Source organism: Petromyzon marinus, chromosome 1 (assembly GCF_048934315.1).
Source record: "Petromyzon marinus isolate PM22_M1 ecotype Great Lakes invasive population chromosome 1, UKy_Petmar_22M1.pri1.0, whole genome shotgun sequence".
NCBI classification, from domain to species: domain Eukaryota; kingdom Metazoa; phylum Chordata; class Hyperoartia; order Petromyzontiformes; family Petromyzontidae; genus Petromyzon; species Petromyzon marinus.
The window spans coordinates 37,152,322-37,274,217 of NC_133667.1; the positions used below are offsets into that span (position 1 = coordinate 37,152,322).

Below are 121,896 nucleotides of genomic sequence, written 5' to 3' on the forward strand. Positions count from 1 at the left end.
GTAACAACTCCAGGGGCATCTCACTCCTCAGTGTGCCGGGAAAGGTCCTGGCAAGGATTATTCAACATCGCCTTGCCAGGCACGGTGAGGAGAGGCTTGCGGAGCCCCAATGCGGTTTCAGGAAAGGGCGGTCCTGCACAGATGCCATATTTTCTGGTCCGTCTGCTACAGCAGAGGTGTAGGGAATTCCAGCAAGACCTACATCTCTGCTTTATTGACCTGGTCAAGGCCTATGATACCATCAGTAGGCGTGGGCTCTGGGTTGTTCTTTGTGCTTTTGGAGTCCCTGACTCTCTGCTCACGATCATTAAGGACCTTCATGATGGTGAGCGGGCCCGGGTAAAACTACGTGGCCGGGAGTCGTGTTTTTGTTTTTTTGTTTGTTGTAGTTGCACCCGATTCAAGAGCCGAATGGCTCACAGGGCTATACCAATATAAACTGAACTGAACATTCGCTGTACACCTTGGGTGCGACAGGGATGTCCTCTGGCTACCACATTATTTAACATCTATTTTGACCACATAGTTCGTGAAGCCTTCAATAGCTGTACCGGGGGAATCTCCATATGGTACAGATATAATGGGAGGCTGATCGATGCCCGGGTGCGGTCAAGGGATGGCTCCCTATTGCTCAACCACGTTATGTATGCCGATGATTTGTTAATAGTTGCTCATTCAGAGGAGGAGTTGGAGACGCTGATGCTGAGACTGGAGCGTGCTACTAAGATATGGGGCCTTACCATCAGCCCCACCAAAACTAAGCACCTGCCTGGGTATTTTGTACCATCGGACACTCCACCCCCACAACTCCCAATCGGTGATGGGGCAGTTGTGGAGAGAGTGGAGAGTTTCCTATACCTGGGCAGTGTGCTTATGACCGGCTCCAGTTTAACAGCAGAGGTCTCACTCCGAATCAGTCGAGCGGCAATATCTTTTCATCGGTTGCGTAACGCTGTGTGGAAGCTACCTGGTCTGTCGCTCCGCACTAAGCTTCAGGTCTTCTCGGCCACGGTCATTCCCTCCCTTCTCTACGCTTGCGAAACGTGGACCCCCCCTAATGGAACATCTTCGCCGGTTAGAAACATTTAGGCTGGCCTGCCTACGATCCATCCTGGGTTTAACCAGGCTGGATTGTGTAAGGAGCTCACAAATCCTTGAAAGATCTGGGCAAGGTCCCATCGGTGAGCTCATCCGGCAGGCAAGGCTGCGTTGGCTGGGTTATGTAGCCCGCATGCCCAGCCACCGCATGCCGAAACAGCTTTTGTTTGGCCGGATCGAGGGGGCTAAACGGGCGCGGCACGGGCTAGAGAAGAGATGGAGTGACGTGGTACAGGAGGACGTGGAGCTGAGTGGACTTGCCGGTGACTGGTACCAGCGGTGTCAAAATCGGCCTCTGTGGAGGAGGCTCGTGAAGGACGCTACTGGGCAGTTGGAGGCAGTCGCCCTCCAACAACAACGGAGGGCGGAGGAGCGACGCTTACAACAACGAGCGGAGCGCCGGGTGGCTAAAGCACAGCAAGTTGGCACAGTAGGGGGCACAGGTGGTGCATCAGCCAGTCATCTCAGTCGACCAGTGGCACTTGGGTCTGCCCCGTGACCTCCTGCCAGCGGGCGTTCGACACTTCACGTGGCCTCAAGGTGCACATGGCCTGGCACAAGCGTCGTGGTGACGTCACCGCCACTTAGTGGCGAATGGCGGTTGTTGTTGTGAGTCTGTGTGTATGAGTCTGTTTGTGTATACGAGTGTGTTTGTGAGTCTGTGTGTATGAGTCTGTGTGTATATTAGTCTGTGTGTGTATGAGTCTGTGTATGAGTCTGTGTGTGTGTATGAGTGTGTTTGTGAGTCTGTGTGTATGAGTCTGTGTGTGTGTATGAGTGTGTTTGTGAGTCTGTGTGTGTATGAGTGTTCTTTGTGAGTCTGTGTGTATGAGTGTGAGTGGCTGTCACAAGCAGTGGGGGATTGAGCACGTGGGCCGTGTCCCCCCTCCCCTCCCCGGGGTGTGCGAGTGACGAGCAGCACGTGTGAGCGTGACCCCCACGGAGGGAGGGTGATGGAGGAGGAGTAGGTATATGTGGATGTGTGATGGATACAGAGAGTATGTGATGGTGTGGGGGCTATGTGATGGGGGAGGGCGTGTGATGATGGAATGTATGATGGTGTGGGGGTATGTGATGGTGCGTTGGGGGCTATGTGATGGGGGAGGGTGTGTGATGATGGGATGTATGATGGTGTGGGGGGTATGTGATGGTGTGAGGGCTATGTGATGGGGGAGGGCGTGTGATGATGGGATGTATGATGGTGTGGGGGTATGTGATGGTGCGTTGGGGGCTATGTGATGGGGGAGGGTGTGTGATGATGGGATGTATGATGGTGTGGGAGCTATGTGATGGGGGAGGGCGTGTGATGGTGGGGCGGGTTCACGGTTTCCCAAACCCGCCATTGAGCTCCACGCCACAGGAGCCCCCGGCGATCAAAGCGAACCGACCCCCGTCAGCTGCTCGCTCGCTCATCAGCATTCAACATTAGCTTAATTGGCAAAGCAGATGCCTCCCGCGAGGCGGTAGACCCCCCGTGCCGCACCAACCACCCCGCCATCCACGTTCCCCACCACAAGACAGGTGTCTGCATCAGCTGTTGGTGCCACCCCTTAACTCTGAACCAATTAACGCGCTCACTCAGTACCCTCACTGCCAGCCGTCGCCCTCCCAGGGAATCGCGGGGGGGGGGGGGGGCGGACAGGCTTCGCGAGGATCAACGGGACGGTTCAATCCAGACTTTTGGTTTTATCGAACCGATGAATGGAATGTCGTGTGGCTGATGGGACGAGTTAAACAAATACTTTTGTGTTTGTATATGTGGAAGGACAGGTGTGCTCGTTTTGTTCCGTAGCTTCCCCGTCCAGGCTGCCGCTGTGCCACTCCCCTCCGCAGCGATCTACTCTGGACCCGACATCTGCACTCGGTCCGTCCTGACTCCAGCAGCCCCTTTCCTGGGGAAAGTCCAAGGAAACGTTGTCACGCGTCGCCTCCCCAGCTCTCCACACCTCTCCCTGCACGCGCTCCGTCTCGCACGACGCGGTGTGTCGTGTCACAGACTTGCTTGACTTCCCTCTGGATCCCGGTTATGTGGATATACATTCACCGTACATACAGGCTGGTACGAGCTCAATATGCACACAGCTGATGGCTCTAGCATAGCCCATGGCACACCCCTACCATGATCACGATTACCACCACCATCACCCACGTGATCAGCACCACTACCCCCCACATCCCGTCACTCCCCGCTGTGGCACCAGGAGGGGATCGTGGCTTTGTGCGCGAATGATCTGCATGTGAAAGGTGTCGGAGTGTCAGTGCTGTGATGGAGAATGAAAGAGAGTGTTGTGATGGAGAATGAATGAGAGTGTTGTGATAGAGAATGAATGAGAGTGATGTGATGGAGAATGAGTGAGAGTGGTGTGATGGAGAATGAATGCGAGTGTTGTGATGGAGAATGAATGAGAGTGGTGTGATGGAGAATGAGTGCGAGTGGGGTGATGGAGAATGAGTGAGAGTGGTGTGATGGAGAATGAATGAGAGTGGTGTGATGGAGAATGAGTGAGAGTGTTGTGATGGAGAATGAATGAGAGTGGTGTGATGGAGAATGAGTGCGAGTGGTGTGATGGAGAATGAGTGAGAGTGGTGTGATAGAGAATGAGTGCGAGTGGTGTGATGGAGAATGAATGTGAGTGTTGTGATGGAGAATGAATGAGAGTGGTGTGATGGAGAATGAATGAGAGTGTTGTGATGGAGAATGAGTGCGAGTGGTGTGATGGAGAATGAGTGAGAGTGGTGTGATGGAGAATGAGTGAGAGTGGTGTGATGGAGAATGAGTGAGAGTGGTGTGATGGAGAATGAGTGAGAGTGGTGTGATGGAGAATGAGTGAGAGTGGGGTGATGGAGAATGAGTGAGAGTGGTGTGATGGAGAATGAATTAGAGTGTTGAGGGTTGGATCAGATTCCATGGGGAGTGTACATATTTGTTGTACGATATCTGCCGTCAAAAGTTTGATTGTCTTAGAAATACGCCAAATATAAGCGGAAACTATTGTATCGTCAACATGTGAACTATAGACCTACTTGCTGTACTGCACGGTGATCCCTGCGTTGACCAGGGCCCCCCGCGGCCCCAGGAATCTATTCGACCCTGGCCCCTGCATCCCCCGCTCCAAGCCGTGCCTGGCTCAACTCCAGGCCGCCTTTGTCTCCCTGGAGCCCCCCCTCCCTCCCTCCACGCTCCCCGCGCCCACGCCGCTGCTGTGCTCCTCCAGGTGCCTGGAGGAGCACAGCAGCAGTCGTGTCAACACGGTCTAGAGAAGCCACTCACTAACACACTCACTAACACATTAACACCTCACTAACTCACTAACACACTCACTAACACACTAACACACTCACTAACACACTGACACACTCACTAACACACTCACTAACACACTCACTAACACACTAACAAACTCACTTACACGTACACTCACTTACACGTACACTCACACGTACACTCACTAACACACTCACTAACACACTAACACTCACTAACACACTAACACACTCACTAACACACTAACAAACTTACTAACACACTCACTAACACACTCACTAACATACTAATATACTTACACACTTCCTAAAATATTCACTAACACAATAACATACTCACGGACACACTGACGAACTCACTGATCCTAGCAAACCCACGAACACACGAATATATTCTCACACACAAACATGCACTCACTCACACACTAACACAATGACATATTCCAACACAGACACACATACTAACACAATGGATACTTGCTCACATACACAATACACATTCACAAAGACAAAGATCCCCGGTATAGCCTTAACAAACTGTTGAGCCAAGTGCCGTTCGCGAGCACCTATGAAGGCCGGCACGGCACACGAGGTAGTGGGGGGCCAGCACCACGCCCGGCCGCCTTTGTCTCTCCAATGACGATGTCCATACACCACCCCAGATAGTCATTTAAGGCTGAGCCGAACGAGGGCGGTGGCGCAGGGCGGGTTGCACACCCACATTCTTTCACACAAACTCACATTGACACGCTCTCACATACAGCAACACACACACGCAGTCAGCCGTACGCGCACACACACGCGCTCACACCTATCGACACACACGCTCTTTCATACAAACCTTCATATTCACATTCTCATACACAGCCTTAGAGTGATACAGAGTTACGCACACACACATTCTCCCACACACTAGCGACACGCACGCATACACAGTTTTCGAGTGTTACACAGTCACACACATTCACACACTCTCACACACTCAGGACTGTCAGTCTGGCAGTGAGAAAAACAGCCATTCCTTCAATTCGTGGCGGTGATGTCACCACACATCGATCGCGCCAGGCTAGGTGCACCTTGAGGCCATCACGTGGAGTGTGGAAGGCTCTCGCTGCTTGGTTGAGGAGGTCGCGGCACAGACTCCATGTGCTACAGGTTCACTGGCTGAGATGTTTGCCAGACGGACGGACCACCCGTGCCCCCCACCGTGCCCCTCGCTGCGTGTCCAGTTAGACACACATCCACGCACGTACAAAGATCCCCCGAATAGCTTTCAGAGATTGTTGGGACAAGCGTTGTGAGCAAGCGAGTAGCACCTATAAAGATTATGAACTGTGGGTATCCAACACCACGCCCGGCCGCCTTTGTCTCCCGAGTGGGGATCATTGTCTTGCTATAAAAACACACACCTATATAAACACACAACTATATATACACACACACCTATATACACAGACACACATTCATTCGTGTACCGAATCACACACACCCATACACGCATTCACTCACATATATTCACGCTCACACACGCCCAAAGACAAATATGCCCTGGTTCGTCCTTTAGAGACTGTTGGAGCTCGTGTTTGTTCGTGACAATCTATGAAGACGCACCAAGCGGCGGTGGTGTTGGCAGAACCACACCCGGCTGCCTTTGTCTCCCCATTGTTGATGTTTAGAGACAGCACCAGGCACTAATTTAATGTTGAATCGACCTAAGGGAGGTCCAAGATCATATATAGCTCGCCACTGATGTTATCCGTGTCCGGGTAATCGAACTCAGATGTTTGTGTTCGTCACGCAGTGCGCTAATCACTGTGCCACCGCTCCCCCACACCCATACACACACACAAACTCATTGTCCCTCCTACATACACACCATGACTACACCCCCCCACACACACACACAATTCTACACGCATTCATTAACTTAGACACACACACTATTAGGCACAGGCATTCACTGATACATGCATTGACATACACGCCTACACACACCAAACTCATTCACACACACACCTTTCTCACGCTCTCTCTCACACATACACACACACTCTCACATACACGCAGTTCTGTCACGCACACGCACCCTTCTCTCACACACACTCTCTCACACATACTGTACCTCTCACACAAAAGACAAAGATCCCCCCGAGTCTTAACAGATTGTTGGGGCAAGTGCTTGTTAGCGAGCTCCTATAAAGACCAACATGCCACATGAGGGTGGTCGTGTGACTAGCACCACGCCTGGCCGCCTTTGTCTCCCTTGTGGAAATGTTTACACACCCTACTAGGTACTAATTTGAGGCTGAGTCGACCTAGGGGAAGCCCAGAACCGGTTCAGATAATTATCGTCACTGATGTTGGCCGTGAGCGGGAATCGAACTCGGGTCGCCCGGTTCGTAGCGCAGCGCGCTAACCGCAACACCACACACACACGACAAGACAAAGATCCCCTGTATAACCTTAACATACTTTTGCGGCAAGTGCTGTTTGCGAGCACCGAAGAAGGCCGGCACGGCACACGATGGGGTGGGTGGCCAACCCCACGCACACACACTCCTCCACAAACACACACGCACTCTCTTTCACAGACACACTCCTCCACAAACACACACACACACTCTCTCACACACTCTTCCACATACACACACTCTCCCGCAAACACACACACTCTCTCTCACACACTCCTCCACAAACACTCCTTCACAAACACACACACACTCTCTCTCACACACTCACACACACTCCTCCACAAACACACACACTCTCTCTCACACACTTCCACATACACACACTCTCCCACAAACACACAGACTCTCTCTCAAAACAACAACCGCCATTCGCCACTGAGTGGCGGTGACGTCACCACGACGCTTGTGCCAGGCCATGTGCACCTTGAGGCCACGTGAAGTGTCGAACGCCCGCTGGCAGGAGGTCACGGGGCAGACCCAGGTGCCACGGGTCGACTGACTGAGATGACTGACTGAGATGACTAACTGATGCACCACCTGTGCCCCTACTGTGCCAACCTGCTTTGCTTTAGCTACCCGGCGCTCCGCTCGTTGTTGTGAGCGTCGCTCCTCCGCCCTCCGTTGTTGTTGGAGGGCGACTGCCACCAACTGCCCAGTAGCGTCCTTCACGAGCCTCCTCCACAGAGGCCGATCTTGACACCGCTGGTACCAGTCATCAGCAAGTCCACTAAGCTCCACGTCCTCCTGCACCACATCACTCCATCTCTTCTCTAGCCCGTGCCCCGCCCGTTTAGCCCCCTCGATCCGGCCGAACAAAAGCTGTTTCGGCATGCGGTGGCTGGGCATGCGCGCTACATGACCCAGCCAACGCAGCGTTGCCTGCCGGAGGAGCTCACCGATGGGACCTTGCCCAGATCTTTCAAGGATTTGTGAGCTCCTCACACAATCCAGCCTGGTTAAACCCAGGATGGATCGTAGGCAGGCTAGCCTAAATGTTTCTAACCGGCGAAGATGTTCCATTAGGGGGTCCACGTTTCGCAAGCGTAGAGAAGGGAGGGAATGAGCGTGGCCGAGAAGACCTGCAGCTTAGTGCGGAGCGACAGACCAGGTAGCTTCCACACAGCGTTACGCAACCGATGAAAAGATATTGCCGCTCGACTGATTCGGAGTGAGACCTCTGCTGTTAAACTGGAGCCGGTCATAAGCACACTGCCCAGGTATAGGAAACTCTCCACTCTCTCCACAACTGTCCCATCACCGATTGGGAGTTGTGGGGGTGGAGTGTCCGATGGTACAAAATACCCAGGCAGGTGCTTAGTTTTGGTGGGGCTGATGGTAAGGCCCCATCTCTTAGTGGCACGCTCCAGTCTCAGCAGCAGCGTCTCCAACTCCTCCTCTGAATGAGCAGCTATTACCAAATCATCCGCATACATAACGTGGTTGAGAAATAGGGAGCCATCCCAAATGGAGATTCCCCCGGTACAGCTATTGAAGGCTTCACGAACTGCGTGGTCAAAATAGATGTTAAATAATGTGGGAGCCAGAGGACATCCCTGTCGCACCCCAAGGTGTACAGGGAATGGCTCTGACTCCCGGCCACGTTGTTTTACCCGGGCCCGCTCACCATCATGAAGGTCCTTAACGATCGTGAGCAGGGGGTCAGGGACTCCAAAAGCACGAAGAACAACCCAGAGCCAAGGCCTACTGATGGTATCACAGGCCTTGACCAGGTCAATAAAGCAGAGATTTAGGTATTGTTGGAATTCCCTACACCTCTGCTGTAGCAGACGGACAGAAAATATGGCATCTGTGCAGGACCGCCCTTTCCTGAAACCGCATTGGGGCTCCGCAAGCCTCTTCTCAGCGTGCCTGGCAAGGCGATGTTGAATAATCCTTGCCAGGACCTTTCCCGGCACACTGAGGAGTGAGATGCTCCTGTAGTTGTTACAGTCTGTGCGGTCCCCCTTCTTAAAGAGGGGGACCACCAGGGCATCTCTACACACACAGTCACTCTCTACACCCACTCTCTACACACACACACTCTCTACACACACACACTCTACACACACACTCACACTCTACACACACTCTCTACACACACTCACACTCTACACACACACACTCTCTACACACACACACTCTACACACACACACTCTACACACACACACTCTATACACACTCACTCGCTACACACACTCACACTCTACACACACACACACTCTCTACACACACTCACACTCTACACACACTCTACACACACTCACTCTCTCTCTACACACTCACTCTTTACACACACACTCTACATGCACACAATCTCTACACACACTCACTCTCTACACACACTCACTCACTCTCTACACACACACTCTACACACACACACACACTCTACACATACACACACACTCTCTACACACACTCTATACACACACGCTACACACACACTCACACTCTACACACACTCTCTACACACACTCACACTCTACACACACACACTCTCTACACACACACTCTCTACACACACACTCTACACACACTCACTCTCTACACACTCACACTCTACACACACTCACTCACTCTCTACACACTCACTCTTTACACACACACTCTACACGCACACACTCTCTACACACACTCACTCTCTACACACACACTCTACACACACACACTCTACACACACACACTCTATACACACTCACTCGCTACACACACTCACACTCTACACACACACACACTCTCTACACACACTCACTCACTCTCTACACACACTCACTCTCTACACACACTCTCTACACACACACACTCTCTACACACACACACTCTCTACACACACTCTCTACACACACACTCTATACACACACGCTACACACACACACTCTCTACACACACACACTCTACACACACACACACTCTCTCTAAACACACACACACTCTCTATACACACACTCCCTATACACACACTCTTCTCGCACTCCGCGCCAGCTTCTCAAACTCGCAATTCCGGGTACGATCCCTCGCCTTTGAAAGCAATTGGGGCAATTAAACCACTGAGAGGGCCACGCCGCAACACCCCCGTGGCGATTCCTCCGCCCCCCGCGGGTCCCAATGCTCCCCACCGGGGAGCATTGGGACCCTCAAGTGGCTCTCGCCTGCTTTTCAGTCATCCTGGTCAGAGGACGCCTTCAATCCACTGCTGGATGAAGACCTTCCCAGGGCTACCGCCGCCACGCCTCGCGATGCTGCTGCGCATGCAATAATCAACATTTAAATACAGGCTGCATTTCAACGTCTCTCTCTATGACTATGACTAAGGTGCGTCGGCCATGGCAGGGCACCACGTCACGGCTTGAAGGGATGGTCGAGATCATAACGGGTTACAAGCCAAGGAATGGAACGAGTCCGAGGTCGTCCACCGAGGAGATTGAGACATGAGGTCATGTGCAGGTGCGGGACGAATCAAATTGGAGGCGGCTTTGGGAGGCCTTCATCCAACAGTGGATTGACCATGGCTGATGATCTGTAACTTTACACGGGGCCCGCATGGGGCCGAGAGGGGACCACCGCAGGTGCACACTGGGGCCCCGGGATTCCGCGATGGGGTCACCTCCACCAGGGGGGAGGGGGCTCAGGTTCAGGTCCTGCAGGTGAGGAACGATGACCTCCCACACCTGAGCTCTCCGTGTCGCGACCCTGACATCGTCTTTCCACAACAATATCACCACCAACATCAACACCACCATCAACAACACCAACACCACCATCAACAACATCAACACCACCATCCACAAGATTAGCTTCATCCCTGCACACGTGTCCGCCCCCCCCGCCCCCCCCCCCTTTACGCCCCCCCATCTCCCCCGGGGCTCCTCCTCATATCCACCCCCTCCCCTCCCCCTACCCCCCCACACGCCGTGTCAAGGTCTCCACACAGTGCCGAGAATGAAGCTTCCCAGCTTGAGCCCCCCCCTCCGTCCCCTCAATATGCCCGACCCCCCCCCCGGCTCCCACCTGCGGCCCACCCAGAAAGCCACGAGGGGACAGAGCCGAACCTTGCCGCGGTGGTGGTGGTGGTGGCGGTGGTGGTGGCGGTGGTGGTGGTGGTGGTGGCGGTGGTGGTGGTGGCGGTGGTGGTGGTGACGGTGGTGGTGGTGGTGGTGGCGGTGGTGGTGGTGGCGGTGGTGGTGCTGGCGGTGGTGGTGGTGGTGGCGGTGGTGGTGGCGGTGGTGGTGGTGGCGGTGGTGGTGGTGGCGGTGGTGGTGGTGGTGGCGGTGGTGGTGGTGGTGGCGGTGGTGGTGGCGGTGGCGGTGGTGGTGGTGGTGGTGGCGGTGGTGGTGGTGGTGGTGGCGGTGGTGGTGTTGGCGGTGGTGGTGGTGGCGGCGGTGGTGGTGGCGGTGGTGGTGGTGGCGGTGGTGGTGGTGGCGGTGGTGGCGGTGGTGGTGGTTGTGAGGTCTCCCATCGCCGCCTCTCGTTGTTGTCACCAGCTGCCGAGCTCCAGACCCCGTGGGGACCGAGGACTGGGTTTGTGCTGCGAGTCAAACCACACTCAGACAACACCCCTCCACACTACCCACACTACACCCCACCCACACTACACCCCACCACACCACCCCACCCACACTACACCCCACCACACCATCACACACTACACCCCACCACACCATGAGACACACCACCACAACAGAGACCACCTTACCCCCACCACACTCCAAACCACTTCCCCTCCGCACACCCCACAGTACACCCCCTACACCGCACTCCGACACCTCGACCACCCCCCCCCCCCCCGTGTCAGGTCGTCACGAGCCCCGTGAGCTCCCCCCCCCCCCTTCATCTGCATTCTGAGGCTCTGACATCCCGGGCCTTGGAGGGGCGGGGCCGCTCGGGCCCACGTGCCCCCCCCCCCCCGCATTCCTTCACACCTGCAGGTCGCGCACCTGTGCGGGACTCCCGTCACGTGACGAGGACACTGACGGACGGGATCAGCGCGAGAGTAAAATACACCGCGTGCACCCAAAGACAAAGATCCCCCGTCTAGCCTTCAACAGACTGTTGGGGCAAGTGCTATTCGCGAGTAGCACCTGTGAAGGCCGGGACGGCGCAGGAAGGGTTGGTGTGGCCAACACCACGCTTGGCCGCCTTTGTTTCACGTCTAGGACGCTCTTCCTTCCGATGTTAGGAAGCCACTGGAGCTATGCACTTTTAAATCTAGATTGAAAACGAATTTCTTTAGAACTAATTTTTATATTTAGTTTGTTGTCCTTCCCTCGTACCTCCGATTAGCATGCCTGGCTACGTACGGTGCAAATGAAATTCAACATACATAGATAATGTAAGGCTCAGTCGACATAAGGGAGGCCCAGGACCAGTTCAAATATTCGCAACTGCTATAGGTGGTGAGCTGAAATCGAACTTAGGCCGCTGGGTTCGTAGCGAAGATCCCTACCCACTCACTGCACCACCCCACTACACACACACCATGTACACCACACCCTCCATTCACACACCGTATACCCCATATACAAACACAACATATACGCCACACACAACGTTGATTGAAGTTTTGCCAAATTAGATCATTACACCGCAAAGTACTCAATTGGGATTATGCACATATTAATAAGCGCCCCCTACTGGCCGACTAATACCCCAGGTCACACTCTTGCAAATGAGACTCATTCCTGGTCTCTTGAGTTCTCACCTTGGGTTCTCGTCTTGTCATGTGCACCACACACAACATGCATCGTGCGCCATTCTCACAGCATGCACAGACGCAGCGCACACACGTGCACAGCATACGCCACAAACTCACACCACACACTCGCATTCACTCTACAATCACACCACACACTCACATCCACCCTACAATCACACCACACAAAATTCCGGGTTGGGCCAATCCGTACCCATCCACGATCATCCTAGGGCCCGTGCCGGTCCCTCCTTGGGCCCTATTGGATGACTTTCTGCGCCATCGCCTCTGTGAGTTGCGAGGGCAGCCCACGACCCCCACCCCGCCCCTCGTACTCCCCGCCCCCGCCCCCACAAAGGACCGCATTCACTGTAACGTGGGACAAAGTGACTGCTTTTGTGTCTCAAAGCCACAGCTCAGAGGGAGGGGCCCCGGGGGAGACGAGGGGGGAGGGGGGTCACGGAACGCGAGCTGCAGTGAAAGAGGAGCACGAGGTGGTGGGGGTGGTGGGGGTGGTGGCGATGTTTGGCTGAATGAGTCGAGACTCTTCGCCTGACACCTGCGCGCTGCCTCGGTATGCGAACCGAACTCCGAAACCGTCACTTTGGAGTCAGATTCTCTCAGTCTGGCGGCAGACATCGGCCACGTGCCCTGAAACCTCCACTCCTGCGCGGCAGCTGCTGCTCATCCCGAACGCTGCAGCCCTTGGTACTCCATCCAATTATAACCGAACCCTAGCCCTAACTGCAACTCTCACTCGAACAGCAGCTCTGAGCATGATGTTTAATCGGGGGGCTCGCGAACGGCGACTGCACCAACAGAACCGCTGCAGTCAATGTTCGGACTTGACTCGTGTGCACCCATTGCCCTGTTCCAGCGGAGTCTCATTCGCAAGAGTGTGTCATCAATCTGTCGTCATCATCGTCATCATTACAATCAATATATAATCATCACATTCAATCTATCATCATCGGCATCATTACAATCAATATATAATCATCACATGCAATCTATCATCATCGTCATCATTACAATCAATATATAATCATCACATTCAATCTATCATCATCATCACCATCAATATATAATCATCACATTCAATCTATCGTCATCATTACCATCAATATATAATCATCACATTCAATCTATCATCATCGTCATCATTACAATCAATATATAATCATCACATTCAATCTATCATCATCATTACCATCAATATATAATCATCACATTCAATCTATCATCATCATTACCATCCATATATAATCATCACAATCAATGTATCATCAGCGTCACAATACATGTATCAGCATGATCATATCTGACTGGTCTCGACGTGACCAGTCAGAGGTGGACAGGTGAATTATAATTCCAGACTCCAGCGGCGGTGTCACTGCCACTGAAAGGGAGGGGATACCTCGACGTTCCATGCGTGTACCTCTGTGTGTGTACCCGTGTGTGTGTACCTGCGTGTTTGTGTTAGTCTGTGTGTAAACATGTGCGGGTGTGTGTGCACATGCGTGCGTGTGTGTGCCCCTGTGTGTGCATATGTGTGGAGTGGTGCAGTGGGCAGTGCACTGCACTACGAACCCGGCGATCCGGGTTTGCTTCCCGCTCACGGTCAACACCAGTGGCAAATATCTGAACCGATCCTGGGCCTTGCCTAGGTTGAGTCAGCTTCAAACGAGTACTTGGTGCGCTGTGAAAATATCAGCACTAGGGAGACAAAGGCGGGCGCGCGTGGGGCTGGCCAGCCACACCATCGTGTGCCCTGCCGGCACTTGCCCCATCAGTCTATAGAGGCTATACGGGGGATATTTGTCATTGTGTATATATGGAGGCCCGTACACAGAATCTGTGTCCAGCACGGGCGAGAATCAGGGATGCCGGGATAACGAGGATAATGAGGAGGGTACGAATTGGTAGGGGAGGCAGATGTTAGGAAATGGCTGGGATCTAAAACAGCCCCCCCCCCTCTGTCCGTCTCCTCCCACTGCGCCCGTTCGACCCCAGCAGCTGTGCGCGGCGGGAGGGGAGGGGGGACGGACTCCTCAAGCTGCCCTCGCTGCCCTCGCTGCCCCCACTGCCCTGTTCCAGCGGAAACATCAGCACCCCCACAATTACTCCCGAGTGATGTCCCCCCCCGACCTCCCTTGTGTACCAATCGCCCCACGTGGCCACCCCGCGGACGTCCGCGCGCGTTGCGCTCCCCACGCGCTCCTCCTCCTCCTCCGTCTCGTGCCCCCGGGGCAGCCATCGTCTCCGCGCCGGCCCGCCCAGCAATTTGTCCCGAGTAAGGGCCGACACTCCTCCCGCACCCAGCACCCCGCGCCCCGCACCCACACTGCACCCTCCACTCTCTGAACACGCTGCTCGCTCCCCACCTCACGCACTGCAACCATCCGACACAGCACACAGCAGCCCCCGGCACCTACCCAGCACTCACCCAAACAACAAAGATCCCCCCTGTGCACAGCCTTTAACAGTCTGTTGGGACACGTGCTGTTAGCCAGCAGCGCCTACGGAGGCCGGCACAGTGGCCAACGCTGCGCCAGGTCGCCTTTGTATACCCAGCGCTCATGTTTACGCACCGCATCAAGAATTCAGTTGAAGCTGATTCGACCTCGGAGAGGCTCAGAACCGGATAAAATATTCGCCACTGTTATTGGTCGTGAGCGGAAATTAAACTGGCGTCGACGAGTTTCGTAGCGCAGTGCGCTAACCACTGCGCCACCGTCCCCACCAAATAACATCCTGTACCCATCACGTAGCACCCTGCATCTACTCAGAAACCTGCGGTCCAGCGCAACGGTGTGGATTTATACGGCGGCGAAACGCCACCGTCTCTGTGATGACGCCGTGCAGACGCGGTGGGCAAAGTTGTTTGGTCGAGAGAGAGAGACGGGGGCAATCACAATGCAGGGGAGGGAGGCCTTGAGGATGGAACTTGAAAGGGGGCAAGGAGTCGACAGCACGGATGACCGTAGGCAAGCAGTTCCAGACTCCGGGACAGCAGAAGAGGATGACGCGGCGCCCTGCACCCAACGCCCAGCAGCGCACAGCGCGCCGGCTCGCATCTGCAGGGGCACGGCGCTCTCCTGCACGCCCCTCGGCGGGCCCGGCTCTGTTGCTCACCTCCGGGCACTCCCCCAAGCCCTGATCTGGAACCCCCAATATTGAATCCTGAAGCCCCCAACCAGAACTCCGAACCCCTAACCCCGAGCCACCAACCCGAGAACCTGGTTCTTTGACAACTTATTGAGTTATTTAGCAGGCGAGTGAATCCCCACGTGAGCCACATCCCTGGTGAGTGAATTCTCTGGTGAGTGAATTCCCAGGTGAGTGACTGCATGCCATGCAGGTATTCTTGCATTCTGCTCAAGTCATCGGGGTCTGGGAGCCGCGCGGTCTCTGATGGAGACGCCCCCGCCCACCGCCCTCCGCCCCCCCGCCCCACGTGGGGTAGGGGACTGGGTCTCGATTGTCCAATTTGTCGCGGCGGGGCGGGTGCTGGGGGCTCCGCGTGCTGCGGCTCGAAGCCGCCCGGGGGAGAGGCAGGGGGGCGGGGGGAGGGGCGGGGTTGTGGGCTGGTGGGGTGGGAGGGTGGACCCGGCTGTTTGGCCCAGCGAGAACAGCACTCCCAAGGCAGCGGGCACGGACAGCACACCAAGGAGTACACACCCGGGATGGCACACACAGACAGCACACCCAGGATATACACACAAAGATAAACATCCCCCCTATAGCCAACACAAGCTGTTGGGGCAAGTGATGTTCGCGAGAACCGATTATGGCAGGAACGGCGAATTAAGGGGGTGGTGTGAGCATGCACCACGCCCGTCCGCCTTTCCTCTCCAGTCCTGATGTTAAAATATATTCTTTAAGGCTGAGCCGACGTAGAGGTGGCCCAGAACCGGTTCAGATAATCGTAGCTGATGCTCGCCGTCGCCGTGAATCAAACTCGATACGCAAAGCGAACACACACAATGACATCCACACGCGCACATGAGCACTTGCATAAAATACAAACACACATACCCGCAGATGCATGAATAGGCGCAGGTACACACACGGGAGGAGGTGCTCGCAGATTGATGGGGGTGGCTACAGAGTCGAGTTACAAGGGAGCGCGACGCGACATTGCGACGGGATAGCGCGACGCGGTACTCAATTTACTTTCTTCTCGAGTAGAGGAGGGAGATAGCGCGCACGTCTCTGCGCGCTGGAGACTCAGCTCCAGGGAGCAAGGGGGAGGGGGAGCCGGGGGGAGCCGGGGACAGCTCGAACATCTGGAGGCGCGACCCCGGGATTCCTGAAGCGACTCCTGCAGGCGCGGCCCCGTGAGGAGGGGCGCTGGGGGGCCCGGTACGGGGAGGGGGAGCGGGGCCGAGGAGCTTAGTGGAGCAGGGAGGGACGGTGGAGCAGAGATGGGGCAACCGTTGTCCACAACACGCAGGGCAAGATGGACAGAAGCAGAGATGTACCCTTGTTGCCACGGTGTGTTCTGAGTGAACATTGGTGGGGGGTGGGGAGCGATAGGTTAGTGGTTAGCGCACTGCGCTACGAACCCGGTGAATCGAGTTAGATCCTCGCTGATGACCAACACCAGTGACGATTGTCTAAACTGGTCCTGGGCCTACTCTAGGTTGACTCAGCCTCAATTGATTACCCGATGCGGTGTATTCATTTGAGCAGTCAGCACTGCCGTGTGCCGTGTCGGCTTTGATAGGTGCTCGATAACAGCACTTGCCCCAACAGCCTGTTAAGGCTATGAAGGGGATCTTTGTCTTTTTGATTGAGTATGGCTGGGGATGGATGGGCTAGTGGTGCAGGTGAGCGTGCGGTCCAGTGGTGATGGTGGAGGTGATGGCAAGGAGTGAGCGATGGAGTTGTGGCGCGGTATAGTGAAGGGTGGTGTGATGGTGCTATGGTAGAGTGAAAAGTGTTGTCGTGATGCTATGGTGGAGTGAAGGGTGTTGTGGTGGTACTATGGTGGAGTGAAGGGTGGTGTGATGGTGCTATGGTGGAGTGAAGGGTGGTGTGATGGTGCTATGGTAGAGTGGAGGCTGTTGTGGTGGTGCTATGATAGAGTGAAGGGTGTTGTGGTGGTGCTATGGTAGAGTGAAGGGTGGTGTGATGGTGCTATGGTGGAGTGAAGGGTGTTGTGGTGGTGCTATGGTGGAGTGAAGGGTGTTGTGGTGGTGCTATGGTAGAGTGAAGGGTGTTGTGGTGGTGCTATGGTAGAGTGAAGGGTGTTGTGGTGGTGTTATGGTGGAGTGAAGGGTGGTGTGATGGTGCTATGGTGGAGTGGAGGGTGTTGTGGTGGTGCTATGGTGGAGTGGAGGGTGGTGTGATGGTGCTATGGTGGAGTGAAGGGTGTTGTGGTGGTGCTATGGTGGAGTGAAGGGTGGTGTGATGGTGCTATGGTGGAGTGAAGGGTGTTGTGGTGGTGCTATGGTTGAGTGAAGGGTGGTGTGATGGTGCTATGGTAGAGTGGAGGGTGTTGTGGTGGTGCTATGGTGGAGTGAAGGGTGTTGTAGTGGTGCTATGGTAGAGTGAAGGGTGTTGTCGAGGTGCTATGGTGGAGTGAATGGTGGTGTGATGGTGCTATGGTAGAGTGGAGGGTGTTGTCGAGGTGCTATGGTGGAGTTAATGGTGGTGTGATGGTGCTATGGTAGAGTGGAGGGTGTTGTGATGGTGCTATGGTGGAGTGGTGGGTGTTGTGGTGGTGCTATGGTAGAGTGAAGGGTGTTGTGGTGGTGCTATGGTGAAGTGGAGGGTGTTGTGGTGGTGCTATGATGGAGTGGAGGGTGTTGTGGTGGTGCTATGGTGGAGTGAAGGGTGGTGTGATGGTGCTATGGTGGAGTGGAGGGTGTTGTGGTGGTGCTATGGTGGAGTGAAGGGTGGTGTGGTGGTGCTATGGTGGAGTGGAGGGTGTTGTGGTGGTGCTATGGTGGAGTGGAGGGTGTTGTGGTGGTGCTATGGTAAAATGAAAGGTGGTGTGATGGTGCTATGGTGGAGTGGAGGGTGTTGTGGTGGTGCTATGGTGGAGTGAAGGGTGTTGTGGTGGTGCTGTGGTGGAGTGGAGGGTGTTGTGGTGGTGCTATGGTGGAGTGAAGGGTGTTGTGGTGGTGCTGTGGTGGAGTGGAGGGTGTTTTGGTGGTGCTGGTGCTGTGGTGGAGTGGAGGGTGTTGTGGTGGTGCTGTGGTGGAGTGTGTTTGAGTGGCAGCCAGGGAGGTCCTCGCTGTGACTTCCGTTGCCGCCTCCTCCCCGAAAATGAGACCCAAATGAGACTCCCGACTCCCAAATTACAGGGAAGACCGAGGGGGTAGGAGGAGTTGTGGGGGGCGTACACCCCCCCTTCCCCCCTACCCGCCCCTCCCCCCCCGCGCGCCTCTAATTCGTGTTCCACGCCGCCCAGCCACGCGGTTCCGGCTCACAGCTCCGGGGCGCATTCCCACACACACACCTACACACACACACCTACACACACACACCTACACACACACATTACACACACACATTACACACACACATTACACACACACCTACACACACACATTACACACACATTACACACACACCTACACACACACCTACACACACACACCTACACACACACATTACACACACACATTACACACACACACATTACACATACACCTACACACACACCTACACACACACACACCTACACACACACATTACACACACACCTACACACACACCTACACACACACATTACACACACATTACACACACACATTACACACACACATTACACACACACACACATTACACACACACACACACACATATACACACACACATTACACACACACACCTACACACACACCTACACACACACATTACACACACACATTACACACACACCTACACACACACATTACACACACATTACACACACACCTACACACACACATTACACACATTACACACACCTACACACATTACACACACACACACCTACACACACACTACACACACACACACCTACACACACACATATTACACACACACACATTACACACACACACATTACACATACATTACACACACACACTACACACACATTACACACACACACGTGCACACACATTACACACACACGTGCACACACATTACACACACACACACGTGCACACACATTACACACACACGTTACACACACACACGTGCACACACACACGTGCACACACGATACACACACATTACACACACACACGTACAAATAAAGATCCCCCTTGTAGCATCAACAGGCTGTTGGGGCAAGTGCTGTTGGCGAGCACCTATAACGGTCGACTCGGCACACGACAGTGTTGATTGCTCAAATTAATACACCGCACCAGGTACTCGTTTAAGGTTGAGTTAACCTAGGGGAGACCCAGGAGACTGGTTTAGATATTCGCCCGACTCGCACAAACAACAAAAGCTGTTCGCCACTAAATTGCGCTGACGTCCCCACGACGCTTGTGCCAAGCTAGGTGCACTTTGAAGTCTTTAGGTGAGAGGTGTGGGTGGCTCGTTGCCGGCATGAGGTCACGGGACAGAACCAGGTGCCATGAGTTGACTGCCAACTGCGTTCTAGCCGGCAAGTTCGCACGGATACACAACAAAGGTGCCCCGTATAGCCTTAACAGACTCCTGGGCAAGTGCTATTAGCGAGCACCTATAAAGGCCGGCACGCTACGCAAGGGGGTGGGTAGCCAACACCACGCCCGGCCGCCTTTGTCTCCCCAGTGCTGATGTTTACACACCGCAATAGGATACCACGCACGTACTGACACACACGTACAATATCCCGACAGACACACACACATTCTCTCACGCACACATGTACACACTCTGCCTAACTTGCGCGCGCGCGCACACGGTCACATTCTCACACTCGCACCCCCACCGCCACTCATTCCACCGTCATCGGCACGGGCTGGGCCAGGCGGATCTCTTACCACACCTGCTCCCCGCCCTCTCGCACGGGCACGGCTGGGCCCCCAACAGTTATTTTCAGATTTTGATGACCCGTGGCGACGGTGGCGGAGTAAAAATATCAACAGCCGTTCGCTCTTTCTTTGAGGCCTTCACTATTTTTACATTCCCAGACCGGGCCCCGTCCATCCGTACATCCACACAGCCAAATAACAACCACCAGCACGGTTCACGTAACCTGCCAGCATTAGTGCGGCTAAGATTATTGAAGCCACGGATAAATCTGTTTTTGCGGGGCGTTTAGAAGAGCGAGGCCTCACGTGGCCGGGGGCCGCGTGAGAGATGAGAGGAGGTGGCAACACAGCACAGCCCGCGGGCCGCGGGTTATCAACCGCCGGGTTCAGAGAGACGCACAAGCACCCTGCACCGTCGCGCACACAAGACAAAGATCCCCCGAACAGCCTTCACAGACTGGTGGGCCAAGTGCTGTTAGCAAGCACCTACGAAGGCCTGAACGGCGCACGGTGGGGTGTGTGACAAGGACCACGCCCGACCGCCTTTGTCTCCACATTGGCGGATGATCACACAACTGCAACTCGTTTGAGACTAAGTAGACCGATGGCAGTGGGAGGGGGTGGGGCAGGACAGCTTCAGATCATCGTCACTTGTATTGGCCGGGAATCGAACTCCGTTCGCTGGGTTCGTAGCACAGCGCAGCGCGGCGCTAACCACTGCGCCACCGCTCCCTGTGTCGCTCACACCCACGGAGTCGCGCACCCGCACCATAGGCGCCTTGGATCGAACCCAAACACGCAGCTCTCGCAAGCCGGGACAGATCCCCCCCAGCCCCCCGCCCGAGCTCCCGCCCCGGAATCCGGTCTCGGTTCCACGCGTTTTGTTTTGCGCTGATGAGGCGTGAAACGCTCCGCACCCCGACCCTGCCAGCCGGGTGAGTGACAGACCCGCGGCTCGTTCGTCGACTCCGCATTGTCCCCTCTCGCATTGTCCCCTCTCGCATTGTCCCCTCTCGCATTGTCCCCACTCGCATTGCCCCCTCTCGCATTGCCCCCTCTCGCATTGTCCCCTCTCGCATTGTCCCCTCTCGCCCGCCACGCCTCGTCTGGTCAGCGCCGCGCGCATTCTCTCGAGCCAGCAGGAGCAGCAGCACCACCGCGGGCTCGCTTCGTGAGATCGTCAGATCACTCACGCGCGGGATTCCTTTCAAATGATGCATCCTGAGATTAAGTATCGATGTTGAATCAATTAATAGATATATCGTGAGATTACGATTTTCACTTTATATATATGGTCTAAACAATCACTCAACACATTCAGCAAATGAACCTTGTGGCGGTACCCCGGCTCTCGCACAATGTCCGTGATGCAGTCATTTTTAGTCTGTTGATGGTCGGCGATGCGGCAATGGACTCATCTCGACGAGCTGTGCACGATGCACCACTACGGTGCGTGCGAGCGTTCAGGGTTTCGGCGCAATCGTCCTCGCTGCGTTTCGACATCGCGGAGTAGCACTGATGTCGGATTGATTGGTACCCCAGTAGCGGAGTTAAGTACACCCCTGGAAAAAATAGTGTCCCAGAAATAACGAATTTAATTGCCTCGGCCATTTTGCATTATTTGGTACCCCGGGGTAACGCCGTAAGGATCAAATGCCTCGTTCGTGAGTTGTGCAATACTCCTCCAGGACCCTGCTGTACTCCTCTGTTATTCTTTTGTTTTCGCGTTTGTTTTTTTGTTGCTGTGTCCACGCACCACGGATCCCCCGTGTAAAATAACCGGGAAACTGGCTGAACGGGATGATCCGTGGAACAAATTAAAACTTAACAAGAGTGTGCGCGTGGCCTTGTAGAGAGAGAGAGTATATCACTGCCGACGCTTCGGCCAGGAGGCCTTCATCACAGCGCACGTGAGTCACGATGATGTCCGGTGGGGTCGAGAGAAAAGAGCGAAGCGGCAGCCAAACGAGAGAGGTTAGAACGAGAGATGGAGATGCCGTGTGGGTGGAAAGGAGGCCTTCATCCAGCAGTGGAATGATCATGGCTGATGACGTTGAATGAGTGGAGACCAAAGCTCTCTTCCAGTAGCTACCCACGGGATCGAGGCGTCGTTGTTGTTGGTGATGATGATCATCATCGTCATCATCAGCCATTATAATTACTTAAAGTAGAAAGTATTTTATTTTATCATTCGAGAAGCTTCCGCTCACCAGCGTGGGGGCAGCTTAGGACACGCAGCCCAGGAGTGTGGCCACAAGGGAAGAGCTGTGCCTGGGCCGGGTCTATGCGGGAGGGAAGGCGTCAAGTGAGGACTCTGTTGGCCTTGATGAAGGTCCGAGGCCTCCCCCGTGCCGAGGCCTCCGTGTTTTTCATTCAAGTTTCATTTATTAGGTATAGCCCTGTGAGCCATGCGACTCTTGAGTCGGGTGCAACCGCAACAAACAAAATATGAACACAGAACATCTTAAAGCGACGACGCGCTACAGAAACTTCTTGGATAAACCAGTAAATCTTCCAGAAAAAACCCCCCACCGTATTACAACAACGCTGTGTGCAAAAATCCCAGTGTGATGCAAGACAAACAATAACAACCATAAGACAATTTAGATTCAAGTTATCAGGCCAACTCCGCACTTCCGCAAGAAACATGGCTTAACCATATGTTTCAGAACTCACCAAAATAAAAGCTATAAATACAATGTAACAACAGTGATCATAGGAATTTTGATTCAAATTTAAAAATAAACGATATAAATAACATGTACGAACAGACTTGCAGCCATATCTGTCAGCATGACACTCCACGTGTATGATGTGTGAGTGAGTCAATGGTAGTGAGTGTATGATGTGTGAGTCAGTGGTAGTGTGAGTGATTGTATGATGTGTGAGTGAGTCAGCATATTATGAGTGAGTGTATGATGAGTGAGTCATTGTATGATGAGTAAATGGGTCAGTGGTTGTGTGAGTGTATGTGTGAGTGAGTCAGTGTATGATGTGTGAGTGAGTCAGTGTATGATGTGTGAGTGAGTCAGTGTATGATGTGTGAGTGAGTCAGTGTATGATGTGTGAGTGAGTCAGTGTATGATGTGTGAGTGTATCACGGCCTCCTCCCTGCCATCGCGGCCTCCTCCACGCCATCACGGGGTGTGAACGCGCGGGATGGAGGAGCGGCTCAAAGACGCGGCGGAGAAAGACGACGAGGGGAGGAGGAAGGAGGAGAAAGAGAGGAAGAATGGGGAGCAGAAAGAGAGGGCGAAGAGAATGGGTCCTCCTGCCCCCCCCCCCCGCACACACAAAGGGCCCCGGGCATGAGGGGGGATGGGGGGCGGAGTGGTGAGGGAATGAGGAGGGTGGGTGGGATGAGAGGGATAGCGGGATTGAGGGGATGAACAGAATCGTGGTTTAATGAGGTGATCATGGGGGGACTAAGAGTTTAGGGGTATAAAGGGGTGACGGAGATGAGGCGAATGGGGAAGTTGAGGAGATGGAGGGGATATTGGGTGGTTGGATGAGGTGGATGAGATGAGGGGGGTAAAGAGGATGAAAGACGGAACGAATGAGGGAGGTGGACATTAGGGGGCTGAGGAGACAGGGGGCTGGGGGGATGATGAGGGGAGCGCTTCGCAAGGCGCTCGGACCGGCTTTGTCCCCTAGGCGTCGCGTCTTGCAGAGCCGCGCCGTTACCATGGCGACAGCCCCCCCCCCCCCCCCCCCCGAGAGAGACTCGCTTATCTCACCTCGCTCACCTCACTCACCTCGCTCACCTCGCTCACCGACTCACGCACCTGAAGAGGGTTACTACTCTGCACCAGCGTGGTGAAGTATGGTAAATCAAACCCCCCCCCTCCCACCCCATGACCGACACCACGTGGGGAGAGAGGCCACCAATCCCGCAGTGGGACGAATTTCTTGTTGTCGTGTTGGGGACGAATTTCTTGTTGTCGTGTTGGTGACGACCCGGGGTCACCCTCACAATCTGGACTCTATCCTGGCCTCTTGCGTTCACACCCGGTTAGATCAAATCAAACTTGGCACTTAAAAGGGCTGCGCATTATTTTCACATTATGATTCATACATTGTATGCCGTTAACAGGGTTAGGGGTTAGCTAGCGGCTCATATCTTCGTGGCCAGATGTCTAATGTTGAGGTCTGCTCGCCACGACCAGAGGACTCCTACAGAGAAATCGTGTCGTTTTGGTGCCAGATAAAAGGGTAAAAACCTATTACTAGAATTCGTGTCGTTTTGCTGTTGTTGTTTTGATGCGGCTGATGGTTCCACCGGTGTCTTCGAGGAGGAATATCAAAGCCCAGAGGTGGTGCGGTGATATTTGGATCTCGGATGTGGGGTGTTCACGTTGTTCCACTCTGTTCGCCAGCATCAGCAGAAGCAGCCTTCCTCGGGATAAAGGACTCCTTGTCAACCCACTTACTAAGAACCGCATTCGCCACCGACTCCGCCAAAGAGCAGACACCTCGTGCATCATGCAGCTGGCCTTTCGTCACGACTTAGGTGATCACTGAATGCGTCGCGGGTCGCTGATAGACCGGACGAGTGAGGCGGGTGCCAAGTGACTCGGAGCCACATGCCAGAGGGCGAGAGGCACACTGACTGCGTGCGGTGGTGGACCGGACAGACCCGGCTGGAATGAAGCCCTGCGTTTCGGGCACAGGCCCTTCCTCAGAACAAAGTAAACCGTGATGTTGCGCATGGCAGCGAAAGCAGTCGTAATAATAACAATAATAAGCATGCCAATTTGTAACGCCGCACAGCGCTCGCTCTGTGCTCCCTTAGAGAGAGGACGACTCAGAGCCACAGACGAGCGGGGAGGCAGCGGCCACGCCGTCAGCAGATGCCAAAAATGCACAAGCTCTGAGGTCCTCTGCACATTAAGGTTTTATCATCCAATTAATGAGTGTTTCCATGTGGGGTTTGTTGCTTTAAAAAAAAATACATCTTCTTGTCCGGCCACCAGGGCAGCCCCGAACAGGTTCCTGGAGGCCCTGGGCGGAATGCCACGTAGAGCCCCATTCATTCATTAGCGACAAAAAAAAAACACACCGAACCACAGTCCCGTGGCGGTGTCCCGCTGTTGTGTGAGGCCCGGGGGAAATTTAATTTTCTCGGCCCCGACACCAAGGGCAGCGCTGCAGGCCACTGCCACTCTCTCTCCCCGAGAAGCAGCGAGGCGGCGCGCCCGACACGAGGCATAAAACACAAACACGGGCCCCGCGAGAGCGAGTTTATAGAGGAGGTGTGCGCACCTGTACATCGCGGGGGTAGGGGTTAGGTTGGTCGGACACCCCCTCAACCCCCATGTTGACTCAGGGATTCTACAGAGCCACTCAACAACCACTTGCGGGGCGCGCCCTCTGTGCAAACACGGCCGCTCGGCCGCCCTCATCCTCGCCGAACAATCAGCCCGGTCCTCAGCGCAGCCTCTACAGCATCAACCGCCGTGCGAAGAGGGGGGGGGGGGCGATGTCTCACGGTCCGGTCGGTATCGCGGAGATCAGGGGTGGCAGGACAGAAGGGAGAGGGAGCGGGGAGAGCGCGGAGAGAGAGAGAGAGAGCCAGGGAGCGAGAGCTGCCCCACGGCCACACGCTCCGCCACACCTGCGTTTCCACCAAAGGGTCACGAGGGTCACGCACACCTGCACGGAGCCCACGGGGCACGCAGCAGCAACAACAACAGCAGCCCAAAGCTAAGCCCCCGGGGTGGGGAGGGGGGCGTGGGCAGCGCGACCCATCCACCCACACCTGGGGTCCTCCCCACCCTGCCACAGACCCCTTTCAGGGGACGTGGAAACCCCGCTTAATGCGCGGCCACGTCCTCCGCACCCCCTCCCACGACCGCCCACTCACTACCCTCCCAGCCCACGCCTCCGGGCCACGCAGTGCGCACATACGGGACCGTATTGGGCCTCTCAGGGCCGATGGGCGTCTCCGTGACGGGCGCTGCTGGGTGGCGTCACGCGCGGCTTTAACACTCGGAGGCGGCGGGGCCACGTGACAAACGGCAGCCAGATGATGATGATGGCACCGAGGAGGGCCTCCACGCCTCTCGCCCCCACCTCCTCTCGCCACCCATCTCTGCTGAAAAGGACCGACGCCTCCTCCTCCCGCTCCTCGCCATCACTCGCCACCCTCCCCTGGGCTCCCGAGTGCCCCACACCCCCCTCCTCTCGCTGCCGCGGAGATGTCGCCGAGTTCGCGATCCGACCCCGGCGCTCATCAATCAGGCCCAGGGAGCGAGGCGCGGGCTGTGGGTTCACTGCTTTGCTCCGTTTGATCCCCCACCCCACCCCTCCTCCTCCTCCCCCTCGATCATAGCTCCCACTTCCACCTGCCACCCCCACGTACCTGTGTGAACACTGAGTCACAAGGGGCTTATTCATCATCATCATCATGATACATCAGTCATGAAGCATCAGTCACGAGTCAAGTGGTACAGGTACACGTGCTGAGTGTACAGGTGTCCCCGTGTGTAACCAGGGGAGGACGGCAGGGACGAGGATGGGAGTCTCCCGCACGAGTGACCTGGGTCCCCAAACTGACTCCAGCACTCACGTCACAACAAACGCAGCAATGAAGCAAAGAGGACTGGGCCAAGACACTCCACTGCTGGATGAGCGCCTACCCGTGCGGGTTGTGGGCTGGTTGGGTGGGAGGGGTAGGTAGTTGACCGCATCACAAGCTGAGATTATCGATAAGGAATTCGCGTAATCGATGACAGATGTCGTCATCACAGTCGATAACCGAGCTGAGTGAATCGGCGTGGCCGCGCGGGCCCCGGAGTCGCCGCGGGTTGGAGGCCCCAGCGCGTGGCTCTCCACGCGGCTGGCGAGAGGTCCCGGGGCATCGTCCCGAGCCGATTCGCGGCGCTCTCGGGACGCGCACGGAGAGAGCGGCGTCGGCCAAGTCCCGTGGATGCCGCTGAGTCGCTCTCTAATTATGGACGTTTGGTTAGACTCGCCAATGTTACATTTAGGGCGATTAATAAAACCCACAGCAGTCGCAGCGAGACGAAAACAACGAGGGACAATTTAAAGACGGTGTATACATGTACTGTATTCACACTCGTCATTACTTGGCTGAAAATATCTTAATGTATAGAGGACCGCAGAGCTGGGGCAATTGTTGGTAGCGCCGATTCTTCACCTCCGGGAGACGGGGGGAGGGGATTGGGAGAGGAGGTCGGGGGTGGGGATGGGGGGATAGGAGGGGGGTTACACTCCCCGTGACTCTCACCAGGGACCGGGGGGGGGGGCTGACGCGCCTTGACAATCTCTCCGTAACTTCACTGCTCTTTCACATTCTCTTCCTCAACGAAGATCGCACTAAGCCCTTAACATGAATGAACGACGTTGACGTATCATAGTTGTTGTTATTGTTGTTGTTTATGGGCGCCTTAAACATACATAAGCTCGAGCAAGGCCAGCCGGAAATAATGCACAGAGGATGATCCCCCCCCCCCCCACGGGGTAGGGTTGGGGGGGGTGGCTACGGGGGTCGAGGTGGACCCCTGTAGCGCGCCCGGCATAACGGGGATGCGATGATGAGGGGGTGGGATGGAACACCCACGAACTCATCACACGCGCAGGCACACACACGCATGGTCTCAGGCACAGGCGCATGCACACACAGCCAGACAAAGATCCCTCGTTTAGCCTCACACATTCATTCACGCTCTGGCGTGCACAAAGGCACACACACCACGCGCACACATATTCACACATTCACCCGGACACACAAAGGGCGCGCACACACACTCTCACACACAGAGGCACACATTCACATGCACAAAGGACAAAGACAAAGATCCCCCGTATAGCCTGCACAGACTGTTGGGGCAAACGCTGTTAGCGAGCACCTATGAAAGCTTTACACACGAGGGGGTGGATGGCCAGAACCACCCCCGGCCATCTTTGTCTCACACTCTGTTCTCACACACTCACTCACACTCCCTCACACTCCCTCACACTCACTACTACTCACTCACACTCCCTGACACTCACTCACACACTCCCTCACACTCCCTCACACTCACTCACACTCACCCATACTCACACTCACTCACTCACACTCACTCACACTCCCTCACACTCCCTCACACTCACTACTACTCACTCACACTCCCTCACACTCCCTCACACTCACTACTACTAACTCACACTCTCTGACACTCACTCACACACTCACTCACACTCACCCACACTCACACTCACTCACACTCCCTCACACTCACTCACACTCCCTCACACTCACTCACACTCCCTCACACTCACTACTACTCACTCACACATTCACTCACACTCCCTCACGCTCACTCACACTCACCCATACTCACACTCACACTCACTCACTCACACTCCCTCACACTCACTCACACACCCTCACACACTCCATCACACTCCCTCACACTCACTACTACTCACTCACACTCCCTCACACTCACTCACACTCACTCACACTCACTACTACTTACTCACACCCACACACACTCCCTCACACTCACTCACACTCGCTCACACTCATTACTACTCACTCACACTCCCTCACACTCACTCACACACTCACTACTACTTACTCACACTCCCTGACACTCACTCTCACACGCACTCACACTCACACTCCCTCACATGCACTCACACTCCCTCACACTCACTCACACTCCCTCACAAACTCCCTCACACTCACTCACACTCACTCACACTCACACACTCACTACTACTCACTCACACTCCCTGACACTCACTCTCACACTCACCCACACTCACACTCCCTAACAACTCACTTACACTCCCTCACACTCACTACTACTCACTCACACTCCCTCACACTCCCTCACACTCACTACTACTAACTCACACTCCCAGACACTCACTCACACACTCACTCACACTCACCCACACTCACTCACACTCCCTCACACTCACTCACACTCCCTCTCACTCACTCACACTCCCTCACACTCACACACTCACTCACACTCCCTCACACACTCACTACTACTCACTCACACTCCCTCACACTCACTCACACACTCCCTCACACTCACCCAACTCCCTCACACTCACTAACACTCACTCACACGCTTACTACTACTCACTCACTACTACTCACTCACACTCACTCACACTCCCTCACACGCTCACTCACACTCCCTCACACACTCACTCACACTCACTCACACTTCCTCACACTCACACGCTCACTACTACTCACTCACACCCACTCACACTCCCTCACACTCACTCACACTCCTTCACACTCCCTCACACTCACTCACACTCCTTCACACTCCCTCACACTCACTCACACTCACTCACTCACACTCACTCACACTCACTCACACTCCCTCACACGCTCACTACTACTCCCTCACATTCACTCACACTCCCTCACACACTCACTCACACACTCCCTCACACACTCACTACTACTCACACTCCCTTACACTCACACACTCCCTCACACACTCCCTCACACTCACTCACACTCACTCACACACACTCCCACAAACCCCCTCACACACTCCCTCACACACTCACTCACTCACACCCCCTCACACACTTACTTACACTCACTCACACACTCACACTCACACACTCACTACTACTCACTCGCACACTCACACTCACTCACACGCTCACTACTACTCACTCACACACTCACTCACACTCACTCACACGCTCACTACTACTCCCTCACACTCCCTGACACTCACTCTCACACTCAGCCACACTCACACTCCCTCACACTCACTCACACTCCCTCACACTCACTACTACTCACTCACACTCCCTCACACTCCCTCACACTCACTACTACTAACTCACACTCCCTGACACTCACTCACACACTCACTCACACTCACCCACACTCACACTCACTCACACTCCCTCACACTCACTCACACTCCCTCACACTCACTCACACTCCCTCACACTCACTCACACACTCACTCACACTCCCTCACACACTCACTACTACTCACTCACACTCCCTCACACTCACTCACACACTCCCTCACACTCACCCACACTCCCTCACACTCACTCACACTCACTCACACGATTACTACTACTCACTCACTACTACTCACTCACACTCACACTCCCTCACACGCTCACTCACACTCCCTCACACACTCACTCACTCACACTCCCTCACACTCACACGCTCACTACTATACACTCACACTCACTCACACTCACTCACACTCACTCACACTCCTTCACACTCCCTCACACTCACTCACTCACACTCCCTCACACGCTCACTCACACACTCACTAAATCACACTCACTCAACTCATCACTGACTCACTCACACTCACTCACTCACACTCACTCACACTCACTCACACTCCCTCACACGCTCACTACTACTCCCTCACATTCACTCACACTCCCTCAAACACTCACTCACACACTCCCTCACTCCCTCACACACTCACTCACACACTCCCTCACTCCCTCACACACTCACTACTACTCACACTCCCTTACACTCACACACTCCCTCACACACTCCCTCACACTCACTCACACTCACTCACACACACTCCCACAAACTCCCTCACACACTCCCTCACACACTCACTACTACTCACTCACACTCCCTCACACTCACTCACACCCCCTCACACACTCCCTCACACACTCACTCACACTCACTCACACTCCCTCACACACTTACTTACACTCACACTCACACACTCACTACTACTCACTCGCACACTCACACTCACTCACACGCTCACTACTACTCACTCACACACTCACTCACACGCTCACTACTACTCCCTCACACTCACTCACACTCCCTCACACACTCCCTCACACACTCCCTCACACACTCACACTCACTCACACTCCCTCACACTCACTCACACTCCCTCACACACTCCCTCACACTCCCTCACACTCCCTCACACTCTCTCACACACTCCCTCACACGCTCACTACTACTCACACACACTCACACTCCCTCACACACTCCCTCACACGCTCACTACTACTCACTCACACTCCCTCACACTCACTCACACCCCCTCACACACTCCCTCACACACTCACTCACACTCACTCACACTCCCTCACACACTTACTTACACTCACTCACACACTCACACTCACACACTCACTACTACTCACTCGCACACTCACACTCACTCACACGCTCACTACTACTCACTCACACACTCACTCACACTCACTCACACGTTCACTACTACTCCCTCACACTCACTCACACTCCCTCACACACTCCCTCACACACTCCCTCACACACTCACACTCACTCACACTCCCTCACACACTCCCTCACACTCACTCACACTCCCTCACACACTCCCTCACACTCCCTCACACTCCCTCACACTCTCACTACTACTCACTCACACACTCACTACTACTCACTCACACTCCCTCACACACTCCCTCACACACTCACACTCCCTCACACTATCTCACACACTCCCTCACACGCTCACTACTACTCACACACACTCACACTCCCTCACACACTCCCTCACACGCTCACTACTACTCACTCACTCTCAATTGGGGCCCCACGCAGTTTGAGGGGGAGGAGAGGGGGTGGGGTGGATGCGGGGGATGTGATCATTGTTTTGGGAACTGGGGGAGGGGTTGTTGGGGGACACCTGGAACTCAGAGGGGGTTTAGGGGGACACCTCCAAGCTACTTCCTCTCGTACCCCCTCTACAAACACACACACACACGTACACACACATGTCCACACACACACACGTCCACACACACGTACACACACACGTCCACACACACACGTCCACACACACACGTATACACACACGTCCACACACACACACACGTACACACACACGTACACACACACGTCCACACACACGTCCACACCTAAGCACACACTTACGCATAAGCAGCATTGACACACACACCTAAACAAACGCACGCACACGAACAAAAACAGTGAGCGCCGTGAAGCTTTTCCGACTGTGTTGGCCCGCGGAGTCAGCGAGCACCCATTAAGGGCGCCTTCACGCCGCACGAGAGGGGTCCCGCTGCATGGAGACGAGGAGCGGTGGCGCAGTGGTTAGCTCGCTGCGAGACAACCTCCTACTCCGACACCCTGAACTCCATTCCCGACCCCCGGCTAGCAACGGTGGCCAGTGATAATTATTATTGGAACACGTCCCGGACCTCCCCTAGGTTGAGTCAGCCTTAAATGAGTACCTCGTGCGCCTTGCTAGCCTTAATAGGTGCTCGCTAACAACTTTCGACCCAATATCTACACGGGAAATCGTGGACCATGGAACTTCGTGCTGCCAGAAGTATAAATGTGAATGCGGTGGTGTGAGCAACTCACGCACACACATACACACTGTGTGCGTGTGTGTAAACAGGCGTGCACACTCACGAGCAAACAGAGTACGTGTATAGTGCATCCATATGTCCGAGCACACACGGACATATGGCATGCACTATACAAAAACATAAATATCTCCCGTGTAGCCTTAACACGCTGTTGGAGCAAGTGATTTTAGCGACCACCTATGAAGGCCGGCACGACACACGAGGGGGTGGGTGACCAGCACCAAACTATGCCGCCTTTGTCTTTCTAATGGCGATATTTGTATATCGCACAGGGTACTTATTTAAGGCTAATGATTTGGGGAGACCCAGGAACGGTTCAGATCATTGCAACTGATGTTGGCCATGAGAGGGAATCGAACTCGGGTCGCCGGTTCGTAGTGCAGCGCGCCAACCACTACACCACCGCTACCCACGCACGCAGACAGACAATTCCACGTACATTCTTGCGCCGAGTTGCACACACGAACACACACAAAGGACACACGGGCATACACTCGCACACGCACGTGTGCATACAAATACACGCACACGTACACGTGCACAAACATGCGCAAACAATTACTAAGGCACAAAGACACACGCTTAGACACAGGCGCACACACGCGTTCACGCACGTGCACACATGTATGCACAACCACGCGTACACACACACATATATAGACACACTCGCACGCACATATACGGACATATGTGCACACACGTGCACACGTACATATACAAACACGTGCACGCACACACGTGCACACGCGTCTCGGCGGCGCGCGTCGCGGGCAGGAAAGGCTGGATCACACGGGAGGAAATGGCTGAAATGGTGCAGATAATAGGAACAGCATGTCACCTCTCCACCCCGCTCCCCTCACAGCCTCACTCACGGCAGCTACTCCTCGCACACACGCATATACACACGTATATATACACACATATACATATACACACGCGCATATGCACACGTATACAGTATACGCAACAACAGTAACACCAGGCTAGACCAACACACGCACACCAGAAAACACCCACACTCATCATCACACGCGCACACACACACCATCAGACATTCACCACCACACGCGCCATCACACCATCTAACACTGAGCATCACACCAGCAAACCCTCACGATCGCAGGGAGATCACCCGCCCCCATCACGCACACCAGCGCGGGTGTGCTTCATGGAGGGGGAGCTTGGGGGTGGGGGGGGGGCAGAGGGGGGGCAGAGGGGGGGCAGCCCTCCCACTGCTCCTCCTAAATTGGAACAAATCTGCTGCGTCAGCGCGAAGCCACCCCCCTGCGGAGTGCGACAGGACACGCACACGTTTGTGTGTGTGTGTGTGCGATGACACGCGTGTGTGTGTTCGAGTCAATGTGTGTGGGTGCGAGTATAGCGAATGCGCAGCGGTTAGCGCGCTGCGCTACGAAACCGGCGGCACGAGTTAAATTTCCACTCACGGCCACCATCACTATCGAATATCTGAACTGTTTTCGGGCACCCTCTAGGTTCACGAAGCCTCAAAATGATTACCTAGTGCGATGTATAAACATCAGCACTGGGGAGACAAAGGCGTGACCCTCGGCATACGATACCCTCGTGCTGGCCTTCATAGGTGCTCGCTAACAGCACTTGCCCCATCAGTCTGTTAAGGTTATATGGGGGTTCTTTTTATTTGTGTTTACAATGCCACCCGTCCTGTCCACACGTGGCTCCGTGAGCCCCTCGCCCTCTGCTGCCTCCGGTTTCAGGAACGAACTTTGACCCTGGGCTACAATGCCCCAACTCAGAACGCAGCCCCCCACTGCCCCCACCCTCTTTACCCCCACCCCTCCCCCCGGCTCCCACCATGGGTCGAACTCCACCCGTACGAAACGAAGATGATGCTGATGATGATGAGCCGAGGGTCCTCGTCGTTGCCGGGAGAGGCGGGGGAGGAAGCCAGGGACTAGGGGGTGGGGGGAGTAGAGACCTCTACACAGAGCCACCTCCTGACACACGGGCAGTGGAGCCAACAATATGAGCCCGCAAACATCCCACGTTGATTCCACGTGCCGGGTCGCGTGGCCTGAAGAGTGATGAGGAGAGTGGGGAAAGACGAGAAGAGAGGAGGGGAAAGGGGAGGGGAGAGCTAAACAGAGATGGGAGTGAGAGAGGAGGAAGAGGGCGAGATGAGTTGATGACGTGTGCTGGTGAGAGAGAGACGGAAGGAGGGGGGCCGTGAGTGACAGGTGGAGTGGGGGTCACAGGGGAGCTAGGTGAGGGGAGGGGGAGTTGGGGGGGGATCAAGCACTGCTGCCTGCACCTGCGATGTCCGACCCTGGATGGGGCCAGCAGCTGCTGGGAAAGGAAAAAAACCTGGACATTCCTATGGCGGGCATGGAGGGAGGGAGGGAGAGATTGAAGGGAGGGGTGCTGGTGATGTGAAAGGATGATGGAGAGAGTGATGTAGTGATGCTGTGATGGGACTCATCTACAGGGTGTAGTGGGGAGCAGTGGGGACTGGCAGGAGGAGCGGGGGATCAGTGGGAAGCAGTGGGTGAGTAGGGCAGCCTCTCCTGGCATGGTGACCCCCACCCCGCCCTGACTGGCAGGAATGCAGTCGTGTTTGCCCAGCTGTGCACATTCAGCACTCAACACTCATACACAACACTCACAACAATCGTACACACACAACACTCACACACAACACTCACAACACTAACAATCGTACACACAACACTCATACACAACACTCACAACACTAACAACAATAGTACACACACAACACTCATACACAACACTCACAACACTAACAATTGTACACACACAACACTCACACACAACACTCACAACACTAACAATTGTACACACACAACACTCACACACAACACTCACAACACTAACAATTGTACACACACAACACTCACACACAACACTCACAACACTAACAATTGTACACACACAACACTCATACACAACACTCACAACACTAACAATCGTACACACACAACACTCATACACAACACTCACAACACTAACAATTGTACACACACAACACTCATACACAACACTCACAACACTCACAACAATCGTACACACACAACACTCATACACAACACTCACAACACTAATAATTGTACACACACAACACTCATACACAACACTCACAACACTCACAACAATTGTACACACACAACACTCATACACAACACTCACAACACTAACAATTGTACACACACAACACTTATACACAACACTCACAACACTAACAATCGTACACACACAACACTCATACACAACACTCACAACACTAACAATCGTACACACACAACACTCATACACAACACTCTCAACACTAACAACAATCGTACACACACAACACTCATACACAACACTCACAACACTAACAATCGTACACACACAACACTCATACACAACACTCACAACAATCGTACACACACAACACTCACACACAACACTCACAACACTAACAATTGTACACACACAACACTCATACACAAAACTCACAAAACTAACAATTGTACACACACAACACTCACACACAACACTCACAACACTCGCAACAATCGTACACACACAACACTCATACACTACACTCACAAAACTAACAACAATCGTACACACACGTTACTCATATATATAATAACCATTTGTACACAACACTGGCTACACATCACACACACAGCACACACAAAACACAACAGCACTCCACCACACACATACAAGTAACAGTGTACACACACACTACCCGACACACCCAACACGTTCGTGTATAAACGGGGACCCCTGCATCCGCTAGAGGCCGCTACATTCACCACACACAATGCCACAACAAATAACAATCGATTATATTATTACAATCAAGACAATTAAAGCAATTCGCCGTGGGGGTTGTGGGCGTGAAATGGATCCGCCCCCAGTGCCCCTCCCCCACCGGGGGCGGCGCGGGGCGGGGGGCGTCACCTGCTTCAATAAAGGACAATGGGGGAGGGGGGGGTCAGCCCCAGGGGGCCTCGTGCCCTCTGGGCCCACGATTTGATCCCCGGCTCAGCCCCCCCCCCCCGGGCCCCTCCCCCCCGGGCCCCCCCCAGGCCCCTCCCCCCAGCCCCTCCCCGCAGTGTTTACGATTCGCAGCGATTCAGATCGCTGCTCCTCCTCGCGCCTTCACGCGCAGTGGCGCGGTACTCCTCTGCACAGCGTGCGGGTACAACATACAACTCGTGCATACTCATATATACACTAACACACACACTCATATATACACTAACACACACACTCATATATACACTAACACACACACACACTCATATATACACTAACACACACACTCATATATACACTAACACACACACTCATATATACACTAACACACACACACACTCATATATACACTAACACACACACTCATATATACACTAACACACACACTCATATATACACTAACACACACACTCATATATACACTAACACACTCATATATACACTAACACACACACTCATATATACACTAACACACCCTCATATATACACTAAGACACTCATATATACACTAACACACACACATATATACACTAACACACACATATATACACTAACACACACACATATACAATAACACACACATATATACACTAACACACACATATATACACTTACACACACACTCATATATACACTAACACACACATATGTACACTAACACACACACACACTCATATATATATACACTAACACACACATATATACTAACAACAACAACCGCCATTCGCCACTAAGTGGCGGTGACGTCACCACGACGCTTGTGCCAGGCCATGTGCACCTTGAGGCCACGTGGAGTGTCGAACGCCCGCTGGCAGGAGGTCACGGGGCAGACCCAGGTGCCACGGGTCGACTGACTGAGATGCCTGAGATGACTGGCTGATGCACCACCTGTGCCCCGTACTGTGCCAACCTGCTGTGCTTTAGCCACCCGGCGCTCCGCTCGTTGTTGTGAGCGTCGCTCCTCCGCCCTCCGTTGTTGTTGGAGGGCGACTGCCTCCAACTGCCCAGTAGCGTCCTTCACGAGCCTCCTTCACAGAGGCCGATCTTGACACCGCTGGTACCAGTCATCGGCAAGTCCACTCAGCTCCACGTCCTCCTGTACCACATCACTCCATCTCTTCTCTAGTCCGTGCCGCGCCCGTTTAGCCCCCTCGATCCGGCCGAACAAAAGCTGTTTCGGCATGCGGTGGCTGGGCCCGCGACCACCACCCATCCTTGCAGCGCCTCACGGCTCCCCGAACCTCCGAGCGAAGGCTGCGGTAAGCCTCCTCATTCTCTGACGTGGGATTCTGTAGCCGATGACAGTGGGCCTGTCGCTTTTTCTCAACTATCCTGAACACCTCCTCTGTCAGCCAGGGTCTCTGGGGAGGTCTGGACCGCGTACCCAAAGCAGCCAATGCAGCTGCATGAGTGACAGTCCTAAACCTCGCCCATTTACCCTCGACATCAGGAGGAGTCGGGGACGATGCCAACCCCAGCCGCAAGCGATGATGAAATTCTCGCTTGCAACTTTAATCAGATAACTGAGACCAGGCCACTTTAGGTTGGAATGGGGTCCTGGGTGTACACCCACCACCGGAGCGGAAGAATGGCGAGTCGATGGTCAGAGGGCAGATCAGCTCCACAGTAGGTTCTGGTGTCAAGGACATGGGCTGGCATCCGCTGGTCCGTCACTTTGTAGTCCAGCAGATGTTCTTGCTTGGACCCGGCATGCATCCATGACGTTGTGTGGATGCGCCGATGCCGGAACAGCGTGTTGGTAATTACAAGCCCATGGGCTGCACAAAAATCTAGCGGTCTCCTACCGTTGTTATTGAGCTGATCTGGCCCATGCCCTCCAATCACTCCAGACCAGGTGCCAGCATCATGACCAACTCGGGCATTGAAGTCACCCAACAAGATGACTCTATCCCGAGAGGCCACTTTAGCCAGCACCTGTGACAGGAGGTCATAGAAGGCATCTGATTCATCGGCTTTGCCTGCATCCCTCCACGGATGTTCGTCTTCGGTGGGGGCATAAGTAACCATGACTACCACTCCTCGCCTCCAGTTGATGGGAAGGCGAGCCCAAAGTAGCCTGGGGCTTACAGCTTCCCACACCTCACCACCACGCTCCCACGCCCCCTTCATTCTTTTGATCAAAAGAAGAGCCACACCCTGTTGTTTGGCAGTCTGCTGCTCAGAGTAGAGAACTGTCCACCCCTCATGGTGACAGGAGCCAGAACCGGTCCACCGGCCCTCCTGAATGCCACAGAGATCCAGGCGGTACCGGTCCAGCTCCCGACAGAGGGGTGGCAGCCTCTCCTCCGCAGTGAGCGTTCGAACATTCCACGTGGCCACACGAAGTGGCTTTTCGTTGTTTCTGGAGGAGCCCCGAGGGTAGAGATTCAATCTCCTGGCTCCGCCAATTGGGGTTTGGCCAGGCGAAGTGGCCAACACTAACAGACACACATATACACTAACACACACGGGTGTATAAAAATACCCCGCCATTCGCCACTAAGTGACGGTAATGTCACCACGACGCCTGTGCCAGGCCAGGTGCACTTTGAGGCCACGTGAAGTGTCAAGGGCTCGCTGACTGGAGGAAGTCTCGGGACAGGTGCCATGGGTTGGCTGACTAAGATGACTGGTAGATGCACCAGCTGTACCAGCTACTGTGCCAACTTGCTGTATTTTATCCGCCCGGTGCTCCGCTCGTTGTTGTGAGCGTCGCTCCTCTGCCCTCCGTTGTTGTTGTTGGAGGGAAACCGCATCCTTCACTTGACACCGCTGGTATCGGTCATCAGCAAGTCCACTCAGCTCCACATCTTTCTGTACCGCATCAGTCCATCTCTTGTCTAGCCTGTGCCCTGCCCGCTTAGCCCCCTCTATGCGATCAGACTGAAGCCAGATGCACACTGACACGCACGCATTGACACACACTCCCATACTAATAATTCAACAAATTCGACATTGACACACAAAGACTCACATACACAAAGAGAAAGAGAGACTCGGACACACTCATAGACACACACAGATACACACAGAGAAACACAGGTACAAAGACACACACAGCACACTCTGAGAATGAGTTGGGGACTGTTGCTGAACTTGGAGCGTGCCACGAAGGGATTGGGCCTTGCCATCACCCCCACGAAAACACAAAACACCTGCTGGGGTGTTTTATATTATCAAACAATCCACGATTAAACTCCCCATGAGTGATCGGGCAAGTTGTGGAAAGAGTGGGGAAGTTTCCACACCTGGGCAGTGTGCTTATGAGCAGTTACGGATTGGCAGCGGAGGTCTCACTCCGAATCAGTCGAGTGGCACTATGTTTTCATCAGCTGGGTCACGTTTTGTGGAAGTTACCTGGACTACCGCTCCATGTGAATCTGTCTTATGCTTGCAAACGTAGAGCCCTTTTAAAGAAACATCTGCGCTGGTTTGCAACATTCACGCTGGCCTGCCTATGGTCCACCCTGGGTTTAACCAGACTAGATTGTGTGAGGAGCTCACAGATGTTTGAAAGATATAGCTCGTTAAGGACGCTCCTTGGAAATTGGAGGCTGTCGCCCGTCAACAATAGCGGAAAGTAGAGGAGCGACGCCCACAACAACGAATAAAATCCAGCAAGTTGACACAGTAGGAGGCACAGATGGTGCATCTGCCAATCATCTCAGTCAGTGAACACATAGCACCTGGGTATGCCCCGTGGCCTGCTAACAGCGACCCTTCGGAACTTCACGTGGCTTCGAGGTGCACATAGCCTGGCACAAACGCCGTGTTGACGTCACCGCAACTTAATGGCGAATTGCGCCGTTGTGTGTGGCTGTTGAGCGTGTTGGTGATGGGGAGAGGTAGTAATGTAGCGGTGAGCGCGCTGTTTGTGATTGTGAATGGTCGTGTGTAGTTGTGGTGGTTGGAGTGGTAGACAGGGCAGGGCTGTGGGTCGCCGTTCTCTGACTCAATGCTTTCATTGAGTCGCTTGGCACGTGGAGTGAGTGAGTGTGCGCAGCGTAGCGGTTAGGGCGCTGCGCTACGAACCCGGCGACCCGAGTTTTATTCACGCTCACGGCTAACACGGGTGACGAATCCTCTATATGAACCGGTTATGGGCCTCCCCGACATTGATTTAGCCTGAGTACTTGATGCAATGTTTAATCATCACCCACTCCTTGGTGTGACGGCCATCGTGGGTGCCCGCTGACAACACTTGTACGCGCCTGCCTGCCACCTCTAAATGACGTGCAACGGTGTGTACACCGATGTGTGCACACAGAGACACAGACAGGGCGACCCGGACATATTCATAGACATACCGAGATCCCCAGTGAGACACACAGACAGATTCACAAATACCCAGGCTCATAAACACAGATTCACAAATACGCAAAGGGCCAGAAAAACACAGAGACTCGGACAAACAGAATAAAGTGGACGCAGTTACACAAAGACGCTGTATGAATCAAAATCGGATTGCAGTACGCAGACGCGATTAAGCCGCTATACACAGAGTAGTGGTTCCCTTGCTATGTTTGTGTTTGAGGAGGCGGGCTTTACTGTGGCCTCACTGAGCCATCGGGAGTCATGATGATAATAAAACTCAGACCGCGCCAGGGACAGGCAGAGGCGGATGGTGCAGTGAGACCCCTGGCGATGAGATCCGAGGGTACAGAAGGGGACTGGAGGCAACAGTGCTGTACAGGGTTGGAGGGGGGTTACAGAGAGGGACACAGGGGGTCTGGAACTGAGGACATGGGGCCACTGTTCTATTCGTGTGCATGACAGCAATACGGTCACGAGCCAATGTCGAGGTTTCCTGGCCACGACGAGAGGACTTCAGCAGAGAGAGTTCGTGTCGTTACGCTGTTCCTCTTCGTTGAAGGAGCGCAGGCTACAGTGGTTTACTGTGTGGTCCATCGTTTGGGTTGCATGGCCAGAATCGCATTACTGTGGCTTTGTCTTTAACATTCCATTCATGAAGATGTGCGCATTGTCCTGTGTATTTACTATTTTACCAGGTAAGCCCCACTGAGCTATATATCTCTTTTTCAGAAGCGACCTAGCCACTCAACGAAGTGGCTTATCATGTTGACATTTTGAGTAGGCAAATACTCTAAACGCATGATTCTAAATTTGCAGGGAAAAACTGGAGGACCCGGAGAAAAGTCGACGCAACTACGGGGAGAACACGCAAACTCCAAATATACAGGCGTCAGGGTCGGGATCGAACCCAGGCCCTCCCGTGTACCAGGCGAGGGAGTTAACATCTTGTCACCGTGAGTGGCCCTGTTGATGTTCTGATGCGGTCGATGGTTCCACCGGTGGCTTAGAGGAGGAATGTCAAAGCGGATGTGGTGCGGTGATGTTTGGATCTCCTTTGAGGGGTTTATTCTGGACGGCCGCATTGTTGCACTCTGTTCGTCAGCAACGTTCTTCCGGATCTGGGTGAGATTCTAGGATGGTGACAGCAGCAGCGCGGTCCCACAATGGATGGGGTCGAGACTTGAGCTTGCGGCGAGGTAACATTGTTGGAGTCTTGGTGGATAGGTAGGCGTGTGGTTGTCGTTTGCAGGAAACACGTGAACTCCCTTGCAGCGTGCATGCCTGTGCGGATATTTAGTGGCGGAATATTCTGTGACGGAAAGCCACTGACTGCTCCACAGCAGCAGCTGAAACATGCGGTTCTCGTGAAATCCCATTCCCAATAACTATGACAACCTGTCTTTTTCTAGACCTGTCCAAAGCTTTTGATACAGTAGCCCACAACACCTGCTTAGTAAACTAAGTTGCCTCGGTTTTTCCGACAACGCTGTAAAATGGTTACAAAATTACCTCTTTTCTCGCACCCATACTGTATTCACAGATGGTTGGAGGTCAAACAGTGTTAAGATAACAAAAGGGGTTCCACAGGGTTCCATCCTCGGCCCCCTTTTGTTCTCTCTTTATGTCAATGACTTGGGCACTGACCTGGATCATTCCAGGGTAAATCTTTTTGCAGATGACACGATACTGATTACTGCTGGCCACTCTCCAGATGACGTGATTGCTAAGCTACAGGGTGATTTCAACAAACTACAAGATCAGCTAGTTGCTCTTAAACTAGTCCTGAATACCTCCAAAACCAAGGTGCTATGCTTCTCACCAGGACCAAAGCAGGAAATTATTTTTCCCCAATTACATTCCTTAAATAATTATCAAATAGAGCAAGTCAAGATCTATAAGTATCTTGGGGTCATCCTGGATTCAAAACTGAATTTTGAAGATCACATTGATTATATTTGTAAAAAGACAAACATAAAAATTGGTTTTCTGTATCGACACAAGCACTGCTTCCCCCCAATGTTCCGTTTGGAATTGATAAAAGCTACCATACTGCCTCTACTTGACTACTGTGACATCGTGTATAAATCAGCCCCAAGTACTTACTGATTCCATCTATCACTTAAGATTTACATTGAACTGCCCATATAGGACTCACCACTGTGATCTCTACATTGGATCAAACTTAACATCTCTTAATGTTCGACGCCTTGTGCACCAGATCTTATTTATTCACGATGTACTTACAAAAAAATCCGCAGACTACCTGCTGGATATCCTCTCTGTTTCAAAGAACAAATTTGACCTCAGGTCTTCGCTCATTTACCAGCTTCACATTCCCTATTGCCGTACAAAAACTGGAGGAAGGGCCTTTGCTATTGATGCCCCTAGGCCCTAGGGTCTGGAATGCTATTGCCAATAAACTGCAACTTGAATCGCTACCAATGAGATCTTCTCTCAAAACTGCTCTAGAGGAGTTGTACACCCCTAGCTGCCACTGCTATTCATTGGCATAAAATAAAATAAAATGTTTCGCTCCGGATGACGCTGCAAGGTATTATCTGTATTTTGATTTAGTGTGCTGATCTTAAAGGTGCATTGAAATTTTTGATACTCCGACTGATGCTTCTGTTGTTGTGGAGTAACTCATGCAGCCAGCTATGGCTCTAGGATTTGGTGTTACATGTTATTTATGTAGTTTATTGTAAAAAATTCGGTCACAGTCCCTATGATCACTGTTACGTTGCAATTATGGCTTTATTTTTTGGTGATTTCGAAAAGTTTTTTGGTTTGGACATGTTTGTTTTGTTGTAGTACGGAGTTAGACTGATGTCCTTAATCTAAGTTTTCTTGTGGTTGTTGTTGTTTGACTTGCATCCCACTGGGATTTTTTGCACACAGAGTTGGTGTACGGTGCTTTTTTCAGGAATATTTTGCTGTTTTTTCATGGATTTTCTGTTTGCACAGTCACATAGTCACTTTAAGATGTTTTCTTGTTCGTGTTTTTGTTTTTTGTTTGTTGTGGTTGCACCCGATTGAAGAGCCGTATGGCTCACAGGGCAATACCAAAATAAATAAACTGAACTGAAAACTGAACCACTGATACCAGGGCCCCTCTACAGCCACCACCATCACCAAGTCCACCATCACCAAGTCCACCATCACCAAGTCCACCATCACCAAGTCCACCATCACCAAGTCCACCATCACCAAGTCCACCATCACCAAGTCCACCATCATCACCCCAAGCACCCGGCTCACGCGCACCGTGAGGCCGCAGCGCCCCCTCCCGTGCTGCGCGCCGAATGACTCGGAGGCGAACGCCGCGAGCCGACACCACGGGGGGCGTAGCGGCGGCAGGGCCCGGGTGGAGGCGGTGTGTAGAGGCACGAATACCTGCGGGGGGGGGGGGGAGCTCGCAGTCTTTGAAAGTGGACATCACTCACATTCCCGTGGCGGGGCCAGGACATCCTGAAGCAGGAGCGCGGCGACGCATGACGTCAGGCCGTGACGTGACGTCATTTTAAATGGGCATGATGTTTTTACCAGTGGCGTCACATGTCGTTGACGTCACGTACAATCCGACTTCACAAACGTCACGAATGCGATAACGCGACGATGACGTCACGACGCGCGCTATGCAATGACGTCGCCAAACCAACTGGGCGGCGTCAGGACGCACGCGTGCGCGACGACGCACTCGGTGCCGCCGCTGCGTGATGACGCAGCGCGTCGCGTGACGTCACGCTTGGGGTCCGCTGTGCGGAGGCGGCGGGAGCAGCGGGGGCCCCGGGGACCCCGACTGCGCGTCCCTCCTCATCCCCTCGTTCCCTCATCCCCTCGCTCCCTCGTCCCGCCCGCCCGGGCCTCGCTCCCGCCACCATGGGGTGAGTGCGACTCCCGCTTTCCCCTCACCCCCGCGCCGCGCTCGCCCGGGTCCCGTTATTCGCGTTTACCACGGGGGCCCGGAGAGGGTCTCGGGGAGGGGGCCCAAGAATCGGGGTCTCGGTCGGGGTCCTGGAGTCCGGGCCCTGTGCGCTCTCTCTCTCCCCTTCGCCGCTGGGTCCGGGATTCGCTCACCCATCCCTGCGACACGGGACCCGCTGCCTCTCTCGGGGTCTCTTGCCTCTCTCTCGGGGTCTCAGGCTTCATCTCCCGCTTACTACCCCGTCTCCTATCGGGGACCCTGGACCCCGCCCGCCCCCCCCCCCCCGAGTTGCGGGCTCCGCTCGGGCAAGTAAACAAGCGAAGCCGCAGTCCGTATCAAATGCAGAGTCCAATTAAGAGTACCCCCTCGCCCCCCGCTGGTGCCGCGGGCACCCGGGGCCCCAGGGATCGCGGCCCCCTACCCCCAGAGGGACCAACCCGCCCCCCCCCCGCGAGAGCTATCGGCTGTGCCCGGCCCCCCGCTCTTGTCGCGCAGCATCTCGTGAACCCAGGAATGCGGCGCCGCGAAAAAAAATATCAAATGAACCCCGCGGCGAGAGACGTGGGGGTCCATAGATGGGAGGGGAGGCAGACACGCGGTGGAGGGACCCAGAGACGGGGTTGTGGCCAGGGCAAAGGGGCACGACAAGACCTGTAGAGACGGGAAGACATGGGAGAGTGGGTGGCCTTGGCCTATTAGGGCCTTGGGAATTTGAGGGACCTTGAGAGACTGGAGAGGCCATAGGAGACTGGGGTCTGCAGGTCATTGGGTGGCTGCGGTCATAGGTAGAATGGTGGACTTGAGAATGAAGGCCGAGCCTAGCGTTGTATGTGGGGGTGTGAGAAGGCAATGGGGTCTTGGGGAGGTTTGTGTAGCAGGTAGGACACTTTGGGGGGGGGGCGCAAAGGGGCTAAGAGGAGGTGGTGGGAGCCTTGTGAACAGGATGAGGATCAGAGAGGCGGAAGACAGGGCAACAATCACTGGTACCATTCCTGCTCGTGACGGCTACAGTCTATCGACAAAGCTGCTTTGCGGGAGAGATGGAGGGGCTTCTAGACCTACGTTCACACCATCCCATTGAGAGGGGCGGGGGGGCAGTGTTTTGTGGCTGTAACTGTTGGGCCACGCAAACATTGGTCAGTACATATTGAATGCAAGTCCAAGGTGGTGGTGATGCTGACCGCATGGCCTGTGTCCTTAATTTCTGCCAGACGTGGTGTGAGCGGGGCCTTGGGCAGGCACTGGGGTTAAAACTTGTTACGCTTGGAAGAAAAGCCAACGGTCAAAAATAACCCTGCAACCAACATTATTAATAAATTAAATGGCATTTGATGTTTGAATAACCATTACTGGGAAATGTGTCATGATATTGTGGCGTGGTGATGATGAGGAAGTGGGATGGGGGGTTGCGTTGTTTGCGAGAGGGTGGTGGTGGTGCATGAGGGTGTTGGGTAGAGTTAAGGTCCTACTGCAGGGTTACCCAGCGCGCAACTCAGTCTGAAGGCTGCAAGTTCAACCTAGACAAAGTTCCACTTAACCAATTGTCCATACGAGGTTGATCATATGAGAACCACTTTGTGAGGAGGCACAATTCCCATGGAGTCGCTGGCTATGCGCCAGTGTCACCATGCGACAGTACTAACATACAGGGCCACCCAGAGGTTCCTGGAGGCCGGGGGCAGAATTCCACCTGCGGGCCCTTTTATTCCACCGTTCAGAAGCCAATCCATATGTGGGGCCATATTCTGAGTGAGGCCTTTGGCAATTGCCCCCCTTTGCCCTGACATAATTCCTTGCACACCTCAGTGGGCCCAGGGCAGAGGTGAGTGCTGTTCATTTGAGCAAAGATGCAGCTCTTTAAATTTGCCTTCACAATGAGTGAGCACATAGTCCGTGATCATCATCAGATTGGTCCAGCGGTTAGTTGTTCTCTAGTCAGACGTTAATTTGTTTAAAACAGTTATGTAGGAAGCCAAAAAAAACACCTCCAAAATTCGTGGGTGATTGTATGCTGACCCAAGAGCAGTGGGTGTGAACCTTCACCAGAGCTCAGCCAGCACCGTCGCTCCAATGAACCGAAAATGCAGCCAAAAACCAAAGGAAAATTCTATAAAGGAAAGTTCCAGACAATACGGCTCACGCACTGGAATGCGTTCACCAGGAGACATCTCTGTCCTCTGTCACAGCAACATTTCCAGACCTCGTTACACCCAGTGCCTCGCGCTCATGGGGCCATAAAATATGGCACGGCAGAGGTTGTGCAGGGGCAGCTGAAGGGGCAGCCAAGGGAGCTGTAGCATTGCACCGATCTCCAGCGAGTGAACATCGTGTACGCAGCACCGTGTAAACATGGCCCTACGTTTTAAGCGGCTGAGTGTGTGTGGCGTGCACACGTGGCCCATCTTTGAGGAAAAGTGAATTCCTGGGGTATGGGTGAGGGGGGCGCACGCCGGTGCAGCTGAGCACACATCTTGTGTCATCTCGGGGCCGCCTCCACCCATCTTATGGATCGGGGGCAGCGCTTGCCCCGGACAAGCCCTGCTAGCCTTGGCTGTTCGTGTTACTGGGCCCGGCAAGAGACCCGCGCGCCATCCTGCCCGCTCCGCTCAACCTCACGCTGGCCGTGCGGCAGCACGTGGTCACAGCGGTATTTATAAGTGTGGTATTTTTGGGGATTGCTGATTCCAGCATGTGTGGAGGACGCGTACTGTCGGTGAATGCGAGGGGAGGGGAGGGCGAGCAGCAGGAGGAGAGGGCCGTCCCCTGGATACGGTGTTTGCGGTGCCAGCAGCCGGTGACTTCTCACCACCGGTGCTGGGCCCCATCTCTCCAAGCGATCATAAGGGAGAGCGTGGAGGGACCCAGGCCATCCGCCCCTTAAGCATACGGGGCTCGCGGCGCCCTCCGTATGGAGCTGACTGCGCAAAATCCTCGATTAAATCCATACGTGGCCAGCACGGGCGTCACGCTTCCATTAAGGGTGCCTGCGAAAGGTGGCAGTGGCCTTCCACGTGATTATTTTTACCTGACAGCTGTTGGATGTGTGATGAATTGAGGTCACGTTCTTAAAAAGATAATTACATGGGATGGGATTATAAATCGTGCACCCAACTTTGTAAAATGTTTGATCATTCCAAAAATGCTGTTTAACACCGTGTGGGTTTTTCCAAAAATTATAACAGAACTGCGCCATATGAACGAAGACCCGTGGTTACGGACTGCAGAGTCTTGCATCATCGAGTGCAGGAAAGACTCTGGAAGAGAATAGCACAGGTCTACGTCAATAGGCGTCTCTAATAGCGCCCTCCGCACAGCCACAGCGCAGCGCCCGCTGTGTGGAGAGGGGGCTGCTGAGTGGCTGTCTTCTCTTCAATGAACCCTTCCCTGCTGTACACCAGACTGCCGCGTCTCATCCACGCCGTGTTTAACCACCACAGCTCACAACAACGCCTCACTTTCTGCTTCTTTCCTCGCACTTTGGTATTCCTTCCCATCATCTTTTTCCCCCAAGATTTTGCAACCTCGTTCAGTCCAAGAAATGTGGTACTTCTTCTCCATCACAACTTTGTTGGTGATATTTGTTGCTGGCTCCTGGACGTTTTGGCCTTTGGGCCTGTGTTCAAGAACCATAAAAATACGTAGAAATGCACTATTGAGAGCTCCAGCTCTATACAATTGAGACATTGGTCCCTGCCATATGAATGTGGAAATTTCCCCACTGACTCGGGGATGCTTGCAGAGTTGATCACCGCCCCACGCTTAATTCACCTCTCTGAGCCACCTGGGCCTCCCGTCCACAAAAACCGCGAGGGGAGAGAGGATTGGTGTGAGGAGGAGAGCGCAGCCAGGGCCTGTGATTACCGCAGTGGGGGCTGGCGCACGGTGCCAGGGCCCGGCTGTAATTGCCAAGCGCCGTCATCCATGGCGGAGGCAACGCATCTCACCAGGCATGGCGACGCTTCTGAACCCTGTCCTTGTGGAGTGGTGTTAGTAGTGTGGTGTCGGAGGAAGTAGTGGTGGTGTGGGATTGCCAGTGTGCGGTGTGGTGTCAGTGGGGTGATGCATGCACTAGGGTGGCTAACATCTTTTTTTGTGTAACTGGTAACAGCATTGAAAGAAACGGTTACTGGTTTACAAACGAATAGAAATGTGTAGAGCAATAAACACAACGTGCTGCTGGGTGTGGGTGCTGCTGGGTGTGGGTGCTGCTGGGTGTGGGTGCTGCTGGGTGTGGGTGCTGCTGGGTGTGGGTGCTGCTGGGTGTGGGTGCTGCTGGGTGTGGGTGCTGCTGGGTGTGGGTGCTGCTGGGTGTGGGTGCTGCTGGGTGTGGGTGCTGCTGGGTGTGGGTGCTGCTGGGTGTGGGTGCTGCTGGGTGTGGGTGCTGCTGGGTGTGGGTGCTGCTGGGTGTGGGTGCTGCTGGGTGTGGGTGCTGCTGGGGGTGGGTGCTGCTGGGGGTGGGTGCTGCTGTGATGTGTTTGGCCGTGATATTGTCCAGCCACAGCGCTTTCGCTGCTGGTTGCAAAGGTTCGTGGTTTGATTCCAGCAGGCCGCCCTGGTTATTACTGCGGGTGAATCACCCAAAAAAAATACTACACGCCGTCTGCTCTCGATGGACGTTAAAGATCCCATGACGCCATTCGAAAAGAGTAGCAGGCCATTGTGTGCTGGTGTCATGGTCCAAATTAGAACATTTACACTGCAGATGACTCAGTTGGGATTAAACATAGCAACAACGCCCCCTTCTGTGTAACTACAGCAGACTGCCTGTGAAACATAGTGCCTGCATGATAGCTTTGTACTATGAGAATGGCGCAAATACCACATGTACTAATGATCTGGCTATGCGTGGTATGCGCGGTGCTTGTTTGGCTATATGAATGCGTTTGGGCTATATGTGTCGACTATGTGCTGTGTTGTCTATGTGAAGGATGTGTTGGCTATATGGAGGATGTGTGTTGGCTGTGTTGTCTATGTGAAGGATGTGTTTGCTATGTGAAGGATGTGTTGGCTACGTGCTGTGTTGTTGATGTGGAGGATGTGTTGGCTCTGCTGCATTGTCTGTGCGAAGGATGTGTCGGCTATGCGTTGTTGTTTAACGAGGGCAGCTGTTGGAGGCTGCAACCCTGCGTACTGTGCGAGTTGCTCGGGAGGAGCACAGTGGCGATGGTGTTGCAGCCGTAGTCGGGGTTTGGGTGGTATTAGGCATGGGATTTATGGGCGATTTGGGCGAGGAGGAGGGCGGCGGCTGTCATGTGCAGTCGCGACACTCCGGGACAGGTGGGGGATTCACAGGCACACGCATGAAGACAAAGATCCTCCATATAGCCAACACAGACTGTTCGGCCAAGTGCTGTTAGCGAGCGCCTACTATGCCCAGCACGGCGCACAAGGGGATGGTGTAGCCAGCACCAGACCCAATCACCGGTTCATTTAAGGCTGAACTGACCTAGGGGAGGCCCAGTTCTAGTTAAAATATTCACCACTGATGCCGGCCAGGCCGTAAATACAATTCAGATGGCCGGGTTTGTAGTGCAGTGCGCTAACCACTAAGCCAACGCTCTCTACAACACAGACACACACACGCGCTCGCATACTCGCACGCGCGCTCACACACTCACCCGCGCGCTCACACACTCGCCCGCGCACATTTGGTCAAAATCAGTCACACTTGCTGGCACATACGCGCTCCCACCATCACGCATATACACGCACAAATTCTCGCGCTCATTCTCACACAGACTCCGACGCGCGGACAAACGCACGCAGTCGCACACGTGAGCGCGCGGCACTGAAAGGGGGGTGTTATTTTAGACGTGAATGCCGAAGCTCTGGGGAGAGGAGAGAGACAGAGGCCGATTGTGTTGGCAGAGAAAGAGAGGGAAGAGAGAGAGAGAGAGAAACAGAGAAGTCATTACTACAGAGAGAAACACAGGCATATATACTGTACACATAGACGCTTAGCACACACAGCCACTCAAAATCATATAGACAATCGTACACAACACTCACAAACAAATAAACACATGCTCAGCCACACACAGGCAACCACAAACTCTGATAGCCACACACACACTCAGATTGCCACAAACATTCAACTGCTCTCAGCCACACACAATCTCAGATAGCCACACACTCTCAGATAGCCACACACAATCTCAGATTGCCACACACAATCTCAGATTGCCACACACTCTCAGATAGCCACACACTCTCAGATTGCCACACACTCTCAGATTGCCACACAATCTCAGAGAGCCACACACTCGCAGATAGCCACACACTCTCAGATAGCCACACTCAGCCACACAATCTCAGATTGCCACACACTCTCAGATAGCCACACTCAGCCAATCTCAGATTGCCACACAATCTCAGATAGCCACACAATCTCAGATAGCCACACAATCTCAGATAGCCACACAATCTCAGATTGCCACACAATCTCAGATAGCCACACACTCTCAGATTGCCACACACTCTAAAGATAGCCACACAATCTCAGATAGCCACACACTCTAAGATAGCCACACGCTCTCAGATAGCCACACGCTCTCAGATAGCCACACGCTCTCAGATAGCCACACAATCTCAGATAGCCACACAATCTCAGACAGTCACACGCTCTAAGATAGCCACACGCTCTCAGATAGCCACACAATCTCAGATAGCCACACGCTCTCAGATAGCCACACTCAGCCACACAATCTCAGATTGCCACACACTCTAAAGATAGCCACACGCTCTCAGATTGCCACACACTCTCAGATTGCCACACACTCTCAGATTGCCACACACTCTAAAGATAGCCACACGCTCTCAGATAGCCACACAATCTCAGATAGCCACACGCTCTCAGATAGCCACACGCTCTCAGATAGCCACACGCTCTCAGATAGCCACACACTCTCAGATAGCCACACTCAGCCACACAATCTCAGATTGCCACACAATCTCAGATAGCCACACAATCTCAGATAGCCACACACTCTCAGATAGCCACACTCAGCCACACAATCTCAGATTGCCACACACTCTCAGATAGCCACACAATCTCAGATTGCCACACACTCTCAGATTGCCACACAATCTCAGATTGCCACACAATCTCAGATATCCACACACTCTCACATAGCCACACACTCTCAGATAGCCACACTCAGTGAGCCACACTCAGCCACACACTCAGATAGCCACACAATCTCAGATTGCCACACACTCTCAGATAGCCACACACTCTCAGATTTCCACACACTCTCAGATTGCCACACTCTAAAGATAGCCACACGCTCTCAGATAGCCACACAATCTCAGATAGCCACACGCTCTCAGATAGCCACACGCTCTCAGATAGCCACACGCTCTCAGATAGCCACACACTCTCAGATAGCCACACTCAGCCACACAATCTCAGATAGCCACACAATCTCAGATAGCCACACAATCTCAGATAGCCACACACTCTCAGATAGCCACACTCAGCCACACAATCTCAGATTGCCACACACTCTCAGATAGCCACACAATCTCAGATTGCCACACAATCTCAGATTGCCACACACTCTCAGATTGCCACACAATCTCAGATATCCACACACTCTCACATAGCCACACACTCTCAGATAGCCACACTCAGTGAGCCACACTCAGCCACACACTCAGATAGCCACACAATCTCAGATTGCCACACACTCTCAGATAGCCACACGCTCTCAGATAGCCACACGCTCTCAGATAGCCACACGCTCTCAGATAGCCACACGCTCTCAGATAGCCACACGCTCTCAGATAGCCACACGCTCTCAGATAGCCACACGCTCTCAGATAGCCACACAATCTCAGATAGCCACACCCTCTCAGATAGCCACACGCTCTCAGATAGCCACACGCTCTCAGATAGTCACACGCTCTCAGATAGCCACACGCTCTCAGATTGCCACACACTCTAAAGATAGCCACACGCTCTCAGATAGCCACACGCTCTCAGATAGCCACATGCTCTCAGATAGCCACACGCTCTCAGATAGCCACACACTCTCAGATAGCCACACTCAGCCACACAATCTCAGATTGCCACACAATCTCAGATAGCCACACACTCTCAGATAGCCACACTCAGCCACACAATCTCAGATAGCCACACAATCTCAGATTGCCACACAATCTCAGATAGCCACACACTCTCAGATAGCTACACTCAGCCACACAATCTCAGATTGCCACACACTCTCAGATTGCCACACACTCTCAGATTGCCACACACTCTCAGATTGCCACACACTCAGATTGCCACACAACCTCAGATATCCACACAGTCTCACATAGCCACACACTCTCAGATAGCCACACTCAGCCAGCCACACTCAGCCACACACTCTCAGATAGCCACACGCTCTCAGATAGCCACACGCTCTCAGATAGCCACACGCTCTCAGATAGCCACTTGCTCTCAGATAGCCACACACTCTCAGATAGCCACACTCAGCCACACAATCTCAGATTGCCACACAATCTCAGATAGCCACACACTCTCAGATAGCCACACTCAGCCACACAATCTCAGATAGCCACACACCCTCAGATTGCCACACACTTTCAGATAGCCACACACTCTCAGATTGCCACACGCTCACACTCGGTGGAGAGTGCTGCGTGGGCACGTGGGCCGTGTCCACGTGCTGGTGACGCCATCTCCTCTGCCCCTGGCGCCGGCACCACCGCCATTGCCTTGGCCATGCCGTGCACGGCCTGCGCACGGCCCTCGCACGCCGTGGCGACAGGTGCCGCCCCCGTGTACACGTGCCGTGTACTGCTGCGTGGGGTGCCAGCTTCCTGCACCAGCAGCAGGTGTGTGTGTTCAGCAGGTGTGTGTGTGTTCAGTAGGTGTGTGCAGAAGGTGTGTGTGTGTTCAGCAGGTGTGTTCGCTCGCATAAGGAGTGTGTGTGCAAAAGGTGTGTGTGCGTGAGCAGCAGCTGTGTGTGTTTCGACGCCACCTCCCTACTGCAGTGTATGGTGGCACACACAAGCAGTGGCATGGAGGTGGAGTTGATAGATCATGCGGGGATGAGAGTTATGGCAAAGTGGGATTCCCACAGGCAGGGTAGGGAGCTGGTGCTATTTGGGCGAGGGGGGGGTGACAATACAGCAAGTAGGATTCTGAGCTATGTTTGTCTTTTCTTGTACGCCTGCGTTTTCTTCGGGCACTCTGGATTCCTTGGATGTAAAATGAAAACATTTGCTTAATGTTGCCAAGATAGAGACACACGAAATAGAGCGTGAATGATTCTGCTAGGGGCTTGCTGACCTAAAGTTCCCAATTAGTATGAGTAATTATTCATAATTAGTGAATTCACAGGTGTGTGTCGCCAGATGTGAGCCATGTACGTTCACTAACGAATCGAGCGCTAGCAGCACGGAGAGCGAGGGATGAGTTGTGCACCAGCTGGGTGAAATTGGGTGGTAATTCAGGCCGTGGGGGGTGCCAGGGTCTCGTGGTGGTGGGGAACGGCAGCCGTGGTACAAACACGACTGCGCGGGCCGAGTGCTGGCATAGCTCGGTGGTGGTGATGGTGATGCTGCTGTGGGAGGTGGTGACGGTGGTGATGGCTGTCGCGATATTGGTGGTGACGGTGGCAATGGCTGTGGTGGTCATGGTTGCGATGATGGTTGTGGTGATGGCAGTGCCGATGATGGTGGTGACAGTGAGGATAATGGTGGTGGTGATGGTAGAAGGACTTGGTGGAAGGGACTTGTTCAAGGATGGCTATGGAGGTAATTTGTAGATGGAGATCAACTGGAACCGTCAGTCACCCTGACCCCTGACCCTCCAAACCTCCCACCCTCCCCTGCAGGGAGCAGCCAATCTTCAGCACGAAGGCGCACGTGTTCCAGATCGACCCGGCCACCAAGAAGAACTGGGTCCCGGCGAGCAAGCAGGCGGTCGCCGTGTCCTACTACTACGACTCGGCCCGCAACGCCTACCGCATCATCAGCATGGACGGCACCAAGGTGAGCGGCGGGGCCCGCCAGGGGCCTGAGGGGGTTGCCGCCCCCCACCCCACCGGAGGGGCCACCTTGCCGACCGACAGCACCGCTGGCTGCAGCTGCTTCCTTGAACGCTGCCTTCCGAGCTTCCTGACTCACAACGCAATGCGTGTACAGTGCTTGGGCAGGCAAGACGGGTGGGGGCCACGCAGTGTGGGAGGTAGCGGCGAGGTGGGGATGAGGAGTAGTAGTAATGGGGGTTGGGATGTTGTTGCAGGACCAGGCGAGCGTGTGGTGGTGGTGGTGGTCACATTGTGAGGCCGAGGATGCTGGTGGTGGTGAGGAGTTGGGAGGTTGTTGCGGTTGGATTCTTGCAGGCATGTGGGCATGCTACGGAGCGTGCACGGTGGTGGTGGACAGGGCGGTGAGGAGCGTTGTTGGTCATGGTGGTGGTGGCGGGGGAGGGGTTGTTGGTTACGATGCCGAGGCGCTCATTGCTTTCACTGGACGCCGGCCCAGTTCTGCCGAGGAGGGGAGCGGGGAGCGGGGTGAGTGGAGTGGGGAGGGAGCAACAGGAGTGAGAAAAAAAAGCGTGGACATTCTTGTGAGCTGAGGCACGACAGCGACGCTGGGCCCCAGCCACTTCACATTCCCGGCTCTGGCCGGACCAACTGTGTGTGATGTCGGGCACCGTGGTGTCGATTGCCCCTCCAACTTCCCTCTCTCATGGCCCCCCCCTCCCCCATTCCCTGGTGCCCAGGTGATCATCAACAGCACGGTGACGCCAAACATGGCGTTCACCAAGACGTCACAGAAGTTTGGGCAGTGGGCAGACAGCCGTGCCAACACGGTCTACGGCCTGGGCTTCTCATCCGAGCAGCATCTCACCAAGGTGCCCCCACTCGTCCGCCTCCTCCTCCTCCTCTCCTTAAATTAGTACCTGGTGCAGTGTGTAAAACATCAGACAAAGGTGGCTGGGCGTGGTGTTGGCCACCCACATGCTGGTGCACCTTGCCGACTAACAGCACTTTCTCGCAGAGCCTGTTGAGGCTATAGGGAGATATTTGTCTTTGTGTATGGACTGTGCTGCGCCCCCTCCCCCACCCTCTCCTCAGTTTGCGGAGAAGTTCCAGGAGGTGAAGGAGGCAGCGCGCACGGCGAGAGAGAAATCGCAGGAAAAGGTGGAGACGTCCAGCAACCACTCGCAGGTATGTCCACCCTCCAGGTCACAACCCCATGACCCCTCCAGGTCACGAACCCTCCAGGTCACGAACCCAAATGCACGACAGACCTCCGATGTCACTTTTCAGCACAAACGGCACAATGGCAAGGGCTGTGGAGATGCCACCGGTGCAGGGCAGGAGGAGGGGAGACCGAGCGGGAGGCGAGAGGATGCGGTGGCGCGAGGACGGCGAATTGCTCAGAGAGAAGAGGCACGGAGCAGAAGCTCATGGAGAGAGAAAATCCGAGCAGCCGACACTTTGCATTGGTGGGACTTCGAGGGAGAAGAGTGGTGGCGCGGTTGCGGTTGTGGCGCGGTTGTGGTGCGGTGGTTGTAACACGAACGCCGGCGCGGTCGCCCCCACGCAGGAGTCGAGCAGCAGCGACTCGGCGAGCCAGCAGCAGCAGCAGCAGCAACCGCCCCAGCACCCGACGGGCACGCCTGGGCCCCCTGGAGCCACGGGGCCCACGGGGCCCCCCGGGACCCCCGGGACCCCCGGCACCCCCGGGCAGCCCCCCGCCTACAACGGCACAGACGACGAGAAGGTGACGCAGGGCGTCCCCGTAGAGGCCCAGCTCTCCTACGAGAACGAGCGACTCAAGGTGGCGCTCGCCCAGAGGTGAGGTGGAGGAGAGGGGAAGCGAGGGGCGAGCGAGGGGCGAGCGAGGGGCGAGCTGTATAATTGACCTTGAAAGGCGTCGTATATAAAAGTTAAGTTCTTGTTGTTGTTCTCGTCGCTCAGCTCCGCCAACGGCAAGAAGTGGGAGGTGGAGTTGCAGGCGCTGAAGAGCAGCAACTCTCGGCTGTCGGCGGCGCTCACCGACGCGACCGCCAGCGCCGACGCGGGGAAGCAGCAGCTCCACGCACTGCAGGGGGAGGCAGAGCACCTGCGGCAGAGGGTGGGGACATGGGGGAGGGGGGCGGCAGAGGGGGGAGGCACTCGCGGGCAAACTGAGGGGAGCTCTGGCAGTGCTTAACGTGTCCGTGCTGCGTGTTCACGCACTCACTCCCCACACCTGCTCGGCCCCCCCTCATCCGCTTTACCCCACCCTCCCACTCCCCGCTCACCCGCCAGGTGTTGGAGCTGGAGAGCGAGACGGGGGAGAGCGGCGCCGCGGCCGAGAGAAACTCGGAGCTGGCGCAGCGTGTGGAGCTGCTGGAGGCGACGCTGCACGAGAGGGAAGAGGTGAGGGGGAGTGAGCGGGACGCCGGAGTGCGTACACACGTGTGTGCGTTTCTGCGCGAGTGCGTGCGTCGCCGTGTGTAAATGCGCGTCACTGCGCGTGTAGGAGGTGGAGAGGCTGAAGCTGCAGCAAGAGGTGGTGCAGCAGGTGGAGGCGCAGAGGGACGCCGCATCCCGCCAGCTCAAGGTGCGTCCGTGTGTTCTCATGTACGCGTGCATTTTCTTGTGGTGCGTTTATGGGGCCATTTGTGAGTGGAGCGTTGTGGTGTAGAGTGGAACATGCAGGGTAGTGTCTGGCGGAGGATTGAGTGGAGCGTGACGCGAAGAGCGGTGGAGTGCACGGTAGAATGGTGGAGCGGAGCACGTGGGTGGAGCGCTGCGGCCTGAGGCCCTAGCGAGTGGCCCTCTCCCCCATGCAGGAGACGGAGGAGCGGGCCGAGGGGCTGGCGGCGCGTGTGGCCGAGCTGGAGGAGGCCGTGGGCGCCGCTCGGGCCCAGCAGCTGGAGCAGGGCGAGCGCCTGCGCGATGTCCTGGGCGTTCTCGATGGCAAGATCTCCGAGCTCACCGAGCTACGCGAGAGCGTCGCCAAGCTGGTGCTCGCCGACTAACGCGGGCCGCCGCACCGCCGGCAGGCGGGTGGGCAGAGCGCCACCGAGCCCCGTGGGAGGCGCCGACATCAACGCACACGCGCGCACGTACTCGCGCACACGCACGGCAGCTTGCATGCATTTGTCGGGAGACGGTGCCGCTCCCCGGGGCTCGGTCCCGCGGTGACGGCGGCGGTGGCGACGGACCGCACCGAACGCCATCGTCGAGAGCACCGCGGCAAAGGTCGCGGGTGGCGACGACCCCCTGGCGGCCGGGGCTCGGGGTTTGAGCGGCCGCCCGCTGCGAGGAGCGGGCGAGGCCGCCGGCGTCGATGTCAGGCCCGTGTGGGGCGCGCCCTCCGCCGGGCCCGCGCCACGTCCGCCGCACGGTCGTGAGGCCGCGCGACGACGGCGGTCGCCGTGGATGACGAAATCGGACCCGGAGTTACTAACGCTCGTAATCGTAGCAAATCGTACTGTGGGCGCGCGGTCCGCTCCGCTCCCGTTACGGGTGTGCAGGACCCCCCCCCGCCCCCCACCCCCGGGCGGGCTTGCGGGAGGCCCCGTCCCCCCTTGGCGGGTGCGTGGGCCCCATCGCGGACGTGTGGGAGGCTCGCTGCTGTCCCCGCGCACCATCTCGTGTCCGTCCATTCGCTGTGCGGCGTCATTTGGTAGATTTAGGTCCCTCTCGGCATACGTATCAAATATCGTGCAGTATTTCCAGTGAATGGACTTAGGGCTGAACGACTATTGTGTAGTAACCAAATACCTTCCATCCAATCAAATATCCACGTATGAGCCATAGTATATATTATCAAATGTGTAGGAGGACTTGCTTGGAGTCGCACTTATATCGTTCATCCGTGGCCGTGTTTAGGCGTAGTGCCGTGCGCGATCGCGTGGAGTGCGACAGCTTCTCCCACGATGCTGCTGCTACTGCTGCTGCCCACGGCGCTCAGGCGTCGGGCAGCAGGGGTCAGGGGTCAGGGCAGCCACCCCGTGCGTTAAAAGGTGTCTTGGGGACCGCGGTGTGGGGTAGGCCGCGTCCCCTTTGCCGCTGGGGACCGGAGGATCGGAGGGCGGGGAGGGGGGGGGCGCCTGCGAGAGGAGGGGGCGGGGAGTGGGTGGTTTTTTTCGGGGGGGGGGGTGGTGCCTTGAGGTCGCCTTCATCCCCCCGGGGTTCCGCCCCCTTCCCTCGCGGCCGGGGGTCACAGGTCTCGCAGTCTTCCTCTCGAGCGGGCCGTCAGTCCGGGTGCCGTCCCCCACGCCTTGCCACCACCGCCGACGAGGACGTCCGCGACCAACGCGGCAAACGCACCACCGCAGTGGCCGAGACGGAGGCACGGGCGCGACGGCGGCCGGTGTGAGCTCTCTCCAACGTCAGGGTCGGCTCGGGCTGGCGAGACCGCGTCTCTTTTGTAATTTTCGCGAGGTCGTTTCGAGGGGGCGTTCGGATGTTTTTTTTTTGAATGGGGATACTTTGCCAATCGTTAAGCTACTACTATTATTACTACTGTGCGGTATCAAGTTTTATTTGTGGGTTTTAAGTAGTGCAGTATTACTTTATTTATCGAGAAACTTGAGAGGCGTTCCAAGTAATGGGCAGCCCTGGGAAAGCTCATCTTTTGCCGACGTTCGAGCCAGCGAGGTCGAGCGTCCCTCGCGACGTCGAGTGTGTCAACCCGTGCGACACGTTTCAGTTGGGCCTACGATCAAAACGAGAGCGACGGTGGGGGCCCTCCCCGCTGAGGGAGCGCCGACCCGCGACGAGAGACGCTGTTGGTTTCTGCCCCGACCCCGCGTCGTGCAGCTCCTCTTTTTTTTTTCCACTGCGAATAAATCGTTGTCCGTGGCGCCGACGTCCCCTCGTGTCCTCTGTCCGTTTGGGGACTCCGTTTAGGGACTCCGTTAGCGGCCGTGGCATCGTTCCCTCTGGCATGGTTGGCCAGTTCCCCTGCGAGTCGTCGTGTGTGAGAGATGGGGGTGCCAAGAGAAAAGCTGTCGCGTAAACGAGGTGGCACTTCATATGCAACCTCCGTGCACTGCGCTCCCGTGGCGATGTCGCCAGGTGGGGTGATCTGGGATTTCTGGCTTTAATTTGTCGTTCTTGCCCTGCACCTCCGATTCACATGGTTGGCTACATAAGATGCAAAAGTTTAACATACATATCGGTGATGAATATCTGAACCCGTGCCAAGCCACCTTTAGGTCGACTTGGCTGTAAATGAGCACCTGTTGCAGTGCGTAGTCATCTACACCGAGGGAACAAAGGCGGGTGTGGTGTGGATTGTACTACCACCGAGTGGACCCTGCCAACCTTAATAGGTGCTCGCCATCAGAATGTATTCAACTCTCTCAGGCTTAACTGGGGGGGGGGTGGGGGGAATGGTGCTTTGTGCAGCAGCGATGCAAAAATAGCCCTCGCTCCCAGCATTTCTCCGTCACCGCTCAAAGCTCCCTCTTCCTCGTGGCACTGTCGACTTGCTGCTCCCCACACCGGCTGCTTGCACGCCGCTGCCCAGGTTCTGGGGTTGTGCCACCTTGAGACGTCGTTCGATGCTACGTGTCGCTCCGCTGCTCAAGAGCTTCAAGAGCTTCAAGAGCGAGATTCAATTCCTGAATTAAACTTCAGTTCCTGCAGAAGCTCCACATGCAAAAAAACCGTCCGATTTAATGTCAGACGCACAACACAACCCAAAAACACGAGGTATGCGTACCACGCACATGGTACATGCACAGATGTGTACACACGGTATCAGCACAAGAAATGAACACTGCCTCATTGGTCATGAGTAAAAAGTCATTTATAAGTCTACGAGCCTAGGTAAGTCTACAAATCTCAGTCTTGTGAGAAAGCAATGCAACCATATCCGAAGACGCTGTAGAACAGTGGGCATATTTATTTTATACAGAGGCAGTCGGTCATAGGCAGGGGAAACGGGGAAAGTGTTGAGAGTAAATGGGTTTACACGAGTCGGTTATACAAGTCCTGTGCTTAATTAACCCTGGGTGTTCATGAGAGAAATCTCTGGTCTCGGTGACCTCTCTCCTGTATGGTCTGGATACCGGAGGCCATAAACGTGCCCCGAATCGGCTGGCGTCAGGGACACGGGTGACTTCCGCTTCCTCCAGAAGCAAGGTTTTGGTCAACTCGGAGACCCGGGCGCTCCCCATCACCACCACTCCCAGCGACTCGGAGAGACGAGGCCTCATCCTGGAGTCAAAACACAAACCCTGCTCCTTGGTGGCTGGGGCAGGGGCCAACATCGTGGGAGTGCCGTTGGGGATGAGACCGCCTGACAAACTTAAACCACAGCCATCTCCGATCCTGCTGCTGCCAATCCAGGCTCTTTTGTTTCTTCTCCTGTTGCTGATTTTCCTGCTTCAGGTGCAGCGGTGACTTGCTGCTCGTTGTGCTGCGGCCAACGCTGCCCCCAACACGGGCAGCGCGAAGACGCTCCACCTCCCACACGGGGGCACCGTCTCGCTTGTCACGAGTGCAGCGCGGTCGGTGCTGGGGATCACGCCGCACCCAGAGCCAGGGACTCGACGTCATTGGACTCGAGAACCAGGATCCAAGGTCATTGGGTCAGGACCTTGGATTCTAATTCACTACTGGACTGGGTCACTGGACACCAGTCTCCTGTGACCTGGGTAACTGTGCAAGATCACCTGACCCCCAGGGGAAGGGGCGAGTGCGGCTTCATTAACACAAAACCGTTTAAAAGCCAGACGCCTATAAATAACATCGTGTACAGTCATCTAGATGAGTTTGTAAAACACGTGGAGGTTAAACTCAAAAGCACATCGGCACGCCCCGTGTAGTGTTGAGCGAGGGGCGCTTCGCGGGACCCAAGCTACCGGAAGGGCGGAGGCCGAGCACCACGGGAGGGGCGAGTGCGGGGCACATGTGAGGCCAGCGGGATCCCTGTGCTGAAGACCTCCTGGCAGAAAGGTGCCATTGCTCCTTCCTTACCCAAGAACCTACTTTGCAATCGTCACTTCTCAACAAGCACCATCCCGATCTCACCCTCCCCCACCCCCTCTCGACCATGGCAGCTCCCGTAGCCTCTCCGCCGGTGTCCGCTCCATGGTGGGTGCACACGCCCCCGTGTCTCGATTCCCCCACCCCGGGCTCCCTGCTCGGCCCGTAGCGGCGCCAGGGATGCCGGCGCCGGCACCGCGACTCCCACGGCGTTTAAAGTGAACGTGCTGCGCCGCAGCCCCTTCTGGAACCAGAGCCTGGGACCGGGTGTTCAACCCGGCCGGCTTCGACAGCGAGGCGCTCGAGTTGCGAGTCGTGCAGACGAGGCCTCACAGTGAGGGACCCGGGTTTGACCCCGGGCCCCTGGTGCATCATAGGGGAGTAGGATACAAGTCTCCCCCAGCCAATAAATAAACACAATACTGATTTTTTTTTGCATAAAAATCATAAAATGCTCAATTAAATAAAGACGGAGTACAAATGTTGAACGAGGGCAGCGCCACTGGGTCCCGTTGCCGAGAGCCCCAACATGTTAATTAGACGGTCTCGTTCAACTAACGAGGGTCGTTAAGAGCTTCGACTCCCTCGTCGTGCGGCACGGGCGGTGCCGGCGGCTCGTGCGGGGCCGCCCCCCCCCCCGTGCCCTGCTCGGTGTCGTGCACTCCGCCGGCCGAGGCCCCGGCAATTCCCGGCTCGCGCAGGCTGCACGATGGCCGGACCCCTCTCCTCCTCCCTCCACGGGCGCGGCTAAGTTGGTGCGCCGGGCCCCCAGGCGGGCGACGCTCAGCTCTCCCACTCGCCGCTCATCATGTTTTCCTCTTCCTCCTCCTCCTCGTCCGAGTCGGGCGACGCCTCCTTGATCCTCATCATCGCCTGGCGGATGCTACGCGTGAGGGGGTCTGCGTCGGGGTAGGTGCGGGGCCCGTCGGCGTCCAGGCCACCGGGCACCACCTTCTTGAGCTTCACGCCACGGCGGATCTGCGCCATGAGGCTGTCCTCGTCGCCCTCGTCGCCCTCGGAGGGCGCTGGCTGCCGCTCCGCTACCTTGCGCAGGTGGAACCCCCCGCGCTTCAGCGACGCCAGCACCTCGTCCATGGGGGAGCCTGGGGGTGGCACGGAGAAGTGTGGTGGCGCGGGTGGGGAATGAGGTGGTAATGCGCATGTTGGCATGCACGCGGAGACACGGGCACACAGCTAATAGATACATAGAGACATTGGCACTCACAAATGCATAAGCACAGACTACAGACAGATTCCTCATATAGCCTTGAGCAGACTGTTGGGGCAAGTGCTGTTCTACGAAGGCCGGCACGGCACACGAGGGTGTGGGTGGCCAGCACCATGCCTACCGTCTATGTCTCCCTAGTGGTGATGTTTACACATTTCATCAGGTACTCCTTTGAGACTGAATCGACCTAGGGGAGGCCCAGGACTGGTGCAGATAATCGTCACTGGTGTCGGCCATGAGCGGAAATCGAACTCGGGTTGCCGGATTCATAGCACAGCGCGCGAACCGCTACACCACCAGGCGCAGAGACACGTATATCAATGAGCACCTATGAAGGCCAACATGCACGAACACACGCGTGTGCAGGCACGTGTAACGTGCAGGTCGCGTCGATGCAGACCGCACAGCGCTGACCGTGAGTCGCGACCACGTGTCCAGACAACACGCGGAACGCGACGCAGAGCAACACAACGCAGACACTGTGGGCAGCACGGACACGAGATCGCGCCAGACACGGCCGTGCACAAACGTGGTGCCAGGTACAGTGACTTACAACATCAAGTACAGTGTGCCAAGTACAGTGTGCTAAGAACAGAACTCGGCCGAGACTTCAAGGCCGAGCTCGTTTGCTGCACTCCCCCAGCTCCCTCTGGGAAAACTAAAAATAAAGTAACCACTCAGCAAAACCATGAGCACGGAGCCTCCTCCTCCCACAGACATGTGAATACACACGCAAATATACTACACAACACTCCCACTCACCCCGACAATGCACACCTCCTTAGGTATTTACACAAAGTCCCACACCCAAAACAAAGATCTCCTGTGCAGCATTGGCCAGACTACAGTTTCCCCAGTGTAAACCAACACATTACACACACGCACCGCCACTACACATCCCGTTGACACGCACCACCCCCCTCGCGTGCCCCTACCCCTGCGCTCCGCTGCGGGGGCCGTGTTGCCGTCCTCGCTGCTGCCGCGTGCCGCGCTGCGCAGGCGGCTCCGCGCGTCGCGCAGCAGCCCCGTGTCGAGCAGCAGCGTGGCGACGGGCGCCGCCACCGCCTCCTTCCGGGCGACGCGCTCGGCGCGCCCGCTTGTCCCGGTGGTGCCCGGCGGATCCGGCGATGGCAGCGGCGGAGGGGGCGGGGGGCACGGCGGGGGCGGCGGTGGCAGCGGGGGAGGGGGGGGCGGCGGAGGGGGAGGGCCGGGAGGTGGCGGCGGCGGCGCCGTGAGCGGCCGTGGAGGAGACTCGTCCCGCGGTGCGGCTTCGGCTTCGTCCGCCCCTGCACCGCCTCCCGAGCCCCCCGCCGCGGGCGGCGCCGCGCAGAAGATGCGAACGGGGATGTCGCGGGGGGCACGTGGGGCCCGGGCCCCCCGCTCGGGCTTGCGTGCCGGCGCCTGCCACGGTTTCGGGGTCTCGGTGCGGAGCAGCGGCTGCGGCTGCGACGATGGCGACGAGGAGGATGAGGAGACGGAGCAGAGCGACAGGAGCGACGGGGAGCGGCTGCTCACGGCGCTGATGGTACCGCCACCGCCGCCGCGCCGTGTGCTCGGGGGTTGGTAGCGTGGAGGGCGCAGCACCATCTGCTGTGGGTGTTTCTGTTTGCCCGCCCACACACGCGCACCGATCAACCACGCAACCACGTGCACGCGCATGAGTACGAGACGGCTGGTACAGTGGGCAGCATGGGTGGCGCATCTGCCGGCTATCTCGGCCCCGTGACTTGCCAACCTTCCACGCTTCACACGGTCTCATGGTAAGCCTAGTCCGGCGCGAGCACTGCAGTGACATCAGCGTCAAACGGCCGTCACTCGCTACTAAGTGTGGGTGATGTCACCGCAGTGCTTGTGCCGGGCTAGGTGCACTTTGAGGTCATGTGAACTGTTAAACACTCGGTGGCAGGAGGCCACGGGACAGACCACCATGTTACAGGTTAACAGGGATGATCGACAGGTAGCAGCATCACCCCATGCTCCCCACACTGCTACCAGTATCCAACGGCAGCCATAGCTGCGGCTGTTGCGGTTGTCGGGCGATTGTAGCTGGGCCGTGCGTCTCCGGTGGTCGGAGCCGCACGGCGCCCGTGCGCGCTCGTACCTGGCGGTACGCCTGCAGCCGCTCCAGCGTCTTCTGCCGCTCGCTCTGCACTCGCTCGCTCTCCATCCTCCTCCCCTCCCGCTGCTGCTCCCGCTTCTGTTCAGCCAAACACGGGGGGGGGGGGGCAGAGGCTCAGGGTCACGCACACACGGCGGTGGCAGCACAGGGGAGCCACCCCAGCGTGGAGACGCACGATGCTCACCGCAGTCCCCACGCTCACCGCCATTTCCACGCTCACCGCCGTCACCTTGGCAGTGAGCGTGGCGATGGAGGCGAGCGTGGCGGTGCGTCGTTCTCCATATTAAAAACGTGGGTGGGCATCGCTCGGGGAGACGACCGCAGGAGGATCGGGCCTAGCCGTGACGACGGCACCGCTCATCGGCGGGTGCACGGCGACACTCACCAGGTGCACCACGACACTCACCAGGTGCACCGCGACACTCACCAGGTGCACCGCGACACTCACCAGGTGCACCGCGACACTCACCAGGTGCACCACGACACTCACCAGGTGCACTGCGACACTCACCAGGTGCACCACGACACTCACCAGGTGCACTGCGACACTCACCAGGTGCACCACGACACTCACCAGGTGCACCACGACACTCACCAGGTGCACCACGACACTCACCAGGTGCACCGCGACACTCACCAGGTGCACCACGACACTCACCAGGTGCACTGCGACACTCACCAGGTGCACCGCAACACTCACCAGGTGCACGGCGACACTCACCAGGTGCACCGCGACACTCACCAGGTGCACCGCGACACTCACCAGGTGCACCGCGACACCAGGTGCACCGCGACACTCACCAGGTGCACCGCGACACTCACCAGGTGCACCGCGACACTCACCAGGTGCACGGCGTGGTGCTGCCGGTAGCGCTCGTCGCGCTGCTCCTGCTCCTGCTCCTTCTGCCTTTGCCGAGCGATGCACGTCTCCTGCGGGGGGCGGTTAGAGGCTTTAGTTTGCAAGAGTGGTCTCGGTGACCGCAGTGACCAACGTCAAAACTCGGCACAACACTGCAGACAAATTACTTTTTAAAACGTTCACAGTAAAATGAAGCTTCAGAAACAACTACAACAATTTAGGGTGATTATTGCAAGAGGATTTAAAGAAACATCCCAATATGGGGCCACAAAAAAAGTCAGTGAGGCTTAGGCAGGACGCATCATGGCTAAGAAGGGACCATGGAGAACGCTTTAGAAGAATAACGGAGCGGCCGCTACAGAACGGAGCGCGTCCCAGACCACGTCCACCCTGGAGATGCAGCGATGAGATCGGTTTGCGAGCTGCCGCGCGGGGGATCTTGAGAGGTGGCGGCGAGTTGGAGGCCTTCATCCAGCAGTGGATTGACCATGGCTAATGACGTCGAGAACCATCTAAGGCTTTATGGGAGGAGACTACAGGGGGGGGGGGGGCAGGGGGTAGGGGGGGGTTTGCGTACCCGCTTGCTGCGCAGGTACGCGCGCTTAGAGGATATGCGCGCCCGCTTGCTCTGCAGTCGTAGCGCCTGTTGACGGAGCCGCGCCGTCTCCGCCGCCCCCGCCGCCTGCTGGGCGCGGAAGTGCACGGAGGCCTCCAGGTCCTCCAGGCTCTCGTACGCGTCGAAGTACATCACCTCGTCCTCGCGTTCTGCGCCGCACGGCCACGCGCATCGTTACCGCGGGCGCCAGTGTGCGTGCGCGCGTGCCAACGCGATTGTGCGTGTCGAGAGGTGGTCGCACGCGCGCGCTCCTCACCGCGGATCTGCCGCTTGAGCGAGTCGAGCGAGGTAGTGAGCAGCTGCTCCTCACAGCGCAGGCTCTCCAGCTGCGCCGCGTACAGCTCCAGCTGCACGCCATAGAAGTCGCGTTCCAGCGCGTCGAGCCGCTCCTGCGCGTCCTCTCCCGCCGTCATCTCCGACATCTACACACACATGCAAGCGTCATCCACGCACGCGACAACAGCCACCGTTCGCCTCTACGTGGTGGGGATGTCACCGTGGCGCTTGCGCCAGGCTTGGAAAACTCTGAGGCCACGTGAAGTGTGGAAGTTCATGGGACAGACCCAGGTGCCATAATCTCCGCCGCCCTCTGTTGTTGTTGGAGGGCGACTGCCTCCAACTGCCCAATCGAGTCCTTCACGTGCCTCATCGGAAAGTCCACTCGGCTACACAGCATTCTGGACCACATCAGTCCATCTCTCTAGCCTGTGCCACACCCATTTAGCCCCCTCCATCCAGCCAAACAGAAGCTGCTTGGGCATGCAGTGCCTGAGCATGCAGGCGACATGACCCACCCAACGCAGCCTCACCTGCCGGAGGAGCTCACCGATGATGACTATTGTGTTCAGATCTTTCACAAACACAAATATACACACACGCATACAAGCACGGACAAACGTAACACGTACATACAGACACACAGACACTACAAACGCACGCACACCCTTACATATGGCACTATGGCAGTGCCTGAGGCAAGGCAAGGGGTGAGGGCGAGGGCAGGGTGGCGAGCGGCCGCGCACCTCACGCTTGATGTCTTGCCGCTTGCGCGTGAGACACATCTCGCGTCCCCGCATCAGCTGCAGCGTCTCCTTGGCGACGAGGAAGCGCAGGCGCTCGAGGCGCGGCAGCACCGTGCCCCACGCCGCCTGCCCAAACTGCCGCTCGTCGGCCTCCATCTGACTCAGCAAGGCTGACAAAGACAAACATCCTCTATAGACTCAACATCACTGTTAGAGAGCAGCACTTATGAAAGCCGGCAAAGCACACGAGGGGGTGAGTGGCCAGGACCTTGCCTGGCCGCCTTTGTCTCCCCAGTGCTGATCTTTATACACCATACTAGGTATTACTTTGAGGCCAAGTCAATCTAGGGGAGGCCCAGGACCGGTTTAGACATTTGTGTTGACCATGAGTGGGAATTGAACTCGGATCGCTGGGTTCGTAGCGCTGCGCACTTACCGCTGCGCCACCACTCCCGGAGATGAAGCCCACCGCCTTCCCCCAAAGAGCTGTCACCCCAAGCTCCGTGACCCCCAACTCCATGGAGCGCCGCCAGAATCGATCGCAATACACCCACGCTCGCGCACCGCGGCAATAATCGTGTAAACTCCCCCCTCACACCCACGGTGGCTGCGCACCCTTGAGGGCCTTGACGGTGGTGTGGAAGTACTGCACGGTGATGTCCTGGATAGCGTGCACCGCGTGTTCCGCCTTCTGCGCCCAGTCCTGCTCATCGCGCTGCAGCTCCTGCACACGCCGGGGGCCTAGCTCCTCCGAATCCAGCGTCTTCTGCAGGGCAGGGGGGAGACACAGGGAGTGAGACGGGAGGTCAGGATTCCACAGGAGCAGATCGCCAGTGCTGCCCCGTGATCCCCTTCTGACTTGTCACCCCATGCTCCCCACTAACCTCACCATTTGTTGAACTGACGCTCATCCCGAGTGAACCCTGTGCTGCTTCGTGCCCCGTTCTGCACTCTGACCGCGAGCCTCCCTCTTGCCCCAAACTGTTAACCGCTCGGCCAGAACCACCCTCCAAACCCATGCCGACCCCTGACCTAGTACTACCCTGACCCTACGCCACCCTCTAACTACACGCCACCTCCCGACCCCTTGCCGCCTGACCCTTGACCCCTAATCGCTCCCTTACCCCAAACTACCCCCGTAACCCCGACCCCGCGTGGCCCCACCCCCGAGCCCGCGTGCCCCCCGCCTCCTGACCCGGATGAGCTGGCGCTGCAGCATGGCGAGCTCGCGCATGTCGCGGAAGGGCTGCAGCAGGTACTGGTGCAGCTCGGCGGCGGTGGTGACCAGCTGCTCGTACGCATCGTCCTCCGCCGCGTACACGCACAGCATGTCCACCAGTCGCTCCGTGCGCTTGTGCTGCTCAAACGTCTGTGCACACACGCACACACAAATATATTATGAAAGATGTCCCATATAGCCTGAACAGACTGTTGGGGAAAGTGCTGTTAGCAAGCACCTATGAAGGCCGGCACGGCACATGATTGAGTGGTGCGGACAACACCACGTTCGGCCACCTTTGTCGATGTTTTACACATGGCACTAGATACTCATTTAAGGCTGTGTCGACCTAGGGAAGACCCAGGATCAGTTCAGATATTCGACACGGATGTTGGTCATGAGTGGGAATCGAACTCGGACCGCTCCCCACACACCTGCACAATCAGGCATCATCTTGTTGTTCAGTAACCCAATCACACCTCACATTATCGGTAAAAGAACCAACCCTTTGGCCTGACCTCTCTAAAAGGTGGGCATACAAACACTCGGAGGGGGAAGGGGCACGACATAGCCAATGAGTGTGAAAGGCTCAGCAGCACAGGGAACACAACGATCTGCTTTGGCCTGCCGTGCCTCTGCTCCAGCCCTCTGGATGTGAGGCACGCGCGCACAGCAGCACCTTCATGAAATAGGCTGTGGGTGTTCTCTGGGGGAATCGCAGCTGGTGGGTAAACATCGTGCCAACACTTTGTGACTTAACCTTAAAGTTCGGAAGGAGGTGGGACTCAGCCTTCCGCAGAGGGTGGGTGGGTGGGGGCGCTCCGCCCTTTCCAGCCCCCTCCAACGCTGCGGGGCTGGACACGATCACACCTCGTGTCATCAGCGGTTGACACGATTGCGCCTCGTGTCTCCCGTCGGTGACGCAATCAGTGACGCAATGGTACTGGCGGAGCCGACGTGTGACCCCAACAAGTCCACGCCAACGCCGCGTGGGCACGGGTGGCAGGTTCACGGGTGGCAGGGCGGCCCGTAACACCGCCCAGAACTAGTGCACCAAACCTCTCGTCTGACCCTGCACAGGACCCCCCCGTCGGCTTCGATCCGACCAGAAGACACGGAACCACGCTCATTCACCGCACGAAGACCTCACACAAACACCGCGCAAATGAAAGAGAACGACGCAGGCCGTGAACCTCGCCCTCAACCACCGCCCCGTGCGGTTGCTCAGCAGAGGAGTGGAGGAGTCGCTCCTCACGGCCTCCACAAATATCGGCAATCAGCTAAATAACCTGGACCTTGATATCTACACCGCCTTGTGGACCTTTTGCATGGCCGTACGCGAGAAGATCCTTTACGTCGCAACACGACGCGGAGCGAGCTGGGGTCGGTTCGGCTCCCCGAGCGAGCGGGGCGGAGTATTTTTCTAGAGCTACGGGAAGAATGTCACAGTCACTGAGACTACGTTACAGGAGGAAGAACGTCCCACTTCACCAACCTGCAATGACCAACGTGGTGAAGTATGGTAAAACAACCCCCATGACTGAAAGTACATGGGAGGGGGGAAGCCTCCATCCAACAATGGATTGACAGAGAGTTGTATTTTTTACATTACTATTTATATCACCACGGGTAGGAATTCTTAGAAGACAATTCATCGAGAGGCAGGCACTGTAGGCAGAGGCAAGAAGTCTCGAGCCTGGACTTGAGCTGGGGGAGGGGGGCAGGAAGGGGGCTGGGGGAGGGGGGCAGGGAGAGGGCTCAGCCTTGCAGGCGGCCAGAGGAAGGAATTCCAAACGGAGGCAGCAGCAGCAGGAGAGAAACAGCCACCTCCCTAATCATAACACCAGCCCTAGCACCAACAATAACACTCGCCTCACCCTCTCACATCACAACTCCACCACTGACTCTACCCTCAACATTACCAACTCTCACCCCAACACGAGCCTGTAAACCGAGCTGTAACCATTCACGCTGACCTTAACCTTACCGCTGATCCGAATACCGTGGCACGGTTGGCTACGTACGGTGCGAAAGTAGTTCAACATACATACAGACACTAACACTAACTGTCACTAACCTTACCGCTGACATTCATCGTAACCCCAACCTTAATACTGACACTAGCCCTCACACTACCCGTAACACTAGTCTGAACAATAACCCTGACGATAACACTGTCACTCATCCTGCCCTCACTTTAGCACTGACCCTGACACCAACCACATCAAGAGCCCTAACCAAGCCACATCTCTCCCTTATTTAGCGGATTATGGGTTGCAGGTCAGGCCACAACCCATCCCAGAGCCCAGCGCGACCATCCTCAGCGTTGGCGTTTGGCAGGTGTGCTGTGACGGTATCCAGAGCGCACGGTGGGTAGTGTGTTTACCATGTATAGGTTACAGTGTAAACACACGCACACTACACACAGGACACGGGCATAAACAGTGGTGGAGAAAAGACACAAACCAACCCACCACCACGTCACGCTGACATACGAACCCAAGACACGTTAAGGCAGCTTTTGTATGTGTGCATGTACGCGTGTGTACACGTGTACACGTACAGTGAGGGAAAAAAAGTATTTGATCCCCTGCTGCTTTTGTACGTTTGCCCACTGACAAAAAAATGATCAGTCTATAATTTTAATGGTAGGTTTATTTGAACAGTGAGAGAATAACAACAAAAAATCCAGAAAAACGCATGTCAAAAATGTTATAAATCGATTTGCATTTTAATGAGGGAAATAAGTATTTGACCCCCTCTCAATCAGAAAGATTTCTGGCTCCCAGGTGTCTTTTATACAGGTAACGAGCTGAGATTTCTTTGTCAGTGGGCAAACGTACACAATCAGCAGGGGATCAAATACTTTTTCCCTCACTGTATACGTATGTGTGTACACAAAGATGAGCATGGTACAGTGGCTTCTGCACTATGTTTCAAATATGGTGATCCGAGTTCGATCCCTGGCTAGAGAGAAGTTCAGTGGCAAGTGGTATTTGAATCAGCCACGGGCCTTCCCTCCGTTGACTCAGTCCTAAATTGATTGCGTACCCGGTCAAATGTCTAAACACCAGCAATGGAGAGGCAATGGAGGATGGGCATGGCGCTGGTCACACCAGCCCCTCGTGAGAGGTGTCAGCCTTCTTCACAGGTGCTCGCCTACCACCCGGTGGATCGTGAATGTGGCTGTGAGTACAGAGACAACAAAAACACTTGCACTCGGTGCATTTTGCTAAGGGGTATTGGGCAGAGTCCGTGGTAATCGTGCACGTGAGCTCATGACGACATCCTCCTGTGCGCGGCGTCACAGAATCGCTCACGCGCCAGAGGGGCCCTGGGGGGTGGAGATCACGTCCCCATGAGCCACCATCGCCCGCATGTGAGGCTGGGTTCCAACTGTGAACTCTGGACTCGAGCACCAAGGGCACTGTGTGGGTCAGTGCATCAATGCGTGTGTGTGTCGCTGTCATTGTGTGTCTCAGTGTAGCATGGTGTATGTGTATCGCTGTTATGGTGCGTGTTTGTCGCTAACCACTACACGACCACTCCCCACTCCACCGGAACACACACACCAGCAGTGAGTCGAACAAGATGCCCCGGGACAGCCGTCAACAGCCAAATAACAACCGCCATTCGCAACTAAGTGGCGGTGACGTCACCAATGCGCTTGTGCCAGGCTATGTGCACGTTAAACACACACCCACCAACTGCACACCCACTCAATAGCGCTGCTGTGATGTCATAAGTGTGGTTATTTAAACGCCCCACACTTACGCAGGGCAAAAAAACAACATCATTACTGCCGGCGCTACAGCACATGACTCCAGCAGCCGAAATTACGGGTTCAGTCAGATAAAGCTGCAGTAACACGACAGGTGAATGTGTTGTGTACGTGCATGTGTGGTCAGTACACGCGAGTAGGGCTGTGTACACGTGCATGTGTATGGGAAAAGGTGGCGCAGTTGTTCGTGCGCTGCGTAAGGAAAACAATTCCTACGCAAGGCTAACACCAGTTTATCTAAATGGGTCATGGGCCTCCCTTCGGTCGACTTAGCCTCAAATGAGTACCTGGTACAATGTGTAAAGAGACAAAGGCGGCCGGGCGTGGGTCTGGCCACACCACCCCCTCGTGTACCGTGCCGACCTTCAAAAGTGCTACTCGCTAACAGCACTTGCCCCAACAGTCTGTTGAGGCTATACGGGGGTCTTTGTCTTTGTGCGTGACACAGCGACACAGCTTCCGCGTGACTATGCTGCCGACGATGTCATGTGCTCTGGTGCAGGCGACAGGTGAAGCAAATTAAGGGTGGGGGGGGGGGAGCTGGTTAGCCAGGTAGGGGCGACAGGTGAGCCAGATTAGGGGGGGGTGAGGAGCCCGGTGGGGTTGGGGGGGGTCATGCAGCTTCATCCAGGAAGCAAGAACAATGAGTGCAGGTGACAAACACGAATAATTACAGCTGACTGCTCACCCCAGAACTCACTGACAGGATACCCACCACCACCATGCTCACCACTACACACTCACCACCCCCCACGACACACACTCACCACCCCCCACGACACACATTCACCACCCCCCACGACACACACTCACCACCCCCACGACACACACTCACCACCCCCCACGACACACACTCACCACCCCCCACGACACACACTCACGACCCCCCACGACACACACTCACCACCCCCGCAACACACACTCACCACCCCCCACGACACACACTCACCACCCCCCACGACACACACTCACGACCCCCCACGACACACACTCACCACCCCCCACGACACACACTCACCACCCCCCACTTCAAACACTCACCACCCCCCACTTCACACACTCACCACCCCCCACTTCACACACTCACCACCCCCCACTTCACACACTCACCACCCCCCACTACACACACTCACCACCCCCCACTTCACACACTCACCACCCCCCACTACACACACTCACCACCCCCCACTTCACACTCACCACTCCCCACTTCACACACTCACCACCCCCCACTTCACACACTCACCACCCCCCACTTCACACACTCACCACTCCCCACTTCACACACTCACCACCCCCCACTTCACACACTCACCACCCCCCACTACACACACTCACCACCCCCCACTTCACACACTCACCACCCCCCACTACACACACTCACCACCCCCCACGACACTCACCATGACACAGGGATCACAGAGGCCACCCTGTGCCAGACAAATGCCTTTTTGTGCTTCCCCAACTTTATCCCAATCGCGTTATCAGGGTCACAAAACAAACAATGACTTCTCTCGCAAGGCAGTGCGACCAATCTGTGAGAGAATGGCCCTTAGAAGCAGATACTACAGAGCTGCCTCTGAAATCCCTTCACGTGAACTCTTGTCCTCATAGTTGAGGGAACTGCTTTAACACCTGCCCTGCCGCATAGACGAATGTTACAGCATCACACTCTAGCGAAGTTTATATTCTCGGGACTGGAATTTAGCCAAATTGAGCGCAGAATCAAATTTAATTTGATGGTGTTTTGTGACCTAGCCGAGACAGGCCCTCTGCAACCCGGGGGGTGTGAACTCAGGCTCTCGGCGGTGTGGGTTCGGCGCTCCGACCTTCGAACCAGGCGGCCGCCTCTGCGCCACCGTCGATGTAAACTCGGATGGCAAGTCAGCGGCGGCAGCAGCAATCCGCCGAGACGCCCACCGCCACTTTCCACAACGAAAGCTAAATAGATAACTGCAAATAATCGGAAACACGCGGTGGGTCGCGCCGAGCTCCGCTTGGCCTAACTCCACGGCGGCGGCAGAGGAATCGCTGTCAGGATGGAGACCATTTGAACACTGAAGGAGAAATTTTGATTTAAAGCTTTCGTGACTGCAGTAATTCATATTCTTAGCTCTTTCGGTAAAGTCACGTTGAAGGGAAACAATTAAATAATAAAAAATATATTAAACAATAAAAAATCTCACGACGTTTCGACCATAACACAAACGGTCGTCATCAGGTGACGACCGTTTGTGTGACTTTACCGAAAGAGCTAAGAATACTGAAGGAGAATTCAAAACGAAACTTAAAAGGGTGAAAAACCAGAAGTTTTAGTTCACCCGAGACGCAGTGCGACACCAGATAGACCTGTGCCATCACCGCCTCTCACTGATTTCATCAACACCATTATTATCATCGCTGCCACCGTTGGCACCACATACTCTCACTGATCACTATCATACCTGCCACTCACACTCAATACTACCATCATCATCACGGCCACCATTAACACCAGCACAAGCACACTCTCTATTAAGATCATCCAAAATTCATTCATTTTTGTTATACCATCAACAATTCTCCATCCACTGCTGGATGAATCAAGCTTGTGACCTGGAGAACTCGAGGTGTTGCTCTGGGCTTTCCCCATGTGGCCCAGCACCCCCATTATGTGGGTCACAGGACAGACGCATCGCAGGCCGAGTTTCGCCTCCCAAGAAGCTCATTAGCAAGTCGACGACCTCACAGATCCACTGCCCAGAAAGAGAGGGATCCTCGTCCACCTTGAAGGGCCACCACGCTTGGGTCCGGCACCCACTCTCCCTTCCTCCTCACCCTCCTTCCGGCCTCCCTGTCGAGGCTTTAATTATTCATTCACCGGCTACCTGCCCTGGGGGTTAGGAGAGGGTGGTGGTGGGGGGGAGCTTGGCCCGGCCAGCACCTGTCACCCAACGGTGGAGCAGAGTCCAGGTGGGACCCAGCTGTGGGAAGTAGGGGGGGGGCAGCCCCCCTCCCCTACCCAGCCCGGCGTCACTCCACACGCGACGCGGCGGGACAATGGGTCCAGTGTGGCATGAGACGAGAGCTTTGTGCACGACCATCTGCCACGGGGGTCTTCTTCTCCCGCCAGGTGGGAGGCGGGCTCCCTGCCTGGCGGGACCCCCCCCCCCCCCGTCTCCCTCACGGGATCCATGAATCCTTCCCGGGACGCCTATCTCACAAAACTCCTGTATCCGTCCAGGAACCCGTCTCTCTCAAGGGACCCCTGTATCCATCCCGGGACCCCTGTCTCTCTCACTGACAAAGGGAACCTAGGTCTCGGTGGGGGCGAGTGGCCGTGAAGGGGGCCTTCTTAGAGTCCACCATTGATCCCCACAGCCAACTGCCAGGGGCGTTGACAACAGACGCTGTACCCGTGAACATAATCCCCTCTGACCCTCACGCCAAGAGGTCACGACCCTCATTCTAACCACAACAGTTCAGCAGACCACGTGACCCGACTTTAAGAATACCACGTGGCTCCGGACCACTGTCAATAAAGGGGCAAACACTCAGCCCATGGACCTCATCATGATATCTTCACAAACCCAGAAACCTTGACCCCGTGACCCTGATCTTGAGATCCGAATATCCTGTGACCTTGACCCTGTGACCCTAATTCTTGAAATCCGAATACCCTGAAACTCTGATCGTGAGACGCCAATACCCTGAGACCGCGCGACTTCAAGACACTTGACACGATCCAAGACCACGATCTCACGCGACACCCCCCCCTCTCTCACCTCCCTGAGTGCGGCTTTGGCCCGCGCGAGCGCCGCCTCGTGCCCGGCGCGCCGCAGGTCGCTGAGGCTCTCGTAGTATCGCTCCAGCTCGTCCTCCTGGCCGAACATGAGCTCCCGCAGCACGGTCCAGCCGCACGCGTCCAGAGCCGCCGCCAGGTAGAGCTGCAGCGCCGAGCAGAGCGCCTCCCGCTCGGGGTCGCGCAGTCGCCCGGCCTGGGCCGGGAAGAGCAGCGCCCAGACCCCCGAGGGCGACTCGGGGAAGGCCGGGACCCAGGCCTCGAGCGCGGGACTCAGCGCGCTTAGCTGCACGTGGAGGCCGCGCAGCTCCTCGCACGAGAAGAGTCCGGCCCAGCTCGTGTCTCCCACCACCTCCTCCTGCTGTTGCTGCTGCCTGTACACACCCCGATCCTGCTGCTGCTGCTCAGGGCCACCCCGCGCCGACTTCAGGGCCCGCTCCCGCTGGGCCGTGCGGTCGTGGCAGCTTATGGCCGCCTTCTCCTCCACGTCGTTCCACGCCACCATGAAGGCCACGCGCCGCCGGGCCTCCTCCTTGAAGGCATCGGCGCGGATGGCGACCCAGCCCTCCAGGCTGTCCGCGCGCTCCTCCGCCTCGCACATGGCGATCGCCACGGCTGCCACGACCTCCTCCTCCTTGAGCACAACCAAGACCGCGATGACCACCACCACTACGGCGGCGGCGGCAGCGTGGTCGGGCCGGGTGCGTGACCACTCTTCTTTGTTGATGATGATGCGGTTGTGGTGGTGGTTGGTGCCTTCGCTGTCGACGTGGTGCTTGGCTCAGTTGTTGCTGTAGACGTTGACGCTGGTGGGGTGGCGATGTCGCTGTTGATGTTTTTGTTGTTGATGTCGTTTGTCAAGTAGTGCAGTCGCTTTTGCCGCCGCCGCCGCTGCTGTCGTCGTCGTCGCTCACGGAGTTGTTGCCTTTGTTGTCGTGGATGTTCGCGTTGTTGGCCACACAGTTGTTGTTGTTTATGCTGTTGTAGTTGCTGTTGTAGTTACTGTTGTTGTTGTTCTCGCTGTTGTTGTCGCTATCGGAGCGTGCGGCCCAAAGCCGCGGGCGCCGCTGCCATTTCCTCCTGACGTATGGAGCCCCGCCCCTCACTCCCCATAGCCCCGCCCTTCTCTCCCCATAGCCCCGCCCCTCTCTCCCCATAGCCCCGCCCCTCTCACATAGCCCCGCCCGTTCACTGCTGTGACCCCGCCTCCTCACCAATAGCCCCGCCTTCATTCTTAGACCCCGCCCAGCTGAATACTAAACCCCACCCTTTACAATGCCCCCGCCCCTGCACGTGTCCCCGCCCCCCTCTATGCCATTGGCTGGAGAGCGCGCGAGTGTTGATGTCGAGCTCCTCGCGAATGGTCGGAATCCACCCACGTGCGTCATTGTCTCCGACTCCGCCTATTGTTTACGCGGTGACGTCATCTCCCCGAGCCGCTGTTGCCATGTGACTCGCGGGGAGTGTGACGGGGAGTTCCTCACCTAAGATGGCGCATTCCATCCTCCGCCTGGTGACGTCACGCGCGGCCCTTGATGAGGCTGTGAGGCTGTCCAACGAGCGCCGGTGACCGACGTTGTGGCAGTCCACGCGAGGTCTGTGGTCACCGAGGAGCCTGTCGCATGGCTGGGCGATTACACCTATTTATTGTAGACCTATTTATTTCGCATGCGCAAGCTATACAATGTTTTTTGTCTATTGTATTGTTTTTATAGCCGCAAGGTGACAGTGGAACAGGCGGCGGCGAGGACAACCAAACAGGACCCCGGAGACCACCCACTGTACGACTTCCTGTGCAGCTGGCGGTGAGAGTACAGTGCGGATCATAACGCAACAAACATTTAACACGCAACACAGCAGTGTAACAAGTTCACAGCAGCGCGGCGTAACACCACACCGACATCCCGGTGTACAAACACGCCGAGAACATGACAGTGTAATCGTGTGCCCATGTATGTAAGTAGAGGCGCAGCCCTGCAAGTGTTTGCCATGCGATGTGTAAAGTTGGGCGCTCCGACTCCGTGGGTGACGGCCACAGAGAGCCCCTGGCGTGAAGAGGGTAGTTTTGGCCTACTCCTCCACTCTGACCAGACAGATGGCTTTGCAGAGGGAATCATATGATACGATTAAAAATATGTTGTAATAAAAGACACTTTATATATGAAAGGTTAAACAACATACGCACAGTAATGGACGCAGTCTCTTGGCAATCTGCCGCTGGATGAAGGCCGTCCGTCAATCGTCCCCACACGAGTCTGGTCCGTGCCGGTTGGTGCTAAAGGGCCTGGGGACCGGTTTTGGTATCGCTCTTCACTGGCCTGAGCGAGTGAGCTAACTGGTGCGCCACCGCTCCACCCCAACACAGAACGTAATAAGTACCAACCTATGTTATATGAAGAGTATGAAACAACTGATGACTAACATACAGTATCACACCAATAATAACGTGCTTACATTGTAACAAACAGCAATACCAAAGCAGAGCAACTTAAAACAAAAGTCGCAGTGACAACGACGACGACAGTGATATCTCGGTAGCAATGTAGGTGCATGCGTTATACACTCCGTGCAATCGAACAGCAACGTCTGTTTACAGCAGATCGTGGTTTTAAGCGACTCACTTTTAATTGCATTTCATGTTCTTGGTGGACGTGCTTGTGCGACAGGGATTCATTTTGGCCCCGACACGATATTACATATCTTTTAACCAGACGCTTCCCATGGTTGTACCGTCGACATTTCCATCTGGTACAGATAGAATGAGAGGCTGGTAGATTCCATGGTTGCGGTCAAGGGATGGCTGCCTTCTGATTAACCATGTTATATATTCTGATTATTTGGTAATTGCTGTTCACTCTGACAAGGAGTTGATCAGCTGCTGAACCTGGGGCTTGCCGCTAAGAGTTGTCCGTCAAGGCCAGCCCCACCACTCATGACTTCCAGCCACCAAGGATTTGACACTGCACATGGCTTTAAAGTGCAACACGCCTGGCACAATCGATGTGGAGATGCCACAGTGGTAAATGGCGGCTGTGGTGGTTGTATATACAGAATGTATGCGAGTGCGCAGATACGTTTATATATAATGGTGTGTGCCCCAACCCCTTAAAATCTCACAGTGACCGCCATCTCGCATTGGAACTTGTGTCTACGGGACCCCTGGAATCTGGGGACGGAGCAGAGGGGTCAGGGTGGGGGGCCAGGGCAGTGGGGGTCATGGAGGGCAGCGCCCCAGACTACGTGACGGCACAGCTGCTGGGCATGGTCAACCAGGACGACATCAGCGCTGTGGTGCAAGCGCAGCGCCACATGTAAGGCTCCGCACACTCGTGGCGTTGCCAACTCTCACCAACGCAATCACAACCAGTCATCACTTACCTCCACTGCCACAACCTTTAAATCCATGCAATAAACAATTGACCACCCACTGACGATGACCATTGGATCGGCTGCCCTGGCAGTCCCACCCATCTCATCCCAGTTGTTCTGTCAACGAACACCGCACCACTCTGCCTTCTGCCCCCTCCCCCCAGGTTGGACCGGTTTGAGAAAACGAACGAGATGCTGCTGAACTTTAACGAGCTGTCATCGTCGCGCCTCGCCTCCATGACAGAACGCTTCACCCAGCACACGCGCACGCTCGCCGACATGCGCCGCGACCTCGACACCGTCTTCCGTCGCATCCGGCAAGTGCCCGGCGCACACGCACACGGGCACGCACACACGGACACGCACGCACGGACACGCACACACGGACACGCACGCACGCGCACACACACGGACACGCACGCACGCGCACACACACGGACACGCACGCACGCGCACACACACGGACACGCACGCACACACACTGGCACGCACACGGACATCCACACACTGCCACGCACACACACGCACACACACGCACACACACGCAGGCATAGAGTACACACAAACGATGGTGGTTTAGCATAGTGTGGACTAATATTTGTCTTTTCTTTACGGAATACAGTTTTGGCCCCCTCACACGTGTTGGTCTTCCCTGGGTCCGGTTTCCTCCCACATGATGAAAATATCTTTATAGAGGACCACAGAGCTTGGACAATTGTTGGTAGCACCGGCTCACCACCGCCTGGCTGCCTTCCCTCTTGTCTCTGATTCCTCAGCAATTGTGAGACGCGATCTTGCGTGCATACGTAAGCGTATGCATACATACAAGCACACGAGCTCAAAAGACCTCTCGCTCGCACGTACACGTGAACGCGAACACACGTACGCGACTGCGACCACAGGTACAAATGTAAACGAGTACGCGCACGCAGACACGTGAACGCATTCGAGCATGTGCACTTCTCGCGTGCGCGTTGTGTTTGGAGGAGCGGTCTGCACTGCCCTTGTGGACCCCGTGACCTCTTGCCGCGGTCGGTGTCCCCACAGAACTCTGCGGCGCAAGCTCGAGAAGCAGTACCCCGAGTCGTTCAGCCGTGAGTGTTGCTCCCCCCCCCCCCTCGCGTCGCCCACCCCTGTGCCCTATCACCTTTACGGATGGCAGCCCACGTCCCAGAGAATAAAAAAAAAAAACATCCTGTGGATGATGGCAGCCTTCACGTGGCCCACTGTTTAGTGGTAAATCACGACGTATGTCATCGATCTCCCAGTCTCCAGAGCAACAACACGAGCGAAATTCTGGTTGTTGTTCAGCATCTAGATCAGCAATACGAAAGAAGACCGAACATTGCTCCCACACGCGTGTTCACTGGTGTGGTGTATAATAAATACCCTTTGCTGGAGTTCATATGGCCGTTTGTAGGGCATGCAAGACTTTATTTAGTTTTGTACATTAACGCACGTGCACTTGCATGTTTATACTCTCACTTGTTTACACACACAAGTTCGTACATGTAGACAAGCACACGCGTGTTCTCTCACACACACACACACACGTGTTCTGGTGCTACCGTGCGTTCACCGCAGGCTGCCATGAGGCGGGGGCCGAGGAGGAGCGGGAGGGTCGCCGTGAGGCAGCGCGGGGCGCGGCGCCGTCAGCAGGGGGCGCGCGTCCCCCTCCTCCCGGACCCCCGTGAGCGGCATGGAGAGGGGATCCAGGCGCCCTGGCTGCAGTGGTGACGACCGTGGAGTTTGACCGTTCACTGTGGGGGTTTTTTTCCCCTGGGTGCGTGACCTGCGGGTCGGGGTCCTTTTCTGCACTTTCATCGGCAAGACAGCTGGAAATTCACACGCCGTGTCCACACGCAAACACACCCAGATCTTCACGTGAACACACGCAACTAAACTGGCATCAGCCGGTTGCGAGTAACGCCCACGTGGATTTCACCGCGTATTGTCGAGCAGTGCTCGGAAAAGTCACCAACGGCATTGCACGACTCCACTCTATTGGACATTACACTCATTAGCCCCAACGCACCTATACCTTCGATACATGTGCATTTAGGCATGGGCAGTGTAGACTATTGCTGCCTGCTTGGCTTCGTGTCCCAGGTCTCTTGCTGAAGGAATCGTGCATTTCAGTGGCTCTGGACTGGGTAAATAAAGACGTTCGATCAACTCCAACGCATGTGAAGTCGTTTCTCTGCAATTCACCTCAACCAGGAATGGGCTCAGTCCCGAGTCAGGACTGGTGGTGGCTGCGGAGTTAGAGGGTTCTTCTGGTTTCACTGGCACCTGCAGGGAGGGCGCGTCCCGGAGCGGATTGACAAGCCAGAGCAGTGGTTGAGGCTACGCGTGGTTTTTATTGACGGAACGGCTGGCGGGGCGGTACGATGCAGGGCGCAGACACTGGGACGCAGAGGTTAATGTTTCTATTCACGTTGGACTATTTACATCGCGGTACACACGGCGGCCTGGCGGGGCCACATGGGCCCCGCCAGGCCGCACCCGCACATGGCATGAGTTTACAAATCTGAGAACGGAACGACAGACACGTGGCAACCGCTGGTTAAAGATTCACAAGCGACTAAAACAAGCTGCGTGCATTCATCAGGCAGAGACGTTGGCCCTACCAAGAGGATCCCCGTGAAGAGGGACCCCATACAAAGGGACCCTGTGAAGTGAGGCCCATATAAAGGTACCCCATAAGAGGGACCCCATACAAGGGGACCCCCCCATTAAAAGGGGACTCCTTGAAGGGGAACCCCCATATCAGGGCAGCCGGTCCCTTGGCCTCCGCGCACCTACAGCACTTTAAGTTAATAGCGACAACAATCGATGTGGGTGATGATCGGCTTTTACAAAACGAACTGAAATGACGCGACTCGCACTTCAGTTAGACAGCTCAGATTCGAGTTTTCATTCTACGATTTCCCCCCCGTCAACGCCGGCCACACGGCTGCGTCGACCCACGCTGCGCAGGCGAGTCACCCCCTAATCACTTTACCCGGTCACCCCAATCAGGTGACGTCGTGATCATCCCGACGCTGGGAACTGGGTGTTGTGGGATCGTTACCGTGAGTTCAATCAGAGTGGTTGCTTGTCATTGACACTGTTTACACCTTCCTCGAACGTGAAGGGAACCCCAGAGGGAACCCTGGGAGGTCCCATTTCTGGGGAGGGGGGTGAAAGGTCGGGGGGCCCTGCCCCTTCTGACCCCCACCCTCCCTCTACGTGGGAAGCAATGCTGATATCCCCCGCCCCAATCACCATTCCCCACCCCCTGCTTCCCTGGGCACACAGCCATGCGGAGCACCTGGGGGCACGGGGTAAGGGGAGGGCCGGGCGAGGGGGGGTCATGGCCCCACTTTATAGAGGGGGGCAGGGCACCCCCACACCCAGCCCCCTTCTTGTGGGAGTGCTTGTATGCGTGTACTTGTTTATTTGTATCGTTGTGCATGTGTATTTGCAAGGACATGTGCATTTGTGTACAGGTGTCTTCACCGTGTGGCTGTGCGTGTGTGGGTGCGAGTTTCATCGGTCGCCTGGGTTCGTGGTCCCTTCGCTCAAGGATGCGAGAGGTTGTGGAGGGTCCGCTGTGCGTGCACACGCACACGTGTGCGCGTGCGTGCAAGCGGGCGAGTGTGTGTATGTGTGCGAGCTGGGGCGGCTTGGTGTTCACGAGGAGCAAGGGATGTCTGTCATCTGGTTGTTGGTCGGCCTGAAGATAGTCTGCACAGAGAGGGTGGAAGGGCAGAGAGGCGACGCGTGAACAGACAAACTCGCGTGCAGAGCGGCACAACAACAGCAGCAGCAGTAGCTACCAGCATTCACCATGAAGTGGCGGTGACATCACCAGTGTTTGTGCCAGGTGCACATTAAGGCTATCAAGCAAATTATGTGAGGCCCGCCTGCAGCTGGCAGATCACGGGGACAGAGCCAGCTGTATGTATGTTGAACTTCTTTCACACCGTACATAGCCAACCGTGCTAATTGGAGGTGCTGGTGTACGTTTTAAGCAATTGAGATGACTGGGACACACAAAGAAATACCTACAGTTACACGCATGCACACATAAATACCAGTAGTTACACAGGGCTCAGCCAAGTTTGTACTTGAACTGGAGACTGCTTGGGAATACCGATTGGCTACGTGTCGTGCAAAAGAAGCTCAACATACACACACAGGCTTGGGCTGCAAGGTGGCCAGGCGATGGCAGTACAGCTACGAATGTTTTAATCGATCAGTTCGGACCTTTGAGCGTCTCTGGATACTCTGGTTGCCTCCCACGTGAAACTAAACTCAAACATCTCAACGCAGGGACCCTCCTTAGGAGCAGGTGTGGAAACTCGTTGAGGTTGTCTTGGGTAAATAAAAGACCCTTGTGTATAAAGCCCCACACAAATAGACAAGTACACACAAATAATAACACCCATGCAAATATATACAGCCCATACAAGTACTACACCCCACAAGCGCATCTTTATAATTACTCAGCGGCCTGACAGACACTCGAACACGTCACCACACGGGCCTGTACCTTCTGCCCCGTCCCGTGTCTCAGGCTGTTCCTGTTGTCGTCGCCCTCGTCCTCCACCTCACACACGGCAACACAGACACCCCCACGTTACAGTCCCGCTGTCCGCGAGCGCCTATTAAGGCTGGCAGCGTCCAGTCCTCGCCATGCGCCCTCCCGTCTTCCCGGTGCTGTTGCCACACAGCACTGGTGAAGATTTAAGGCCGAGGTGACCTAGGAGTGGCCCCATGTAAGCGGCTGCTGCCCTTGCTGCCTCTATCAGGAGCTGGGGAACGTAGTCATGGCAACGGGCAGCAGTGCCGGCATGTTAACGAGGCGGACGGGAGAGGGAGGAGCGCACACACACACTAGCTCAAATACATTCACACGCTCAATTCACACAGGCTCACATACTTGCACATATACGCACTCATGCTCATGTGCACACAAACTCGCACCATAGCTCACACACACCAACTCATACTGAATCCCATACTCCATTTCACACAGGCTCACACTTGCGCGCTCACACTTGCGCTCATACCGAAACTCGTGCTCACACTCACGCTTGGAAAACAGCAACAGCCACCATTCACCACTGTGCGGTGGTGACATCACCCCAGGTGCTTGTGCCAGGCTAGGTGCACTTTGAGGCCATGTGACGTGTCAAAGGCTTGCTCAAAGGCGATTACTGGACAGGCATGGGTGCTATGACAGACTTGAGATCACTGACGCACCACCTGCGCTCCCATCTGTGCCACCTTGCTGTGTTTCAGCCGCCCAGTGGTCTGCTTGTTGTGAGCACACACACACACTCTCTCTCTCTCTCAAACACTGTCACACAAACTCACTCTCAGGTATGCTCGCACAAGGTCCCACACGCAAACAAGTTCCCACAAGCAGACTCGAGAAGACTCGCACATTCGCGTTTGTACTTCCAATCTCAGCAGCCCTGTTTAATGAGGCGCACTCTGTGGGGGTCACGGCCATGTGCGCTCGCACGCTCATCACTGCCGTGATGGTGGTGATGGTGACGATTCAGATGACGGTGTTCTGGGTGGTGATGGTGGTGGTGGCGGTGGTAGGAGTGGCAACGGTGGTGGCGGTGGTAGGAGTGGTGATGGAAGTGGCAACGGTGGTGGTGGGGATGGTAGCAGTGTTGAAGGTGGAAGTGACAGTGATTGCAGTAGTGACGGTGATGCTGGTGACGGCGGTGATGATGATCACCTCTTTTTTCCATTTCAGCTCGCAGAAGATCCTCTCAAAGCACTCGTGCATGTAGTTATACTGGGGGAGGCACGCGCACACACACAAACCCACGCACACATGTACACACACGGTGAGCACAAGAGGCCCCTTGGGCCTAACGCGTGAAACTGTATAGCACGTTATAGAAATAGGTTTTACCCTTTTAACTGGCACAAAAAAACTGACACCTTTATTCAAGGCATCATGTTTGCAATAACCACAACACAAGCAGTCAAAATGCAAACAAAAGAAACAACTCTGATCATAATATGCACTGTCCTTGAATTTGATTGGTCCACACCCGAGACGGCTTTTCTTAGAGCCTAGTCTCCACTGGTGTTGGACCAGAAGACGCCAAAAGGCGTACAACTCAAAAACAGCGCACTATCAGAGTATTGAGGGCTCGGTGTGAGCATTTACATTATGAGACCTCCTTTGCCAGTAACAAGATATAGAAATAGGTTTTACCCTTTTAACTGGCACAAAAAAATTACACCTTTATTCAAGGCATCATGTTTGCCATAACCACAACACAAGCAGTCAAAATGAAAACAAAAGAAACAACTCTGATAATAATATGCACTGTCCTTGAATTTGATTGGTCCACACCCGAGACGGCTTTTCTTAGAGCCTAGTCTCCACTGGTGTTGGACCAGAAGACGCCAACACCAGTGGAGAATGTAAATGCTCACCCCGAGCCCTCAATACTCTGATAGTGCGCTGTTTTTGAGTTGTACGCCTTTTGGCGTCTTCTGGTCCAACACCAGTGGAGACTAGGCTCTAAGAAAAGCCGTCTCGGGTGTGGACCAATCAAATTCAAGGACAGTGCATATTATTATCAGAGCTGTTTCTTTTGTTTGCATTTTGACTGCTTGTGTTGTGGTTATTGCAAACATGATGCCTTGAATAAAGGTGTCAGTTTTTTTGTGCCAGTTAAAAGGGTAAAACCTATTTCTATATCTTGTTACTGGCAAAGGAGGTCTCATAATGTATAGCACGTGTTGGTATACTGCTAGAAGTGTGTCTTTGCATACTGACTGCCACAACTAATGTGTGTGCGTCCGTGCATATACAGGTATACTACGAGAGTGTGTGCGGCTTAGTACACTGTGTATACGTGTGTTGTATGCGCGTGTGTGGTACAGATGTGTGCATGTGTGGCTCACGTAGGGAGTGAAGATCTTCACCCATCGCGGCTTCTTCTCGCCGCGTACGTACTCGAAACAGAACGCCATCCCCTCCTCGTCCGTGTCCCACTGCCGCATCTCGGCCCACTCAAACGAGATCACCTGGTTCTGCAGGCACGCACGCACGGGTACATGGGTACACGCTTACAAGTGAACACGTATGCGGGTACTCGCCGAAACGTGAACATGCGCATGGGTACACGCCTGCATGTAAAACATGCACACATGTACATGTCAACAGGTGAACATGCACACCAAGACCCCCCTCTTAGCATTAAGGGACTGTTTGGGAAAGTTACGTTATCGAACACCTATGAAGGCCGTTACGGCACACGTGGGGGTGGGTGGTCAACACCATGCCTGGCCGCCTCCATCTCCCCAGTGCCGATGTTTTATACACACCCGGCCAGGTACTTATTTAAAACCGAGTCGACCTAGGGGACGTCAGGTTCACAGCACATTAACCAATGCGCCAACACTCCTCATAACACACACACACTGACAACAGCACAGGGAACACTAACAGAAACTCCCAACACCACTCGGAAGCCTGAGATCAACGCGACCCCGAGCAACCCACTCCCTCGCGCGACCCCGTGAGGCAGTGACCCCGGCTGACCTCGAGCTGGCCCTCCTGGGTGCAGGCGTGCAGCGAGAAGTGGTGCAGGCCCACGGCGGCCACCACATGGCCCTTCCTGCGCGAGTCGCAGGGGCAGTGCGGGAATGCCACCTCCCCGTAGCCCTCGCAGCCCCGCACCAGCGCCAGGTACTGGGCGCGCCACCGCACAGCAACGTCAACAACATCACCGTCAGCATCCTCAACAGTATCAAAAGCATCATCACCAAGAGCATTGGCACCATTAACAGCTTCATCAATAGCATCTGAATCATCAATATCGTCATAATCAACATCATCGAAAGCATCATCATCGACAGCATAATCACCATCATCAGCAATACCATCGGCATCATTTACATCTCCGCGTGTCACCTGCAGCTTCTTCTGCTGCTCCGTGAGCTTCTGCAGCTGGTAGGATTTCTCCCCGGGCTGCACACGGCCCTTCCGCACGTCCTCCACCGCCTGCACAAGCACACAAAGATCCCCCAGGTAGCCTTGAGCAGATCGTTGGGGAAAATGCTGCAGCACCTATGAAGGCTGGCATGCCACACGAGGGAGTGGATAGCCAAGGGAAAAGCCCGACCTTCATTGACTCCCAAGTTATGATGTTTACATACCATACCAGGAACTCATTTAAGGTTCAGTCTATGTAAGGGAGGCCCGGGACCGGTTCAAATAATCACCACTGTAATTGTGAGAGTGGGAATCGACCTTGGGTTGCCGGGTTCGAATTGCAGTGCACTGACCACTACACTATCGCTCCCCTTTGTCTTTGAGTAAGCATGTGAGTGTAGGTGTGAGCGAATGCAGGTGTGTGTAGGTGAGTGTAGATGGGAGCGAGCGAGAGCAGATGTGTGACAGCGTAGGCGAGCGAGCGTAGATAAGCAAATGTAGGTGAGCGAGTGTAGGTGAGCATGTGTGGGTGAGCGAGTATAGGTGAGCGAGTGTGGGTGAGCAATTGGGTGTGGGTGAGCAATTGAGTGTAGGTCAGCGGGTGGAGGTGAGCGAGCAGCACACACCTGGTAGTAGAGGTAGTCGAGAGCCGTGGGGCTGCTCTGCAGCAGCTCCTCGTGAGCGGGAGTGAACACCCACTTGCGCACGGCGAGGCAGGTGCCAGACGCCGCCGACGTGTAGTTCTGCACGTACAGGTGGTGCGGGAACTCGTTGGGCGCCAGCTTGCGCTCTAACAGTGGGGGGGAGGGGGGGCATGCGAGTAACCCCAATGAGCAAGCAGCACGGTCGCTCGTGCGCCACCGCACGCCGTCACCCAACAGTAGCGCCAGCGCATGCTGCACCACGGCGGGCGATCTCCTACGTAAGCGCATCTCGAGACTAAGTGAGGCTTCTCTGGATAATACAAATCATATAATAAAAACACACACGTATCCTTTTGTTCAAAAGACGCTTAATATTAAACACCGCTTCAAGTGAGCAGCCGATTCTGGTTATATTATACGGTGACGTTTTGTCAAGTTCCTCACACTATAAGCAGCCGGTTATCGGAATTAATTTGGCCAAACGGGCGAGGATCTTGCACCGCGGGAAAACGTCTCATACCGAACGAGTGGTCCATGACCTCAAACAAGGCGAAGAAGTTGATGGTCTGTGTCTCCATGCCGACCTCCCGCACCACCGCCTACACGAGCACACACGGTAAACACATGCACGCCCGCATGCGCACACACACATGCACGCGTAAACATGTGAGCGTAATTTACAGCGTACGAGTGTTTTAACGTGTTTATTAAAAAGAGTGTGCAACTTTGTGTGTCACAGTGTACGAGTGTGTGTCAGAGCATTTGAGCGACAGTATGAGAACGTTAGTCAGGAGAGTGAGTGTACAAGTGTGTGTGCGAGTTTGTTCGTGAGCGCTTGTTAAAGTGTGTGCGAGTGCACGAATTTGTGTTAGAATGTGTGAGAGTGGTTGTGATTGTCTACGATGCGCGCACCTTGTACACTTGATCGGTGGTGCTGTTCTTCTTCACCGACACTGTCGCCGTGCTCTTGTTGGGCAGCTCCACGCGCAGGTCCACCTCCGCCACGCCACTGCCGCCCTGCTTCAAGACCAAGACCACCCCCCCCCCCCCCGTATAGCCTTAATAGACTTTTGGGACAAATGCTGTAAAGCGAGCACCAATGAAAGCCGGCATGGCACACGAAGAGATGGGTGGCCACTGCCTCGTGACATCACAAAAGATGCTCGTTATACTTAGCAAGCGCCTATTATGATTGATACCGGAATAGGGGGGTGGGGGGGAGGGTGCGTGATGACCACCAATACCCACAACCAACTTTGTCTCCCTGCTGCTTGTGTATGACGCTCAGCACCGCTGCTGTCGCTCGCGCTACCCCTGCACCGTTCAGCGTAGACCCAATTTTGGGAATAAATGTTGAAGTTTATTGAAATTATGAGATTGGGGCTCCATGCTGAACAACAGGACCCGGAGTAAGAGCCCCCCCCGCCATGCACCGATATGCGTCATGACTGGGATATGAAACTGGATCGCCACTCCCCGCACGCGCACACACGCACGCATACATCGTTACTGGCACACTCACGTTAAAGTTGCCGTCAGTCACTGCACAATACCCATGAACATGCTATCTTGCGGAGCCCCTCTAATTGTGTACAATCTGATTAGACTCAAAATTACACCGCTGTGATCCCTCACTTCCTTCGACGCTTGCTGCACAATCCTCGAATCGCCCTGGGTCAGCTGCCCACACCCTTTCTCTAATGCCCCCTCCACCAAGCCCCGCGTGAATCGCTCCACCACATCTCGCACGCACACACCGCCCGCTTTCCCTCTGCTCGGACGGTCTGCTATACTGCCGATTAACGTTCTAACGTTTACAAAGAACGAGCAATTACAATTCTCCTTTCTGCTGTGGACATTTCTAAAACGGTGCGTTCAGCATTGTTTGGTTCACACGCTGGAATTTCCCGTGGCTCTGCTCCGCTGATTTAAACCCAGGCCCTCTCCGCGTGGAGAGGGGGGGGAGCCGCAGACTCGCCGAGCGTTGACCTGCTGATAAAGGTCATTCATCTCAGAGATCTATTCCCAGGGCAGACACGCGCAACAGCAGCGCCGTGTTAAACCGCCCTTACTCCACGCATTGCGTCACCCTCGCTACTCTACACTCGACCTTCAAGCTGGGGGGTAGGAGTGGGGGGCTGCGGGATGCTGGGACTATGGGGGGGGGGGGCGATTTTCGGCACAAGAAGAAGCAGCCGAGAGCAGCTTCAGGTCAGACAAGACCCCCACCCACCCCCACCGTCTACCCACCCCTCCCCCCCCCGTGTGACAATGCGGTCTGGTCACCACGGAAACCGGATGACGTCACCCCTTCCCCGTTGTAACAGTCGCTATTCAGGTTGCACAATGGCTGCATCAACACGAGCGGCACACAAACACTCGCTCACACGCAGGCTCCTCGCAAGCCGATGCACACACATACCAGCACATGTACGTAGCGTTAACAAAGTCCCCAACACAGCATTGCCTGGCGTGCGGTGTAAAGATTAGCACTGGGGAAACAAAGACGGCCTGGAGTGGTGCGAGCCACACCACCCTCTATTGCACTGTAGCAACCTTAATAGGAGGTCGTGAACAGCATTTTCTCCCACCACTATACACAAGATTTTTGTGTGTTTTTGTGTATACATGGTTGTATGAGATGGTGTGTGTACGGGGCGATAGGGTAGCGGTCAGTGCGCTGCGCTATGGACCTGGCCTCCCGAGTTCGATTCCCGCTCACGGCCAACACAAGTGACAATTATCTGAACCGGTCACGGGCCTCCCCTAGGTCGACTCAGCCTCAAATGAGTACCTGGTGCGGTGTGTAAACATCTCCACTGGAGAGACAAAGGCGGCCGAGCGTGGTGTTGGCCACCCACTCCTTGTGTGTTGTGCTGGCCTTCATAAGTGCTTGCAAACAGCACTTGCCCCAACAGTCTGTTCAGGCTGTACGAGGAACTTTGTCTTTAATGGTGTGTGTATGGCGGTGAGTGCCAGTGGATGTTTATGTACGGTGATGAGTGTGAATGGGTGTGCACGGTACTCACATCTGCCGATTCGGACAGGAACTCCTGCATGATGTCGCTCTCTCCAATGACGCGCACAGCACAGACTGTGGGCGACACACACGGCGGATGAAACACGGAATAAGCCACGTGGGTGACACAGAGACACAAAACGTCACCTCTATTGGACGCCACCGAATGTGGCTGGTGGCAAATCTGGCGCACGCTGCGATATGCTCACATGGCGGACTGTGGTGGCAAAGCCGCAGTGTCCCTGCAACCCCGTGGGAGCAGTGGCGCTACCCGATCGAGTCGCTCCTGGCACCAACCACAAACTAACGGGACGAGGAAGAGCGTCTTGAAGGAGCTGACCATGTCACCCTGTGGGCTTATGTTAAGAATAATGATGCCGTTGATCTACCGTCCGTTTGGATGCCGGAGAAATTTCACCAGAATTTGGCTTTGCGTGGGAGGAACGTGCGTCGTAAACTGAGACAAATGCGACATTCAAAGTTCTGCACAGATACATTCTGGAATCTATTGCTGCTCTGCTGTCTTCTGGCCACAACTTACATCACATTCTTCACAAAAACCCACCACAGATAGTAACCTAGTACAGGCAGTCCCCAGGTTACAGAAGGGTTAGGTTCTAGAGAACAATCCATAACCCAAATTTTCCGTATGTTGGAAATAGTTGTGCCTCCCCTACCCGATGACTAGTTTGTTTTCTCTCAGTACTGCATTGCACTGTCGTCCGTTTTCTATTGCTACCCCCGTATTGTATCGCTGTACATACGCTCCACACTTCCTACGATTCTTTCATTTAATTGAATATCTACCCTAACACTACCTATAATTAAACTAATGGAACATACTGTATCTAATTGTTTGTGAATAACACGAAACATTTTAATTAATTGTTAACAGAAAGCAGCCACTGCCGAATGTTTGTTTACCGTGCATTAGGCTCGGCCTAGACTTCTCCAATCGCTGTTGGCGAAGTGTAATTGTGTTAAATAAAGTACATATAGTAAATAACTCATGAAATAAACATAAATGGAGGAAAACTAGCAATAGAAATATGGGAAAAAATGTATTGCTCTATGCATATGTAGTGTTGTGAAGACGAGTAGACTTCTTAGGAGGGACGCTCTGTTTATTGTACTATTTCCTTGTACAATCCTTAACACACACAGAGGGATATACGGTCCCCTCACCCGATACCCTAGGGAGGTACAGCCTCCTAGCTTGGCGGGACATGCACGTCTACTGCTAACCTCCTAGCTTGGCAGGACTTGCACGTCTACCGCTATCCTAGCCTAGAGTCCTCCGGCTAGGACCTAGGGGAGGCTATCTGACCCACCGCTGGCCCGGTGGGTCCTGACCACTGGGTATGCCGAGCCTTAGCCCTCAAAAGGGCTGAAAGGCTGGTCCAGGGTCCTAGCTAGGCTTCAGTCCAGTCTTCCGTCTTCGTGTAGGGAGAGAACTCCACTATCTCTGTTGGGTCACCCCTCTTATACTCGTTCGTGGCCAGGTAGAACCAATCACACATTCCCACGTGGAACAGTCTGATTGGTTCTTACCAAACCGTGGCAACGATCCACTTCACCTCGTCTGACCCCAACCGTTGTACCCAGAGGTAACGCTGCACTGTCCTGGTGGCAATGCAGGTTACCCAACAGTGCGTAGTTAACACCTCTACAAATAGAAAAAAACGACACAATACAACAAAAGTAAAATAATTACGTAACGCTACAAAAAATTCCATTTACCTTAATCCTAGTGAAGCTTGGGCTCAGTGAAGGCGGCATTTTAGTGGAGCGCCTCGTAAGGCGGGGCTTACTCCTCGCTCCGCGTTATTCATCCACAACCTCACCGCGCTGTACTGTTTGCGTTACGTAACTAACGCTAAAAAATCCGGATGTTGAATTTTTTTTTAACATGATTTATGGGAGCATTTCCGTAAGTCTGGTCTTCCACAACCCGGGGACTTACTGTATTGGACAAAAATCCCAATTTCATTAATTTGAACCTATCTACGTGACTTTACCGAAAGACCCAAAGAATATGAATTCCTACAGTCACGAAAGCTTTAAGTCAAGATTTCACCCAGAAAGTACTTGGTGAGAAACAAAGCCCTGCTGATATCTGTATCTGAGACACGGCGTTGCTGTGTGGTGCAAGGTTTGAGATGGGTGGCTGTGGTTGCGCTCAAAGGTTGTTACTAATTAATCTGGCCGATGGCAACCCAAGACAAAGACCGTGGGGATTAAACGGGGGACTTGGGGGTGGGGAGGAGGGGAAGGATGGGGAGGGGTCTTGGGAAGGAGGAGAGGTGAATAAAAAAGTGGCAGGAGGATGGGGAGAGGAAACTGTGGAAGAGGGGGGAGAGACAGGAGGATATAAAATGAGGTGGAGAGGAAGAGGCGGAGTCTCCAGGAGGAAGAGGATGAGAGGAAGAGAAGGAGTTGACAGTGAAGGAGGCTGGAGATTGGTCTTCAGGAGGAGGACGAGGAGTGGAAGATGAGGAGGAAGCGGTGCAGTCTCGGGGATGAGGGGTCTGAGAGGAGGACGAGGAGGGAGGGGGTCCCACCTCGTTCGAGGTACTCCTCGAGACCGCGGCGCCGTGCGTCCAGCTGCTGCTCGGAGAGGGAGAACGGCCACTTCCCCGGGAGCTTTGGGAACCCGAAGTCAGAGAATTCGCGCTTCAGGTTCTGGTGCAGGATCACGAACTCACGGAAGCGGCGCGAGCAGAGCTGGCGCCCCGCCATGTAGATGTTAAACGCCTGCGGGGATAGGGGACACCAACGCCATAACAGCCCCGCCACTGCCATCGTCACCAGCAACATCAAGACCACATTCATTGCCACCATCACGGTCATGGAAATAACGAGCATCATAACCATTGTCATCCCACGTGATCAACTCGCCAATCATAATAATCATGTTCACCACCACAAGCATAACTCCTTCAACCCCCACACTAGGATAGAGAATCCAACCGGTGACCCCTGGATTGCAAGTCCAGCGTGCGAACCATTGCACCGCTGCGGTGGCTCTTTTTCCTCGAATGGAGACCAACGTAAATCCATCATCCAAATGTCACCGCGGTCCCCGTGGCCGGTGCCTCGTCCCCAGCCTCTTACCACGAAACGCTCCCCGTGCCGCTCCACGTGCTTGTAGCTCGGCACCGAGATGGGCACGGCGCGCTTCTCGCCGTAGTCATAGCCCGAGTGGCCCGACGACTCGTCGCTCGGGTCGAGCCTCTCGGCCTCCTGCGGTGGCACCGACAGCACGGAAAGCACCAGCTCCCGCTCGGCGGCGCGGATCAGGTCCACCACCTGCTTGTGGGTAGCGCCCTCTACGTTTACGCCGTTCCTGCACGCGGCATGCACACACGCGGGCTAGTTTTAGACCACCCGCTGCATACTGTGACGCACGCAAGCGCACACGGGTTCCGTAAACACCGGAGCGCACGAGGTGATGCAGTACAACACACAGCATTCACTGCCACAGCACCAGCGCCATCGCGGCCATCACCGGAACACCACCATTACGATTGTCAACACCGCTGCTGCCACCACCATCAGCACGATCGCAACCATGCCCAATTCTACCATCACGACCACTGCTGCCACCACCACCCTTCCCAGTGTCAAGGTGTGCCCGCTCGCGCAAGGAGGGGGGGGGGGGGTCTCAGGTGGCACCAACCAACCTACTGGGCGACTGGCACCAGCTCAACTGCACAACGGAGTCACACACAGGACAATCTACACACGTGCGCATGCTTACAGCACAAACCGGACTAAAACGGTTCTAGCACAAACCACGCTGTACACACTTCATACTGGCAAACACACAAACCACATATGGAACAAACAAATATACCACACATTTAGATAAACCCATACGTATAAACCGTACACACACTTAGGTCCATCACACACGATAAACACACATGAACCTCGCACACATGTAACACACACACAAACACTCGCAAGCCAAACACACACGTAAACCCACACAACGACCGCTATTTGCCACTAAGTGGCGGTGACGTCACCACGGCACTTGTACCAGGCTATGTGCACGTTAAGGCCACGTGAAGTGTCACGGGACAGACCCAGGTGCCATGGGTTGACTGAAATGACTGGCCGATGCACCACCTGTGCCCCCGACTGTACCAACCCACACACGCGCATGATAAACACAGGTGAACCTCACACACACTTGTATTACACTTGTTTACTCATGAAAGCCTCACTGATTTTCAAATTAAGGCGGATCCTGTTAAGTTTTAGCTGTAGGGGGTGAACATTGCCGTGTTTCCAAATTCAATCATGTGCGGTGCTGGTTTTCACATTTGACAAATTGGGACCAAGGTACATGATGGCCTAACTCTTCTTCACTGTGCATCACGAGATATTAAACGTCCAGTGTGGGTAAAGCAGACGGTGCAGAGTATTTCACGGTGAATCCACACCGCAGTCTTAACCGGGGGGCCTGGCGTATTCGAACCGTGAACTCCTGCAACAGGTGGAAAATGCGCCACCGCCGGGCCTTGTCACCGGCCCAATGAACACGAACCACGCATGCACACACACAAAACACACAAATTAATCACACACGCACGGGCACAAATTGGCATGGGCCGCTATCACTCGCCCTGCTTCTTGAAAAGCCCACAGGGTGTCGGTACGGGGGAGGGGGCCTCAAGTCGCCCTTTGGCACTGCAGCCACGTGAGGTGGTGGCTCGGCGCCACTGCTGGACTTAACTAGAGCGCCGGCACAGCCTCACTCACGCGTCACTCGGGGCAAAAGTCCGTGTCATGCGTACGACCCAACCAGCCACGTGCCATCAGCTACAGCGGTAATATCACTGACAGCAGCATCAGCAGTATCGGCAGCAGCATCCGTAATAAGACTACCAGCAGAATCGGTCATAATAGCACTCTCAGCAGAATCAGTAGTAACATCGGCAGCATTTACATCAGCAAAAGTATCAACACCAGTATCATCATCAGCAGTGCCCAGTCTCACATGACCTCCCAGCCCAGGGGCATGCGGAAGTATCGGGGGCGGCGAGGGCCTCACGTGCGCACTAGCCCTGCCCACCCCCCACGGGACCTGGTGAGATGCCACTCACCACAGCACCAGCCCATATGTTCCCGCTGCCCTTCTCCTGCTGCGAGCCGAGAGCTCCCTTTAGTTTCCTCGTGGGGATTTCCCCGTTCCGAATTACTGCTCCCGCATGACCCATTCCCTACCTCACATCAAAGAGCGAGTGCTCAGCCCCCGCTATTTATGGCGGCGTCTCGCTCATGAATCCCTCACAGCAAGAGCCTCGTAGGATCATCATTGTGGAATCATCATCAGCCAGCCATGGTCAATCCAATGCTGGGTGAAGGCCTCCCCAAGCCACCGGCGACACCTCACACGATGCAATGATCCAACGCAACACCTGCACAAGGCGAGGTGACCAGCGGTAGAGTGAGCTGCACGCAATTGGCCGGGGCTTGGCTCAACTCATAATTCCTCCTGGGTTCATAAATTATGTAAAAATAATGTGTGTGTAAGTGAACAGTGGTCGATGTCTATGGATAAACTCGCACCTGTCATGGAAAAGTAAAATTTTCATCACTGGCTTTGGCTGTAATCAGGAGATGAGCACCGCCTAAATGCTCATTTGAGCAGAAAGTCACTTTGGCTTTGAGCCACAGACGAGTCGGTTTCATCACTCCATCTCCTCAGTGGACGATCTCTCAGACGCGCTCCATTCCGTGGCTGTCACTCCGTTTCCATTCTCGACGAGTGGCCGTCGTGCGGCTCGCCATGATGCGTCCTATCCAAGTCTACTTGAATTATCCTTCACCGTGGCACAACAATGTTCAATAATCGTGGAGTGGGCACTGGCGCCACACCGGCTCTCACGATGCTGTCTCACGGAGGAGAAAGAGGAGGCAGTGAGTCCCACCACAGACTGGGGTCCCATCACAGACTGGGGTCGGCCCCAACCCCGGGCACGCCGCAACACTCCGACTCGGCTCCAGCCAAGGCAGTGACATCATCATCATAGACATCAGCTGCAGCAGAGGCAGCAGCTGAGCCAAGCTCTTGAAATGGAAACTCATCCTTTGAGGATGATATATATAAACACACACTCATCTGCACGCTACAACACAAAATCAATATATCAACAAAGATCATCCCCGTATAGCGTTAACAGGGCGTTGGGGTTAATGTTGTTAGCGAGCACCTCTATAGGCCGAAATAGCGCACGAGGCAGTGGTGTGACTACCACCACGCTCGGTCGTATTTGTCTCCCCAGTGATGATGTTTACACACAGCAACAGCTAGTAATGTATAGCTGCATCGGCTAAGGAAAGGCAAGGGACCTATGAAAAAAATCGGAACCGGTGTTGGCCACAAGCGGGATTCAACCCCGGGTCGTCGGGTTCGCAGTGCAGTGCGCGAACCATTACATTACCACTCTCCGCACATATATAAAATTAATACACATCTACACACAACACACACCATCATGTCACACACCTATATACATCAACAAAGAACCCCCCCAATATTATTTTTTTTAAACGGTGTTGTTAGCGAGCACCTATAGAGGCTAGAACGGCACATGAGGGGTGGTGGGCAGAACCACGCTCGGCCACCTTTGTCTCTCCGGTGCTGATGTTTACACACCACATCAGGTACAGCACTCGGTTAAGGCGAGGCACTCATTTCCTGGTTCGCCCATCAATAACTGCCCCAGGTAAAAACAAACTCTGCTGTGCTTACAGCTGCATTGAAACGTGAAGCGAACTTGTCCTGTACGTTACTTCTGTTACGATCGTCTTTACCCTGATCCCTGCACTCCAAAAGAAGCGAATGTATAATTTGCTGTAGCTCATTCCCGTAAATACGTTCGTCATGATGCCCGTGTCGTGAGTAAATCCTCGATGGCCGTTTGACGAATTAGCGGTGTCACCTTATCAGACTCCCCTCTCCATAATATGATGAGATCTACGTTTTAGAATGTCCGAGATAAAGCCCCCGATAGCTTTAACACACTTTTGGGGAAAGTACTGTTAGCAAGCACCTATGAAAACCGAAACGGAACACGAGGGGTGGGTGGCCAGCACTACGCCTAGCCGCCTTTGTCTCCCTACCACTGATGTTTTACACACCACGCCAGGTATTCATCTAAGGTTGAGTCAACTGAGCGGCCCAGGACCTAGTTTTGATATTCTTCATCGTTGGTCGTTAGCGGGAAATGAACGCTGGTCGTCGGATTCGTAGTTCAGTGCGCTAACCACTACACCACCGCTTCCCCACACACATACAGTTGTATGTATAATCACACCCACAATCCTCACTGCTGTGCAGTTTAGTGTTGTTGCTGTGCGATGCAGGTGATTTGTGTATATTTGTGGTATTACAGGTATGAGATGTTGCTGCCGGTATATTGTTGGGAGTGTAATGTACTGCCAGTGTTATTGGTGATAATAGTACTGTATAGTGCCTCGTTGCACTCTACTGCTGGTGCACTGTCAGTGTTATTAGTTGTTAGTAACATAGTGTGTGTGTGTTATTCGTGTATTGTGTTATTCGCGATGAGTGATTTAACGACCGTGTTGAGTCACAAGTCACATGGCGAGGATGCGGACTCCGGGCTCTCGATGTTGGCGCGTGGGAGGTGCTTTTGTGTCGATGTTGGCGTCTGTGTACCAATGATGATGTACCGTGTTGTTCGTGTAAAGTACTGCAAGGCGTATCGGCGGTATACTCACCGGTCACTCGGCGAGCACGCGGTAAGCCCCTGGTGGTATCCGTATCAACATACCGTGCCGCTATTCACGTGTTTTTGGAGCGTGTTCAGCGCGGTGTGTGTGATATTACGAGTGTTGACGATGCTGATGTTGCTGTTGTGACCGAGAGCGTTACCAGGAGCGCCACCACGGCATCATCACGATGAAGAGAAGGGGAGGGCACTGCCGCGAGCGACTACTCACACGGCGAGGATGCGGTCCCCCTTGAGCACCCCGGCTCGTTCGGCTGCGCCCCCCGGCAGCACGGCGCTCACGTGCTGCAGCGGCGCGTACAGCTCCCCGTTGATGCTGCGCAGCTGCCCGCCCTCGCTCACCTGCCCGCGCACGTTAAACCCGTATCCCGTCTCCGACTTGACGATGCACACGTCGCGCGGCCCATGCTGCAGCTGCTGTGGTTGTTGCGATTGTTGTTGCTGCTGTGGTGCGTGTTGTTGTTGTTGTCGGAGCGGCTGGACCCGCGTTCCCGCCGTCTCCTCCGCCATCTTCACTGCGCTGCGAGGCTGGGGCGGGAGGGAGGGGTGGACTTCCGGTTCCGCGTCATGAGGGGGAGGGTCAACTTCTGGTCGCGTGCTCGACCGGGGGAGAGACTTCCGGTTCCGCGTGACTGCCGCGGGAGCAGCTTCCGGCGGGAGGGGTTCCGGTCGGGCGAGATACCAGGGGGGAGGGGTGCGGCGTCATTTCCGGGATAGGGCCACGTGTCGCCGCCTGGTGGACGGTACCCGTCTTGCACCCACGGATCTCGCTCGCACACGACGAGTGCGGGTAAACTCGCTCAACGGGGGCCTTGGCCGCGTCACAAACAGACATGGACTACTGATCGACCTCAGGGCCTTATGGCACATCCGCCCAATGTTGCCCACAGCCACAGCAAAATATTATCTGTATTTTGATTTAGTGTGCTGATCTTAAAGGTGCATTGAAAAATTTGATACTCCGACTGATACTCCTGCTGTTGTGGAGTGATTCATGCAGCCAGCTATGGCTGCAGGGTTTGGTGTTACATGTTACGTCGTTTATTGTGAAAATTCGGTCACAGTTCCTATGATCACTGTTACATTGCTTTTATGGCTTTATATTGGTGATTTCGAAAACGTTTTCGGTTTGGCCATGATTGTTGTAGTACGGAGTTAGACTAATGACCTTAATCTAAGTTGTCTTGTGGTTATATTCTTGGTTCTTTTGGTAAAGTCACGTTGGTGTACGGTGCTTTTTCTGGAATATTTTGCTGTTTTTTCCTAGATTTTGTTTTCACAGTCACAGTCACTTTAAGATGTTTTCTTGTTCATGTTTTTGTTTCTTGTTTGTTGCGGTTGCACCCAATTTAAAAGCCGAGTGGCTCACAGGGCTATACAAAATAAATGCAACTGAAACACTCTGGCTTGCAGCAGAGTCGCCATCCTTACTGTGGGGCATCAGAAACACAGCTCACCGACACTGGCTTCAAATTACCCCGTCTCATGCTGGCCTGGGCATTTCGTGCGGATATATGGCTTCCATTGCTTTTCTACCATCCCTCATTTAAAATTTTAAACGTCTTTATCCAGGAGAGCCACACTGAGTCGTGGGACTGTTTAACAGGTCGGTCCTGCGTTGGGTGTTTGTGTTAAATGTTTTCAGCCAATGTATGAACGTTTATGCATTTGAGGAAACCAGAGCAACCGGAGAAAACCCACGCATGCAAGGGGCAAGGCTTCCTACACAGGTGGAAACAGGCGAATTTTATCAACTTGCTGTACTGCCTTCTCCTGGCGAGTCAGAGAATGGCACCTGCTGATTGTACCAGGGCTATCCTGAGTGGCGTTTCTCTGGAGCTACACCAGCCATCTGGAACTCTTGTCCCAATGCAGGTATCCAAGCACCTTCAAGCAGCAGCTCAAGGCTCTCACCCTCGTTCAGGCTCGCGTACGAGGTACTTTGAGCTCTGGCTCCGCGTATCTGGGGTTTGGAGCAATGCGTCGTGAAATGTGCGCTCTATAAATTATTATGAAACCCCCTCCCCACCTTCAACCCTCCGCTCACTTCTCGTCTCACCCCTCCCCCATCTCGCATGAGTAAATCGCAACTCCACCTCTGCACTCTCAGCCACGAGCAGCGTGTAAAACGTATGATAAACTTTTAATGTTTTTTTTTACATGAACAATTTCATTACACCAGCCCTTCAAATTACGATACACTGTACACCAACGTCCAACCATGGTGGGCGGCCGAGCGGTAACCGCCACCGCACACAGGGAGACACTGCACACTCACGGCACCGCCGGCTCCCCCCCCCCGCACCACCAACGAAGAGCGCACGCGGCGGGGACAAACGCGCCACCCCAATCACACACACACGTCACGTCAAAGTGCACGCGTCTCCCCTCTGGGGGGGCGGGGGGCTTCTGGGGAGGACCCGGGGAACCCTGGCCAGAGTCACGGGCCCTCCCGCGCTTGAGATGGAGGGTGGCGCGAAATGACCCCTAACAGAAAGTGACAATACAAGGCAAACAGGAAAAACGAGACAGCATACGCAGTGGTTTCCACAGGGCCCACCTCCCCATCCTGTCATCCCGATCACACACGCATGTATACATCGAGGGGCCGTCTGCAGCACGTATCAACAAGGGTGGCATTCCCCGAGCTTGGGCAACCCCAAGATTCCCCACGGAACACAAAAGCCGCCGGGGTCGTTCCCAGGCCGAGAGGCAGCGAGGGCAGGGGGGACGTGGGATGCAACGTCCGTGCTGTGGTTGCGGCTCAGCGTCCATCGAAAGAGCAGCGAGGAAGTTAAATTAGAAACCGAAGGCAGACACGATCAAATGCGACCCCGCAGACAGAGAGGAGCGCTGATGGCACCGCACGACCCACAGCTTCTGCATGGTGAACGAGGGGCGACGTGTGCTCATGCGCGCGAATGTGTGCTTGTGTGTGCGATGGTGTGTGCTTGTGTGTGCGATGGTGTGTGCTTGTGTGTGCGATGGTGTGTGCTTATGCGTGTGTGATGGTGTGTGCTTGTGCATGTGTGCGTTTCCATGATGATGTGCGTGATTGGTGTGTGCGAGTGCGCAAGCGAGTGGAACAACACGCCGCGTGCCAGGAGGGGTGCCGCACACTCTTCTCGGCTTCATGCCGGCAGCCGCTGCCCCACGACCTCCAGCGGGGGCCAGAAGGGGCAGTCGGGGTCGTTGGGAGTGGAGGGCAGGGGGGGTCCAGGTGTGGGAGCAGAGCGAAGGGGCGAGAGGATCACATGGGGTCGCGCAGGGAGGCGGCAGCGGCATTGGCTGCCGTGTTCTGCACCGTGCGGTTGGTGAACACGCCCTGTGCAAATTCCTGCTGCGCCTTCTCAAAGCTGGCGCCTGTGCGTCGGTACATCGAGTGCACCTGCACACACGCAGACAAAAAAAAGATGAAACAAAGATCCCCCATATAGCCTAAACAGACTGTTGGGGCAAGTGCTGTTAGCGAGCACCTATCAAAGCCGGTACGGCGCACGAGGGATTATGACCAGTTCCCGAGTGGTCATGCTTACACACCGTATCAGGTACTCATTTTGAGGTTGAGATGACCTAGGGGAGTCCCAGGACCAGTTCAGATAATTGTCACTGGTGTAGGTGGTGGCCACGAGTGGGAATCGAACTCGGGTAATTAGATTCGTAGTGCAGCGTACTAACCACTTCACCACCACTCTCCACAAAGACACGCACACGGATACATGCACATGTTAGCACACGCACATGAAAATGTCACTGGAGGCAGCTCGCAGTACACGCGGATGAAGGTGTGCGTGTGCTTGCATGTGCTTACGTGTGTGTGCACAATACTCATGTGGTGCAGGGTTTGGTAGAGGGTGTGCACGTGTGCGTGTCTGTCTTATTTTGTGCTGGTGTGGTTGCAGGTGTGTTAAGTGTGTATGTATATGAATATATTTAGATGTGTGCGAGTGTGTGTGAATGTATATGCCTTTGTATGCACGTGATTGTATGTAAGTGAACGAGTGTATGGGAATGTGTTTGTGTATACGTGTGTGTGTGTGTACAGAATGGTGCATACCCTCTTCAGCATGATGAGGGAGAGGGCGGCCGAGGCGGTGAACATGATGGCGATGATGGAGAGTATGACGCCCACGGCGATGTTCGATGAAAATGCTCCGATCGTGGAGATCCATCCACTGGTGAAGACAGGCACACACAAAGACCCCCCCATGTAGCCTAAACATACTTTTGGGGTAAGTGCTGTGAGTAGCATCTATGAAGGCTGGCAAAGCACATGAGGGGGTACTCAATTAAGGCCGAGTCTACCTATGCAAGGCCAATGATAGGATCAGTTACCCCTTGCCAATAATGTAGTCATAGTCAAGAATTTAACTTAGGTGGCTAGGATAGCTATGGCCAAGTTCGTGTACGTGCTGCTAATACCAAGCGAGGTGGCAAAGTGGGGAGCACAGATGATGCATCTACCAGTCCTCCCAGTCAGTCTAACCATAACACCCGGGTCTGTTCCAATACATTCTGCCAGCAGCGGTGAGCCTTCCACATTTCACTTGAAGGCCTAAAAGTGCACCTATCCTGGCACAAGCACTGTGGTGACATCACCGCCACTTGGTGATGAATGGTGGCTGTTGTTGTTGTGTACCAGTTGCCCCAGCCTGGGATGCCGACAGCCTGCAGCACGTGCACTACGAACTGAGCGAAGAATATGAAGAAGAAGAGGAAGAAGTTGAAGGAGCTGTCACTCCTGCCGAGACATGGGAGGGGGGCACGATGGAATTAAATAAATAACAACAAAACCACAAGAATGAGAACAACAAGCGCGAGCGCTAACACGAGGCACGCCCACATCGGTAATGTCCCCGCGTACAAGACATGGACATCGGTGTATTTTATTATTACACTCTACTGAGGAACCAAGCCTCAAGCCCCTTGTTCAGAAGGGTCCTGCCAAGTTATCACAGTGGGGAGCGATATTGCTGCGATATGTAATTCATCCAAAATTTATAATTTGCACGGTAATTTTAAGCATTGGAAATGTTTGGCTAATGCCAGTTACATTGTATGTTTTTTTTAGCTATGGGAAGAAACCGGAGATCCAGGAGGAAACCTATGCAGACCAGGGGGAAAATGTACAAACTCCATGTGGAAAGGTCCCTGAGCCGGAAAAGTCCCTTCTTGCTATGAGGGGCAAGTGTTACACCACTGTGTTACACCACTATGCCGCTACCCTGCCGCACAAATAATTAACAGAGTAACCCTGCATGATGCTATTCAAAGCCATTCATTTCCTGTTCAAACAAGCATTGAGGCGGTGCTGATCTCCTATTTACAGCCCTGAGACAGTTGTGGAAATTCCACATTCCTTTGGTCGGGAGAGTCTATCCAGTGGACAACCACTGTTGACTTCTCCACTTCGTGGTGCTAATTATATAATCCCCAGAGGGTTCATGAGCTGAGTCAACCTCCCAATCAGGATTTGAACTCGCAACCTTCCGACTGAAGAACGGCTCCATCAATCAATCTTTATTTTATGTGCCAATATCGCCATAAATAAAGGAAGCATCAGTGAACATTACAGCATAATGGGAACGGTACAGGGGCATAGAGCAACAGGAAGGAAAAAATAAACCTGTCATGACCTCATCGGCTAACACCGACTGAGCAAAATAAATTGTTACGATTGTGGGTGGAGATTTAACTCAATAATCTATTCTTCGGTCTTGTTTATTAACCATCCAGTTTGTATTGTTCCTCGTTTATTCAGTCTCATCTCTACATTCTCGTTGGCTCCGTTAACCTACACGTAACCTTGGCACAATTTGACGCACGCACGATTTTTGAGCGGAGGAATCGTTCAATCTTCACAGACACCATCGCCACGAAGCAAGCACCAGCGCCACGAGCGTGAAAGCTGGGAGCGCATTTGAGATGAGGCACGCAAATTCCCGAAATCAACCACGGAGGATAAAAAAATGCAACCCAAGAGGAGCGAGAGAAGAAGCGTGGGAGCAGTGAAGGGGACCGGGGGGGGGGGGGAGACTGTGGGAGGAGATGTATGGGGGGGGGTGGGGGGAGGCGGGCATTACCTGAAGCCCTTGTAAATGGGTCGATACCAACAAGTGAAGGAGCAGGGGATGAAAAGGATCATCCACATGATGGAGATGCCAAAGGAGATTCCCTTGTTCGGGTTGAGGCAGAAGTACACCAGGTAGCCCAGCATGTTCAGCACCAGCGTGACTGCGTGAACTGCGGCCCGAGAGGGCAGGGTTGTAGGGGGCAAGGGAGGGAGGGAAGAGGAGGAAAGGAAGGGCAAGGTGGGGGAGACAGGAAGATGGCCGTAACAGGGGAAGAAGGGTGCAGAAACAAAAGGAGGGGAGACAGGGGGATGCAACTAGAGGAGGAGAAGAAAGGAGAGCATAAGAGTAATGGAGGATATAAAAGAGGAAGAAGAGGAGACCATGCGTGGACATACAGGAGAATGCAGAAATAAGGGAGATGAGAGAGGAGGAGGCAAGGGCTTGGGGAGGTGAGGAGAGACACAGACGGAGAGTGAAAAACGCAGCACAAAAACGGCGATAACACAGCTCGAGCCAGCGGACGCCTCGGCGACCAGCAGAGCATGGAAGGAGTCGCTGGGCTTAGGGGGGCACCGTGGCATTATTGGAGAAGCGACCACCACCAGGGAGGGAGAATAGGGCGGCGAAGAGGCCCCGTGGCAGCACTGGGGCCCCTCACCGAGCCAGACACGTACCTGCACGCCTTGTAGACCGGCCTATACCAGCAGACAAAGGAGCACGGCGTGAACACGATGAACCACACAATGGACAGTCCAAAGTCCACGCCCTTGGAGGCGTTGACAATGAACCAGGCGAGGCAGCCGAGCACATTGAGGAATAGCGTGATGAAGTGGACTGGGGAGAAGGGACACCATCGTCATTATCGACACCATCATTCTCCATGGCAACCATAACTGCCCTAAATTGAGTTTAATGCAGTCGATCTCCATGGCAACAACAACCATCACACACAACGGTAAATGCCACCACTCACCATAGCAACTACATCACTGTTATTGCTCGGCACCTAAACGCCGCTGTCACCCACTAATGAAAGCGTCTCACCACTTTTGCTCACCAAAATAACATTGCCATTCTCCACAGTAACCACCACTCACTCACCATGCTGAGCACCACTACCCCTCACTCAGTATGGCACAATCAGACGCCATGGTAACAAAACCTCTGCCATCACGACAGCAACACGGTCAGCACAGTGACCTCCACGATGCACCCCACGGCTCTCCCTGCAGTGGCTCTCAATCCCGTTATCGCACAGACACAACAACAGGCACTTGAATGTCACAATTGTCTCCAACACCACCACCAGGGAGGGGGTCACAGTGGAGGGCACGGTGCCCCAACCGCGTGCCGTTAAGGGGAGGGGCACAGTGATACACACAAACTGAAGGGACTCGGGGTAAGAAGAAGAGGGATTGAAAGAGATACAGTGGAAGGAGGAGACGGAGAGACGATGGGTGACGGAGAGCGGGTGAGGCAGAATCTATGAGGTGGAGGATGTGTTTCTGGCAGAAGTTAGGAGGTGGGATGTTCTAATGCTGATATTAATAAAGAGCTGACTCAAGACTTCGTTCGCACGAGGAGGTGGACAGCAGTGGGCGTGTTGCTCAGGTAGGTGGATGCTGGCTGGATGAGCGGGCGGTGCATGTGCCACTCACACATCCACATGTAGTAGAGGATGCGCACCGTGCGCTGGAAGTCGAGAGGAATGTCGATTGCAAAGTCCTGGTAGAAGCAGGGCCCCACGGGGCACTTAGCTGGCAGGGGCGGCCAGTTGTTCTTGCGTGCTGTTCACAAACACAAATGAAAGCGCACGCACACACACGAATGTAATCACAGTCACGTGCACAGTGCCCATAAGCGAGCGCAAGCGTGTGTGTACACGTGTGCCATGCACAAATGTGCATCGTGTATGCGCGTGTCGTATCCTCAAATCTTCGATACTGGAAATTTCATTTTAATAAAGACTGACGATGTCTGTGCACCCTGTTGAATTTCTTCTGCAACGGGGTGATTGTGTTTACTCCGATTCCGAATTGCTTCAGGACGACGAGTACTAGAGTTCCACTATCTCCTCAGCATGAACGTGTACAGTGAGGGAAAAAAAGTATTTGATCCCCTGCTGATTTTGTACGTTTGCCCACTGACAAAGAAATTATCAGTCTATAATTTTAATGGTAGGTTTACTTGAACAGTGAGAGACAGAATAGCAACAAAATCCAGAAAAACGCATGTCAAAAATGTTATAAATTGATTTGCATTTTAATGAGGGAAATAAGTATTTGACCCCCTCTCAATCAGAAAGATTTCTGGCGCCCAGGTGTCTTTTATACAGGTAACGAGCTGAGATTAGGAGCACACTCTTAAAGGGAGTGCTCCTAATCTCAGCTTGTTACCTGTATAAAAGACACCTGTCCACAGAATCAATCAATCAGATTCCAAACTCTCCACCATGACCAAGACCAAAGCTCTCCAAGGATGTCAGGGACAAGATTGTATACTTACACAAGGCTGGAATGGGCTACAAGACCATTGCCAAGCAGCTTGGTGAGGAGGTGACAACAGTTGGTGCGATTATTTGCAAATGGAAGAAACACAAAAGAACCGTCAATCTCCCTCGGCCTGGGGCTCCATGCAAGATCTCACCTCGTGGAGTTGCAATGATCATGAGAACGGTGAGGAATCAGCCCAGAACTACATGGGAGGATCTTGTCAATGATCTCAAGGCAGCTGGGATCATAGTCACCTGGGACCATAGTCACCAAGAAAACAATTGGTAACACACTCGGCCGTGAAGGACTGAAATCCTGCAGCGCCCGCAAGGTCCCCCTGCTCAAGAAAGCACATATACATGCCCGTCTGAAGTTTGCCAATGAACATCTGATTGATTCAGAGGACAACTGGGTGAAAGTGTTGTGGTCAGATGAGACCAAAATGGAGCTCTTTGGCATCAACTCAACTCGCCGTGTTTGGAGGAGGAGGAATGCTGCCTATGACCCCAAGAACACCATCCCCACCGTTAAACATGGAGGTGGAAACATTATGCTTTGGGGGTGCTTTTCTGCTAAGGGGACAGGACAACTCCACCGCATCAAAGGGACGATGGACGGGGCCATGTACCGTCAAATCTTGGGTGAGAACCTCCTTCCCTCAGCCAGGGCATTGAAAATGGGTCGTGGATGGGTATTCCAGCATGACAATGACCCAAAACACACGGCCAAGGCAACAAAGGAGTGGCTCAAGAAGAAGCCCATTAAGGTCCTGGAGTGGCCTAGCCAGTCTCCAGACCTTAATCCCATAGAAAATCTGTGGAGGGAGCTGAAGGTTCGAGTTGCCAAACGTCAGCCTCTAAACCTTAATGACTTGGAGAAGATCTGCAAAGAGTGGGACAAAATCCCTCCTGAGATGTGTGCAAACCTGGTGGCCAACTACAAGAAATGTCTGACCTCTGTGATTGCCAACAAGGGTTTTGCCACCAAGTACTAAGTCATGTTTTGCAGAGGGGTCAAATACTTATTTCCCTCATTAAAATCCTAATCAATTTATAAAAATTTTGCCATGCGTTTTTTCTGGATTTGTTTGTTGTTATTCTGTCTCTCACTGTTCAAATAAACCTACCATTAAAATTATAGACTGATAATTTCTTTGTCAGTGGGCAAACGTACAAAATCAGCAGAGGATCAAATAATTTTTTTCCCTCACTGTACGTGCGGGTGTGTCGTGTGCACATGTTGCGCGAGCTTGTGTCACGTCACCATTGTAGTTGTGCCCCTGCATCTCGTGCTCGCGCCGGTCCAGCTCGGCCGCCTTCCGCTCTAGCTCCTCCTGCTGGCGCTTCAGATCGGCAGTGATGGCGCTGCCCATCTGTACACACGAGCGAGCGAGCGAGACGGAGACATGTGGGCACTCAGCACCACCGCCACGCACCACCATCGCACGCTGCTACTGTGACGTCTCAACACTGGCCTGAAACCTGCATCTGAATGTGTGTTTCCCCCATACACGCTGCAGTATTATTATGACGACTACACTTGTGTACCCAGAAAAGCCTCGCAGAGTCACAAGCATCTTTTTCATGAGGTTCCTGCCAGTTTTTCACAGTGGGGAGTGATGCTGATGTGTGTAATCCCAGTTCAGTCATTTGTAAGGTAACATTTTCAGCTTTCGGATGTTTGGCCAATACCAGTTACATTGTATTTGATTGTAGCTTTGGGAGGAAGCGGGAGATCCCAAAGAAACCCCATGCAGAACTGGGGGAGAGAACACAAACTCCACACAAAAAGGTGCCCAAATTAGGCATCGGACTCAGGAACTTCTTGCCTCGAGGCACAAGTGTCACCATTGCACTGCCACTCTGAATTTGTTGCATGCTGCTGTCTTGGGCCCAGATCTGTGTCCAGGAATCGAGGTTTCCTTTGCAGCAGGGGGCAGTCAGACGTTCTGGCTGCCCGTGGTCATGTGATCATCACACTGGTAATGGTACTTCCCCGATCAGCAAAACGAACCCTCCCCCCGTTAAGGCCCCTACAGCCCACGCAAGCATACCATGCTGCAGCAGGGTTCAGCACCTCCCTGTACTATGGCATCATGCAGCAGGGAAACAAGATTCCAGGCAGAGTTTCAGCACAGCGTTGTCGTAACTTAATGCTGACCAATGCGCAGGGGATACTGCAAGCAGTTGTGTTTTGTGTGCAGTAAACTCAACTGGAAGCACAGAGCCACCACCGCCCTCTACTGGCAACTCACTGAAACCTGTGTCTGCGAATCACAGCAGTGCCTTCTCTTTCAATAGCGTTGCGCTTTAACAATGGCGCGAATTCAAAATGTACCGATGATGTGATTTGCCATCCTGCTGCTGTGCTGACAGTGCAGTGCTGTCTTGTCCTGTTGCTGTGCTAGGTGCCCCCCACCGCCCCCAGTCCTGTCCAGTGTTTACGACTGCTCTGAGCCCCTCCCTCCTCAAGGGCGCCTCACCTCGCCCTCTGGCTACGATGCACGCACACGAGCGCACACGTCATACCACGGCACGCACGCACACACGAAGGCACTTGCGTCCTCACGTCGACTCTGCCCGTTTGCTTTGCCAACAAAACTGGCTGCAGCGCCGGCGGCGCAAACCTGCCGGGCCGGTGGGACGCGTTCTCGGAATGAGACAGGACGGTGGATGGGAGGGGCTATGGGACAAGGTTCCCTGTGCGATGTGTCGAGGGTGGAGGAGGGCACCTGTTGGGAGGGCAACTGCGCTGGGAAGGTGGGGGGCTCCTCGGTGGGCTGCATCACGGCCGGCTGGGTTTGCGATGCCAGCGGAGGGGCTCCTGCTGGCCCCACGGGCACCGTGGAGCCGATCTGCACACACACAGGGACGCTTTACATACACACACGTAGATGCACGTGGACATGCAGACACATGCACAAGCTGACGGACATAGACACACGACCGGACACATGCCAACACGCAGACACAAGCAGACTCGCATGGGCACACATTAGTACACGCGGGCACGCATACACAGCCATGCGCGCACACGCACAAACGGGTATACGCACACGGTACTGTATGTGAACATATAGTCACACGGATATGCGCACAAGAACACATCCACACACGCAGACAAACTGTATTTAAAGGCACCTGCAAACCCATTGTTGCAAAACAGATGTTCGTCTCAGAGTAATAAATCCACACTGCACGCACTCAGAATACAGCTGAACCCAATACACGTACCACACAAGTGTTACACAAACCACACAGCATGCACACTCAACACACACGCACACCACCTTCACAAATACACACGGCTGTGTAAGCTGTGGTGTCACCACAGCTGCACATGCCGGCCGGTGTTCGATGAATCACTGCTCCAACAGTACCTTCAGCCTTTGCCCCTCGGGGATAAAAGTGCTTTTATCAGTCGACGCCATCACAGCACCGGACCGCGATAGTATGAGTAACGCCACTCAGCTCACGGGGAGAGTGGGTGAGGGGGCCGGGACCCCCGAGGATGGAGGGATGAGCTCGAGGTAGGCACCCCTCATGAGCTCGGCTTTCATCACGTAATCCATCCCCACTTGCGTGTGTCCGTTTCTCCCGTAATGGTGTCCACACGCTGCGAGTGAAGGAGTTTCGTTCTGCCTGGCGCCGGCTAACATCCCGGTGTCTGGTTTCCCCTATGTGCGTGTGGAGCAATGAGACGTGGGCCACTCAGGACAAAGTGGGGGTGGGGTACGGAGGCTACGCGTGTTCCCCCCGGACAGGTAAGGGGGCCGCATCCCATGCGTGACAGGGCCTTGCTGGATTGGGAAACAGCGGAGCAACTTCTTCAGAAGATGACAATCGTGAAGTGTAATTGTGGAGAATATAAGTAACAACGTAAATATGCAGACGATACTTTAGCTTTCGCAGATGCAGCATCACCTGAGTTTACCTGCGTTAAACCAATGCTGCTGAAATTATGAATTCCCCGATTATATGTGGCTGATGGGATGTGTAAAATAATACTTAAGATTTTTTGTTCTTGCTTTGCGAACGAACAGTTATGTTAAGGATGTGTGTTGCCCGACAATTTATTTGGTAGCTTTATCCAGAAATTTGTGCCGACGTGCGACGGTGACCATGTGGATGAGAGGCAAGTGAACAGACTTCTAAAATATTTCTGTAGTACTCTGCGGGGCTGATGCTGTTCTCTGACACCACGTGGCATACTTTACCCATTGTGTAAATGCACAGGGCGTAAGTTATAGGTTTAACACACGCGTCATCATCACGCGTTTGCTTTGTACGTGACAATCGACACCCTGGACACCCTTGCACAACGAGATGTCCCACCTCACCGGATCAATAAAAAAACATTGCTAGCCCCTCTGATATACGAAGCAGTGCCTTAACGGGTTTTAATCCCACCTTTAAACTACATACCGATTTTTTTAGGCAAATATTGCTGCTCTCATTTAATAAAATAAAAATATGCTGACACAAGTTTTGCTTTGGAAATCGGTAAGCGGTAAAATGGGTTTGAAGATCGGCAGCATGCCGCTTAACCGCTACTACCATCGGTCGGATTGGCAAGTGCGAGGTGGTGCACTGCTTGCTGCAAGGGCTCCGAAGGGACACGTTTTGCACCCATATTTTTGGTTGGGCCGCGTGGTGGGCGCTTTATGGAAAAATCCTTCCCATTACTCCTCCACCACCCAACAAGGTTGTCACTTTTACAAATATATAATTTACAAGGGCCAATGTATTGATAAAATTCTGATTAATAAAACTCCTCCACTGGTGGCTGAAGACTTTTTATCGCTTAAGTTAACGTCAGCATATGAGATTTAGATCAAACTACTTCGAGCTTCCTTAAGCACATATGTTTTAACTTAGACAAGTCTTCGTCTGATCACGTGACATTCACAGAAACATTTATACTGACTGGGATAGAGACGGAAATGAATGGCACAGAGAGTACAGGGGTAGTGCCGTGTGCTGAGTAGACGCGACGGGAGTTCCGAGGGAGAAAGGGGTGAGGATCCAGGGCGAGCGACCTAACGCCCCACGAGTCGGGGAACGAGGTGAGCGAGAGGTGGCTGCGGTGAGGAGTGGTGCCACGTGGCACGAGCGGTGACGCCGGCACTCCCTGCCCCATCTCCTCCCCTCCCCCATCAATTACACAATCCCCGTCACAGGTGACAGCACTGCAGGTGGGGTCACGTGGGCCGGGACGTCACTCGTCAGCCAATCACAACCCCTAATTCCATCTCTCTCCCTCCGCCTTCCTGTCCACACGCATCGGTATGTCGTGCCCATTACCGTACACATTGCTACGCCTCAAAGGCCCCCAAACAAAAATTTGGATTGGCTGCAGAATTTTTTTCTGAGCAGCAGCTGTGTTAGTCTCTACAGCTACTGGCCGCTGTTGATGCTGGGCAAAGGGGCAGAGGAGCAATACAAAGATTCAATCTCAGAACCACAAAAATATTTGGTATTTACACACATAGGCTGTGCGCTCCAGGCTGTACTGACACTGCTGTAAACCTTCGTTTGAAGATTTAAAAAAGTTTTTTAAAGGAGAGGATGATTGCACAAGCAGAGCACAAGCTTCAGTGGCATTACCTCATTGATGTTGAAATTCACAGATCACACATCACCCAAACATCAATTAAACTTAAATGTAATTTTTTCAACTAGTTTATAACCCAATGGACCAGGAAGAGCATCTCAGTTGCAAGGGTGACCTGGGTACTACTGAAGGGATGGCATCTTTTTGGAAGTTTAAAGTAATGTTTTTCAAGCTTATGGAGCCTGTGCGTGTGTAGCAACAAGATGAGAACTGTGTGGCTTTTGGATTGTGTTGCACTGGAAATTCACCACCCCAGCTCAGCTGCTTCTCCGGGTCCTGTGGCCTCCTCATCCATGGCCATTGCAGCCGAAAAGAGACGGTCACTGCTATGCCAAAACCGTCACTGTCACCATTACCCTCACCTGCACCGTAACCCTGTCTATCATCCACACTATCACCACCACTGTCATCATGATCCTCACCAACGATGAACCACATAGCCCTACAATTTCCATCAAAAGCCATCGCCACGGCAATTCACTGCAATTGCCAGGGCAGGACACCAGGTTACCTAGGTTACCCGCACTCCCGGTTACACTCGGGCTTGTTTGTAGGCACGGTAGCCAGACACAGAAGGTTGCCCAAGGTTACCGGCACTTTGGCAAATCCACGGGCATTCCCCGTTGCTGTCTCAAGGACCTAGTCTCACTGGGAGTCCCCCTCTCACCATGGTTTAGATGAGGGGGTCCCACTGGGGTCACCGCGAGCCTGGGGATAGTGGGGATAGCTGGTGCGGGTCTCACCTGTCGGCCAAAGTCATCGGAGGCGAAGGGGTTGTACTCTGTGAGGCCTCGGTTGGAAGAGTCGGTCACCTGGGTCACAGCAGGGTCCTAGCAACGAGACGCGTCGCTGAGCATCATCCAGTACACTCACACGCCCATACACACGGACACACTAACACACTCAATAACACATTAACACAAACGTAACACACCCTGACACGCATGGACCCAAACATTCCATCTGCCTAGCAAGCCATGAAAGGCAGTGCACTCAAACACATTAACACTAATATACTCAAGTAAACATGCCCAGAGACACCGACTTACACTGACACAGACAGTGTTAAACTCAAATATAACCAACACACAAACACACAAAAAAGCGTCTGAACACTCAAGAAGAAAAACTAAGACGCACTCCGACACTCGAACTCGTTTCCCCAAAACAGAGTAACTCACCCATGCCCTCACTGCAACAAAAACAATGCCACGCCCACACATAAACACTTTTACAATTACACAAACATTCACCAATACACAAAAAATACTTACGTACACTTTCCCAAACAAACCCACAGACATGGACAAACGTGACACAAACACAACACGCCAACACACAAATACAAAGATCCCCCGTGTAGCCTTAACAGACTGTTGGGGCAAGTGCCGTTAGCGAGCCCTATGAAGGCCGGCACGGCACACGAGGGAGGGCGGGTGGCCAGCACCACGACCGGGGGGGGGGGGAGGGGGTGGCTTTGTCTCCCCAGTGGCGATGTTTGCACACCCTGCCAAGTACAGTATTCACGTGAGGATGAGACAACTTAGGAGAGGCCCACACACATCCACACAGGCCTAACCACAACATAACGTTGCACACAAAAGAGCAAGTTCCCCATTTAAGCTCGAGTCGTCAAATGAGTGCTGTTGACGAGCCCCCCCTATGATGCACCACAGGCGCATAGCGCGCGCACACCCAGAGCACACTCATGCGCATTGCCTCAGAGCTCCACGTCACCAGTCGCCGATACACCCTTACACACACACACCTACAAAGGCATCTTCCACACATAAATGCCAACCTATTGTACACCCTCCCCTGTCACACTACGCCTTTTCGCATACCTTACCCTAAACCACATCTTCTTTGGTTCTTTCGGTAAAGTCACGTAGAATGAGAATAAAATAATAAATTGATAAAATTGATCATTTTTATTATTTTATCAATTTATTATTTTATTCTCATTCTACGTGACTTTACCGAAAGAACCAAAGAAGATGAATCCTTGCAGTCACGAAAGCTTTAAATCGAAATCTAAACCACATCATCATACAACACACACACCACCTTATCGCACCCAAACACACACACTTACCTTATCACTCACGCCTAATCCTACAAATATTGTTTGGCAAATGATGTGAGCAACTACTACGGACGAGGGGTGCTGTGCCATGTGCCGCCCCCGGCCGTGTTTGTCTCCCCACTGACGACATTCACACCCCACCCTATCTCACAGACACCACACTCTGTAAACACAACCACCCCGTCACACTCACTCACGCTCCCCACGACCACTGTGACGGTGAGCACAACGAGGACCCTGGCGGGCCTTCACTGCCCCCTCTTCCAGACCCCGGCTTCGTTCTCCCAAAGCCTCCAGCCCACTCCCAAGCCTGGACCTCCTTGTCTGGGACCCATAGATCCCCTCGCCCGGGTCCGCTTCCCGAGGTTCCTTCAGTCTAAGGCTCTAAGCCCTCGCTCATCGGTTCCGCATTCCGCCCGTGGCCTCGAGACCCGCACCATCCTCGGCCTGCCTCGGCTGCCACCCGCAAAGCGCTTTTCCCCGCAGCGTAACCCGGCGAGAACGATTCCCCACCGCGACGCCGTCTCAAGGATCCACGAGACCCTACGGTAGTCCGCACCTGGAAGGGGTGGTTGAGAACGGGGTCCGCGAAGGGGTTCTCGTCGATCTGCGCCATGGCGGAGCAGCTGGCGCGGGGAGACGGAGCGAAGAGCGGCCCCGGGGGGTCCGAAATGGCGGGCGGAGGGTGGGGGTGCTGAACCACGTGACCATGGGGCGTAACCCCGCCCCTCGCCCCTCCCTCTCGCCCCCCTCCTGCTCACCTGTACCGAACTGTACCCTGGTCGGCGCCATCTCCGTAGCAATGCGTGAACGACAACAACATTGTGGCCCTAGCAACGCGAGCACCGGTGACTCAATTGGCTTAGCAACGCATTGACTGGTAACTCCATCTCCCTAACAACAATTAGAGATCCTTGTTCCCCCTCCTCACCACGAGACAGTGGTGTAAACGCCACTTGACACAGTCACGATTGACAAACGGAGGAAGTGCTTTTATCGACCAGAAAGAGATGGCTACGATGATAGGCTGATTCCGGCTTTGGGCTGAGTGCGCGTCACCTGACGATACTTCACCAGGCTGCTCGGCGCGGGTTTGCTTCAGGCGAGGTGTATAGACGTGGGAGTGAAGTATAGTGCAACATTGGATTTCTCGACAGTGCAGAGTGGACGCCGATCCCAAGTACTATCCAGACTCAACACCTGCTTAGCTTTGAGGATCTGACGCGATCGGGCCGCATTCCGGGGTGATTTGGCCACGGCACGTGACTCGAATTTAATGGTTACATTAATTGCCCTCCGTGACCATCACGTGAGGGTATGTTCCAGTACACAGATGCAACCCCAGGACACGACACGAGGGGGCAACACCGAGGCAGAGAGAGAGACGGAGACTCGAGCGGACACTCCAACACAGGGAGACTAAATGAGGCGTTGATGCACAGCGAGAGAAAGGTCTCGGGGATATCGGGGACGTAGGGAGACAGTGTGTCTTAGAGGCACCTAGGGGGCGCAAGGACTCATGAAGGGGGCGAGTCAGCCGAGGTTCGGGGTTGGGGAACGCGCGATTGCGGGCGCCAGGGGGCGGCAGAGAGCCGCGACAGCGAGGGTCCACGACCCAGCCCCTCTCCTCCCTCTCCACCCTCACTCTCGTCTCCTCTCTGCCCTACCTCTTCCTCCGCCCTGTCCTTCCTCTCCTACCAATGGATATCATCACAATCCTGCATTTTTCCAGGAAAAACCTCAGTGAGTCTCAAGACCCTTTGTGCTTGTAAATTGATAAAAGCTACCATACTGCCTCTACTTGACTACTGTGACATCGTGTATAAATCAGCCCCAAGCGCTACTGAAGAAGCTTGACTCCATCTATCACTCGGCCGTCAGATTTACATTGAACTGTCCATATAGGACTCACCACTGTGATCCCTACATATGGGTCAAACTTAACATATCTTAATGTTCGACGGCTTGTGCACCAGATCTTATTTATTCACGATGTACTTACAAAAAAATTCGCAGACTACTTGCTGGATCTCCTCTCTGTTTCAAAGAACAAATTTGACCTCAGGTCTTCGCTCATTTACCAGCTTCACATTCCCTATTGCCGTACAAAAACTGGAGGAAGGGCCTTTGCTATTGATGCCCCCAGGGTCAGGAATGCTATTGCCAATCAACTGCAACTTGAATCGCTACCAATGAGATCTTCTCTCAAAACTGCTCTCGAGGAGTTGTACACCCCTAGCTGCCACTGCTATTCATTGGCGTAAAATAAAATGTTTCGCTCCGGATGGCGCTGCAAAGTATTATCTGTATTATGATTTAGCGTGCTGATCTTAAAGGTGCATTGAAAAATGTGATACTCCAACTGATGCTTCTGTTGTTGTGGAGTAACTCATGCAGCCAGCTATGGCTCTACGATTTGGTGTTACATGTTATTTATGTAGTTTATTGTAAAAATTCGGTCACAGTCCCTGTGATAACTGTTAACTTGCAATTATGGCTTTATTTTTTGGTGATTTCGAAAAGTTTTTTGGTTTGGACATGTTTGTTTTGTTGTAGTACGGAGTTAGGCTGATGGCCTTAATCTAAGTTTTATTGTGGTTGTTGTTTGACTTGCATCCCACTGGGATTTTTTGCACACAGCGTTGGTGTACGGTGCTTTTTTAAGGCATATTTTGCCGTTTTTTTCCCATGGATTTTCTGTTTGCACAGTCACATAGTCACTTTAAGATGTTTTTCTTGTTCGTGTTTTTGTTTGTTTGTTAGTTGTGGTTGCACCCGATTCAAGAGCCGAATGGCTCACAGCGCTATACCAAAATAAATCAAACTGAAAACTGAAACGTCTTGTTGAGTAGTTCCAGTTTAGTCTTCTCAAAGTTCCCAGAGAAAACCCACGCACACAGCGTGGGCTTTAACCACAGCATGCTGGGGCGAGTCATGTCCAGTAGCGAGCAGCACCTATGAAGGCCGACACGGCGCACGAGGTGGTGGTGTGGTTAGAACCTCGCCCAGTCGTCGTCTTTGTCTCCCCAGTGCTGATGTTCACGCACCGCACTAGGTACTCATTTAAGGCGAAGTGAACCTAGGGGAAGCCATGACTGTTTCGGGGATATTACTCGCCAATGATGTTGGTCGTGGCCGGGAATCGAACTCAGATGGCCAGGTTCGAAGCGCAGTGTGTGAACCACTGACACGTGTCACCCACGCGTGGTGTTTCATGTGTCACGCGTGCCACCCACACAGTCCCCCCCACCCGCACCGCTCCTGCGAGTGATGCTCCGTTTCCGTGGTAACGGCTGCTCGCCGCGACTCTCGCCCGCGAGCCCCGCGGGAGTCTCTGCACCGTGTGATCGCGCTCGCCACCCTCCCCGTGACCCTTGTGCCCCCCCCCATCAGTTCCCCCAGTATCCCCTCTGAGCCCCCCGCAATTCCTCGGTAGAGCTTGCGGATAAGGGAGGTGCGGATGGCTGGGCCGCGTGTGGGAGTGTGTGGCGTGTGTATGTATGTATGTGCACGTGTGTGTTTGGTGCTTGAATGGAGTGTAGAGACGTGTGTGTGTGTACGGGTGTGCGGGCAGCGGTGGTGGAGTTATGAGCGCGCTGAGCTACGAAGCCGGCGACCCGAGTTAGATTCCCGCTCACGATAGTGACAACACCAATGACGATTATCTGGACCAGTCCTGAGCCTCCTCTACGTCGACTCAGCCTAACATTAGTGCGTTGTGTAAACATCGTCCCTGGACATATAGCGGGGGTCGGGCGTGGTGCTTACCACCCAGCCCTCGTGTGCTGTGTCGGCCTTCATGTTCTCGATAACAGCTCTTGCCCCAACAGTCTGTTAAGGCTAGCGGGGGGATCTTTGTCTTTATAGGGGTGTGTATTCGTGCTCGTCTCCGCGCGCCTCCACTCTGCGCACCGCTCTTTAATCACCGCGGCGGCAGCGCACGACACGCTCCCCCTCACCCCTCCCCTCGCCCTCTCTTCCCTCCTCACCCCTCCCCTCACCTTCTCACCTCTCTCCTCACCCCTTCACTCACCCTCTCACCCGTTGCCTTACCCTCTCACCCCTCCCTGGCCCCTCCCCTCACCCTCTAACCCCGACCCCCACCCCTCTCCTCACCCATCACCCCCCACCCACGGGGTCAAACGTCTCCGTGCGGTTCCACGGTCAGGGCCGGGGTCACGGGGGCCGGGGGAAGGAGGGAGGGGGAGGGCTGGGGGGCGGGGTAGCAGGGGGGGATGAAGAGTGCGGGAGAAGGAGGGATGAGACGGGAGAGTTAGAGAGAGGGGGGTAGAGTGTTGGAGAGAAAAGGGAGAGCGAGGCTGACTTGCGCATTGGATCCCCCAGCAGGGGCTGCCTAGAGATAGGGGAGAGGGGGGGAGAGATAAGTGACTTTACCGAAAGAACCAAGAATATATACACACGGACGTGTTGCGATCAATGGTGTTGATACGTTCTGATTGCCAAGCGAGTCATGATCACCCACTCACCACGCTTACCCCCTCAATACCCTCACCACCCCCACCCTCTCACCACCCTCATTCCCTCACCCACTCACCACACTCACCCACTCGGCACGGTCACGTCTTTATCACCCACTCCCACTCGCCACCCTCACCCCCTCTTCACCCTCTTCCCCTCAGCACCCTCACCTCCTGACCACCCTCACTGCCTCGCCGCCCTCTTTCTCACGACCCTCACCCACTCTCACCCACTCCGCACCTTCACCCACTCACCACGCTCAATACCTCATCACCCTCGCCGTGGTCACCCATTTACCACCATAACCCTCCCCCCCCTCACCACCATTATCCTCACCACCTTCGCTATGCTCACCAACTCACCTATTCACCATAATTCATAGATTCAGGATTAGGAACGGGGGATCAAGACCTGTGGGAGCCGGAGTTGGGGGAGGGGTCCCCAGAGCACCCCCTCGTCCACCTTTCTAATCACAGATCTGGCGACTCGGCTTCGCAAATTATCGGCTTGGCTTGGAGTGGGTATTGTCGGCGTAAGGCACTACCACTATCGTACAATTTGCAAGTTAAAACTTACCCATAAAAAAATACTATATTACCGTGTCCTATTCTACGATTCTATGAGCAGGTTTAATGTTGTATAAATCAAATACGGATTCTCGCAGCAACATTTCGGATTTCCACAGTAGAGTATCGGTTCGAAACTCGGTAGCGAGGAGGAGGTGAGTGGAGAGGGCTACGGGGAGAGGGGAGGGGCATTCCCTCATCCCCTCATTTTCGGAGCCCTAACCCCTCCCCTCAATCCAGCCTTCGCCCTCCTCCTCCTCCTCCTCACCCTCTTCCCCGCCAGGGAGCTCACCAAGGCCGCTCGTGTGTCTGCTCTGTCTCTCTCTCTGTCTCTGTCTGCCTCTGTGTTTGTCTCTCTCTGTTTCACCGCGACCCCTCCCCCCCGCACCCGCACCCCCTTCGCGCCTCCCTTATGAAGATGGAGCGGGTGTTGTGACTGCGGGAGCCGCGTTAATGCGTTCATTCATTCACGGTAGGAGCAGCGCGCGGGGCGCGACACTCAGCTACATTATCTGGTTGGGGGGGGGAGGTGGGGGTGCGCAGAAACCGGGGGGACAGCGGGGGTACAAAGGTGGGGGGTGCAGGGTGGATCAGGAGGAAGGCTCAAGGTGGAGCGATAAGGAAGGCAGAGCGCACACAAGAAAACAGGAGAAGAGAAAGGGAGCACAGCTGAAGAAGAGTAAACATTGGGGGGCCAAGCTTAGAAGGGATGGTGGTGGGGGGGGGGGTGCAGGAGGCGGGAAGCGCAATCGCATGGGGAGGGGATTCGTACGCGCTCCAGGATCTCGCCGCGCGCGCGTGCCACGCGGGGAACTGCGCGCGCTCGCATTGACGCGGCGCCGAGCAGAGCACATCGCGGGGCCATTCACAACCATCACCAGCCGCAACCACCACCATGCGCACCACCACCCCAACCACCATGAGCAACCACTACCACCCGCAACCACCACCACTATCCGCAACCACCACGACCCGCCCTTCCTCTGTCATCCACGACAGAGGAATGGCGGGGCGGGAGGGGGCGAGGGACCCCTAACTCTGGGAGTTGTTCATTCGTATGAGTCAACGCGCAGAGTTCACAAAACACGGGGAGACAGAGCTACGGAGAGGA

At 54.6% G+C, this 121,896-nt stretch overlaps 5 protein-coding genes and 1 long non-coding RNA gene across 15 annotated transcripts; 3 read left to right on the forward strand and 3 right to left on the reverse strand.

The window, feature by feature from the left end:
- Window positions 1-44,889: 44,889 nt before the first annotated feature.
- Window positions 44,890-58,248, forward strand: LOC116941201 (homer protein homolog 1-like). Its single transcript, XM_032951972.2, has 9 exons — window positions 44,890-45,090; window positions 54,980-55,136; window positions 55,873-56,004; window positions 56,228-56,320; window positions 56,703-56,953; window positions 57,077-57,233; window positions 57,410-57,520; window positions 57,624-57,704; window positions 57,937-58,248. The coding sequence occupies exons 1-9, from the start codon at window positions 45,086-45,088 to the stop codon at window positions 58,123-58,125; spliced, it is 1,176 nt and encodes a 391-aa protein (XP_032807863.1). The 5' UTR covers window positions 44,890-45,085; the 3' UTR covers window positions 58,126-58,248.
- A 996-nt stretch (window positions 58,249-59,244) lies between these two features.
- Window positions 59,245-77,816, reverse strand: LOC116941193 (junction-mediating and -regulatory protein). Its single transcript, XM_032951959.2, has 10 exons — window positions 76,698-77,816; window positions 69,129-69,302; window positions 68,549-68,699; window positions 67,934-68,103; window positions 67,168-67,333; window positions 66,873-67,060; window positions 66,280-66,366; window positions 65,419-65,514; window positions 64,253-64,919; window positions 59,245-63,192 (listed from the first exon to the last, which is right to left on the reverse strand). The coding sequence occupies exons 1-10, from the start codon at window positions 77,313-77,315 to the stop codon at window positions 62,873-62,875; spliced, it is 2,637 nt and encodes an 878-aa protein (XP_032807850.2). The 5' UTR covers window positions 77,316-77,816; the 3' UTR covers window positions 59,245-62,872.
- A 374-nt stretch (window positions 77,817-78,190) lies between these two features.
- Window positions 78,191-82,259, forward strand: KXD1 (KxDL motif containing 1). 6 transcript variants are annotated; one of them, XM_032952048.2, is made up of 6 exons: window positions 78,191-78,309; window positions 78,430-78,670; window positions 79,834-80,025; window positions 80,248-80,400; window positions 81,131-81,177; window positions 81,668-82,259. In XM_032952048.2, the coding sequence occupies exons 3-6, from the start codon at window positions 79,931-79,933 to the stop codon at window positions 81,775-81,777; spliced, it is 405 nt and encodes a 134-aa protein (XP_032807939.1). In that variant the 5' UTR covers window positions 78,191-78,309; window positions 78,430-78,670; window positions 79,834-79,930; the 3' UTR covers window positions 81,778-82,259. The 6 variants fall into 6 exon arrangements, with proteins under 6 accessions (XP_032807939.1, XP_032807975.1, XP_032807964.1 ...); XM_032952084.2 differs by having other exon boundaries at window positions 78,430-78,666; XM_032952073.2 differs by having other exon boundaries at window positions 78,430-78,519.
- A 164-nt stretch (window positions 82,260-82,423) lies between these two features.
- On the reverse strand, window positions 82,424-100,035 carry SNX27 (sorting nexin 27). Of its 2 annotated transcripts, none has more exons than XM_032951996.2 (13): window positions 99,687-100,035; window positions 94,821-95,052; window positions 94,268-94,460; window positions 91,717-91,781; window positions 89,600-89,704; window positions 89,208-89,286; window positions 88,670-88,833; window positions 88,023-88,112; window positions 87,651-87,800; window positions 87,011-87,139; window positions 85,824-85,883; window positions 84,621-84,677; window positions 82,424-83,812 (listed from the first exon to the last, which is right to left on the reverse strand). In XM_032951996.2, the coding sequence occupies exons 1-13, from the start codon at window positions 99,983-99,985 to the stop codon at window positions 83,759-83,761; spliced, it is 1,677 nt and encodes a 558-aa protein (XP_032807887.2). In that variant the 5' UTR covers window positions 99,986-100,035; the 3' UTR covers window positions 82,424-83,758. The 2 variants fall into 2 exon arrangements, with proteins under 2 accessions (XP_032807887.2, XP_032807877.2); XM_032951986.2 differs by having other exon boundaries at window positions 89,600-89,707.
- A 105-nt stretch (window positions 100,036-100,140) lies between these two features.
- LOC116941252 (uncharacterized) lies at window positions 100,141-103,630 on the forward strand. Its single transcript, XR_004402663.2, has 3 exons — window positions 100,141-100,265; window positions 101,351-101,412; window positions 103,521-103,630. It is a non-coding gene; the product is annotated as an uncharacterized LOC116941252 (long non-coding RNA).
- On the reverse strand, window positions 101,600-116,456 carry LOC116941208 (secretory carrier-associated membrane protein 1-like). 4 transcript variants are annotated; one of them, XM_032952022.2, is made up of 9 exons: window positions 116,300-116,456; window positions 114,398-114,484; window positions 110,773-110,895; window positions 109,305-109,413; window positions 107,208-107,336; window positions 105,559-105,718; window positions 104,115-104,216; window positions 103,533-103,650; window positions 101,600-102,863 (listed from the first exon to the last, which is right to left on the reverse strand). In XM_032952022.2, exons 1-9 carry the CDS (start codon window positions 116,354-116,356, stop codon window positions 102,726-102,728), a joined length of 1,023 nt encoding a protein of 340 aa, XP_032807913.1. In that variant the 5' UTR covers window positions 116,357-116,456; the 3' UTR covers window positions 101,600-102,725. The 4 variants fall into 4 exon arrangements, 3 of the variants coding, with proteins under 3 accessions (XP_032807913.1, XP_032807921.1, XP_032807903.1); XM_032952030.2 differs by lacking the exon at window positions 105,559-105,718 and adding an exon at window positions 106,224-106,383 and having other exon boundaries at window positions 110,773-110,914; XM_032952012.2 differs by lacking the exon at window positions 105,559-105,718 and adding an exon at window positions 106,224-106,383 and having other exon boundaries at window positions 116,300-116,446.
- Between the last annotated feature and the right edge of the window lie 5,440 nt (window positions 116,457-121,896).

Coding starts and splice junctions, on each gene's coding strand:
- SNX27 (XM_032951986.2), bottom strand. CDS start 99,985: ATGGCGGAGGAGACGGCGGGAACGCGGGTCCAGCCGCTCCGACAACAA. Junction 88,834..89,207: donor GGTCATGGACCACTCGTTCG/GTATGAGACGTT, acceptor CCCCACTGTTAG/AGCGCAAGCTGGCGCCCAAC. Junction 83,813..84,620: donor GACACGGGACGGGGCAGAAG/GTACAGGCCCGT, acceptor CTCTCTGTGCAG/ACTATCTTCAGGCCGACCAA.
- KXD1 (XM_032952042.2), top strand. CDS start 78,383: ATGCGCAAGCTATACAATGTTTTTTGTCTATTGTATTGTTTTTATAGC. Junction 80,401..81,130: donor ACCGTCTTCCGTCGCATCCG/GCAAGTGCCCGG, acceptor GTGTCCCCACAG/AACTCTGCGGCGCAAGCTCG. Junction 81,178..81,667: donor GTACCCCGAGTCGTTCAGCC/GTGAGTGTTGCT, acceptor CGTTCACCGCAG/GCTGCCATGAGGCGGGGGCC.
- LOC116941208 (XM_032952022.2), bottom strand. CDS start 116,356: ATGGCGCAGATCGACGAGAACCCCTTCGCGGACCCCGTTCTCAACCAC. Junction 110,896..114,397: donor CCGATGACTTTGGCCGACAG/GTGAGACCCGCA, acceptor GTGTGTGTGCAG/ATCGGCTCCACGGTGCCCGT. Junction 102,864..103,532: donor CCCTCATCATGCTGAAGAGG/GTATGCACCATT, acceptor GCGTGTGTGCAG/GTGCACTCGATGTACCGACG.
- LOC116941193 (XM_032951959.2), bottom strand. CDS start 77,315: ATGTGCGAGGCGGAGGAGCGCGCGGACAGCCTGGAGGGCTGGGTCGCC. Junction 67,061..67,167: donor GCTCAAGCGGCAGATCCGCG/GTGAGGAGCGCG, acceptor CGTGCGGCGCAG/AACGCGAGGACGAGGTGATG. Junction 65,515..66,279: donor AGCACCACGCCGTGCACCTG/GTGAGTGTCGCG, acceptor TTGGCTGAACAG/AAGCGGGAGCAGCAGCGGGA.
- LOC116941201 (XM_032951972.2), top strand. Junction 56,954..57,076: donor AAGGTGGCGCTCGCCCAGAG/GTGAGGTGGAGG, acceptor CTCGTCGCTCAG/CTCCGCCAACGGCAAGAAGT. Junction 57,705..57,936: donor CCGCATCCCGCCAGCTCAAG/GTGCGTCCGTGT, acceptor TCCCCCATGCAG/GAGACGGAGGAGCGGGCCGA.